Raw genomic sequence first — 144,179 nt, 5'->3', positions numbered from 1 at the left:
TAGCTTCAAAGTCAATTCCACCTTTCATGGTGGGACTCATGAGACCACAGAAAATCAGCAAACACGGTTGTGCTCTGTAGTGATAAGCCGCATAGGTAATATTAGTTTTTGTGATATTTCTCTAATTTTTTGCATAATATTCGCAATAAATTCATACTGCTGCCATCTACAGACTCTGTCATTGTGCCACTTGGTGGCCTTCTCATGATGCTGCTGCTGCATCCGCCACCTCCAGACTCGGTCATTGTGCCACTAGGTGGCCTCCTCATACTGCTTCCACCTCCAGACCCTATCATTGGGCCACTCTGTGGTCTCATCATTCTGCTTACACTTCACAACCATGTCATAGGTCCACTCTGTGGACTTCTCATGCTGTTCCCACCCTCCCCACTTCATGACTTGTCCACTATTTTGGCTTTTGGCCTGGCTGACATCATCATTTATTTGACCTTTCTTCTGATCTGTCAGAAGGAAGGAAAAATGAGATGCACAACGGATCCTGTCTGTGTAGCAGCTGTAAGGCCTGTATGGTCCCATCAGAATTGGCTCATGATTTGGTAGCCAAAAGCAGGAGTGGGTACAAAACACAGAAGACATGCAAATATTCTATTCACGTGTCATCTCTGTTTTAGATCCACTCCTGTTTTTTTTTTGCATTAGCAATACTGATGGATTATTGACCAAATGCTGACCGAGTGAAGGCATATGCACCACAGAGAGGAGCCGTTATTTGTGGGTTATTGTTCTGACGGATCAGAGGAAGGGCAAAATAATCACTCTGTCGAGGGGGCTCTACTTGCATAAGCATTTAATAGAACAGGTTCTGTAGACATCTATGTGGAATCAGCTGATGACTGTGTAAAAGGAGTGCGATTCTAGCGCTAACATCGATCTGTAAGGCAGAGTTCATACGTGACTTATTTGGTCGGTTTTGGCCCTGTGACTGCCCAAATAAATGAAGTATGCAGTTATTCTAAGAGCGACGCCTGTCATCTGCATGTCATACTGACTCACAGTATTATTTCACTACCACAGCAGACTCCCTATGCATGTTACTGCAAGGCACAGTGTTCTACACCAGTATAAAGGCTCTCTGCAGCCAGGAAATAGCCGTTTTTTAATGCAATTCATAGTGAATTAATTCTGATCGAAGCTAATTTTTCAGGAAGATTCGGCAAACCTGCGCTCATCTCTAATCACAGCACTATGTCTGTAGCATATATGTATGGAAAGCAGAAAAACAGTAATTCCTATCACACTACCTAACACCCTGCACTGGAACCTATCAGCTACACTATATCACTATCTAACCTACACTGACTATCTCCCACTAACTATCTGTATTATATATATGAGCTAAATAACTGTCACATCGGTGACAGGTTTTAGAAGGTCTGAAAGATTATCTGCACATTAGTGATCTGACAGCCTCTTTTGGTTTTGGTTTCACTTTGTCCGTGTGTTGCTTGTATGTCCACACCCCCTGTTCAGGTGTGGATCATGTGACCTTTACCTCCCTCTATTTATTCTGACTCTACCCATCACTCCTTGCTCTGGATAGCTTCATTTGGTTTTTGGAAGAGCTGGAGTGTGGTTCTAGTTGAAGTCCTGTTCATCCATCATCCTCAGAAGTTAAGTGTTCCGTTTGTTATATTTTGTATTCCCCACCTTTGTTGTTTACTAGGCCTCAGTGAGACGCTGGTTCCTTCACCAGGGAAGGAGCAGGTAGTCTCTGCCCTGTCATTAACATTAGGGCATCCGAGGGCCACCAGGGTTTTCTAGGTTTCTGTGTATGGGCATCTCTACCATCGAGAGGTGCCCATACGGACAGGAGTTAGGGCTAGGAGCAGGGTTTTATAGGTGGTGACCCTTTTCCTTCCCTAGCGGTGAGGCCTAGTGTCTTTTGCCTTCCTTCTTGTTGTCTTTTTGGTGTTCTCCCCTACTACATCCGTGACATTATCCAGAGCCCATACCGCCATTTTTTTGTTCTGATCTGTGCAGCTACGGATGCTATGACTGCACTGGTCGAACAGCTGCAGAATCTGACTTTGGAGGTAGCAGACCTCCGTGTGATGGTTTTGCAGATTCAGAGTCCACAGGCTGCTGGCTCTGGTGGTGGGTTCCAGGCCTGCCCTGAACCGAAGGTAGCTCTCCCGGACAGGATTTCCGGGGGTAGTGACAATTTCATCCGGTTCAGGGAGTCATGTAAATTATACTTTAGGCTGCGTCCATACTCTTCTGGTGATGAGTGTCAACTTGTGGGTATGAATATTTCATTGCTTAAAGAGGACGCCCAATCTTGGGCTTTTTCTCTGCCGACTGGATCACCGTCCCTCCGGTCGGTAGATTAATTCTGTAGAGCCTTGGGTTTTATCTATGATGACCCGGATCGGATCTATCAGGCCGAGACCAAGTTACGGGGTTTGCGGCAGGGAGAACGTTCTGCGGCGACCTATTGCTCTGAATTTAGGAGATGGGCTACAGATACAGAGTGGAACGATTCTGCTCTCCGTAACTAATTCTGCCAGGGTCTCTCTGAGAGACTGCAGGACGCATTGGCTTTTCATGAAAATCCTGAGTCATTGGAAGCAGCTATGTCCCTTGCTGTACATCTTGATAGACGCCTGAGGGAGAGATCTAGGGGTCCTCACCTTCAGGACGTACTGTCCAATAGGGGTACTGCTTCCTTTGACACTTATGGTGGAGAGACACGGGTGGTTGTGCCTTGTGATGAGCCTATGCAGTTAGGAGGAGCTACTCCTGGAACTACTGGCAAAAGCTTGGGTCATGTGAAAGGAGTCTGCTTTTGTTGTGGCAAGAAGGGACATTTTGTGAATATTTGTCCGTACTTGCAGCATCAAGGTGTAAACAAAAAGAAAAAAAAATTAATCCCCAAATTACTATTGGTAGTGTGGGTGGGAAACAAGAAAACCTACTTTTGTCTTTTAATGGTAGTACCCATTTTCTCCTGTCTGCCGAGGTGGCGCTAGAGTCCAAAACTGTACCCTCGTTCATTTCAGAATTTTCTGATGTGTTTTCTGAGTGGTAATCAGGAGTTGCCTCCGCACTGGGAGTATGACTGTCCCGTCAATCTTATTCCCGGAGCTAAATTGCCCAAATCTCGGTTGTATAATCTTTCGGAACCCGAAAGAAAGGCTATGCGAGAATATATCACCGAGAGTTTGGCAAAGGGACATATTAGACCATCCAAGTCCCCAGTGGCTGCTGGATCTTTCTTTGTAAAGAAAAAGGATGGTACACTGAGACCATGTCTGGACTTCCGTGAGCTCAATCGTATTACCGTCCGTGATCCTTACCCCCTTCCTTTGATTCCGGATTTGTTTAGTCAGATTGTCGGTGCCAAGGTGTTCTCTAAATTGGATCTGAGGGGGGCATATAATCTGGTAAGGATCAAGGAGGGGGATGAGTGGAAGACCGCATTTAATACCCCTGAGGGTCATTTTAAAAATCTGGTCATGCCCTTTAGGTTAACCAATGCTCCTGCGGTTTTTCAACACTTGTTTTTCAACAACGTCGTTGTATACCTTGGTGACATACTAATTTATTCGCCAAATATGGAGACTCATCAGGATCATGTGAGACAGGTGTTACAGATCCTAAGAGAGAATAAGTTGTATGCTAAGATGGAAAAGTGTGTATTTGCTGTACAGGAAGTGCAATTTCTGGGTTACCTGCTCTCATCCTCAGGTTTTCGTATGGATCCCGAGAAGGTCCGTGCCGTGTTGGACTGGGCTCGATCCGAAAATCTGAAAGCGCTTATGCGTTTTTTTGGGTTTACCAACTACTACCGTAAATTTATCTTGAACTATTCATCGGTGGTTAAACCTTTAACAGACATGACTAGGAAGGGTGATCTCGAGGCCTGGGTGTTGGAGGCACAGGAGGATGCTCCGGACTCTTGTCCTCAGGGGAAGTTGTTTGTTCCCTCAGAATTACGTCACAAGGTGTTCGAGGAACATCACTGTACGGTACCTTCTTAGAAGTTGGGACCAAGATTTATTGGTCCATATAAGATCACTGCCATTGTTAACCCTGTAGCCTTCCGTCTTGAACTTCCTCAGGCATTGAAAATCCATAACGTTTTTCATAAATCGTTGTTAAAGAAATGTGTTGAACCTGTTGAGCCGTCCTCCTTGCCTCCCGCTCCTGTCATGGTGGACGGCAATTTAGAATTTCAGATCAGCAGAATTGTGGACTCCCGAGTTCTCCGGAGATCCCTCCAGTATCTCGTTCATTGGAGAGGGTACGGACCAGAGGAGAGGATGTGGGTTCCAGCGACCGATGTTAATGCTAGTCGCCTGGTAAGAGCATTCCACAGAGCTCATCCTGATAAGGTCGGTCCTGTGTGCCCGGAGGTCACCCGTAGAAGGGGGGGTACTGTCACACCGATGACAGGTTTTAGAAGGTCTGAAAGATTATCTGCATATTAGTGATCTGACAGCCTCTTTTGGTTTTGGTTTCACTTTGTATGTGTGTTGCTTGTATGTCCACACCTCCTGTTCAGGTGTGGATCATGTGACCTTTACCTCCCCCTATTTATTCTGACTCTACCCATCACTCCTTGCTCTGGATAGCTTCATTTGGTTTTTGGAAGAGCAGGAGTGTGGTTCTAGTTGAATTCCTGTTCATCCATCATCAATCATCCATCAGCCTCAGAAGTTAAGTGTTCCGTTTGTTGTATTTTGTATTCCCCCCCCCCCCACTTTTGTTGTTTACTAGGCCTCAGTGAGACGATGGCTCCTTCACCAGGGAAGGAGTAGGTAGTCTCTGCCCTGTCATTAACATTAGGGCATCCGAGGGCCACCAGGGTTTTCTAGGTTCCTGTGTATGGGCATCTCTACCATTGAGAGGTGCCCATACGGATAGGAGTTAGGGCCAGGAGCAGGGTTTTATAGGTGGTGACCCTTTTCCTTCCCTAGCGGTGAGGCCTAGTGTCTTTTCCCTTCCTTCTTGTTGTCTTTTGGTGTTCTCCCCTACTACATCTGTGACACTAACTATCTAATGTAATTGGATAAGGAATAGGATCCAGATGAAAGCACAGAGTACAGCAATGTCACTGCTCTCTCTCTCAGAACGGCAAAATAACAGCAGAAAATTGCTGCTGGGGGGTTTCTTATATAGTAAGGGGTAGTAGGCAACTTTCCTATTGGTTGCTAGGGATGTTGCTAAGCTCTGACAAAGATATTGCAGCCTTTGCTTGGCCCACAAGCAAGAAGGGAGGTTACTGATATATAACACTATATTCTACATCTTCGCGAATTCTCAAAGTGCCGATATTCACGATAAAAATTTGCGATTAGAATATTCACAATCAACACTAGTGCTCTTCTAGTAGACTTGATGAATATCCAATGATAGCAGATCATAAAAAGTGGCACTCACCAATTGCTAAAATTCATCCTTTATTCTTCAGTTAAAGGGTATGTACAGGCATATGATGCAGCAAGGCTACAGCCATTTTGCATGAATACACTTCATCAGGCCACTGACGTAACCTCCTGGTGTTGACCATGTCCCTTATTTGACTCTGTTTGTCTCTCCCTTTGGTTCTGACATTACTCTCTGGTTTTGACTTAGGCGTGTATTGGTTTTGCTCTTTAATTCTGATTCGGTCCTAGTTCGTACCCATCTGGTTCTTACCCCTTCAACTCCTCTGTTTAGGTCCTGTGAATTTGGCTAGGTTAGGGACTATCATCCAGTTGGAGGCTGCAATTTAGGGCAGATCGTCCAAGTAGGTAGGGACAGTGGTGTGGGTTGAATTTAGGGCTGCCCTCTTCCCTACCTAACTGTCATGAGTAATGGGGAGGGGATAACACCAAATGACACACAGAAGGAATAGACCGGAGTCTAGGCCTCAAAGCTAAGGGAGAGGGATGGTGACCTCCTAGGAATCCCTAGAACTCTCTCTGACTCCTGCCAGTATGAGTAGACCCTGAAGGTGGAAATACTCATACACTGGAACCTAGGCTCCTGTCTCTGGGTTAGGAGCCTGACCGCTCACAACAGCAGCTCCCACGCCACTCTCCTCATCACTACTTGCCCGCCACCTAGTGGAGGAAGCGGTGGATGTCTCCTGCACATCTTGGCTTGCCAGTAGCTGCTGACTGTCTTCTAGTAGCTTGTCCTCACTGTATAATGGAGCTGAGCCCACAGCATACAATACTTCTCTGGCTGAAGGAACAGAAAAGGACAGAGGCAGGTTAAGGACAGGTGAGGGCACAGGGCCTGCTCCCCGGGAATGCCAACTAAGCGTCAGAGGAACCCACCGACTCTTGGCTGGGGGTGTCTGAAGTCACTTGGGATGAAGTGGATGACCGAGTCAACCATTCAAGAACCCCTGGGTTGCTGGTCAAGACATGACCGCTAGATGACACCGGGAGCTCAGGCCTCTCACTGCGACCCCTGCTGCCACGCCCCCTCACTCTGCTGCGACCTCTGAATGCGCCAGAAAAATTTTGGCATCTGCCACTCCCCTGTGCAGGGCCTGGCACTTCTCTGTCTAACATACTGTTAAATCAAATAATCCAATGTTAGATCAAATATTTTTATTTCGCCACAAATACACGGCAAACTGGGCTTCAGAATATATCACTGCACCGCAGAACGTCAATAAGGCCCAAATTTTTTTCTACTTTTACATAACAGGCTTTTCAACAGATATATGCAACGCTGGGCGGCGAATATATTTTTATTTCACCAAAAATACACGGCAAACTGGGCTTCAGAATATATCACTGCACTGCAGAACGTCAATTAGGCCCTAATTTTTTTTCGACTTTTACACAAAAGGCTTTTCAACAGATCTAAGCAATGCTAGATGGCGAATATATTTATATTTCACCAATAATACACGGCAAACTGGGCTTCAGAATATATCACTGCATCGCAGAACGTCAATTAGACCCTAATTTTTTCCACTTTTATACAACAGGCTTTTCAACAGATGTATGCAATGCAGGACGGCGAATATATTTTTATTTCACTAATACACGGCAAACTGGGCTTCAGAATATATCACTGCGCCACAGAACGGCAATTAAGCCATAATTTTTTTCTACTTTGACACAACAGACTTTTCAACAGATACACTGCTCAAAAAAATAAAGGGAACACTTAAACAACACAATGTAACTCCAAGTCAATCACACTTCTGTGAAATCAAACTGTCCACTTAGGAAGCAACAAGTGACAATCAATTTCACATGCTGTTGTGCAAATGGGATAGACAACAGGTGGAAATTATAGGCAATTAGCAAGACACCCCCAATAAAGGAGTGGTTCTGCACGTGGTAACCACAGACCACTTCTCAATTCCTATGCTTCCTGGCTGATGTTTTGGTCACTTTTGAATGCTGGCGGTGCTTTCACTCTAGTGGTAGCATGAGACGGAGTCTACAACCCACACAAGTGGCTCAGGTAGTGCAGCTTATCCAGGATGGCACATCAATGCGAGCTGTGGCAAGAAGGTTTGCTGTGTCTGTCAGCGTAGTGTCCAGAGCATGGAGGCGCTACCAGGAGACAGGCCAGTACATCAGGAGACGTGGAGGAGGCCGTAGGAGGGCAACAACCCAGCAGCAGGACTGCTACCTCCGCCTTTGTGCAAGGAGGAACAGGAGGAGCACTGCCAGAGCCCTGCAAAATGACCTCCAGCAGGCAACAAATGTGCATGTGTCTGCTCAAACGGTCAGAAACAGACTCCATGAGGGTGATATGAGGGCCCGACGTCCACAGGTGGGGGTTGTGCTTACAGCCCAACACCGTGCAGGACGTTTGGCATTTGCCAGAGAACACCAAGATTGGCAAATTCGCCACTGGCGCCCTGTGCTCTTCACAGATGAAAGCAGGTTCACATTGAGCACATGTGACAGATGTGACAGAGTCTGGAGACACCGTGGAGAACGTTTTGCTGCCTGCAACATCCTCCAGCATGACCGGTTTGGCATTGGGTCAGTAATGGTGTGGGGTGGCATTTCTTTGGAGGGCCGCACAGCCCTTCATGTGCTCGCCAGAGGTAGCCTGACTGCCATTAGGTACCGAGATGAGATCCTAAGACCCCTTGTGAGACCATATGCTGGTGCGGTTGGCCCTGGGTTCCTCCTAATGCAAGACAATGCTAGACCTCATGTGGCTGGAGTGTGTCAGCAGTTCCTGCAAGACGAAGGCATTGATGCTATGGACTGGCCCGCCCATTCCCCAGACCTGAATCCAATTGAGCACATCTGGGACATCATGTCTCGCTCTAGCTACCAACGTCACGTTGCACCACAGACTGTCCAGGAGTTGGCAGATACTTTAGTCCAGGTCTGGGAGGAGATCCCTCAGGAAACCGTCCGCCACCTCATCAGGAGCATGCACAGGCGTTGTAGGGAGGTCATACAGGCACGTGGAGGCCACACACACTACTGAGCCTCATTTTGACTTGTTTTAAGGACATTACATCAAAGTTGGATCAGCCTGTAGTGTGTTTTTCCACTTTAATTTTGAGTGTGACTCCAAATCCAGACCTCCATGGGTTGAAAAATTTGATTTCCATTTTTTTATTTTTGTGTGATTTTGTTGTCAGCACATTCAACTATGTAAAGAACAAAGTATTTTAGAAGAATATTTAATTAACTCAGATCTAGGATGTGTTATTTTTGTGTTCCCTGCCTTTTTGAGCAGTGTATTACGTCCTCCGACACTCCAGTAATAACTGTGGGGTTAGGAAGTACAAGCCATACGACGTATACTTCTCCAGCATACTGTGGGGCTACACTCTAGACTGTTACGCTCGTTACATGACTGTTTTTATCAATTAATGATATAATAAAGATTTATTATTTTATTTTTAACGTTCCAATCAGGCAGTTCTTTAGAGAAGAAGAAGTCCTCAGCAGACCCCATATATATTGACCGCATATTATAAACGAAGTTTTGAAACGAATCGGGTTCATAAAGAGCAGCCTGAACCAGATTCGCTCAACACTAATAGAAATGGTTATTGTTCCATAGGATTGCTTTTTTGGAGGGCATGGTGGGAGCATTTATTAAACTGGGACTAAATTAGGATTGCTATGACTACTTTTTTCATAGTCCTCAGGTTTTGATTTATTAAAGGGGTTGTCCATGATTAGAAAAACATGGCTGTTTTTCCCAAGAAAAAGCACCACATGCTGAGTCAGAAATTAACCTTATTATTAGATATGAGCTGGACGGATAGATAGATGATAGATATGATATGACTCCATCAGCCTGTACATAATGCACGTGGATTGTACAGAGCTGCTATCGTGTGATTTGTTTTTGACTTCTATAATTTGCCCAGAAGTGGCCTTGTGCCAAGAAGTTCTCAGCTCCTGCAGCTGACGTCAGCCCTCCCTGCCCACCGGCAGTGTCCTCATTATTTAATACACTGAACATTGTGCTGGCTCAGCATTTTACAACATTAACCCTTTCAGGATCCTGCCATTTTTCGCCCTCCTGCCCAGGTCATTTTTAGCTAATCTGACATGGGTCACTTTATGTGGTAACAACTTTAAAACGCTTTTACTTATCCAGGCCATTCTGAGAATGTTTTCTCCTCACATATTGTACTTCATGACACTGGTAAAATTGAGTCAATAAATTTCATTTGTATTTATAAAAAAAATACCAAATTTACCAAAAATTAGCAAATTTCAATTTCTCTACTTTTATAATATATAGTAACAACTCCAAATATACTTATTACTTTACATTCCCCATATGTCTACTTCATGTTTGGATCATTTTGAAAATGACATTTTATTTTATAGAGACGTTAGAAGGCTTAGAAGTTTAGAAGCAAATCTTAAAATTTTTAAGAACATTTCCAAACCCCAATTTTTTTAGGACCAGTTCAGTTATGAAGTCACTTTCTGGGGCTTACATATTAGAAACCACCCATAAATCATCCCATTTTAGAAACTACACCCCTCAAGGTATTTAAAATGATTTTACAAACTTTGTTAACCCTTTAGGTGTTTCACGAGAATTAAATAAAATTGGGAATGAAATTTCAAAATTTAGCTTTTTTTTTTTTTAGCAAATTTAAAATTTTTATCTATTTTTTTCTGCAATACATCAAGTGTTAACAGCTAAACAAAACCCAAAATATATTACCCTGAATCTGGACTTTACAAAAACACCCCATGTGTGCTCAAAAACTGATGAATGGGCGCACAGCAGGCTTCAGAGTGGAAGGAGCATCATATGGCTTTTGGAGAGCGGATTTAGCTGGAATGGTAATTGGGAGCTATGTCGCATATGAAGACACCCTGAGGTGGCCCTACAGTGGAAACCCTCTCAAAGGCGATTCATGGAATTGGCTGTGAAAATTAAAACGTTTTCCATCAAAATTTACTTTAGGCCCAAATTTTTCACTTTCACAAAGGGGAACTAGAGAAAATGAACCCCCTAATTTTTTGCCCATTTTCTCCTGATTACAGCAATACCCCATATGTGCTTGTATACTGCTATATGGGCGTACCACAGGGGTCAGAAGGAAAGGAGCACCAAATGGCTTCTGGAAGGCAGATTTCAGTGGAATAATTGACAGGCGCCATCTTGCAATTGAGTGGAAACCCCCAAAAAGTGACCCCATTACGGAAACGACACCTCTCAAGGAATACTTCAAGGTGTGTAGTGAGCACTTTGACCCATCAGGCGTTTCACAGAATTAGGAAATGGTTGGCTGTGAAAATGAAAAATTTTAATTTTTTCCAGAAAAAGTTGCTTTACACCCACATTTTTCACTTTCACAAGGGGTAAAAAAACAAAATGCACCCCACATTTTGTTCTCCATTTCCCTCCGAATATGGCAACACCCCATATGTGCTCAAAAAATTATGTATCGCGCACAGCAGGACTCTAGAGTCAAACAGCTAAATATGGATTTTGCTGATTTGAATTGGCAGACATGGATTATAGGTTCCATGTAGCATTAAATAAATTCCTGAGGTCCCCAGAAATAATAAAACCCCAACAAGTTACTCCATTTCGTAAGGAGCAAACCCGTACAAACATTTTACGTGGTGGAAAGGGCACTTTTCAGCAAACAGGTGTCTCACAGAAGACAGAAATACTGATGAAAGAATTTCAAAGCACACATTTGTAAAAATTTAAAATTACTAGCAGACCCCAATTTTTTACTTTCACATGGGGTTAAAGGAGAAAATGCTCCCCAGTATATGTTCCCCATTTTCTCCCCTTTTTGCAAACACCCCATATGTGCTTGTAGCCTGCTGTAAGGGCGCACAGCAGGGCTCTAGAGGCAAAGTGCAAAATATGTTTTTTGCAGGCCTGAATAAACAGACATGGATTTTAGCTGCCATGTCGCATTAAATAAATTCCTGAGGTCCCCAGAAATGAAAACCCCAAGAAGTGACCCCATTTCGGAAAGAGCACCCCTGTACGATCATTTTAAGGGGTGGAAAGGGCACTTTTGACCTAATAGGTGTTTCACAGAAATGAATATGTAGTGGTTGATGAAAAGTGGATATGTAAGCTATGCACACTAAATCAGAGATATAAGGTGGTAAAACAACAGGGTACATCAAGGATGAAATTAAATTAATACTCTATGGATGTGTGGTAGATTCTGAAACACTCCTGCATGCACAGGCCAGGTTTTTCAGGGCAGGTTTCACAGTGGTAAATGGTGTCTTTCCTTATCCCCCTTTTGGAAAACACCCTGCCTCTTTTTTGGGTCCTTCCCTTCCTTGCTGTCTGGGGGACTTGACTTGGAAAATGTTGCCTTGGTACAACACGGGCACCGTAACTTCCTGAAGTACGGGACCCTCCCCGGCCTGGGTTTGAAAAATTAGGGCCTTCATATCCACCTCTTGGAACTGAAGGAAAGTTCCTCTGTGGCCTGCATTATGAAATAGCACGTACGCATTGCACCTTGCCGCCATTTGTACAATGTGTACGGCCAGCTTTTTGAACCACACTTTTGTTTTTTGTGCGGTACTGTAGAGTTTCATAAGTTGATCTGAAAGTCCAGGTTACAAACTGGTTTGGGGGTAGTGGTTGTGGTACCTCGTACAGTCACATAATAGACTCGCTACACAGAGCGGCGTGCAGCATGGCAGCATTGGCGCTATGACGGCCATGCCGGCCGCCCGACCGCCAACTCTAAATAGCTGAGACTCCTCCCCTCAGTAGGCGCGGTCACTGAGGGCAACCAATCGCAGCGGAGTTGTGTCTCACCTTTCCTCCCGCTGCGTGGTGTCCTCATGGGTAAGATGTAGCGCTGCTGAGTAATGTTGCCATTCATTTGATATTAGCAACTAAATGTATGGGGGACATACAGGCGGCTAATAAGCCAGCGATTATATATTGCAACAAATACACTGGATGCCAGCTGAGGACACTATATATTCACAGTACATTGATAACAACCGGGGATATTATGTGACAATCACTTACCTCGCTATCTGCTCTTCTCCTTATGAAGTGCGGTTCTACCACCGCATGGAAACACGCCAATCGGGGACAGTGATGAGAGAGGGCACACAGGCAGGGAGATTACCACCTAGGAAGTATGCCTCAAGTAGCTAACTAGCGCTGTCCATAGTGAGCTGCAGTATACTTTGGACAGACATACTCCTTGACTGCCCTGGCCTTTTAGCCCTGTTCTGGCAGTTTGTGGAGAGTGGACAAGGTGTCTGCCAGGCATTACAGAAGGCATCTTGGTCCATGTCCTATAGTAGCACTGAGACCAACACTAAAATTATCAGTGCTACGACTTTTGTAGAGTGTAGAAGTATTACGTCCTCCGACACTCCACTAATAACTGTGGGGTTAGGAAGTACAAGCCATACGACGAATACTTCTCCCGCATACTGTGGGGCTACACTCTAGACTGTTACGCTCGTTACATGAGTGTTAGGCCTTATTTCCATTTACGTTCCTTTTTTACGTTCCGTATACGGTCCGTATATGGAACCATTCATTTCAATGGGTCCGCAAAAAAAAATGAATGTATTCCGTATGCATTACGTTTCCGTATTTCCGTTCCGTTTCAAGATAGAACTTGTCCTATTATTGTCCACATAACGGACAAGGATAGTACTGTTTTATTAGGGGCCAGATATTCCGTTCTGCAAAAAACGGAATGCACACGGATGTCATCCGTGTTTTTTGCGGACCGCAAAATACTGAAAAAGCCGTACGGTCGTGTGGTAGTCTTTGATTTCTGTTTTTATCAATTAATGATATGATAAAGATTTATTATTTTATTTCTAACGTTCCAATCAGGCAGTTCTTTAGTTATATAGTCAGGGACGTATACATAGATATATTTGTTGAGGATATTGACTTCTTCTCGCCACAAGTAACGTGAGACTTGCTTAGTGCCTGTGACGTTAAAGTTCGGTTCTGCGCATTCATTACGGTTTCAAAATCCGAAGCTGAACTCAGTAATGTATTCTCAGAATCGAACTGCAACATATCCTATTCTTGTTCATTTTACGGACAAGGATAGGACTGTTCTGTTCTACAGAGGGCAGGATGTTTTGTTCCGCAAAATACGGAATGCACAGGGCCAGTATCTGTGTTTTGCGGATCTGCAATTTTCAGACCACAAAATGGGCAACGTTTGTGTGCATGAGACCTTTGGGTCACTACACGTGAATTTTGTCTTTTTTTGGGGGGGAGGGCTATAAAAGCTGAAGAATAACTACATACTTTTTTTAATAGCGCACCTGAGGTTTTTGCTTTTCTTTTTGGGGCGTTTTTTGCAGTTAGTGCGGTTCATCTATCCTTGTTGGTTGCACCATTTTTTTTGTCTAAGACCTCATGCACACAACTGTATGTATTTTGCAGTCCGCAAAAAATACGGATGACGTCCGTGTGCATTCCGTATTTTGAAGAACATAGCAGCTGGCCCCTAACAGAACAGTACTATCCTTGTCCGTAATGCGGACAATAATAGGACATGTTCTATTTTTTTGCGGAACGGAAATACAGAAACGGAATGCACACGGAGTAACTTCCGTTTTTTTTGCCGACCCATTGAAATGACTGGTTCCGTATATGGTCCGCAAAAAAAAAACGGAACGGACACGGATAGAAAATACTTTGTGTGCATGAGGCCGAATTTTGTGTGTTTTCAGCTGTCTATTTTTTATACAAGGCACCTAATGAACAAAAAACTGAAGTAGTAAAAAAATACATGCATGTCCTGTGGTTCATATTTTCCATAGACCTTTAGCTTACATCTGGGGTAACGGTTTTTACAAAAATAAAATAAAATTCAAAAACAGGTGCAAAAAAAAGACATTAAAAATAGGAGATTTAGCAAAACCAACTCTGATTGGTTGCTTTGGGCAACTAAGCCAGTTTTCCTTTACACCAGTTTTGATAAACCTCCCCATAGGTGTGAACCAACCCTGAAACCTCATTCACACTGCTTGTAGTCCCAAACCAGATGGAAACCTACCCAAAAAGTATGATGGAGAGATTTTTAACCATCCTTGCTTTTGGGCCTTGGTTTTGGAAGGACTTTTTATTCTAGTTCTTCCACTATCTGTAAGAAGATGTTGCTCGTCTTTTCACCACTATTGCAGATGGAAACTGGTCTACAAAATTTTATATCTAAAATAAATTGCCCTCAGTAGATAGTCATGACTGCTAGATGGAGAGCTCCTCTCTACCATCTTACAAATACCTCACATGAGGTTCACATCCCATAAACATTGCTCCTTCTGACTGAGCTATCATCGTTTTTAAAGAAGGCGCACACCTGATCTTTAATTACACCTGATGGACAGAACAAAACCTGGACTGACATGAGGGAATGGAGACTAACCTTCTCTACTAACTCCAGGAACCAGCCAGCTCTTTCATGAGGGCAACTCAGGAGAAACAACTCAACTCATGGTCAGGTTTCTGGATGCAGTTTTGAAAGCCAAAATCAGGAGAAAGTATACAGGACAGATACAACTTCTCTTTTTTGAATTCACTCTTGGTTTTGGCTACCAAAACTGCATCCAGAAACCTGACAATGTGGCCATACCCCAAAGTTCTTCCAGACGCTGTGTAAAAACCCTGTGCAGAAAATGAACTGCTGTCATATTCTGCCTTGGAATGTTTCTGGGTGTGTTGCAAATTTTCCTAATTGAGTTCAATGGGGAAGTCTAAATCCGCAAAAATGTTCTGCAGAATTTTAAAGAAAAACAGTAACCCTCAAAATTTTAAAAGAAAAAAAAGAAAAACACCATGCGCCTCCCCAATCACAGGCTGTAGCAGTTACATAAAATGAGACGTCATTACTTGAGGCCAGATTCATATTCACTAAAACTGGTCTCATTAGTATACGCATGAAAATGTGGCACAGGTGAGCTGAATTTTGGCGCACATCTCCATGAAAGTAGGCAAATTGTGGCGCAACTCACCACTCAAAACAGAGACAGAAAAGTACGCCAGCCCTGGGGTGTAGTAGACATTAGGGTGGGTTCACACTAGCGTTATGGAGTCCGTTATGGCTTTTATGGCATAACGGAACATAACGGAATCCATAGGATGGAATGCAAAATGGAAGTCTTTAAGAGGCATTCCGTTTGCTCTCCGTCCTAATAGAAGTCTATGGGAATCAAAACGGATCCGTCTGGTTCCCGTTATGCAAGACGGAAAACAAAGTCCTGTCGACAAGACTTTGTTTTCCGTCTTGCATAACGGGACCCAGACGGATCCGTTATGTTTTCCCATAGACTTCTATTAGGATGGAGCAAAACGGAATGCCTCTTAAAGGCTTCCGTTTTGCATTCCATCCTATGGATTCCGTTATAACCCTGTTATAGCGGAAAGCCATAACGGACTCCATAACGCTAGTGTGAACCCACCCTTAGAAAGTTTTTACAACAAAATCTAGCGCACCAAAATATATAACAAAAATTAGGCGCAAAAGTAAGAAGACTTATGGATTTGTCCGAAAATAGGCACAACGGGCGCAAATGTCTCCAAAACAGGTGCTAAAACAGTTGGTAAATGAGACTTAAAATATAAGACCGTGGTAAACAGGCTTTTTACTCATGAGAACAGGAGCAAAAACCATAGTAAGGCCTCTTGCACACGAACGTTGTGTGCCCGTGGCCGTATTGTGGCCCGCATATGGCGGGTCTGCAATACACGGGCACCGGCCTGTGTATGCACTCCGCATTATGGATGCATTATGGATGCGGACTTATTCACTTGAATGGGTCCGCAATCACGGAGATGCAGAACAGAAGCACGGATTGGAACCCCACAGAAGCACTACGGAGTGCTTCCGTGGTGTTTCTTTCTGTGCCTCCGCGGACGGATCACGGACATTGCCCGTGCAATTTGCGGTCCCTAATGCATGACACGGATGCAGAACGTTCGTGTGCAAGAGGCCAAAATGTGCCCCACTGGGTCCCTATGAGTCTGCATCATGGACCTTTGGACATACTGGGCCTGATTTATGAAAACTATCTTAGTTGCCCATAGCAACCAATCAGAGCTCACCTTTCATTTCTTAAAGTGTTCTGAAAAAAATGAAAGGTGAGCTCTGATTGGTTGGGCATCTGACAGTTTTCGTGTTAGTTTTGATAACTGAGGCCCTCTGTAGCCGTGTGCTACCATATGAAGCGCCGTGTTCTCCTCCAGAAGTAAGAAATCTACACAATACATATGGTCATGTGCATGAGCCTTTATACTTATATTTCCAGCTGGATCTGGTCGTGGCTGGAAAAAACTGCATCAAAAACTTCTGTGTGTGAAACCACCCTTAGGCCTCCTGCACATGACCGTTTTTTGGGTCCGCATCTGAGCCGCAGTTTTTGCGGCTCGGGTGCGGACCCATTCACTTCAATAGGGCCGCAAAAGACGCGGACAGCGCTCCGTGTGCTGTCCGCATCCTTTGCTCCGTTCCGTGGCCCCGCCAAAAAAATATAGCATGTCCTATTCTTGTCTGTTTTGCGGACAAGAATAGGCATTTCTACAATGATAGGTGACCCACTTCAATGGGTCTGCAAATCCAGAGATGCGGAATGGTGCAGAACGGAAGCACGGAACAAAACCCTACGGGAGCACTACGGAGTGCTTCCGTGGGGTTTCGTCCTGTACTTCTGTTCCGCAAAAAGATAGAACATGTCCTATCTTTTTGCAGAACGGCCGGATCGCGGACCCATTAAAGTGAATGGGTCCGTGATCTGCTGCGGCTGCCCCACGGACGGTGCACAACCACGGGGCACACATGTGCTGGAGGCCTTAATCAGTGTCTTTTTGTAGAAATTTTTTTAATTGTTGTGCAAGAATAGAGAGGGGGTGGCCGGACCTGTAAAGGAAAGCTTAGTTATCTGCAAGACTCCCAGAGTGGCTGACCCGTGGTGGTGATCATACTTATTAGGTCCCCACTGCTGGATTAGGTCATGTGACCATTTGCATGATTCAAGAGGAGCAGGTAATTACTGCTCCTGTGATTGACTGGAGCGGTCACGTCTACTCCCATAAGCGGAAGTTAATTTCAGCATTGAAGGGAGAGGAAGAACTGACCCAGGGGCCACAGAAACCGAACCCAGTGGCAGGGACCAGGTAAGTATGATCATCAGCATGGGTCAGCCACTCTAGGAGGTCTGAATTAAGTTTGGATAAGGTGGGTTAATGGGTCCTGCTGGGTCCCTGAAATTCCATTTAACAAGACCGGCAAGGGTTCAAGTAGTCAGACCTCCCCACTGATCAAGCTAATATTTTATACCCTACATAGTCTATATGCTATGGTAACAGTTTGTCAATTGTCATTGGGGGGGAAAAAAATCCCTTGAGATGTCCCTAGAGGACCTTGACACCTTGATAACCCACATCCAAACCATGGAAAAATCAGTAATCTGGATACATGTAATATTAAAAAAACGATTTAGACTGTAAAGTAGACCCAGGACAATTAGTGACACTAAGCCAAGAAGCTCCACCTAGATGACACAGAATTAATCTTCTCATGTTCCTCCAGATTGCTTTAGGGAATGGAACACCCAGGAAAGACTTGAAAGTTAACATAATGATCTATTTGTCTTACAACATCATAACTTCCCCATTGTTTCATCACAGAAAGTTTATTTTTTATTTATTCGGGAGAGACTTGACTAGGCTTATCATCTAGGCCACAAATTACAGACCTAACAATCATTAACCTCACACTAATAACACATTCCATAAACAACTACAGCAAATGTTAAGTTGACTTTCAGCCATAATAATGAGACCTTTATGTGAAATTTCTATTTGGCATTTATACGGTATATATACCATTAATAGATAAGATAATCCTTTAATAGTCCTGCCTAGGGGAAATTGACAGTGTTACAGCAGCAAAAAGAGTACCAAAAACTCCAAAATAAAAGGCATTACAGTGACACTAAGGTACAGATAAAAAGTAAAAATTAAGGGATATGGATATCACAGCTTAAAAAATTCAGTCTCTGGATGGAATGATATCCACAGGAACCCGGTAGGCGATGAGTGCAGTCTATCTCCACTTGGGTCGGTGTTGGTCCTGCAGTCAAACAGCAGCAGAGAGGAATGTCTTCCGATAATGCCCCTTTTCACACTTGAGGAGAAGCAGTCGGTCACTGACGGTACTGCCCAGTGCTATCACGGTCTCAAGCATGGCATGGGAGTTATTCTCCAACATGGAGAACAACTTGGATAATATCCTTCTCTCACCTACCACCTGCACTGGGTCTAGGGGGCCCCCCAGGACGGAGCTGGTCCTTCAAATCAGTTTGTCAAGTCTCTTCCTGGTTGAGATGCTGCAACCCTAGCAGGCCACACCGAAAAAGATGTCTGATGCCACTACAGAATTGAAAAAGCCCCTAAGAAGTGCCCACTGCACTCCAAAAAATCTCAGCCTCCTAAGCAGGTAAAGCCTGCTGTGACCCTTTCTGTATAGTGCGTTCATGTTATCTGCCCAGTCCAGCTTATTATTGAGAAGTACACCCAGGTACTTATAAGTGTTGACTATGTAAATGTCCATCCCCTGGATGTCCACTGGTTTAGGAGGATGTCTGTGCTTGTGGAAGTCCACCACATCTACTTAGGCTGGTTTCATATGAACGAGTTCAACATTATATAACGCTATGCCACCCCTCTGTGCTAGGGAGGTCAGGACGGGTGCTCTCGCTGACACACGCTGCAAGTTCAATGTGTTAAACTTGCTCATGTGAAACTAGCCTTAGACTTCCCAGCATTGATCCTAAGGTGGTTCTGCTGGCACCAATCCACAAATTCCCATGTCAACTCTCTATTATTGGTGTTTTTCTGCCCTTTGTCATTTAAAATGACAAAGCATTGTCCTACGTGGGACTTTAAACTATATGAGGGACACTAATAGGCCCCATTATTGTCTGAGGGATACTTTACTGTGTGAAGGGTGCTAAGGAGGCTTTTTTCTGGGGGGGAGGGAGGCATTAAGGCAGTAATGGCTAACCTCTGGCACTCCAGCTGTGGTGAAACTACGACTTCCAGCATGCTCCATTCATTTCTATGGAGTCGTAGTTTTAAGACAGATGAAGTGCTGGAGGTTAGACATCACAGTACTAAAGAGACATCTTTACTGTGTGAAGGCACAAAGGGCACTAGGCAGAATAGGGTGTACAATAAGTAGCTGCGACACATGTAGTGCACTGCTGGTGTTGTTGCTCTTTACATTTTTAAAAAGTTAGTGGTACAGAGCTTTCACCCCAAAGTACCTGGCACAAATGTGCTTGTCACAGATCCTCAAGAGCAAGTCTACCTATCCTTACCCCAGAGGAACTTCTTTGGTTGATATGTGACTGGAGGGAGAACCACTCTGGTCACATCAGCAGGAAGTTGAACCTAATGCCACACACTACTGTACGTGTGATATCAAGTCCTGCTCATCTGTAGTCCTGTATCCACCTTCTCCAAAAAAGCCACTCCTCTCGGTGGGCTATATTTGGTATTACATTTATGTGAATGGGACAGAGCTGCAATACCTCACACAGTCCAAAGTCAAGAGTGGCGCTACCACATTTAAGGCATTTTGTTAATGAATATACACAGCAGAAAAGCTGTCTGTTATCCATGTTTCTTATTTGTCACCACCTAGCTCAATGTCAACTTGGAAATTAATCAAAAGAGGTAGAAGCATTTCATGATCTTTCATTCATACAGAACTAGTTCATTCACATAATAAATGTATTGTCACTGGTGTGGCACTTTTAATTAGTTGTGCTCTGTGGTAACATTCACTTTTTTGTACTGGCAGCAAGCCCAAGACCCAACCCAACTCCTACCAGTCATATTGTGCCCTCTAGTGCTGCAAAAGACTTCTGAACCTTAAAAAATTAAGCAAAATATCTTAAAAATTAAATAAATGGAAAAAAAAACAGCAAGTACTTAGTTGAGCATGAGCGAGAGAAAGCTGCTGCCAGGATTGTCTAGCAGCAGTCTATTACCCGGTGGTAGTTAGGAATGTTGAAATCTGACATGGCATGCTTGATCTTTTTTTCTCTCAAGTTGTGCAGTCGTCGGGTTCTTGGTTTCCCATACATGAGATAATTGGCCAAACCACCAAAAGTCCAACTTGAGGGGGCTCTCCAGGCTACAAATAATGATGACCTATCTAGAGGTAGTCCAATACCCGGCACCACCACTGGTCAGCTGTTTATCAGGCTGCCAGAGGATGTAAAGTGTAGGAAGTATATGGCAGACAGCCCAGTTGACCATGCAGTGGTCATACTCAACTGAACTGAGCTAGAGTACACCGGCAACTACACGGTGTATGCAGCCTTCTGCTCCCAACACTTTCTGATGAAACAGCTGGGTGCCTGGTGTCGTTCCACCACCGATCTGATTATGATGACCTATCCTTAGTATAGGTCATCATTATCTGTAGCCAAGAGAACCCTTTTATAGTGGTTCAGTTTGATTTGGAAAACTAATTTTAAAATATCATGCGTCAATGAAAACCACCCACAAAGAACACCCTCAATCTATCAGCCAGGGTCTCGCTCACTGTGAAGGACCAGGTATTATGTGGACAGCTCACTGATGAGAATGGCTATTTGGGGTTACCAATCAGGCAGAATAACTTCAAAGAGTTCCTCTTGTTCTGGACGACCAAACATGTTTGTGTATTACATGGATGGTACATTAGTTTCATTGGACACCCACACAAACTGTTCCTGATATGGACACTAATGACTTCTCTGCCTCTACTATTCTTCTGAAAGGGGTATTTCAGCCATATATTTATCACCTCTCCACTAGACAGGTGGCATTAGATTGGTGGCATTCGAACTGCTGGAGTGTTTCTGTCACTCCCATAATTTAAATGGAGCATGCACGACCATTGCTCCATTCAGACTTCTCCACCACCTCTGGCACATGATTGAGATAGACTCCAGTCCTCCATTCTAGCCATCGGTGGAGGTGTCAATGTTCAGATATCATCAATCTAAAATGGATCATGCATCCAGTGGAAAGTGTTAAAATATTAGACTGATCCAGTATTATTCAGTATTCTATGGCAAGAACAGGGAACAAAACTAGAAAAAAATCTTCTTTTGAGTTTACGATTTCCCATTATTATGTTCAAAGAATTCAGGGCATACAACATAGAGGTAAAAATATATGTATAATGTGTCCATTGGGAGTCACCCCCTTTATATGCAGTGACTGCAAGACCATAGCAGAAAAAAAAATTGATGATGAGTAATAAAGCTATAGTCTTGGTGGCTCTGATGTGAACATCTAGATTAAGGTTTCGGAAATTATCGCCACTCTTTTTCATCTGCTCCATGTGTCTGTAGATAGATTTCACTATGGTCACCAGTGATACTAAACACAGAAGAAAGCCAAAAGAAATAAAAACAATAAAAGCTTCATGCAAGCAGACACATCTTTTTGGAACAGATGAGGCAGATACATTTTTGGGGGAATCTTTGAGGGTCCCATTTGACCAATGGGTCTCTGACACATCCCAAGAGAAAGTAAGGCTGAATAAGAAGGAAACAAGAACTGATGGAAGAAGAAGCCATATCATCATCTTGGGGAATCTTCTTTGGAGACGCATGTAAAACTGGTGTTGGATATTCACAATTTTGAAGCAAAAAATTACAGATAGCCAAGTGGAAATCCAGATGTTACAAGACATTATTGAAAGACACACAACTGTGCTAACCCTTTGTATTTCATACGTGACCACTAAATTGATAAGTGGTAACTGCAAAATGTAGCCACAAAATTTAAGGACTTCATACAACGAGCTGAAGAAGCTGATGCCACAAATAAGCTTATCCGATGCATTAATGGCCTTGGTTTTCATCCATTCCAGGGAATTTGCAACAAGAATGAATGTGTTGCCAAAAAAGGAGCTTACTAGAGCAATAATATCAATGATTGTTAGCAGAATGATCAGCATGTTGGTCCTGTCTGCTCCTGAACCCTTTCACAGAAGCGTCCTTAATTGTCCTTGTAGACAGGAGAGTAGATATGTCGTTAGTGAAAATGAAGTTGAGAACGATGCAAAATACTGTCTCTGTGCAACTGGACACCTAGCACTTCTGTTGTGCTTAACTCAATCCAGGGCAGTCATGGCCAAAAAAAAAAGAAAATACCCCAAAAAATAATTTAACTGAACAAGAAGATGACTAGTTGAGCAGTCAACATATTGGTTATGTCTTGTTCTGACCAATTTAGCAGAAGCATGCAAATGACAGACTGTAAAAGGTCTATAAACAGGACATAAGAAAAGACGTCATAAGTGAAAAGTGGTTGTCTTGGAATGGCGAATAGCAGGAAAGTTGATCGAATAAAAAAAAAAAACTATACTCACCGGTTCAACCCTAGTGACTCCAGAGCTGTCAATCCAGTGGTTCCCTCTTGCCTCGGTTTACTCTTCCCTGCAGCGTTTTTAGGGCTATACATGCTTTTGACCACAGCACTCAATCACTGGACTCAGCAGTGATGTTCACTGGCTGACTCACAAAGTCCGGACAAACTTTAACTTGGAAGCAGCAAGCGACAGAATGTAAGCTCTCAACTTCCCACCCATATCCAAGTATATCATAGGGGTGGAATACTGTTGCCCCATTGGGATGATGGTTGACTGGTGGACCCTAATAAATTCCTAGAAGACAGGAGGCAATTGAACACATGCTTACATGTTTCAGTTGTAATGGTTAGACATCTACATGGCAAAGGCAAAAAGTCTTTATGGACATATTTCTATTACACATTGGTTCAGAACTTCATGACAAGCAAGGAGCAACTGATGCTGGTTCTATCTTTTTCCATCTTGGGTTACTTTAGGAAGTGGTCTCAATCACACTTGCCTTGTTACCTGGCTCCTGTTCCCCATTTGTGGACACCCTCTAGTGCCCCTTGTGACATAACTGGCTATATTTTGCCAGCTTCACTACTAATTTCTGAGTATTATAAGAAGAACGGATGACCCCAAATTATATGGTGTCTAACAAGGGTTCCTCTCCATGTCTCCACATGGTTCTTGGAAAAAGACAAGAGCACCCTAGCTTATTAAGATGTGGTTGCAAATGCCTGACTAATCAAGGGCAACCTCCCATATGTGTAATGTCCAGTTGTTCACATCAAATTGACTCACCTGGCTCTACCCACCATAAAGGGCCATGGCACTTTGGTAGATCTGGCCTTAGGGCCACTCAACCCTGCATCAAACTGCCCCTGGAGGAGAGTAAACAGCCATCTTTTACAAACATGCAATGACATTCTCACACACAATGAACCCAGTGGCTCACACCTCACCTATTAATGTCATCACTGCATCACAAGTTAACAGAGACTGGTGGGATGACCGAAGAAGAGATGGGGCATTGAGGAGTTGAGGTTTTTTTTTTCTCATCAACTTACTTGCTCTGTCATTTTTTAAAATTCCTGCAAATGTTTTCTTTATGCAAGTGGACACCTAACACATCTGTTTTGCTTAAGAAGGTATCAAGTAATTCCGTAGCCACGGGATAGGGGATAACTGTTAGATCAATGTAGGTCCCACCACCGACCTCATACCCCGCAGGCACCCCCCTGAAATAAATGCAGCATCAGTTCAGGAATGCAAACTACTGCTCTTTTCAGCTCTATGGGACTGCGGGAGATAGTGAAGTACAGTTCTTAGCTGATAGAGATTAATAGAAATAAAGTGTGCACGGCCAAACTGCCGCTCCTTCTTTTCAGGGAGGCTTGCTGAGTATGGGGCCCCATTCTCGTGATCAGTGGGAGTCCAGTGGTAGGACTCCCATCGATCGAGCAGTTACCCCCTATTCTATGGATATGCGATAACTTGAAATTACTGGAATACCCCTTTAACTTGTGACTCACACTGAAAAGAAAGTATTATTCAAAAATTTGCTCAAGTGAATGGTAAGACGAATTGTCATTAGCAGAATACTGTTTCTATGAAATTGCAAACCTAACACTTCTATGGTGCTTAACCAAGATCTTCAACCCAAAAACAGAAGTTATGGACTAAAAACTAACTCAACTGAGCAATAGGATGAATTGACGTTAGTAGAACGTTCAATGTTTTGGTTCTTTCTGTCCTCTGACCATTTTATAGAAGCATCTTCCTTGACAAGAAAATGAGAAAGGTCTACATAGACAGGACACAAAATAGTCATCATCAGTGAAAACTGACCTGAGAGCAATGCAAATATAGTCTCTATGTAACTGGACACCTAACACTTTTGTGTTGTCCTTGACTCTTTCACATCAAAAAGAAGGTATTGCCCAAAAATTGACTCCGTTGGTAAATGAGATGAATAGTCGTTGGCAGCTGGTCAACTCACTGGTTCTTTGATTGTTTCTACAAAAGCATTAATAAAGACTGAATAAAATGGTCTATAGACAAGAAAGATAATAGACATCATGTATGAGAAAATGAATTGAGAGCAATGCAAATAATGTCCCTATGTAACCCGACTCCTTACACATCTGCTGTGCTTAACCCATTCCAGGGCATTTAGCTCAAGAAAGAACATACTGTCCGAAAATGAATTCAACTGAGCAAAAGGATGAATTGTCTTTAGTAGGATGGTCAACATATTGGTTCTGTCTGGTCCTGACTGTGGCCACACAAGCATCCATGATTGCAGAAGGTCTATAGGGGAGCAAGCAGTAGACTTGGGGGTAAGCACTGACATCAGAACCATGGAAATACTGTCTCTGTGCATCTGTTCACCTAACTCATCTGTTGTTGTTGACACACAAGAATAAGGTATAGAAACGGACTAGACAAGGTTGCCCCCCGGGCTTTTTTTTTTTTTTAAATAATTGAAACCCTGATTCAACATTTTAAAATTCATCAAAATCTGCAATTTCTAGGTATCAACATTTCAAATAACGCAATATTATCACATAATTTCCATATAAATGGCCCCCTAAATATATCACCTACCTAGGCAATAAATTGTCCTCGCATTGGCCCGACCTCCTTGATTTAAATTACCATCCGTTGATCCAAGCCTCAAAAGCCATTATTGAGTCTTGGTCAGCACAAACAATTTAATTCAAATTATCTGTTCTAAAATTAGCTTTTCCCCTTTATCTCTACCTAAGACACTGGGTGGAGTGAGTTTACCTGATCATTAAAAGTACTATTCAGCAGCTATTCTTTCTAGAGGATTCGACTGGGTACAGTACACAGACCTAAATTGAAACTCTGGGAGCCAATTGAAGATCCTGTACGTTCAGCCCTTTTTTCCAAGACCAAAAAAAATTAATAGAATTCCCCTTCAAGAATAATCTAACACAAATGGCTCTAAAATTCTGGTCCACACCAAAAAAACAACACTTCTGTCCATCATCATCTCCTTTGACTTTGATTAAAGATTTAGTTGATTTGCACAAAGGAAATACAAACCACCACCATTCCTTTAGACAAAATCCTAGTCGGTGGCACCATGATACCCCCCTCAACATCTGTCATTGATACCAGAATTCACAAACCTACTGTATACTTATTTCCTCTTTCATTACAGTACTTAGAAAAGTGTTACTATTTACTGGAAGGCCTACTAGATAGGTCCTTGTCCTCTTTTGAGACTCTGATGTCCCAATCTAAACTCAACGTTGCTATCGACTCTATAATAACGTCCCTATGAAATGAGCCTATATGTATATTTTTATGGGCAAGAGACCTAATTTAACATTGTCAGACTCTGAAGTGAGTTCAGGAGTCCTGTAGAAGGTGCCTCAAACCAATCAAGCCTAAACCTAAGTTCAGCTGTGTGGGCACCGAATGTAACATCATAATGTGACATTTTAGCTTTACTGTGAAATAGGGGGGGAAATGACCCCATGTTGCACTACAGTTAGGCGCAATATCCAGTATTCTCAAATGAGCTCATCACTGACTCATTAAAGGCGTTGTCCCCCTATAAAAACGTATCACCTATCCACTAGAGAGGTGATATGTTTCTGGTAATGGAGGTCCAACAGCAAGCAGCAAACATGCTGGCCGCTGGGGCACATCCCTCTACTCTTTTCATTGTTGTTCTTCATCCCGTTTATCCAGTCATAGCCGGTATGTTTGCCATCATTAGAGTTAGGATTGTTCTTTTTCCTCAAGCTGAAGAACTGCGTCAAAACACATATCTGCTCCGTATAGTGTGATGCCACCATTAATAGTGTGGTGACTCTTCTTTCAAATTGTATATTTTGTCCAGCAGGTGGAAATATCACCAGCAGAGATATTGGACCTGCTAAAGTGTCTTGTTAAAATAGTACCCAGAGGCAGGGGCGTAGCTAAAGGCTCATGGGCCCTGGTGCAAGAGTTCAGCTTGGGGCCCCTTCCCTCAGTGCTTTGTGGCCAGGGGTCGGGGAGCACATAGAGTACCATGATGATTTCTTTCAGCCGCTTGTCTCTGCAGTTTGACAAACAGACATCTTAGTTTCCTACATTCTTCCTTCTACCTTCTCATCACCGCATCCTGCCACCCTCAATACCGTGCCCACTGTGCTCCCCAATACTAAACCGCACAGATAATGCCCCCTTTAATCATTACTGGCACACAGTGCCTAAAAAATATCGGCACACAGCAAACTGTGACACTAATAGGGTTGAGCGAACCCGAACTGTAAAGTTCGGTTCGTACCGAACTTTAGGATTTTTGGACCCCGGACCCGAACATTTCAGTAAAAGTTCGGGTTCGGTGCTTTCTTGGCGCTTTTTGAAAGGCTGCACAGCAGCCAATCAACAAGCGGTTAACTGTCTGACCTTAGAAGCCATCACAGCCATGCCTACTAATGACATGGCTGTGATTGGCCAGAGCAGCATGTGACCCAGGCTCTATATAAGCTGGAGTCACGTAGCGCTACACGTCACTCTGCTGATACAAGTGTAGGGAGAGGATGCTGCTGGACTTGTGATTTCAGGGAGAGAATCGAACTCAGCGATCTACATAGAAATAGTTGTGTGGGTGCAGGGCGCAATCGTTTTACCCTGCCGTGAGGCCATTGACCAAAAAAAAACAACTTTTATAATTCTGTTAGTCAGGTGGGCGGCGGCGGCGGCCATTTTATGCAAGCTCAGTGCACCAGCACTGCATCTGAGCTTTTTGGGCATTGCCAAAAAAATGGTGATTTGCAATTTACAACATCTGGATTAGTCAGTGTGCAATTTAAGCTAGAAATACACCCATCATTTTCTGGGGTTTTAAAAACACACTTTTTTGCCAAAAAATAGTATTTTCCTGATCTGCAAGTGTTAAATTCAAGTTTAATATATACAGCCTTCATATTCTGTTACCAAAAAAACTATTGGGCAATCTACAACATCTGGATTAGTCAGTGTGCAATTTAACCCCTTAGGGACCCATGACGTACCGGTACGGCATGGTTCCCGAGTCCTTAAGGACCCATGACGTACCGGTACGTCATGTATAGTTCCGATCACCGCCGCCCGGCGGGTGGTGATCGGAACCCGGTGCCTGCTCAAATCATAGAGCAGGCACCTTGGCTAAATGCGCGGGGGGGTCCCGTGACCCCCCAGTGTCGGCGATCGCCGCAAACCGCAGGTCAATTCAGACCTGCGGTTTGCGGCTTTTACCTGGTGCGGTGGTGCCATCGGGTCCCTATGGGGCTGTAGGGGGGACCCGATGGCATGAAAGGCAGTGCGATGCCTTCCTGAGGCATCGCGCTGCCTTCAGGTGACGAGCCTGTGAGATCCAGCCCCCTGGATCTCACAGGCCGAAAGCTGTATGAGTAATACTCACTGTATTACTCATACAGCCAATGCATTCCAATACAGAAGTATTGGAATGCATTGTAAAGGATTAGACCCCCAAAAGTTCAAGTCCCAAAGTGGGACAAAAAATAAAGTGAAAAAAAAAGTTGAAAAAATTAAGTTTTCCCCCAAAAATTTTTAAAGTTTCAAGTAAAAATAAACCAAAACGTAATTTTCCCCAAATAAAATTTAAAAAAATTGGTAAAAACAGGGGAAAAAAAAAAAGTATACATATTAGGTATCGCCGCGTCCGTACCGACCGGCTCTATAAACATATCACATGACCTAACCCCTCAGATGAACACCGTAAAAAATTTAAAATAAAAACTGTGCTAAATAAACCATTTTTTGTCACCTTACATCACAAAAAGTGTAATAGCAAGCGATCAAAAAGTCATATGCACCCCAAAATAGTGCCAATAAAACCGTCATCTTATCCCGCAATAATCATACCCTACCATGATTTTTTTTGCTTCAAAAATGAAATCATTGTGTAAAACTTACATAAATAAAAAGTATACATATTAGGTATTGCCGCGTCCGTATCGACCGTCTCTATAAAAATATCCCCTCAGATGAACACCGTAAAAAAATTTAAATAAAAACTGTGCTAAATAAACCATTTTTTGCCACCTATACATATTAGGTATCGCCGCATCCATGACAACCTGGTCTATAAAAATATCACATGATCTAACCCAGGGATGTCAAACTCGTGGCCCTCCAGCTGTTGCAAAACTACAACTCCCATCATGCCTGGGCATACTACAGCTATCAGGGAATGCTGGGAGTTGTAGTTTTGCAACAGCTGGAGGGCCATGAGTTTGACATCCCTGATCTAACCTGTCAGATGAATGTTATAAATAACAAAAAATTAAAACTGTGCCAAAACAGCTATTTCTTGCTATCTTGCCTCACAAAAAGTGAAATATAGAGCAAACAAAAATCATATGTACCCTAAACTAGTACCAACAATCAGCCAAGCAGTCTGAGCCCCAAGTCATGCAGCAGTCTCTTCTGCTTTTTGATGACTCTGTTAGCAGAGTTTCCCAGGGCCACCCACCTAGCCCTGCCCCAGAAGTGGAGTACATGGGAGGACCATCGCAGCACGTCTCGGATGATGACGAAACACAGGTGCCAACTGCTGGGGCTTTCAAAAGTGTTCAGACCGACAAGGAAGGCATGGGTGAAGACTGGGTGGAAGATGATGTGGAGGACGATGAGGTCCTCGACCCCACATGGAATCAAGGTCATGCGAGTGACCTATGTAGTTTGGAGGAAGAGGCGGTGGTCGCACAGAGCCACCAGCACAGCAGAAGAGGGAGCAGGGTGCAAAAGCGGAGCGGCCGTTCTCTAGACAGTACGCCTGCTACTGCCCACCGCAGCAAGGGACCGAGCACACCAAAGCCAGCTCCAAGGAGTTCCCTGGCGTGGCAGTTCTTCAGACAATGTGCTGACAACAAGACACGAGTGGTTTGCACGCTGTGCAATCAGAGCCTGAAGCGAGGCATAAATGTTCTCAACCTGAGCAGAACCTGCATGACCAGTCATTTAAGTGCAAAGCACGAGCTGCAGTGGAGTAGACACCTCAAAAACAAAGAAAGGTCTCTGGCTCCTCCTGCTTCCTCCTCTGCTGCAGTCTCGGCCTCTGGAGTGACTGTGCCACCTGCCACCCCGCAAACAAAGGATCTGCCAGCAACACCAACACCTGGGTCACCAAGCATCTCCACAATGTCACACGGAAACGTTCAGCTCTCCATCTCCCAAACGCTGGAGAGGAAGAGGAAGTACCCCCCTACCCACCCGCGATGCACAAACAAGTAGGGGACAAAATCAGGTGTGCACTGCGCAACGCCATCTGTGGCAAGGTGCACCTGACTACGGATACGTGGACCAGTAAGCACAGTCAGGGCCGTTATATCTCCATAACAGCACACTGGGTAAATGCAGTGGTGGCTGGGCCTGAGGCGGAATGCAGTTTGGCGCATGTCCTTCCACCACCGAGGATTGCAGGGCGCTTCAGTTTGCCTCCTGTTGCTTCCTCCTCCTCTACCAGCTCCTCATCCGGTCAGCGTAACACCTTCACCACCAACTTCAGCACAGCCAGGGGTAAACGACAGCAGGCAGTTTTAAAACGTATCTGTTTGGGGGACAAACCGCGGCCTTCCCGCTCACCGCCTCATATGCGACGTGCCCACAAGGTGGAACTCCACCTTGCACATGCTGGCCAGACTGTGCGAGCAGCAGCAGGCGATAGTGGAGTTTCAGCTGCAGCACACACGGGTGAGTCGCTCGGCGGAACAGCACCACTTCACCACCAATGACTGGGCCTCCATGCGAGACCTGTGTGCCCTGTTGCGATGTTTTGAGTACTCCACCAACATGGCCAGTGCCGATAACGCCGTTCTCAGCGCTACTATCCCACTTCTATGCCTCCTTGAAAAAACGCTCCTGGCGATGATGGAAGAGGATGTGGCACAGGAGGAGGAAGAAGAGGGATCATTTCGTAGGGTTTCCGGCCAGTCATTCCCAACCAGAGGGTGGGTTCTTGCACCCACAAACCCAAGGAACACAATTGTCCAGCCAGGGCACAGTTCTGGAGGATGAGGAGGAGGAGATGCAGGAACCATGTTTACAGCGGGGTGGCACCCAGACCATCTCATGGCCAACCCTGGTGCGTGGATGGGGGGATACAGAGGACACAGGCGATACACCTCCCACAGAGGACAGCTTTTCGTTGCCTCTGGGCAGCCTGGCACACATGAGCGATTACATGCTGCAGTGTCTCTGCAACGACCGCCGAGTTGCCCACATTCTAACTTGTGCTGATTACTGGGTGGCCACGCTGCTGGATCCCCGTTAAAAGGACAACATACCGTCCTTAATTCCCTCACTGGAGCATGATCGTAAGATGCGCGAGTACAAGCGCACGCTGGTAGACGCGCTGCTAGTGGCATTCCCACCTGACAGCGGGGGCACAGTGGAAGCACAAGGCAAAGGTCGCCAACGCAGCTGGGGCACTGCCAGCACCTCAGAAGGCAGGGTTAGCATGGCCGAAATGTGGAAAAGCTTTGTCAGCACGCCATAACAACCAGCACCACCAGCTGATATGGAACGTCTTAACAGGAGGCAGCATTTCACCAACATGGTGGAGCAGTATGTGTGCACACGCCTACACGTACTGAATGACGGGTCTGCCCCCTTCAACTTCTGGGTCTCCAAATTGGGCACATGGCCTGAGCTTGCCCTTTACGCCTTGGAGTTGCTGGCCTGCCCTGCAGCCAGTGTATTATCTGAACGTGTGTTTAGCACGGCAGGAGGCGTCATCACAGACAAGCACAGCCGCCTGTCCACAGCCAACGTGGACAAGCTCACATTCATTAAAATAAACCAGGCATGGATCCCTCAGGACTTGTCCGTACCTTGTGCAGAATAGACATGTATACCGGCACTAACCAGCCATTGTTATACTGCAGCGCAATTGCTCATTCTTGTATTTTGGATATTTCACACTCTTTGAGTGTACCCTAATTTTTTAAAATAAAATTTTAACCAAAAACCTGTGTTGGCTATCTCATCCTCCTCCACCGCCGATTCCACCTACACCGCTACGTCCACCGCCTCCTCAAACTTCTACTCCATATGGAACTCCACCTCATAAATAAATTAAACAGTTTTTTATTTGAACGTATTTTATTTTATATCATTTCACTACTTTGTCATTTACATTTTCAGGTGAAATTCACCAATTTTTGGGTGTTTAGTACCACTGCTATACCTAGTAGGCTGGTTCAAAAATAAAATAAAATTGTCATTTACATTTTCGGGTGAAATTCATCAATTTTGGTGTGTATAGTACCACTGCAATACCTAGTAGACCGAAAAAAAAATAAAAAAAATTGTCAGTTACATTTTCTGGTGAAATTCACAAATTTTTGGGTGTGATGTACCACTGCTATACCTAGTAGACCGGTTAAAAAAGAAATAAAAAAAAGTCAGTCAGTTACATTTTCCGGTGAAATTCAACAGTTTTTTGGGTGTATAGTACCACTCCTATACCTAGTAGACAGGCTTAAAAAAATAAATAAATGTCAGTTACTTTTTTTGGTTAAATTCACAAATTTTTGGGTGTAATATACCCCTTCTCTACCTAATTGACAGCTTAATAAATTTCAATAATTTTTCGGTTACATTCTTGGGTTGACATTATACAATTTTAGATGTGAATAAACACCTGCTATGCATAAGTGACAGGGAATAAAATGTAATATATTATTCAGTAATTAATGCGCACCACATCCTTACATTCAATACTTAAACTTTTAAAAGTTTTCACACTTTTACGTTTTAATAATTTCTCCCATATTTCAACTATATAATTTTAAATTTGAAAAAATGGATCCTCCCTTGGATGTGGTCTCTCTTTCTCACGCTCCCTCTCCGGCCTGGAACCCCGATTCCCCGCCACCCGCAATCACCATGGTAGGCGCATAAAAGAACATCGAAAGTTGATAGAGCAGATATCAATGCCTACACGAACTGACTGACAGGGGTCAGCCCCTGCAACTTCTGGGTCTCCAAATTGGGCACATGGCCTGAGCTTGCCCTTTACCCCTTGGAGGTGCTGGCCCTTACCCTGCAGCCAGTGTATTGTCTGAACGTGTGTTTGGCATGACTGGAGGGGGTTATCACAGGTTATATTTCCCAATGTTTTGGGGTGTACCCCAATTTAAAAAAATACAAATACATTTAAAACCAAAAAGAAGTGTAGGCTACCTCCTCCACAACATACTACTCCATATGGACCTGGTCCTCCTAGATCAAGATTATTTTTTATTTTTACGTATTTTATGTTATTTTAAGTCATTTCTCTATCCACATTTGTTTGCAGAGCACTTGCCATGCTCTTAACCACATTTTGACATTTGCAGCCCTCTAGCCCTTTCCATGACATTTTTACAGCCATTTTAGTGCTCAAAGGTTCGGGTCCCCATTGACTTCAATGGGGTTCGGGGTCAAGTTCGGGTCCCAAACTCGAACTTTTTTCTCAAGTTCGGCCGAACCCGTCTAGTCACTAATAGTGTCACACTAATAGTGTAAACATAATGTCCCCAAAAAATAATTTTGCGATGCTGATACTGTGCCAGGGTACCCCCCACATTAACAGTGCTCCCCAAAGTCCCAACAATAGAAATAATCTGCCGTATTGCACTGTTAACAGTGCCAATGGTAGTAATAATGTCCCCATAAAGCCTATACTAGTAATCATATTCCCCAGTCTCCCAGTAGTAATAATTCTCCTTAAAATGTGCGCCAGTACAAAAAATACCCCCTTACAAGTGTGCAGCAGTACAAGAAAATACCCCTTATAACGTGCACCATAGCAAAAAAATACCCCCTTATACTATTTGCCAGTTCTAAAAATACCCCCCTACAAAGTGTGCCAGTACAAAACACCCCCTTATAATGTGTGCCAGTACAAAAAATGTCCCATTTTGTGATCCAGTACAAAACATGCTCCCTCTTAGTGCCACCATAATGAGTGCTAGTACAAGAACATGCCCCTTTAATTTGTGATATTCCTGTATCTCAGAAACGTCCGAAGATTTTTAATAAAGACCAGTTGAAACAAAGATTTTTAGCCCAAAATGAGTAAAATGAAATCATAAAACTGACCCAAAGCTTTTCACGTATTATTCATCAGGTTGTAAGAATGGTATATATTTTGCAAAAAAACAAGAAAACCTTTCCCTAGTCTCTTGTGCATACTTAATTCAGCTAAGGCCATCCTGGCTGCTCTTTGAGTAGTTGACCTTGTTGTCTTACATTTTCAACGTTTAAAAGAGTGTGCGAGCCAGCAAGTTCAGTTCTTGGATCTATAGGGCCACATTGTTTCTATCTTCACATCTTGATGGTGCTGTTAGTCTTAGTCCAGGTGCTGATAGTACTGTTACTGGGTGTCATTCACGCTGGTGATGAATTGGGTGTACAGCAGAAATCTTCCTGGACATCACCAGGACCTTTTGGCTTAGACCATACACAATAATTACCAACTGAAAAAATATATATTTTCAACTCACAATGCGTAAAATGCATTCATAAATAATCCCCCTGAAGATATACATAGCCTTTAAAGATTGTTTTTCACAGGTTATATATATTTCACAGGATAAGATAGGTCATCAACATAAAATCATCAGTGGTCCAACACCTGGCATCCCCAATGATCAGTGGTTTTCAGCAGCCACCAGAAACAAAATGTCCAAAACCAGGACAAAGTGCCATCCACTATGCAGTCAGACCCCCACTGATCTGATGATGATGAGGATAGATCAATATCTAAAACTGTGGAAAACCTATTTAATGGGGTGATCCTTATTTTGAGGGCCAATCCCTTTGGCTAAATTTATACTTGGTAGATAATTTGGCAGCAAATCGATGTGGAAATTGTGATGAATTGTCATGATCGGCTGTTCAAGAGACATCATCATGGCAGACCACAGCCAAGGAACGAAGATTGAGACTGTAGAACTGACATCACATTTTTCAAAAAAAATTAATGAGACGCCTGAGATTGCCCATTCATTCTCCATAATCTGTACTATAAACTCATAAAAATTAACACCAAAATGCCCATGGGTCCCTCATGTAAACAAATTATATTGTCAAAATTTTCCCAAGATGATGACAGATGATGACAGGGGGTTCTGATGCTTGTTTCTGCACCTGTGCTGAATATTTTCAATGGAGGACACATTCACCAACTTGAGATGCTAAGGACTTTATGGTTTGGGGGGGGGGGGGGGGGGTCCAACTGCTGGGACCTCCAGCAATACTAAAAATAATCATGCTGTGTCCTTTTGCAGAGAAGAGGTTGCCACACATGGTGCTCTCCATGGGCTCAAATCTGCAAAAAGAGCAAAATCTTCCTGGAGTTTGAGCATTCTTCCCGATTTTACATTGGTTTTCTCCACTATCCACTGGTTTTATCTGGGAATACAGGTATTTTCCTCCCAGCATGTGAGGTCAAAAACTGGACCGGATTTTAAATGCCGGTCCGGATTTTGGCAGCACCTGGCTGTCCTTAAATAGGCAGCTGGGCTCAGAAGCCATGTTTCTGTGTTGGGATCTGTGAGCTTTGTGTCTGGATGAAGGCTTGCTACCTGATTGGCGTGAAAATAGGTTGGTGATGCTATTAGCAAGGACTCTTTGAGACAGAATTGCCGCATGGTGTGAACTACCACCAACACCGCAAGGTGACTGTTTGTTTTGTCACTTGCCTAAAGTGTGAATAAAACACTGAACTGTTTGATCCAAAGAACTTGTTGTTGCCTCTATACTGCGTCCGCTAATCCTGTCTACCAGAGCGAGTCCCCATACCACCTAAATGGTTGAATGGGCTACACGGACACTTCTTGTAGCGCTAATGATAGTATTTAAAGGGGATTTCCAGGCTTTTAATATTGATGACTATCCTCAGGATAGGTCATCAATATCAAAACACCAAGCAGGAAGAGAGACAGGAGACGGCATGCGTGCATGACGCATGCCTTCTCTTGATACAGCTGATTGGTTTGGTTGCCGGTTGTCAAACCCCCGCCGATCTGATATCGATGACCTACTATATCCTGAGGATAGGTCATCAATATTAAAAGCCTGGAAAAACCCTTTCACTCTTGAGCCACGTGTACTGCATTGATCACTCAATACTTAAAACGATATAAAAAGTCTCAGTGTCCTTGGATGGGCCTGTGTCCACTACTTCAAAACAGCCCCAGGTTGAGACCGATTCTATTGAGACCTTCAGATCCCTACAGATGTCATAGCAGAGAAGCACCTTTAGGGCTTAGACATGTTCTACACTGTAGGACATGTTGACTAATCTCTCAATTTTAAAATCAGTTTGAGGGTTTAGTGAGACGGCAGAGTGCACCTGTCGTTGTTATTGTTTTGTTAGATTCTCCATCACCCTTTAAAATGCCGGGGAAAAGAATCCACAGCAAAATCGGCAAATACACGTAAAACATGCACGTGGCTGTAACCCTGTTAAAGGGCTTTGCCGATGGTTTGATACTGATGGCCTATCCTCAGGATAGGTCATCAATATCAGATCAGTCCCACACCCGGCACCCCCAACGATCAGCTCTTTCGGGCAGCTGACTGGGAAACTACAGTCAACGGACCCGGAAGCAGAAGGTTCCATCCACTGTGTAACAGTAGTGCCAGAGTACTGCAGCTCAGCTCCCATTTTCACATTCCTTTTTCTTTACGATTCTGACAAGCATTTCCACAATAGCAAAAAGTCGGAAACCAAACTACTGTACATGGCAGTCTATAACAGGCAACTGCTGGTAGAAACAACAGATACACAACATGAATCGCTGCTGAACCTTCAGGACCCCATATACATAACCTAACTTCCCACTCACGCTGTACAGACGGAGCAGAGTTAAATTTTACATCTTTGAGGCTTTGTGCTTCTTGAGTAGTAGCTGAACCTCAAGTTGATGAAGATAGGCTAAATCTATAAGTAATCAAGGCAGCATTCCACCTTTCCGCTTAAAACGATATAAAGTCTCAGTGTCCTTGGATGGGCCGCTATATACTCGAATAAAGTATGTGCCTTCACATGACCAGGATGGAGGTCTATCCACTGGAGGTGAACCATGAAGGTTCCTATTGAATGGAGATATTTGCTCCACGCTGTCCGAGTGGGTAAGGTTCTTCTTGATATCAAGAGAGTTGTGCTGTGTGCTCTCCCCCTCCCCTCTCCCAGGATAATGTCACATACAAACATTGTAGGAGTGATTGTGCTGAAGCCACATCCCCCTCCTCCCTGTCTAGACAGAGTTTTTGGTGACCGAGAAGGCTTCTGAAAATGTATAGAGATCATACAGGCATGGACGGGAGAACTACATTTCGACTTTTATTCACAAGGGAGACCAATCAGCCATAAGATTAAGATAATATTGTGGATGCATCCCCCCAAAACAAAGATGAGATGCACTGTGTGACCCAATGCCGTTCTATCATGGTCTTCCTGCTACAGCAGCTCTTCTGTAGGACTGGAGCAGGCAGGCTAGATTTTGCTACCCAAATGCACCCTGGAGTCTGTCGACAGACCAGCGGGTGTCCTTTGTTGGACCACTTTGGGTAGGTGCTACCCATGGCGTACTGAAAATACTTAATGAAAGGAATCCATGTTCTTTATTATGTCAAAATCAATTCTGCTTTTTGCTGAAGTTTCATTTCTATGTTAGGTACTAACTCTGATTGCTGTGAAACTAATATACTGTAAGGTTTCTATTCTCTGTAACCCTGAATCTTATCTCTTTGGCACTACTCCCGGACGAGCCCCCAAACTGATAGGAATCTCTGAGTCCCACTTGGTACCCCTGGCACCAAACTTCTAGTATCGGCTTGGTTTGAGTCCTTTTCTGACGTCAGGAGAGCACTTCACTCAGTAGGTAACAAAAGACACAACAGTGATGTACTGAATGAACACTCTAAGGTTTATTTTTAATGCACACAGGTTATATAGAGGGGGCTTTACCCTCTTTATTAGCATCATCGTATGTTATGTATTTAACCTATCATATTAACACGTTTCATTCTACGTTTACAGAAAGAGAAACAAAAACGGAACTTCCATATTAGGAATATTGTCCGGGAGTAGTGCCAAAGAGATAAGATTCAGGGTTACAGAGAATAGAAACCTTACAGTATATTAGTTTCACAGCAATAAGAGTTAGTACCTAACATAGAAATGAAACTTCAGCAAAAAGCAGAATTGATTTTGACATAATAAAGAACATGGATTCCTTTCAAACACCATGGCACCCCCCCCAAGGTTCCGTGTTGTTGCAATACGTGGATGATTTACTGTTGTGCAGTATGTCAGTGGAGGCCAACATTGAGGATGGTATATCACTGTTACAATGGTTGTTTGAATGTGGACACAAAGTGTCATTAGGGAAAATGCAATGGCGTAAACAGCAAGTCGAATACTTGGGGTTTGTCCTGACAAAGGGGGAAAGGAGGATCAGTCCAGGGAGAGTTCAGTCTGTAGCGGGATTGGTCACCCCGCACTCCAAGAAGGAAATGCTATCCTTCCTTGGAATGATAAACTACTGCAGACAATGGATCCCAGACTGTTCCTACCATGATAATATCTTGAGACAGGCAACACTGCAGGACAAACCTGATTTAATAAGATGGTCTTCAGAAATGTACAATGCATTTGATTATCTGAAATGTTCATTAATGTCAAGTCCAGGATTGGGCCTCCCTGACTACAAACTGCCCTTCCACATGTTTGCACGACAAAACTGTAAAACCATGGCGGGCGTGCTGACACAAGAACATGGAGGCAAGTTGCGCCCATGTGCATTTTTCTCGAAGGTAATGCCCACCTCTGTCCAAGGGATGCCGGCATGTCTGCGTTCTCTTGCAGCCTGTGCTATGATGGTAGAGTTGGCAACTCCTTTTACAATGGGACATTACACCATTTTGCACACCACACATGATGTTGTAGGCCTACTCAAGGGCATCCACACACAACACATGTCTGCACAAAGGCTTTCAGGATATGAGGTACTACTGCTCAGTGACCCTTCACTCGAAATCAAGTATGCTTCCCACACCTCAGGACCAGCACCAATACTGAATGCTCTCTTAGGCCTTAAAGGACAGGAAGATTGCCTCACAGATACACATGATTGCTTACAGGTCCTGGAACACGAAACTTCTCCAAGACATGATTTGTCATCCACACCCATTATAGGTGCTCCAGAGGTTTTTGTAGACGGTTCATGCACCAGACCAGATGACACCAGATACTGTACAGGCTACGCCATTGTCATGCTCCCAGATGTTGTACTAGAGGCAAAGCCCATAAAGTTTCAGTCTGCACAGGCAGCTGAACTCATTGCCCTTACCAGGGCATGCATTCTACATGCTGAAAAACCAGTCACCATTTATACTGACAGTAGGTACGCACATGGGGTAGTGTGGGATCATGGAATGATTTGGCACAGAAGAGGTTTCACTGCAGCAGATGGTAAACGCATCTCACACTTACAGTTGGTCGCAGATCTACTTGAAGCCATCAGATTGCCTTCACAATTGGCAATTATCCACTGCAAGGCACACACCAATGGTAAGGATCATGTCTCACAGGGCAATGCGCTGGCAGATAGGGAGGCGAAACGAGCGGCCGACTACAGCCCCTCAGGTCCATGTAAACATTGGGAGATGCCATGTTTGGCACCTCCAACCCTTGAGATGTCACAAATGCTTACCGATCTTCAAAGATACGCCACTGAACAGGAACGGCAAGACTGGTGTTATCCAGTATTGCAGAAAAATTCTAAGACAGAATTACTCTGCAAAGAGGGGAGACCATGCATTCCCCAACACAGTGCTTCCATCTTCATAGCACATTTCCATGGAGCAGGACATAACAGCATACAGACAACTCAGTCATTGTTGAGTCAAAATTTTTACATTACTGACATCAAAAAGTTAGTAACAGAATATGTACACAGGTGCATTACATGTTTGAGGAACAACCCCAACAACCCCTTGAAGGTAGTCCATCAACACCTTGACTATCCCACTACTCCATTCACCCATTTACAGGTAGACTTCACACATATTCCCAAAACTCATGGTAGACAGGAATATGCTTTGGTGATTGTTGACATGTTCTCCAGATGGCCTGAAGTATTCCCCACCAAATCAGAGGATGCTAAAACAACAGCAAGGATACTTACTCAACAAATCATTCCTAGGTGGGGATGCCCTCTGATGATTGAATCTGACCAAGGGCCAGCATTCACCTCCAAACTCAACAAGGAAATTGCTAAATTACTACATATAGAATGGAAATTTCACATTCCATATCACCCGCAAAGTTCTGGCATTGTGGAACGCATGAACAGGACTATCAAAGATAAATTGAGGAAGGCCACTGCAGGTACTTTTGAAAAATGGAAAGAGATCCTACCCATAATACTTGCAGAAATAAGGATGACACCTAATAAGAGGTTAGGGTTATCACCATTCGAGATACTCATGGGAAGGCCTTTCCCCACCCCCTGGGCAAGACGCCCAATGATAGTGCAGGAAGGTGATCTTGATTTAATAAGGGAAGAATATGTCACCAAATTGATACAGGTTCTTAATAAAACTGAGAAAAAAGTTGCTTGTAAGTCTCCCTCTCTTCCACAGGAACCCACCCACCCATACAGGGTGGGGGATGAGGTAGTGATCAAAACACTGAAGAAAGGAAAATCCCAAGGTGACTTCGCATATGGCCCACCCACTACCGTGGTTGCAGTGACCAGAACAGCTGTGCTGACTGAACAATCTCCAACTTGGATCCACGCCACCCGAGTGAAGCTTGTGAGAAAAAGAGAGGAGGCAGGAACGGAGGCAGACAGCCTTGGCCTTGAAGAAGGACAAGAGGTGCTAACGAGGGCAGACAGCCCTGACCTCCAACAAGGCCTAGAGGTACTAACGGGGGCAGACAGCCCTGACCTCCAACATGATGAGCTCCTCACTCCTTTCTGGGAAATGGTTGAATGTACTGACTAAGATTGCTTCAATAATCTTGTTGATTTTACCAATTAGTAGTAAGGGAGAAGTAGCCACAACTAGCAAGGGCGGCGTCATCACTTTTTGGTATAATTCATCTAACACTCACGTAGCCACCTACACCTTTTGCCTTTGTGATATCTTGAAAACATGTTCATATTATAACTATTGTTCCAACGACTATGTAGAAGGACAGGCCTATATATGTGTAACAGACTCATACTGGGGAAAAGGTTGTGGATACTGGGGATCAGTGGGATGGAATACAGGGACAGAATGGGGATATAAACCAGAAAGTGCCCTCAAAAGGAGGGATAAAAATTCTAAGTCCCTTTTGACTAGAATGACACTCCTTGAGGGAGGGACGTGTTATGTGGACACCTCTTCAGTGTATCATTGCAAAAAAAGGTCAGCGGAAATGAAGATTGTATTGACAATAGACAACCCTGGTAAATATGATGAAGGAGATTATGTATTGGGATGGTACTTCCATAACATGTGGGGAACTGAGACTTCTCAGGTAACACAAATGTTCAAACTTAGAGATATGTATAAGTCTAAGGCAGGGGTGCACAACCTGCGGCCCGGGGGCCACATGCGGCCCTTGATACCATTCAGTGCGGCCCCCAACCATCTGGTAACAGACATGTATGCCTATGTCTTGTGGCTGCGCACATGTATTTTTTATGTATTTCTCCCATTAGATGGGAGTCCTGGAAGTGTAACTAGACATTATTGGTATACAATGTGTATTCAATATGCCATAAGTACAATATTTCTGTTAATACACCTTTAAATTTTAATTTCGGCCCTCGTCATTGGTTCAGTCTGGCAATGTGGCCCCCAACCAGGAAACGTTGTGCACCCCTGGTCTAAGGAATACCAGCCCATCACAGGTGTCCCCAAAAACCCACTAGCCCCGCATATAGTTTCTCTAAAAAACCTAAGGGCCATATCTAATCCCACATATGAGGATACTTTGGCCATGGGGACGGGTTTTTCAGATGTTAATTTGTGGCTGGAGTGGATGAAGTATAGTGCAGCCTCTGTGAATAAAAGTAACTGTTACATATGCGGTGCTGCCAAGCCACACCTAGGTACCGTACCCCTAGTGTTACCAGAAAGTGTTGAAGAATGTTTTTTGACTCTTTTTGTTAATATGTCTTATAACCACAGTGCATGTACAGAATGGAAGTCAAAATACCCTCTTTTGTTAAAAAATCCTCGCCCAGGGACAGGTATCCAGGTATATCCAGGTAACTACACATGTTACAAGGGGAGTACACATGGGAGGAATGTACAGAATTTCACCAAAGGTTATTGTCACAAATACAGCAATCTGAACATATCCCTCACTCAGAACCAAGTGTACTCCATAGGAGATGTGTACTGGATCTGTGGAGATGGAAAGATAAGATCCAGATTGGAAGGTGCCTGGAAAGGTGAATGTGTGCTTGCCAAAGCTATAATGAACATGCACATTTTTACGGAATCAGATATTATAGACAAAGGGGTGCTAAAGAGAAACAAAAGAAGCGCCCCCCTTTCAAGTTTTGATCCCCATGTGTATATAGATGCAATAGGTGTTCCAAGAGGGGTCCCAGATGAGTTCAAAGCTAGAGATCAAGTAGCCGCCGGATTTGAATCAATATTTCCCATCATTACTGTGAATAAAAATGTGGATTGGATAAATTACATATACTACAATCAGCAAAGGTTTGTAAACTATACCAGAGATGCATTTCTAGGGGTAGCAGAAGAACTACAAGCGGACTCAATCATGACATTCCAGAATCTAATGGTGTTGGATATGATTCTTGCAGAGAAGGGCGGAGTGTGCCGAGTATTGACTGATCCAACCTCCTGCTGCACATACATACCAAATAATACTGGCCCCACTGGTAAGGTCACAATAGCTATAAAAAAGCTTGAAGATCTGTCAGTAGAACTGAAAAAGAACTCAGGTATAAATAATCCATGGGATCAATACTTTGGGTGGTTCACAAATTGGAAACAAGGTCTCATGCAACTAGGGATTGTCATACTAATAGTAATTGTAGTAATAGGTGTAGTAGCATTATGTGTTATTCCCTGTGTGAGACGAATGCTAGAAAAAGGGCTCTCTAATATGTCATTATATCAGACTACTGTACCCCAGGAGGATCGAAGCCCAGATGGGTATAAGAATTACCTAATATCGTATAGAGAGAAAAAGGACAAGAAAGGAAAGAACCATGTAGTGTGATCCACTAAAGGTTCTAAGAGGGGATTTGAAAGGAATCCATGTTCTTTATTATGTCAAAATCAATTCTGCTTTTTGCTGAAGTTTCATTTCTATGTTAGGTACTAACTCTGATTGCTGTGAAACTAATATACTGTAAGGTTTCTATTCTCTGTAACCCTGAATCTTATCTCTTTGGCACTACTCCCGGACAATATTCCTAATATGGAAGTTCCGTTTTTGTTTCTCTTTCTGTAAACGTAGAATGAAACGTGTTAATATGATAGGTTAAATACATAACATACGATGATGCTAATAAAGAGGGTAAAGCCCCCTCTATATAACCTGTGTGCATTAAAAATAAAGAGTGTTCATTCAGTACATCACTGTTGTGTCTTTCGTTACCTACTGAGTGAAGCGCTCTCCTGACGTCAGAAAAGGACTCAAACCAAGCCGATACTAGAAGTTTGGTGCCAGGGGTACCAAGTGGGACTCAGAGATTCCTATCACTTACCAATACCTGTTGATTTGGAGATACTCCGATCCAGTTTTTTAGCCATTGTCCCCTGTCAAAGTCACTCAGATCCTTACGCTTGCCCATTTTTAGAGCATGACTATTCATTACTGGATTAGATGGCACCACATTTCGGCTGGAAAAAAAAACACATTCAATTTGCAGATTTCCTCTATGAATTTACCACTGTGTTACCTTACTTTCTTTTAGAAGTATTACTTTGCAATGAACAGGACATTTCAAATGATTAATATATACATTCAATATATTTTTTTTTTTTAAAAACGGCCCTGCTGTTTATCTTTCTGGTCCACCTTCTCCTGCACTCAGTGGTGGACTGACATGTTCTGTAGCTTCCCGCTTCTCAGTGCCGGCATCCTGGACACCTTTCATTCATCCCTTCGAAATTCTATATAACTGTATCTCTCACTAGACAGTAGATAGAGGAATTGCATTACATGCCATTTATTAGTGAAATCACAAGGACCGTGAGTGAGGGACTACTTTCAATGTAGGAAAGTGAGAGGTTAACAAGAGCTCACCACATTGCACTCCTGGAAGATGCAGGTGCTCGATGGTCACATGGGACAAGCTGATGCCCACCCACAGAAAGTGAAGAGATCAGAGCAGCAGAGAGGTTTTAATTCATGGCATAACCCTGTTAAGGCCATGGCTACAAAATGGTAAACCTCACGAGATTAAACAAATACTATGAATGCAGCAGAAGCTTGAAAAGTCTACCCTCCTGGCAAAAAAACAGCCATATAACATATATAGATAAGGAAGTTAGCCAGGACTACCAAACAGATGGCCTATGCTAGGATGTCCAAATTAGATCAGTTGGGGTCCAACTTCCGCCAATCAGCTGTTTGAAAGGGCCTGGGCTCTCCAGTGAGAATTACAGGTCTATCAAACAGCTGATCATGGGGTTGTTGAAAGCTGGACCCCCACAGACCTAATATTGATGATTGATCCTAAGGGTGGCTCATCCATTTTGACTTACTGGAAAACCTATTTAATAATTATGGGCAAGAGGGAATTTGGTTGAGCATCGGTGTCATGAAAGTGGTTGTCCACCAAGACAAGATCCCCTTTCTTGAAGCAGGCTCTCCACAAGGAGATGCCAGCACATGCATGTTCCCCCTGTAATAACATGGGTATGCCAAGTTATTCAGAACAAGTGCTTTTCTTTTTAGCCCTGGGCAGGGGACCTCCTTATAAGAGGGTACATGGACATGAGACATCCTAAACAAATAGTTGGCGCCAACATGTATTTCATCTCAGTCAGCTTGTCAAGGGTTATAGATGGTATCTCAAGGTCAAAATGTTCGGTTTATGTGGATCACGCACATAAACGTCTTTAGATACTGCAAGACAATGACAAATATACAACTGAAAAGTACATCCATAATACAGTCTACAACAGTTTCTCAAGAAACCTGTGTTGGAAGGAGGTCACACAGCTGGGTTTGCAGGACCTCTCATGTGAATGGTCTGATGTCTGACCAAATGTGAACTTCGAGAGAAGGACTTTCCACATTCGGCGCAAGTGAAAGGCCGCTCTCCTGTGTGGACCTTCTGGTGTCTCACCAAATGTGAACTGTGGCCAAAGCATTTGCCACATTCAGTGCAGAGATATGGCTTCTCCCCAGTGTGGACCCTCTGGTGGATGATGAGATTTGAGCTGCTGATAAACCGTTTACCACAGTCGCTACAGACATACGGCTTCTCCCCCGTGTGGACTCTTTGGTGCATGACCAAGTATGACCCACTGATGAAGCTTTTTAGGCAAATTTTGCAGGTATGAGGTTTTTCTCCTGTATGGGTCCGTCTGTGGACAATGAGGCTGGCATTTTGGGTAAAGCTCTTGCCACACTCTTTGCATGTGTAAGTTTTTGGTTCTGCCCGAGTCCTTTTTGACACCATTTTGTCTGGAGTGTATGAGACATGCTTTCTATGCCGTAGACGGCTGCCAGTATGTTCACCTGTCTGGACTCCATGATGTCTAGTAGGAGTCAGGCTCCTATCGTGTTTGGTTGAGTTATTTTCCTCAGTGTGGGCTGCTTTGTGCACAAGTAAAGCTGCCTGCTCCTCAAAGCAGTCCCCACACTCACTACATGTGTATTCTTTGGGTGCTGGGTCACTCTTGGTTTCCACAGTGTCTGTGTTATCATCATTATTGGATGGTAGGCCTTCTGTATCTGCTTTGCTCTCGGTTTTACTAGGCCTTGACCCCTCAGCTAAACCGGCTGTATATCTGCCCTGTTTTCTCCGGACTCTTGATAAAGCTCTCCGAGTATCTGCAGTGGACTGGCTCGGAGAGTGGCACCCATCGTCTTTACCTAAGGGTTCCCCTGGACCAAAGAAAAAAAAGATAAGGCCACATTTTTATACTGGTTCTTTACAACTTTTTGGTAAAAACATATATCTAGAGGAAAATCCATGCCAAGATTACTGCAGAAACCAATGGTAGGCATCTGCTGCCCAAGCAGATGAGATTGTGGGATGCATATGACAAAATGGTGGTAAAATGAGAAGTTGTGCCACTTTCTAACATGGATTGTTAGTCATTTCCTCACTATGTGCAAAGTCTCTGCTTGAAGTCACTGAACTGGAGCACTCTTGCCTACAAACCTTGTCACATAGCTACAGAGAGAGCTTTGACCAGTGGCGTACCTCCAATAGATTTTTTGTAGTGTGGACGTGCCTAGAGTTTAAAGAAGGGGGCGCACAATAGGGTATTATTAGAGTAATAGGGGATTATTAATGTTAACCTGAGGAAGGAGACTATAGCCTCCCCGAAACACGTTGTTCCTATCCAGTGCGCATTTTAACTAAATAAAGATTTTATATACAAGATTGTCCATACTGGTTTTGAAGCTCCGGAGCAGGAATCCGTTTTTACTCTCTCGTACCTCCAATAGAGGCAGACCATGCAGCTGCTATGGGGCCGTGGGGAAAAGAAGCCCGCAATGGACCAAAGGCCCAGATATATAGTATATACAGCAGTGTACTGATATGTGAGGTAAGAGGTATAAGAGATGCAGTGTGTACAGATATATAGTATATACACAAGTGTACTGATATGTGAGGTACAAAAGAGATGCAATGTGTACAGATATATAGTATATACAGCAGTGTACTGATATGTGAGGTACGAGGTATAATAGATGCAGTGTGTACAGATATATAGTATATACAGCAGTGTACTGATATGTGAGGTATGAGGTATAATAGATGCAGTGTGTACAGATATATAGTATATACAGCAGTGTACTGATATGTGAGGTACGAGGTATAATAGATGCAGTGTGTACAGATATATAGTATATACAGCAGTGTACTGATATGGGAGGTACGAGCTGTAATTTATACCTCATATCAGTACACTGCTGTATATACTGGCCCGGAACGGGTAGTGGGAGGAGCTATGAATGGGGCATGGGGGCCCAATTTAGATTCTTTCTATAGGGCCATTGATTTCTATGTACGCCCCTGGCTTTGACATTCTGTTACAAGCCAGGTCACGGTTTTTAACCTCAGGATGATTGTTTTTAGTTCACTGACAGAAAGCAGGGATATTGAAATCAGCCAGAAATTGTTGCGGTGCATTTCTATACCTGAGGAGGGCAGGACGCTCCTTTTTCTCCTATGTGTGTACAAGTCACTGCTCACACACAGCTCTTCTCCGCGGTGGATTTTGGGAACCGTCTCTGGCTTCACATACAGGTAACCTGAGAAAACATGAAATAGATGGGGTTTAACGTAGAAACACAAATGCGCCACACGGTGAAAGCATATTATACGACATGATAAGAGGTATTATCACAAAAGGAGATCATAAGATATGGAACAACAAGATTGCAAATGCTGCTGTGCCACTGGCAGAGCCTGACCCCCCTGTGTGAACGGCTATGCATTGGTGAGATAGAGGCGAGTTGTCTAGGTAGTGCCCAGACGGGCATCCAAAAAAGTGAGGCCCCATTTAGAATTATAACTCCCCGCCTGGTGGTAAGATGTCTGGCGGCGACTAAGATACTGAGAGTGCAAAGTGAAGGAAAGAATAACTGTTAACCCCTTAAGGACACAGCCTTTTTACACCTTAGGACCAGGCCATTTTTTGAAAATCTGACCAGAGTCCCTTTAAGTGCTGATAACTTTAAAACGGTTTGACTTATCCAGGCCGTTCTGAGATTGTTTTTTCGTCACATATTGTACTTCATGACACTGGTAAAATGGAGTCAAAAAAAAAATTTTTTTTGCACCAAAAAATACCTAATTTAACAAAAATTTGAAAAAAATTAGCAAATTTCAAAGTTTCAGTTTCTCTACTTCTGTAATACATAGTAATACCCCCAAAAATTGTGATGACTTTACATTCCCCATATGTCTACTTCATGTTTGAATTGTTTTGGGAATGATATTTTATTTTTTGGGGATGTTATAAGGCTTAGAAGTTTAGAAGCAAATCTTGAAATTTTTCCGAAATTTACAAAAACTCAATTTCTAGGGACCAGTTCAGGTCTCAAGTCACTTTGCGAGGCTTACATTATAGAAACCACCCAAAAATGACCCCATCTAAGAAACTACACCCCTCAAGGTATTCAAAACTGATTTTGCATACGTTGTTAACCCTTTAGGTGTTGCACAAGAGTTATTGGCAAATAGGGAGGAAATTTGAGAATTTCATTTTTTTGTCTAATTTTTCATTTTAACCCATTTTTTCCACTAACAAAGCAAGGGTTAACAGCCAAACAAGACTGTATCTTTATTGCCCTGACTCTGCCATTTACAGAAACACCCAATATGTGGCCGTAAACTACTGTACGGCCACACAGCGGGGCGTAGAGTGAAAGGTGCGCCGTTTGGTTTTTGGAAGGCTGATTTTTATGGACTGGTTTATTTACACCATGTCCCATTTGAAGCCCCCTGATGCACCCCTAGAGGAGAAACTCCCTAAAAGTGACCCCATCTAAGAAACTACACCCCTCAAGGTATTCAAAACTGATTTTACATACGTCGTTAACCCTTTAGGTGTTGCACAAGAGTTATTGGCAAATGGCGATGAAATTTGAGAATTTCATTTTTTTGCCTAATTTTCCATTTTAACCCATTTTTTCCACTAACAAAGCAAGGGTTAACAGCCAAACAAGACTGTATCTTTATTGCCCTGACTCTGCTGTTTACAGAAACACCCCATATGTGGCCGTAAACTACTGTACGGGCACACAGCGGGGCGTAGAGTGAAAGGTGCGCCGTTTGGTTTTTGGAGGGCTGATTTTGCTGGACTGTTTTTTTGGCACCATGTCCCATTTGAAGCCCCCCTGATGCACCCCTAGATTATAAACTCCATAAAAGTGACCCCATCTAAGAAACTACACCCCTCAAGGTATTCAAAACTGATTTTACAAACTTTGTTAACCCTTTAGGTGTTGCACAAGATTTAATGGAAAATAGAGATACAATTTCAAAATTTCACTTTTTTGGCAGATTTTCCATTTTAATATTTTTTTTCCAGTTACAAAGCAAGGGTTAACAGCCAAACAAAACTCATTATTTATGGCCCTAATTCTGTAGTTTACAGAAACACCCCATATGTGGTCGTAAACAGCTGTACGGGCACATGGCAGGGCGCAGAAGGAAAGGAACACCATATGGTTTTTGGAAGGCATATTTTGCTGGACTGGTTTTTTTGACACCATGTCCCATTTGAAGCCCCCCTGATGCACCCCTAGAGTAGAAACTCCAAAAAAGTGACCCCATTTTAGAAACTACGGGATAGGGTGGCAGTTTTGTTGGTACTAGTTTAGGGTACATATGATTTTTGGTTGCTCTATATTACACTTTTTGTGCGGCAAGGTAACAAGAAATAGCTTTTTTGGCACCGTTTTTTTTTTGTTATTTACAACATTCATCTGACAGGTTAGATCATGTGGTAATTTTATAGAGCAGGTTGTCACGGACGCGGAGATACCTAATATGTATACAATTTTTTTTATTTATGTACGTTTTACACAATGATTTCATTTTTAAAACCAAAAAAATGTTTTAGTGTCTCCATAGTCTAAGAGCCATAGTTTTTTCAGTTTTTGGGCGATTATCTTAAGTAGGGTCTCATTTTTTGCGGGATGAGATGACGGTTTGATTGGCATCTATTTTGGGGTGCATATGACTTTTTGATTGCTTGCTATTACACTTTTTGTGACGTAAGATGACAAAAAATGGCTTTTTTTACACCGTTTTTATTTTTATTTTTTTACGGTGGTCATCTGAGGGGTTAGATCATGTGATATTTTTATAGAGCCGGGCGATACGGACGCGGCGATACCTAATATGTATACTTTTTTTTTATTTATGTAAGTTTTACACAATGATTTCATTTTTGAAACAAAAAAAATCATGTTTTAGTGTTTCCATAGTCTAAGAGCCATAGTTTTTTCAGTTTTTGGGCGATTATCTTGGGTAGGGTATGATTTTTGCGGGATGAGATGACGGTTTGATTGTTACAATTTTGGCGTACATGCGACTTTTTTGATCACTTTTATTACCTTTTTTGGGAAGTAAGGTGGGCAAAATTTCAATTTCATCATAGTTTTTTATTTTTTATTTTTATGGTGTTCACCGTTCGGGTAAAGTAACATGACCGTTTTATAGATCAGGTCGTTACGGACGCGGCGATACCAAACATGTGTAGGGAATTTTATTTTTTTCATTTTTTATCAGTGATAAATGTGTTTTTTGATTTTTACTTTTTTTTCACTTTTATTCACTTTTTTTTGACCCAGACCCACTTGGTTCTTGAAGATCCAGTGGGTCTGATGTCTGAATAATACAGTACAGTACAATATATATTGTTCTGTACTGTATTTTACTTACACTGAACAGATCTATGCCATTCAGCACAGATCTGTTCAGCACCATGGACAGCAGGACGCCTGAGAGGCGTCCTGTTGCCATGGGAACCTTCCCCGTCTGCTCAGTACTGCTCAGAACTTCGCAGACGGGGAAGGGTAAGGAGGGGATCTCTCGGGGGGCTCTCTGGGGGCTCTCTCCCTCCCCATCGGGGGGCTGCAAAGGCACAGCAGCCCCCCGATGGGAGAGGGAGGGAGCTCCCTGCGCTGTTAACCTTTTCCATACAGCGGTCCGTACGGACCGCTGTATGGAAAGGGTTAAACGGCTGACATCGCATCGCAGATGTCAGCCGTTTATACCAGGGTGCCAGCAATGTGCTGGCACCCTGGTATCCCCACTAGACACCAACGATTATACAAGGGGAGGCGGGCGGGGGATCGCGATCCCGCCTGCCGCACCGCCCGCCTCCCGCACCGCCCACACCGCCCGCAACCCTCCCCCTGCACCTCCCGCCACCATAAAAATCATTCGGGGGTGCAGGGGGGGGTAAATAAAACTTTTTTTATGGCATATAAAGTTTCTGATCCCTGCGGTCAGGGACTGCGGGGACCAGAAACTTCAGAAATCGCAGCAAACCGCAGGTCTGAATTGACCTGCGGTTTGCCGCGATCGCCGACATGGGGGGGTCACGGGACCCCCCCGCGCATTTAGCCTAGGTGCCTGCTCGATGATTTGAGCAGGCACCGGGTTCCGATCACTGCCAGCCGCACGGCAGTGATCGAAAATACACAGGGCGTACATGTACGCCCTGTGTCCTTAAGTACCAGGGCACAAGGGCGTACCTGTACGCCCTATGTCCTTAAGAGGTTAATCAGCCAGATAATCACTAGATGGCGCCAACCCTCCAAATATAAATGAGGTGCAAAGTGCAAAGAGCTGAACAGATGCATAAACAAACAGGTAACTACATAACTAAACCATCCATAAACTCGTGATGAGCTGCACCTGCACTAAGACAAACAGAAGGGGCGCATGGATAAATAGTGCTTATTAGCATAAATAATTAGCGCTAGGAGGCACACTGCACTTTATGTTTTTTATTATTTCATGTTCCTTTTATTTTTAGACACTTCACCTTTGCATTAAATTTGGAACACTCTAGTGCAGTGATGGCGAACCTTTTACAGACCGAGTGCCCAAACTGCAACATAAACCCACTTATTTATTGCAAAGTTCCAACACAGCAATTTACCTTGAATACTACAGTCCAATATAGAATATCGTCCATGTACTTTATCATTTATTTACAATATCCTGCCTACATTCAGTGCGCTGCCTGTGCTGTTCATAGTGCGCCGTGCCATAGGTTCGCCATCACTGCTCTAGTGATTGTTTGGGAAATTAAGTGATATAATACAAAAGTTTATTTGGCGCATGCGCTGTCAGTATCGTAGTACTCCAATCTGCATGCCTGCTGATCAACTGCTTAATACCAAACACTATACCGCCAGACATTATGGCTCCAGATGTTATACCTCCAGAGACCAGACATTACACATTTAGACATTATACCGCCAGACATTACACCTCTCAATGTTATACTTCCAGACACTAGACGTAACACCTCCAGACAATATACCACCAGACATTAGACCTTCAAACATTATACCTCAAGATGTTACACCTCCAGATGTTACACCTCCAGACATGACCCCGCCAGGCACTATACCTCCAGACATGACCCCGCCAGGCACTATACCTCCAGACATTACCCCGCCAGGCACTATACCTCCAGACATTACCCCGCCAGGCACTATACCTCCAGACATTACCCCGCCAGGCACTATACCTCCAGACATTACCCCGCCAGGCACTATACCTCCAGACATGACCCCGCCAGGCACTATACCTCCAGACATGACCCCGCCAGGCACTATACCTCCAGACATTACCCCGCCAGGCACTATACCTCCAGACATTACCCCGCCAGGCACTATACCTCCAGACATTACCCCGCCAGGCACTATACCTCCAGACATTACCCCGCCAGGCACTATACCTCCAGACATTACCCCGCCAGGCACTATACCTCCAGACATTACCCCGCCAGGCACTATACCTCCAGACATTACCCCACCAGGCACTACACCTCCAGACATTAGCCCGCCAGGCACTATACCTCCAGACATTACACCACCAGGCACTATACCTCCAGACATGACCCCACCAGGCACTATACCTCCAGACATTAGCCCGCCATGCACTATACCTCCAGACATTACCCCACCAGGCACTATACCTCCAGATGTAACACCTCCAGTGACCAGACGTTATACTTCCAGATGTTACACCTTCAGGCGCTATAACACCAGACATTACACCTCCGCACATGGGAGTTCTGGATCCATGTGAGGTACAGGGCTGGCTCTAGCTTTGTTAGAAGGATATTGTCATGTACTATATGATGTCTGGTATTTATTTTTTACATAAATCATGGAACAACCCCTTTAATTCTTTTTAAATGTGGGGGTGTAATTTTCGATCTAATGGAGTATACTCCTGGTTATAAGCTTCTGTCATGACTACATACAAGTGTGCCTCGTTTATGTCCCCATCCGAGGTACAGAATTTTGGAAACATACCATTCTGGTCATTGACAAATGAGCTCAAAAGTTCCCAGTAAGCGGTCCCAAGCCCGACAAGTGCTCAGGGTGTCCTCAGTAAACGCTGCCCTATGCCTACTCCTTTGGGTTGATTGATGGTTCCAGTGTTGATCCAGCCTTGTTCTATGAAACCCTATTGAGATAATGAAATTTTGTGCCTGCCCCATGCGAACCTGTGGGTGGCACATGCGCAGTAGTCTCCCCCCAGGATTGCACGGTGCTGGAACAATACTGGACTCATCAATCGACAAGAAAGGGGATGGCATAAGGCAGGGTTTAAGGAGGAGTGCTGGAGCATTTGCCGGGCTTAGGACCACCCACTGGCGAAGCAGAAGTGATAAAAGTTCACAGGGCCGAAAGCCCCCGGTTTCCATATGGTGCCCTCCTCCAAAAAATATAATGAAGGGGTTGCATATTCCTCGTTCATCTCACCCACTAAGTTTGGACGCTGATGAATCTTCGTCTCTGCACTTTTGTAACGCTCCTTTTCACGATCTTCCAAGGAGTCTAGCTCTTCTACCGAGAAGCAGACTGTGGCCTCCTCCGGTTTCATGGTTTCCTGAAAGCAAAACCGCAATATATATAATATATAGTGCCACCGTATTCCACAGCGCCTTATAATTCAGAGGTAGAAATATGTAAGCTGTGCCATGGCACCCTGACATTCTTCACAGAAGTCCCACGGCAATCATAATGCTGGGAGTTGTAGTCTTACTACTGCTGGAGAGGCACTGGATGGAAACCTCTCATTTACACAATAGCAGAGGCTCCCTCAAAACACTACTGGCAGCCATTTCTGCTCATCCTGCCCCTCACCCTGGACAAATACTGATGGCCTATCCTCAGGACAGGTCATAAATTCCAGATAAGAGAGGGTCCAACTCCCAGCACCCTCAACGATCAGCAGATTTCTTCAGGAGTGTACAGAGCCAGAAGCAGAAGGTACCATCCGCTGTAGTGGCCATGTCGGGTACTGCAGCTCATCTCCCAATAAACAAATCTACTGTCACTACACGGTGAAAGATGCCTTCTGGCACCTGAAAAAACAGCTGATCAGCGGGGGTCTTGGGAGTCGGACCCCCACTGATCTGATACTGATGACAAATGGCATCAATACTCTAGACACTGAAGACCCATTTTAAGCTCATTATCCCATTCATTACACTCAGAGGTCCAGAAAGCTGAGATGTCAGGTGCTGTTTGGTGCGGCTATGATCAGTTCCTGTCGCCTCTATTAATGACGGTTCCTCAGATTGGGCCATCAATATGAGATCAGTGGGGGTCCGACTCCTGTCTCCACCAATAATCATCTGTACCAAGCGGCCTCACCTCTCCATAAAGCCTCTTCACCAGAGCACCAAGGTCTCCTCAATCAGGGACACCAATCCTCTGTACCAAGAAGCCTCACCTCTCCATAAGGCCTCTTCACCAGAGCAGCAAGGTCTCCTCAATCAGGGACACCAATCCTCTGTACCAAGAAGCCTCACCTCTCCATAAGGCCTCTTCACCAGAGCACCAAGGTCTCCTCAATCAGGGAAACCAATCCTCTGTACCAAGAAGCCTCACCTCTCCATAAGGCCCTCTTCACCAGAGCAGCAAGGTCTCCTCAATCAGAGACACCAATCCTCTGTACCAAGAAGCCTCACCTCTCCATAAGGCCTCTTCACCAGAGCAGCAAGGTCTCCTCAATCAGAGACACCAATCCTCTGTACCAAGAAGTCTCACCTCTCCATAAGGCCTCTTCACCAAAGCAGCAAGGTCTCCTGAATCAGGGACACCAATCCTCTGTACCAAGAAGCCTCACCTCTCCATAAGGCCTTTTCACCAAAGCACCAAGGTCTCCTCAATCAGGGAAACCAATCTTCTGTACCAAGAAGCCTCACCTCTCCATGAGGCCTCTTCACCAAAGCACCAAGGTCTCCTCAATCAGGGACACCAATCCTCTGTACCAAGAAGCCTCACCTCTCCATGAGGCCTCTTCACCAGAGCGCCAATGTGTCATCAATCAGGGACACCATTCCTCTGTACCAAGAAGCCTCACCTCTCTATAAGGCCTCTTCACCAGAGCAGCAAGGTCTCCTCAATCAGAGACACCAATCCTCTGTACCAAGAAGTCTCACCTCTCCATAAGGCCTCTTCACCAAAGCAGCAAGGTCTCCTGAATCAGGGACACCAATCCTCTGTACCAAGAAGCCTCACCTCTCCATAAGGCCTTTTCACCAAAGCACCAAGGTCTCCTCAATCAGGGAAACCAATCTTCTGTACCAAGAAGCCTCACCTCTCCATGAGGCCTCTTCACCAAAGCACCAAGGTCTCCTCAATCAGGGACACCAATCCTCTGTACCAAGAAGCCTCACCTCTCCATAAGGCCTCTTCACCAGAGCGCCAATGTGTCATCAATCAGGTAGTCGAATCCCCACTAATCTCGTATTGATGACCCATCCTGAGGACAGGGAATCAATATGAGATCAGAGGGGGTCCGACTCTCAATCAGGAAGCCAGACCTCCACGAATCTCATATTGATGGCCCATCCTGAGGACAGGCCTTCAGTATCTAAGTCCCAGATAACCTCTTTAAGTATACAGGACCCCTGCACACTGATAGGGAATATCGGCGCTAATACTTTGCCTGTTTGCTGGAGACTCACATTTTAGCCAACTCCACGGCACAGAAGTAATGTGATTGGCTAAAAATCCACACATGACAAGTAGTGTCCTCTTTTAGTGGGACCCCGGCAACACATAAGCTTTATGCCTATGTTATACCTCCCCTGTAATGAAAGAGGGCATTACCAGGACCAGATGATGTGGTGGCCAGCCTCCGTGGTAGCTGCAATGGCCACCACCCTCTGTTTCCAGACCCCGTCATAAAGAACAAGACGACTGAGCTCATTATATTTTAGTGGAATATTCTGATCCTACAGAAGACGTGTTACCTCCATGGCAGCAGGGGGCGTCCGCTTGACGTCAGAGGCAGCACTCTTAGTACATTTCTCCATTAGAACGCCAGGTCCCTTTAAAATAAAAATGCATGTATTACATAGGGAAGGTTACATATTGCCAGTGCCCTGGAGCCACCACTAGGAGGAGCCATTGTAGACAATGCATTGCAGTCAGTCACTATAAGGGAGAGGGGTCGGTGCAGTGTATTGGACGACCTATATACACAGTGATGAGAGCTGCTGCCGTAACCTTCATTTTCGGATGCTGGGGGTTGTGTGCCGCATCATACCTGAGAGGTGTCGGATTATCAAATATTCCGGATCATAGAAAACTGTAGTACATGAACGTCCAAATTAACATGAGGCCAGCCTGACGCCCCGATAACATGACCAAGGTTCAGCAGCGCCCCCATAACAGAGCCGGCCTGCGCCAGCGCCCCCCATAACAGAGCCGGCCTGCAGCAGCGCCCCCATAACAGAGCCGGCCTGCACCAGCGCCCCCATAACAGAGCCGGCCTGCACCAGCGCCCCCATAACAGAGCCGGCCTGCACCAGCGCCCCCCATAACAGAGCCGGCCTGCACCAGCGCCCCCCATAACAGAGCCGGCCTGCCCCAGCGCCCCCCATTACAGAGCCGGCCTGCACCAGCGCCCCCCATAACAGAGCCGGCCTGCCCCAGCGGCCCCCATTACAGAGCCGGCCTGCCCCAGCGCCCCCATTACAGAGCCGGCCTGCCCCAGCGCCCCCATTACAAGAGCCGGCCTGCACCAGCGCCCCCATAACAAGAGCCGGCCTGCACCAGCGCCCCCATAACAAGAGCCGGCCTGCACCAGCGGCCCCCATTACAGAGCCGGCCTGCCCCAGCGCCCCCATTACAGAGCCGGCCTGCCCCAGCGCCCCCATTACAGAGCCGGCCTGCCCCAGCGCCCCCATTACAGAGCCGGCCTGCACCAGCGCCCCCCATAACAGAGCCGGCCTGCACCAGCGCCCCCCATAACAGAGCCGGCCTGCACCAGCGCCCCCCATAACAGAGCCGGCCTGCACCAGCGCCCCCCATAACAGAGCCGGCCTGCACCAGCGCCCCCATAACAAGAGCCAGCCTGCACCAGCGCCCCCATAACAAGAGCCAGCCTGCACCAGCGCCCCCATAACAAGAGCCAGCCTGCACCAGCGCCCCCATTACAGAGCCGGCCTGCACCAGCGCCCCCCATAACAGAGCCGGCCTGCACCAGCGCCCCCATAACAAGAGCCAGCCTGCACCAGCGCCCCCATAACAAGAGCCAGCCTGCACCAGCGCCCCCATAACAAGAGCCGGCCTGCACCAGCGCCCCCATTACAGAGCCGGCCTGCACCAGCGCCCCCCATAACAGAGCCAGCCTGCACCAGCGCCCCCATTACAGAGCCAGCCTGCACCAGCGCCCCCATTACAGAGCCGGCCTGCACCAGCGCCCCCCATAACAGAGCCGGCCTGCACCAGCGCCCCCATAACAAGAGCCAGCCTGCACCAGCGCCCCCATAACAAGAGCCAGCCTGCACCAGCGCCCCCATAACAAGAGCCAGCCTGCACCAGCGCCCCCATAACAAGAGCCAGCCTGCACCAGCGCCCCCATTACAGAGCCGGCCTGCACCAGCGCCCCCCATAACAGAGCCAGCCTGCACCAGCGCCCCCATTACAGAGCCAGCCTGCACCAGCGCCCCCATTACAGAGCCAGCCTGCACCAGCGCCCCCCATAACAGAGCCGGCCTGCAGCAGCGCCCCCCATAACAGAGCCGGCCTGCAGCAGCGCCCCCATAACAGAGCAGTCAAAGACATTTCTTTGCAGAATCCAAGGGGTTAACACCCTGGAGATGAGAGGTGGTCCCTGAGATCACAGACGTCACCGTGGAGCTGTGAGGGGTTTACACTGGATTCCCCCTTTAAGGAGAGACAAGTTTCTGACTACAGGAGACGTCCGTGTCCAGCTCAGCCCTCACCTGCAGCTCCTGCCCCCACCCACCTGTGAGCACCCAGCAGCACCCCATTGTCCCCCCCCCATATGGACACGTACCCTGACCCCCTCCAGCAGCACTGCCCACACGTCCACTCCCTGTGCGACCACCGTGTGCAGCCCCTCAGATGTCTGCAGCCGGGAGCAGGACGCCCGGAAGTCTGCGGAGGCCACCGACCCTCCGCCACCGCGACTGCCTGAGCCCCGAGTCAGGACATGGAGGAGACGGCGGGCCGCGTCTGGGGATTGTAGTTCTACTCTCATAGAGCACACAGCGATCGAGGAAGCAAAGGACTAACAGTCCCAGGGTGCATTGCGGCGAAACACATGACCGGCCTCAGCCCTGTATACTGAATGTGAGGAGAGGGGGGAGAAGAGAAACTTCTACATGTCACTGAGGGAGGGATGGAGGGATGGAAGGAAGGATGGAGGGAAGGATGGAGGGATGGATGGAAGGAAGGAAGGAAGGATGGAGGGATGGATGGAGGGAAGGAAGGAAGGATGGAGGGATGGAAGGATGGAGGGATGGAGGGATGGAGGGATGGAGGGATGGATGGAAGGAAGGATGGATGGAGGGAGGGAGGGATGGATGGATGGAGGGAGGGATGGATGGAGGGATGGATGGATGGAAGGAAGGATGGAGGGAAGGATGGATGGATGGATGGATGGAGGGATGGATGGAGGGATCTATGGAAGGAAGGATGGTGGGATGGATGGAGGGATGGAAGGAAGGAAGGATGGAGGGATGGATGGAAGGAAGGAAGGAAGGATGGATGGATGGATGGATGGATGGATGGGAGGGATGGATGGATGGGAGGGATGGATGGATGGAAGGAAGGATGGATGGAGAGATGGATGGATGGAGGGATGGATGGAAGGAAGGATGGATGGAAGGAAGGATGGATGGAGAGATGGAGAGATGGATGGATGGAGGGATGGATGGAAGGAAGGATGGATGGAGAGATGGAGGGATGGATGGAAGGAAGGATGGATGGAGGGATGGATGGATGGAAGGATGGATGGAAGGAAGGATGGATGGAGGGATGGATGGATGGATGGAAGGAAGGATGGATGGAAGGAAGGATGGATGGAGAGATGGAGAGATGGATGGATGGATGGATGGATGGAGGGATGGATGGAAGGATGGATGGAGAGATGGAGAGATGGATGGATGGATGGATGGATGGATGGATGGATGGATGGAGAGATGGATGGATGGAGGGATGGATGGAAGGAAGGATGGATGGAAGGAAGGATGGATGGAGAGATAGAGGGAGGGATGGATGGAGAGATAGAGGGAGGGAGGGATGGAGAGATAGAGAGATAGATAGATAGATAGATAGATAGATAAATGGAAAGATAGATAATTGATAGAATTTAGATAGATAGATGGGGTATATGGATGTATAGATAGATAATATATATTAGATATATAGATAGGAGATAGATAGATTTTTAGATATGAGATAGATATGAGATAGATAGATAGATAGATAGATAGATAGATATGAGATAGATAGATAGATAGATAGATAGATATTAGATAGATAGATATGAGATAGATAGATAGATAGATAGATAGATAGATATTAGATAGATAGATAGATAGATAGATAGATAGATAGATAGATATTAGATAGATAGATAGATAGATAGATAGATAGATAGATATAGATAATAGATAGATAGATAGATATAGATAGATATGAGATAGATAGATTTTTAGATATTACATAGATAGATATGAGATAATAGATAGATAGATAGATAGATAGATAGATAGATAGATAGATAGATAGATATGAGATAGATAGATAGATATGAGATAGATAGATAGATAGATAGATTTTTAGATATTACATAGATAGATAGATAGATTTTTAGATATTACATAGATAGATATGAGATAATAGATATTACATGGACAGACAGATATTAGATGGACCCATAGAGCGAACCCGACTATCGAGCTGGTCCCACAGAGGCTCCATTGTATTTAGGTCTGGGGGATCAGGGGTCCGGGACGTACTTGGAATTTGTTATCTAGATTGTAGAGGTTCAGGTTCCATTCAGACCCCATACTGATTGTACCGCACCCTGAGATCTTCTCGGACTCATTTTTCTCTCTAGTCTCCTGCTTTTTAAAAATTCTTTATTAAAGGGGTATTTGTATCTGGGAGATAGGTGATATGCCATCCATGTCAGATAGGTGCAAGTCTCACCAATGGGACCGGGTCATATCTCCAGAATGAGCGCACACACCGCACAATTGTGACCACCCTCCACTAATCACCATGGGAGTCCCAAAAACAGCCGAGCGCTGGCTCAGTCCTATAGCGGTGAATGCAGAGGTGGTCATCCACGCTCAGTGCGCTCCACCTTCACCGATATGGGACTTCTGAAAGTAGCCAGCGCTCACTAAACGAGAACTCCCATAGGAGCACATGCGCAGTCTGCTGTTCTGGAGATAGGACCCACTAACTCACATGGATGGTCTGTCCTATCCTCACAAAACTATATGTGAGCAAAAACAAAGGGTTATTGTCAGCAGTGATGTCACAGTATAGGAATAATGTGCATGGTGATGTCACAGTATATAAATGATGTGCATGGTGATGTCACAGTATAGGAATAATGTGCATGGTGATGTCACAGTATAGGAATAATGTGCATGGTGATGTCACAGTATATAAATGATGTGCATGGTGATGTCACAGTATAGGAATGATGTGCATGGTGATGTCACAGTATAGGAATAATGTGCACGGTGATGTCACAGTATAGGAATAATGTGCACGGTGATGTCACAGTATAGAAATAATGTTCATAGTGATGTCACAGTATAGGAATAATGTGCATGGTGATGTCACAGTATAGGAATAATGTGCACGGTGATGTCACAGTATAGGAATAATGTGCACAGTGATGTCACAGTATATAAATGATGTGCATGGTGATGTCACAGTATAGGAATAATGTGCATGGTGATGTCACAGTATAGGAATAATGTGCACAGTGATGTCACAGTATAGGAATAATGTGCACGGTGATGTCACAGTATAAGAATGATGTGCATGGTGATGTCACAGTATAGGAATAATGTGCACGGTGATGTCACAGTATAGGAATAATGTGCACGGTGATGTCACAGTATAGGAATAATGTGCATGGTGATGTCACAGTATAGGAATGATGTGCATGGTGATGTCACAGTATATAAATGATGTGCATGGTGATGTCACAGTATATAAATAATGTGCATGGTGATGTCACAGTATATAAATGATGTGCATGGTGATGTCACAGTATAGGATTAATGTGCATGGTGATGTCACAGTATAGGAATAATGTGCACGGTGATGTCACAGTATAGGAATGATGTGCATGGTGATGTCACAGTATAGAAATAATGTGCATGGTGATGTCACAGTATAGGAATAATGTGCACGGTGATGTCACAGTATAGGAATGATGTGCATGGTGATGTCACAGTATAGGAATGATGTGCATGGTGATGTCACAGTATAGGAATGATGTGCACGGTGATGTCACAGTATAGGAATGATGTGCACGGTGATGTCACAGTATAGGAATGATGTGCATGGTGATGTCACAGTATAGGAATAATGTGCATGGTGATGTCACAGTATAGAAATGATGTGCATGGTGATGTCACAGTATAGGAATGATGTGCACGGTGATGTCACAGTATAGGAATAATGTGCATGGTGATGTCACAATATAGGAATAATGTGCATGGTGATGTCACAGTATAGGAATGATGTGCATGGTGATGTCACAGTATAGGAATAATGTGCATGGTGATGTCACAGTATAGGAATGATGTGCATGGTGATGTCACAGTATAGGAATGATGTGCATGGTGATGTCACAGTATAGGAATAATGTGCATGGTGATGTCACAGTATAGGAATGATGTGCATGGTGATGTCACAGTATAGAAATGATGTGCATGGTGATGTCACAGTATAGGAATGATGTGCACGGTGATGTCACAGTATAGGAATAATGTGCATGGTGATGTCACAGTATAGGAATAATGTGCATGGTGATGTCACAGTATAGGAATAATGTGCATGGTGATGTCACAGTATAGGAATAATGTGCATGGTGATGTCACAGTATAGAAATGATGTGCATGGTGATGTCACAGTATAGAAATGATGTGCATAGTGATGTCACAGTATAGGAATAATGTGCATGGTGATGTCACAGTATAGGAATAATGTGCATGGTGATGTCACAGTATAGGAATAATGTGCATGGTGATGTCACAGTATAGGAATAATGTGCATGGTGATGTCACAGTATAGGAATAATGTGCATGGTGATGTCACAGTATAGGAATAATGTGCATGGTGATGTCACAGTATAGGAATGATGTGCATGGTGATGTCACAGTATAGAAATGATGTTCATAGTGATGTCACAGTATAGGAATAATGTGCATGGTGATGTCACAGTATAGGAATGATGTGCATGGTGATGTCACAGTATAGAAATGATGTTCATAGTGATGTCACAGTATAGGAATAATGTGCATGGTGATGTCACAGTATAGGAATGATGTGCATGGTGATGTCACAGTATAGAAATAATGTGCACGGTGATGTCACAGTATAGGAATAATGTGCACGGTGATGTCACAGTATATAAATGATGTGCATGGTGATGTCACAGTATAGGAATAATGTGCACGGTGATGTCACAGTATAGGAATGATGTGCATGGTGATGTCACAGTATAGAAATGATGTGCATGGTGATGTCACAGTATAGGAATAATGTGCATGGTGATGTCACAGTATAGGAATGATGTGCACGGTGATGTCACAGTATAGGAATGATGTGCACAGTGATGTCACAGTATAGGAATGATGTGCATGGTGATGTCACAGTATAGGAATGATGTGCACGGTGATGTCACAGTATAGGAATGATGTGCACAGTGATGTCACAGTATAGGAATGATGTGCATGGTGATGTCACAGTATAGGAATGATGTGCATGGTGATGTCACAGTATATAAATGATGTGCATGGTGATGTCACAGTATAGGAATAATGTGCACGGTGATGTCACAGTATATAAATGATGTGCACGGTGATGTCACAGTATATAAATGATGTGCATGGTGATGTCACAGTATAGGAATGATGTGCATGGTGATGTCACAGTATAGGAATAATGTGCATGGTGATGTCACAGTATAGGAATGATGTGCATGGTGATGTCACAGTATAGGAATAATGTGCATGGTGATGTCACAGTATAGGAATAATGTGCATGGTGATGTCACAGTATAGGAATAATGTGCATGGTGATGTCACAGTATAGAAATGATGTGCATGGTGATGTCACAGTATAGGAATAATGTGCATGGTGATGTCACAGTATAGAAATGATGTGCATGGTGATGTCACAGTATAGGAATGATGTGCATGGTGATGTCACAGTATAGGAATGATGTGCATGGTGATGTCACAGTATAGGAATGATGTGCATGGTGATGTCACAGTATAGGAATGATGTGCATGGTGATGTCACAGTATAGGAATAATGTGCATGGTGATGTCACAGTATAGGAATGATGTGCATGGTGATGTCACAGTATAGGAATGATGTGCATGGTGATGTCACAGTATAGGAATGATGTGCATGGTGATGTCACAGTATAGGAATGATGTGCATGGTGATGTCACAGTATAGGAATGATGTTCATAGTGATGTCACAGTATAGGAATGATGTGCATGGTGATGTCACAGTATAGGAATAATGTGCATGGTGATGTCACAGTATAGAAATAATGTGCATGGTGATGTCACAGTATAGGAATGATGTGCATGGTGATGTCACAGTATAGGAATGATGTTCATAGTGATGTCACAGTATAGAAATAATGTGCATGGTGATGTCACAGTATAGAAATAATGTGCATGGTGATGTCACAGTATAGGAATAATGTTCATAGTGATGTCACAGTATAGAAATAATGTGCATGGTGATGTCACAGTATAGGAATGATGTGCATGGTGATGTCACAGTATAGAAATAATGTTAGTTGCCATAGCCAAATGTTAAGGGCCACAGTGATGTCACAGTGCAGGGACAAAAAGCTCCACATCATAATACAAGAATAGTGCACACAGTAATATCACAATACACATATAATAATCACAACACAAGAATACAAGGGTTATGTAAACTGTAATGATGTCATATTACATAGATAAACAGCATCATAATAGAATAATGACACAGCACATGAGAATAAACAGCGACGTGACAATAAAGGTATAATGCATACAATGATGTCACAGTACAGGGGTTATTAACATAGTGATGTCACAGAACATAGGAAATAAACAGTGATGTCACAGAACATAAGAAATAAACAGTGATGTCACTGTACATAGGAAATAAACACAGTGATGTCACAGAACATAGGAAATAAACATAGTGATGTCACAGAACATAGGAAATAAACATGATGATGTCACTACATAGGAAATAAACATGATGATGTCACTGTACATAGAAAAAAAGGTTATGTACAGTAAAGGAATAACGTCTTGGTGCATTTAAAAAATAAGGCACCAATATTAGTGTTAGGCGCGAATATTAATCACGAATATCGGCACTTTCACAATTTGCGAATATTTAGAATATAGTGCTATATATATATTTGTATTTTTGAATATTTTTGATTTATTTTCATCAGTAACCTCCCTTCTTGCTTGTGGGCCAATCAGATGGCTGCAATGTCTTTGTCTGAGCTTAGCAACATCCCTAGCAACCAATAGGAAAGCTGCCCACCCCTTACTATATAAGAACCTCCCCAGCAGCCATTTCTTGCAGTTCTGAGACAGACAGCAGTGTTATTGCTGTGCTCTGTGCTTTCCACTCATTACATTAGATAGCTCATATATATAATACAGATAGTCAGTGTAGGTTATATCCTGATATAGTGTAGCTGATAGGTTCTGCTTTCCATACATACATGCAGACCTGCTAAAATGTGAAGTTTCACGTATTGCGCCAAAATATTCGCATCATTAGTGCCGATTTCGCAATGGCGAGTATATTGGAGCACTCTATCTGCATATAAAGCCATTGTAATGTTCTGCCGTGTCAACGGTTTTCTCCAGTCTCAGGAAACTTCTAGCAGCTTGGAAAATGTCGCAAAAGTGACCCACGCCTGTACTGCGCGCGCTTTACGCAAATATTACATTGCCGATTTTCGCAATTAGGAAAATAATCGCGAATTCTCGATTACGCGAATATATGACGAATATTCTACAAAATATTCACAAAATATCGCGAATTCGAATATTTCCCATGCTGCTCATCACTGATAATATATACAGTCAGGTCCATAAATATTGGGACATTGACACAATTCTAACATGTTTGGCTCTTTACACCACCACAATGGATTTGAAGTGAAACGAACAGGATGTGCTTTACCTGCAGACTGTCAGCTTTAATTTGAGGTATTTACATCCAAATCAGGTGAACGGTGCAGGAATTACAACAGTTTGCATATGTGCCTCCCACTTGTTAAGGGACCAAAAGTAATGGGACAATTGGCTTCTCAGCTGTTCCATGGCCAGGTGTGTGTTATTCCCTCATTATCCCAATTACAATGAGCAGATGAAAGGTCCAGAGCTCATTACAAGTGTGATATTTGCATTTGGGATCTGTTGCTGTCAACTCTCAAGATGAGATCCAAAGAGCTGTCACTATCGGTGAAGCAAGCCACCATTAGGCTGAAAGAACAAAACAAACCCATCAGAGAGATAGCAAAAACATTAGACGTGGCCAAAACAACTGTTTGGAACATTCTTAAAAATGAGGAACGCAACACCAAAAGACCCGGAAGACCACGGAAAACAACTGTGGTGGATGACCGAAGAATTATTTCCCTGGTGAAGAAAACACCCTTCAAAATAGTTCTCCAGATCTAGAACACTCTCCACGAGGTAGGTGTATGTGTGTCAAAGTCAACAATCAAGAGAAGACTTCACCAGAGTGAATACAGAGGGTTCACCACAAGATGTAAACCATTGGTGAGCCTCAAAAACAGGAAGGCCAGATTAGAGTTTGCCAAACGACATCTAAAGAAGCCTTCACAGTTCTGGAACATCCTATGGACAGATGAGACCAAGATGAACTTGTACCAGAGTGATGGGAAGAGAAGAGTATGGAGAAGGAAAGGAACTGCTCATGATCCTAAGCATACCTCTTCATCAGTGAAGCATGGTGGTGGTAGTGTCATGGCGTGGGCATGTATGGCTGCCAATGGAACTGGTTCTCTTGTATTTATTGATGATGTGACTGCTGACAAAAGCAGCAGGATGAATTCTGAAGTGTTTCAGGCAATATTATCTGCTCATATTCAGCCAAATTTTTCAGAACTCATTGGACGGCGCTTCACAGTGCAGATGGACAATGACCCAAAGCATACTGCAAAAGCAACCAAAGAGTTTTTTAAGGGAAAGAAGTGGAATATTATGAAATGGCCAAGTCAATCACCGGACCTGAATCCGATTGAGCATGCATTTCACTTGCTGAAGACAAAACTGAAGGGAAAATGCCCCAAGAACAAGCAGGAACTGAAGACAGTTGTAGTAGAGGCCTGGCAGAGCATCACCAGGGATGAAACCCAGCGTCTGTTGATGTCTATGCGTTCCAGACTTCAGGCTGTAATTGACTGCAAAGGATTTGCAACCAAGTATTAAAAGGTGAAAGTTTGATTTATGATTATTATTATGTCCCATTACTTTTGGTCTCTTAACAAGTGGGAGGCACATATGCAAACTGTTGTAATTCCTGCACCTGATTTGGATGTAAATACCCTCAAATTACAGCTGACCGTCTGCAGGTAAAGCACATCTTGTTCGTTTCATTTCAAATCCATTGTGGTGGTGTATAGAGCCAAAAATGTTAGAATTGTGTCGATGTCCCAATATTTATGGACCTGACTGTATGTCCTCTGCACCCGGTGGATATAAGCCTGTTCACACAGGAGTGGATTCAGAGCAGACTACAACCACTATGAGCTCTAACAACTATCACTGAGCGAAGACAAGGCCCTAAAATATAACCTTTAATACAGACATTAAAATATCAAATAAGCCCCAGACATAGATAGTGATAAGATAATACACACATGATTACGAGCTCTAGCAGTAATCTTTAGATGACTAACGGTAGAAGACCAGAACTGCCGCGTCTGTTATTTCTTTGCTGGAACTCCATCCGGTATGTGTGCCATATCCATCCCAGTCATAAGAAGTGAAGTCTCCGCACTGTCTGGTGAGCCCCTCGCCTACATATCCTCCCCCTCCAATACAATGCTGCAACAATAAAAACAATCACACTTACTTCTGAGATACTTAGTCACCATACCCTGGAGAAACCTTCACGTCTGGAACTGTAGAGCCTTCGTAACTTTACCTACATATGGAAACCTCAGCAGCTGGACCATGCTGCCTGCATGTACATAATAGTAAAGTCATCCAAACCTGATGATTCAGAGGATTGTCCATCTATCTTATGTGTATGGTGGTGTGCCACTTCTTCACCAATAGACAATGTCAGGAGAAAGTAGGCTCTCCATGTTCCCCAGCTGTTGCAAAAGTACAGCCCCCAGCATTAACCACGGCAGACCACTGCTGTACATGATAGCTGGACAAAGCTTATGGCCATGAAGACTACGAAATCAACCCTGGTGACCATGTTTGATCAAGCCATCACCGGACAGGGGCTTTCACCTATTGTCAAATGCAAGGAGCAAGAAGCTATCTCTGACTGCCGGTGTTGACAAATGGCAGGAAAAGTCTAAGGCATATTGGCACACCATAGACTTTATCTAGGGTGCGGGTGCCCACAGAGAGGGCTAAGCCATAGGTTCGCCACCACTGGTCTAGCCCGTAAATCTCAAGAGCTGGGAATCTAAGTTACAGGAAAACCTATAATAGGTCATAGGCTTGTAGCCTTCTTAATGTCTGTTGAGGGTGATCAAAGGTACGCATCATGTTTCAAGTTTCTGCTCTAGTGTCTTTGTATGGGTTGATATCCTTCTTGTATCCAGTTTTTATATCCATCCCATGATTTTGTCCCATGTGGAGCTGTCTGGGTCTTCACGCTATACATTTTGAGAGGGTGTTGGATCTGCTATACCTTGTAAACACAGGTTTTTGGCTATTTTTGAGTTTACTGGTTTAGTCTATAGGTTTATTAGGGTTTATGTAGTCATTTACATTGTTTCCTTACCGATTTGCTCTGCAGAGTTGGATTTCTCTTGTTTGGACTGTTGCAGTTTTGTAGTTTATTTATATTGTTTTTGAGTTATATCCATGGTTGTGTCTGTATATTGCAGAATGAGCAGCATCTAGGGACCTGTGCAGGGGACCTGCCCTTGTGTCACCACTAGGGGCCCTACAAGCTAAATTAGCGCAAATATACAGTGGAATCTACATAGTATGTAAAGAAAAAGTAAAAAAATATGCTACATACTTGTTCTGCATCACAGCCGGTCACCTTCATTCCAGGGCAGAGCGCCAGGGCAGCCCCCTCGTTGTTGATGGCACGGAATTGAATGAAGCCAGCAATAAATTGCGCTGTGAATATAACACACTATCATTCAACAAGATCTGCTTAGTTCCTCCCTTGAACCCTAAGCTTAGAGTTATGTCAAGAAGACCAGCCATGGCCACATATACATTTTTTGAGGCATAAAGAATTGACATGAAGTTGCTATCCATGAATGAACAGAGAGAATCACTGACTTCTACATGAATACATTTATCACACCTTTAGGCAGTCTACTACCATATAATTATGGTTGCCAGTGGGCATATACGGGGCTCAGTGAAGCTTTTGAGAAGATACTTCCTTATATGAGACATGTGTCCCTCTCGATTATCATATCATCCAGTGTGACTTTGAACTAGGTGGGGTTTCTTGGCTGTAGATTGTGACCACCGTGAGGCTCGGAAACCTACAGGCTTCTGACCACTTAACCTCAACCCAGCAAGTGCCTAGGATTCATTAGCGCAGTCCAAGATTCGATGAGACCCCAATTCATATCACTGTCCTCTTCTGCCCTACATTTTTCATTGACTGCAGAGGTTAGCACCAAGAGCTTGGATGCACAAATGTATGTTGTTATCAGTAGAGCAGAAAGGAGGGAATTATATTATAGGGTCGGTGTCTGGGGAGCTAGCATGGGCACTGTTGTAGATGAAGATAATTAGTGTGGTCACTGATTTGTGGCATATTTATATGTCGGGCACAATAATGTCCTATTTGGATGTCATTACTAAGTTGGTACTTCTGATTGGCCTAAACTACAATTTGCACCATGTAATGTGAAATATTATACATTGTAAGTCCTAGGCTTGGAAAGCTCTTTGATACCTACAATGTGGAACAGCAGTCCTGAGTTTCTGTATCCCAGTGGAGTGGACCCACCTCCTGTTCTACCCTTCCCGGTGGGCCTAGCCTCTAGGGTCGCTCTGTTCCGCCACGCAGGCTGGGTCCTGCTTGCCAGCTAGGCCTCTCTATGCCCATAGGGTGCGTGCATATTCCCACCAGCTTTTGAATGGCTAGTACGGCTGGCTACCTTGGGGTACTTAACGGAGGGTGCCTGAGCAATAGATTTACTAGTCTGTTAGTATCCTGCTAAGGTGTCTGTTCTGTTGTCTGCCCATGTACTCACTGTGTTCTGGTATATTGTATTCTGACCCTTTGCTTCCAAAAATGAGGGTCCTGTCTGCAGGTAGCCATTATTATGGCTACCTATGGGTAGCTAGCTGGACAAAACATGGAGTGTGTAAGAATAAAGTTGTATTGTCTGTGTATAATGTAGATCAATGCCAATCACATTTGCACAACTTTACCAAACCAACAGAAAACGTTCACCTTAGCATCAATGACACATTTGTAGAAAAGTATATTTGTGTGTTTTTACATGCTTGTTAGGCAAACAGTAAGACATTTAAATGTTTACCTCTTCCATTGGGTGAGTAAAACTTGGCTGTCTTTTCGGCATATCCATAGTCATATACTACGGGAATAGCTGGTCCATTATGTTGTAAACAGGTCCCTGCTTTGAATGTTACTGGGTATTTCTAAGGAATAATAGAAGTAAACATTATGTGACAGTGTACAACATACAAGAAAATAGGGATCAGCTGATCCTTCCACCATTAGATCTTTGTCTAACATGATACAGTTCATTCCTGTGTAGAAACTATACATCTGCAAGAAAATTGCTCATCATGGTGTCTTATTCAACTCACTTTCACCAAACTTCTACCTCAAATTATTTACTCATCTCTACTCTCGGTTGAACTTGGACTTAGACACAAAATGAAAATTTAAAGGCTACTAAACCCAGAGCAGGACCTCTCCAAGCCAACTGGCTAAATTTTTGGAGATTTTGGAACGTTATTTCCATAGAGCTAGTTTTCATCCCGACAGATGAGGTCCTGCTTTATGTCCACCCCAGTGATCTCCTACCATTGTCAGACCTTCTAGATTTAACAGTTGTTAATTTGAATAGGATATGTAATTAATAGAGTGCATGATGGAGATTGATAAGGACTAAGCTGTCTCAGGAAAGAATTATTGGGCAAATGTTACCTTGTATAAAAAGAAAAGGTTTCCACCTTCATGCTCTAGGAAGCCAGTGTCTGTCCGATACCTCTGTAATGATGAGTGCCTCCATAACTCTAGTGGGGTATCATTAGGCACATGCCAGACACTCACATCTTTGGTGAAGATGTCATAATATCCAGGGTTCTGGGGATTCAATAGGAAATTAATTATTACAAATTACATACACAGGTTGCTACTTATTCAGGAGAATGGATAGGAATGTATACAGACCTACACGAAGGCCTTTGCCTGATGACTCTTAAACCATGAACCTTAAACCATGATGATCCTTGATCGATCTTTACATTATAATCATCCTTGATCCATAGACCTTATACCATGAGAGCCCTTGATCTATGAAGCTTGCACTATGATGATCCCTGATCATCCTTACACTATGATGAACCTTGATCCATGAACCTTATTCATGATTACACTTGCTCTACGATCCTTATACCATAATGAACCTTTTGTCTATGAACCTTGGTTTTATAATAATTCTAGATGGCACTAGATAGTTGAAGTTTGCCAATCTTGCAAACCTAAGCTTTGGATCATGTGGAACACAACACTATACTATTTTGAAATGTTTACATTCCAGTAAAAGTCATTGTAAAAAAATATTTTGTAACTAGAAACACATGCAATGCTTGCCCCCTCTTGAGGCATCATAGTTTCTACGGTGAAACAAATTCAGCTACCATACCTTGTAATCATCACTTGTGGCTCCTTCTGGTGTCCCAAACGTAGCGTAATTATCCCAGTTACCCTCACCCTTTGGATTGTTTGCATTATTCCCTTGTTGACTTGTCCAGCGATCTCCCAAAGTACATTTACCATGTATATTATTCTCATGAATGCTTGCCACTAAAGTCCAACCTCCACCATTAGTTGTCATGTCACAGAACGTCTGGTAGGTCATTCCATTTTTTGTGGTCAAAGTATAGATACCATCTATAGGATAAAAATTTGATCAGTGTATGATTGATTAATTTTGTATCTAGCAAGGCTGTACATACCATACAGGCAGACTATGCAGTTGCTATGGGACCTTTGAAGGACGGGAGCCCTGTCCTGGTTGGTCCCATCCTGTTTGGGACCTGAGTAGCTGAATTGGTAGCAATCAAGGTGGGATATCCAGGGGTCACAGAAAGGAGGCTGAAGGACCCCAACACCAGGCCCTTTACTATAAAGTTGGACCAAATTTTGATAGTTGTTCTGGGGACACTTCTATGTAAGCATCTAGCTTCTAGTTTGCCTGTAACATGCTGTAAATCACATATTATTGGAATGGATTTTCACCTTTGACATCATTAAAGGCATCTCGGATCTCTTTACAGCTTCTATATTTGATAGCATGTTCACGGCTCTCACTGTAATTATCAATCTTATATGTAGATTCCTTATCATCTCCCCAGCAGGACAGTAGATTCAGGATCTTCTCTTTCTTTGAGGACACGGATGTGTCTTCTACACAAAAAACAAGGATAAAAATGTATGTAGTCCTAAGTACAAAAAGTTGCCTATACCAAGCCGGTAGAATGCATTTTTTTATGAAGTTAACCATGCAAAACTGTTTCCTAAGTTTTATATTATGATAGTTTCTATAGAAAGATCTACTCACTGCAGAAGGAGGTATCTTCTGTAAGAGCCAAGGGTACTATTATCTGCAGCAACATCAGCTGAATCAACATCTTGATCCTAAGACGACAACCTGGAATAAGATGGAACAAGATAACGCAAGGGTTGCTAACCTATGGTCCCCCAGTTATGATTAGACTACCCAGCATATAGATATTAAACTAGTTTTTACTTTTCTTCTACTCAACACTCCCCCTAATACAGTTTGTATGACCTACTGAGGGGTGTGACAACTACTCTCAGCTTAATCTTGCTCTGGAAAACTGGTTGTCAATGTTCAACCCATTTAGGCATTGGTCACACCAACAAAATTGAATCTCACTGCTTTGTCAGTACTGGCTAGTACATCCCTGCATTCACATCCCGGTACATTAGAGACCCCTTAAGCGCCTGTAAAGTAATAGTACGTGGTGCTATTGTAAACAAAGGCTTCAATATATCCATCAGCATCCCCCACAACGCCATGGAGGCCAACAGTCCTGAATTTGCAGGCACTGTCCCTAATTTTCAGAGACAGTCCTGGCTAATTCAGGCTGTCTTTGGCCAAAAATAGATAGGTCTTATGTAAGATCCACCCAGAAGTGGGCATGCCAAGGGCAGGGTTTAAATGCCTTGAATTTACTAACTTCAAGTATTCAACACAATTACAAAGCACCCATGGTTGTTATAGTAGCAGGGGACTAACAAAAGCCTCCCAGGACCCTGCCCTCACTATGTGCCTATTAGTCCCCGCCTTAGGCTGGGCCTAATAGATTGCCTGTCAGATATACAGTACAGACCAAAAGTTTGGACACACCTTCTCATTCAAAGAGTTTTCTTTATTTTCATGACTATGAAGGCATCAAAACTATGAATTAACACATGTGGAATTATATACATAACAAACAAGTGTGAAACAACTGAAAATATGTCATATTCTAGGTTCTTCAAAGTAGCCACCTTTTGCTTTGATTACTGCTTTGCACACTCTTGGCATTCTCTTGATGAGATTCAAGAGGTAGTCCCCTGAAAGGGTCTTCCAACAGTCTTGAAGGAGTTCCCAGAGATGCTTAGCACTTGTTGGCCCTTTTGCCTTCACTCTGCGGTCCAGCTCACCCCAAACCATCTCGATTGGGTTCAGGTCCGGTGACTGTAGGGGCCAGGTCATCTGGCGCAGCACTTCATGGTCAAATAGCCCTTACTTTCAAAGTTTTCCCAATTTTTCGGCTGACTGACTGACCTTCATTTCTTAAAGTAATGATGGCCACTAGTTTTTCTTTACTTAGCTGCTTTTTTCTTGCCATAATACAAATTCTAACAGTCTATTCAGTAGGACTATCAGCTGTGTATCCACCTGACTTCTCCTCAACGCCACTGATGGTCCCAACCCCATTTATAAGGCAAGAAATCCCACTTATTAAACCTGACAGGGCACACCTGTGAAGTGAAAACCATTTCAGGGGACTACCTCTTGAAGCTCATCAAGAGAATGCCAAGAGTGTGCAAAGCAGTAATCAAAGCAAATGGTGGCTACTTTGAAGAACCTAGAATATGACATATTTTCAGTTGTTTCACACTTGTTTGTTATGTATATAATTCCACATGTGTTTTGATGCCTTCAGTGTGAATCTACAATTTTCATAGTCATGAAAATAAAGAAAACTCTTTGTATGAGAAGATGTGTCCAAACTTTTGGTCTGTACTGTATGCAAGTGTATCATAAAAGTAATCAAACCATTGGTTCCCTTAGTGGGACATACAAAGTAAAATAAAACTGATTGATTGACAACTACCCAGGAGGCACCAGTGCAAAGCACCGAAGAATCAGGCAAAACTGTAGTCAGGGACAGGCTGAGGTCAGGGCAAATGGAGTATGTGCCGTAAACGGCCTGAGGTCAGGGCAGGAAGTGAAGGGTCAATACAGAAGTCAGGCACAAGTCAAGTCCGGCAGTGGAGGGTCAATATCCAGAAAACTGACATAAGTCGGTACACAAGCAGACAAATGAATAAAGCACACCTTAGCAAGAACTAGCACACTAGGAATCTCTTGTTCAGGCACTTACAAGGTGGCCAGCTATTGGCTGGTGTGGATTAGGATGCGCACGCTCTGGCCTTTTATGAGCAAGAGTAAGTATGCGCTCTACATGCAAAGGAGGAGGAGGAGAGGCTTTGCTGCGTGGAGTGACAGAGCAACCCCAGTAGCAGTACCTGGTGGAAAGAGGGGAATAACGAAATGCAGGTCTGTGCCACCGGGTCACAGACCAGGACAGGTAAGCAGAACAAATGTAGCCCGCGCTGCCACTGTAACAAATTTCAATTGTGTAAAAGTATAAACCACAAAAACAATTATATACATTTGGTTTTGCAACATACCATAAAGTAAAGTCTTATCATTTTTTAAAAGGCACAGTTAACAGTGTAGAAATCTGTAAAAACAATCGAGGAATAGAGATTTTACGGAACACACCCCAACCACCCACACTTGCAAAAAAGAAGAGAAGATACAGACTGTGTGTAAGCCATACAACCACATTACTAGGGCCATCTCTATAGACCTTATTTAGTCTCCTGTCCAGCCTGGCTCGTTACACCTAAGCTTGGTGTTTAGGACTCATGTTCTTACCCATTATGCTCCCCTTCCTCCTTGCTTCAAGCTCAGTCTGGATAAATATGAACAACGAGGGTTTATCTTGAAGCAAATGATATTTAAATTACGCTGTAAACACGTCATCCTTAAAATATTTTGAGAGAGGTTGTGCGTATCTCATGAATTCAGAGCAGATGTTAAGACCACCCATTGCTATCTGGAGGGTGGAGGCAAAGAGAGGGAAAGGTACTGTGATGTAAGTGGTGAGTCACAACCTAAGCTGTAAGACACTGCTGTAAAGATGGGCACTATTACGGCCACCACAATGCATTGCCATAGAACAGTATGGTGCCGCTGAGGTTGTGGCCTCCTGGGTTCAAAATGACCAAGGGCAACATCTTCACAGAGTTTGGATGTTCTTCACATGTTTGTGTGGGTTTCCTCCATTTTCTTCCCACTCTTGAATTGTTCCCAAGGTTGTTGCGTGCAGGAGAAACTATTGTGAGGGGATAGAGACTAATGTGAGAGCAGACTGACCATTCTGGGGCGGTGGCAGCGGCAGGGAGAGATGAGCGCTTCCATTAATCTAATAAACTGTGCGGGGCAAAGAAGAGGCGTCTCTCTTGCCAGTTCCTCTGTTAGGCTACAGGCACTAGGCCTGCAGCCTATCAGAGGCCGGTGCATGCGGCGCGATGACGTCATCGCGCCCCGCCTGAGCCGTACAGAGCGGGACACAGGCCGGAATCGCATCGCAGTGTCATGGAGGTAACTATAAGTGTTTATTGTTTTAATTATTTTTAGTACAGTATGGCAAGAAGGGGGGTGGGGCCCTATCTACTGGCACATTATGGGGGGGAGCACTATAGAGAAGGGGAGAAGGAGCACTATGGGGGCATCTAATGGAGGCCCTATATACTGCCACATTATGGGGGGGAGCACTATGGAGAAGGGGGAGAAGGAGCACTATGGGGGCATCTAATGGGGGCCCTATATACTGGCACATTATAGGGGGAGCACTATGGAGAAGGGGTGGGAAGAGCACTATGGGGGCATTATATAGGGGCATTTAATAATGGCACCCATTTTGGTGCCACTATGGGGAAGGGGGGAGAGAAGCATTATGGGGGCATCTATGTGAGGCAGTCTATAGGGGCATTTTATACGGCCACATTATGAAGGGCACAATAAGGACAGGGGAGGAGCACTATGGGGGCATCTTATGGGGCACTATATAGGATGGGGAGGAGCACTATGGGGGCATCTTCTGGGGCACTATATAGGACGGGAGGATCACTGTGGGGGCATCTTCTTGGGGCACTATATAGGACTATTTTATACTGGCACAAGTTATAGGGGCACTATGGGCACTTTAGCTCAACTGGGGGCACTAAGTGTTTTTTGTAGTGGCACACAGTAGGGGTCATTGGATCACATGAGGGCACTCTGGGGACATTGACTTTACTGGGGGCACTAGCAGGAGTTTTTTTTTGTTTTTTTTTACTGCCACACAACGGAGCATTTTTTGTACTGGTACACATTATAAGGGGGCTTTATTATAACTGGGGGACTATGGGAGCATTATTACTTCTGGGACACAATTACTGTTGGGGGCACTGTAGGAGCACTATTACTACTAAATGCACTCTGGCACAGAATTACTACTATTGTTGGGATTTTGGGGAGCACTATTACTGTGGGGGTGCCCTGGCACAGTATCAGCTTAGCACAGTTATTTTTGGGGGACATTATGGTTACACTATTAGTTTCAGGGGCACTATTTGCTGGGTGCAGTTATTTTTTTTACAGCATTGTGTTCCAATAATTATTGAAGGGGACGCTATCTGTGTGTAACTACTATTTTCAGGGGGTTTCTACAGTATAGTTTTGGGGGGCACAGCATCTCAGTATTGGGGGTGCATGATGGGATGTTGAGAAGGTGGGAGGAAAAGTAGGAAACTAAGATGTCTGTCTGTCAAACTCTGCAGATATGAGAGATGGCTGAAAGAAATCATCATGGTGGTCTAGTCTGAATGGAGAAGATGAAGAAAGAGAACATCTACATCAAGGGAGATGTCACTGGATGTAAGAGGTATGGGCGCGATATATGGGTGGGGCTGTGTGTGGGTGTGGCTTGAGGGTGGGTAGGGACACAGGAGCCCCATAATCTCCTATTGCCCAGGGAAGTGCCCCTCCCGAGACCAGACTCTGTATCCGCCACTAGCTCGAGGTACATTATGCGGTCAATGGATAAAAATTTTACTGTAGGCCACTGGACTACAGGCCCCAATCATTAGGCATTCATCGGACAGAAAAGATCAAGTGATTATGTGGCCGTAGGTATATTTCATGGTCAATGTATATCAATTTTACTGCAGGCCAGTACAAATACAGGTCAAATACATATGTTTAAAAGAACTAAAAATATAAAATTGGATTAAAAACATGGCTAACGAAATCCCCCCTCTTGAAAAAAAAAACTAATGATAATAGTTGAAATTCAATAACACATCGTGTTGAATTCCTCCGAGGCCCCAACAATTATTCATTCATTGTACAGAAAAGAACAAGTAAGTATGTGGCTGGAGGTAGATTGCACGGTCATTGGATATCAATTTTACAGCAGGCCAGTGGACTACAGGCCCCAAAAATTATGCATTCAGCGTACAGAAAAGAACAAGTAAGTATGTGGCTGGAGGTAGATTACACGGTCATTGGATATCAATTTTACAGCAGGCCAGTGGACTACAGGCCCCAAAAATTATGCATTCAGCGTACAGAAAAGAACAAGTATGTAGGTGAAGGTAGATTACATGGTCATTGGATATCAATTTTACAGCAGGCCAGTGGAATACAAGCCCCAAAAATTATGCATTCACCGTACAGAAAAGAACAAGTAAGTATGTGGCTGGAGGTCTATTAGACGGTCAATGAATATCAATTTTACTGAGGCCAGTACAAATACAGGTCAAATACATATGTTTGAAAGCACTAAAAATATAACATTGGATTAAAATCATGGCTAACGAAATCCCCCCTTTTGAAAAAAACCCTAATGATAATAGTTGAAACACGTGGTCGTCACAGGTGTTAAATTCCTCCGAGGCCCAAAACATTAGGCATTTACCGGACAGAAAAGGCCTGTGTTTACCTAAGACAGGGACTATTCTTTGTTCTGGGTGGTGGCGGATATTTCTGGGCTGTCATGAGGCAATTCAATTAAACGTGGTCGTCACATGTGTTGAATTCCTCCGAGATCCATGCCTCATTCATTTTTAGAAATGTGAGGTAGTCCACACTGTCGTGAGCTAGGCGAGTGCGCTTATCGGTCATGATCCCCCCTGCTGCGCTGACCGTCCTTTCGGACAGGACACTGGACGAGGAACAAGCCAGGAGTTCCAGCTCTGGCCACAGGTCAAGCCTGCACACCCAGTAGTCCAGGGGTTCCTCGCTTCTCAGAGCATCCACATCGGCCATTAACCCGATGTAGTCGAACACCTGTCAGTCTAGGCGTTCCTGAGGCTGAATCCGGAGGGCGGCTGTCGATGGGTTGGCTGCAAGAATGATCTCATATCCGAAGTGACCAACACATCTTCAAACCGCCCTCTTCTTGCAGGCGCTGTTGGATTGGTACCTGCAACTGTTTCTCTGTGAGTGGAAATTCCTCTGCCAGTGCCCGCAACAGCAGAATGCAGCATTTCTCGAAGCAAGGCCTGGAAGTGCTGCATTCTGTGATGCTGGTAACATGTCCGCCACTTTGTGTTTGTACTGGGGGTCTAAGTAGGTTGCTACCCAGTACTGGTCCTTGCCCTTTATGCTTTTTATACGGAGGTCCCTCTTCAAATACTGGAGCATGAAGGCCCCCCATTTGCAATAAACCGGAAGCAGTGGAGTGGCCTGGCTCCTGCTCATCGTCCAGGATAATGTCATCCTCGGTCTCCTTCCCCCAGCCACGGACAACACCAGGGATCCCCAAAAAGTTTAAAGCATGCTCTTCTTGCTCCTCCTCCGCCCCGACACCATCCTCCTTTGACTCCTCTTCAGACTCCTGTTGACTTGTCTCAGACGAAGTAGCCCCCCACCCTGGAAATTCATTCAGCATTGCGACTTCCTCATATTCCTGCTCCTCGACGGCTTGATCAATGACAAGATGCAATGCACACTCCAGAAAGAAAGCGTAAGGTACGATGTCACTGATGGTGCCCTGGCTGTGACTGACCAGTTTGGTAATTTCATCAAATGGCTGCAAAAGCCACTGGCGCAGTGAAAAGAAAACAAGCTCCCCAGAATCTGTCCTGCCGCAGAGTTCATACACGTAGTTGTTTGGCAAATGCCAAACGTCCTGCACGGTGTTGGACTGTAAGCACAACCCCCACCTGTGGACGTCGGGCCCTCATGGAGTCTGTTTCTGACCGTTTGAGCAGACACATGCACATTCGTGGCCTGCTGGAGGTCATTTTGCAGGGCTCTGGCAGTGCTCCTCCTGTTCCTCCTTGCACAAAGGCGGAGGTAGCGGTCCTGCTGCTGGGTTGTTGCCCTCCTACGGCCTCCTCCACGTCTCCTGATGTACTGGCCTGTCTCCTGGTAGCGCCTCCATGCTCTGGACACTACGCTGACAGACACAGCAAACCTTCTTGCCACAGCTCGCATTGATGTGCCATCCTGGATAAGCTGCACTACCTGAGCCACTTGTGTGGGTTGTAGACTCCGTCTCATGCTACCACTAGAGTGAAAGCACCGCCAGCATTCAAAAGTGACCAAAACATCAGCCAGGAAGCATAGGAACTGAGAAGTGGTCTGTGGTCACCACCTGCAGAACCACTCCTTTATTGGGGGTTTCTTGCTAATTGTCTATAATTTCCACCTGTTGTCTATCCCATTTGCACAACAGCATGTGAAATTGGTTGTCACTCAGTGTTGCTTCCTAAGTGAACAGTTTGATTTCACAGAAGTGTGATTGACTTGGAGTTACATTGTGTTGTTTAAGTGTTCCCTTTATTTTTTTGATCAGTGTACTTCATTGGCCTATCAATGGCTTTATAACTAAGGCTACTTTCACACCTGCGTTAGGTGCGGATCCGCACCTATAATGCAAACGCTTGTATCCGTTCTGAATGGATCCGTTTGCATTACCACAAAAAAAAAAAAAAGATAATGCAAACGGATCCGTTTTGACTTACACTAAAAGTCAGTGGGGGATGGATCAGTTTTTAATTGCACCATATTGTGTCAGTGAAAACGGATCCGTCCCCATTGACTTGCATTGTAAGTCAGGACGGATCCGTTTGGCTTCGCATCGCCAGGCGGACATCAAAATGCTGCAAGCAGCGTTTTGGTGTCCGCCTCCAGAGCGGAATGGAGGCGGAACTGACCCAAACGGATCCTTATCTATTCAGAATGCATTGGGGCTAAACTGATCCGTTTTGAACTGTTTGTGAGAGCCCTGAAACGGATCTCGCAAGCGGACCCAGAAACGGCAGTATGAAAGTAGCCTAAGGCTACTGGCGTTTCTGGGTCCGCCTGTGAGATCCGTTTCAGGGCTCTCACAAACGGCCCAAAACGGATCCGTTCTGAACGAATACAAGCATTTTCATTATAGGTGCAGATCCGTCTATGCAGATACCAGACGGATCCGCACCTAACGCAGGTGTGAAAGTAGCCTAACTCTGCTATATTTCTGTAGCCTGCAACCTCTGACTGCCCAGTTGGGCTGAAACTACTACACCCAACATGTTCTGGCAGTAATAGTAAATGGATATTGGTGCAATTCTGAGCTACTAGTCTATATAATACATAATATAAAGCCAGCCCCTCTCAGCCCCCATCAGACCCTACTCTGAACTCACCATAAATGTGGTGAGCAATTATAAAGACCTTTTTTTTTTTACAAATCTTATCTTCACTTCCGGACCCCGCCCAACAGGAAATGACGAGGCACGCCGCACCTGCACGGGGAGGAGACTCAAGGAGGGTAGGGCTGGCCTGGCACTGCAGCGCAGAAACGCAACACTGGGTGGCGGGCCCCGGGTTATACAGGCAGGCACAGCACTACTGCAGGGGGCGGGGCCAGGGGTCCACAGGCGGCCAAGCCCCCTGGAGTGCCGGGCCTGCTCACAACTGCGACCCTTGTATGTACGCCACTGCACCCACGTGAGGTCCATCGACACGTCGTCACCTTCACCACCACTGACATTAGAGATCTCGGAGTTGGCAGCAACAGCGGGGACCACCCTCCTTGGGCTGATCTGGGTACTGTCGTCATCCGATGTCAAGAATGGCTGCGCATCAGTACGGTCTTGGAATGTTTGGGAAAATAATTCCTCTGACTCGAGCGGAGGGGATATGGTGGTGGTGGTGTCTTTGGGGGTGCACACAGCAGAGAGTGAGGAGGGTGCAGATACAGAGGATGAGGAGGGTGCAGAAGAACCACTCAACCAACTCTGGTGCGTCCTTTGACATAATCGCACGCACCTTCTGCAACTTCCTACTTAGGCTCCGGCCTGGTGCACCTGCCTGACCCCTGCGGAATGGCCTGCATCTTCCTCTGCCTGTCATTTTCAAAATGACCCTGTGACAAAAGTCCCTATAGAAGAGCAGTATTTGTGGAAGAAGGTATATCACACCCCTGCCTCAATCAGTTTTTTTGGGGGGCAACTGGTATATCACACCAGCAGCAATTATCTGTTCCAATAGCGTTTGTCACTCTGTGTAGCTGCGGGATCGCAGCAAAACCGCAAACAAATGCTGCACTACCTAATGCACTATATAGAAAGTATATTATAGATTGTAATAACCTAGAGGGGAGAATCGTGGATGGTCGGTACGTCTCACTGAAGATGTATTCCTCAGTGATATAATACCCGGGAAGTAGTACACCAGTAACATTAGGTTGCTGGGAGGTTTTGATTAAAGTGGATTTTGGGTCCGGGTTTTAGGAATGACCAGAGAGTTTGGGTGGGACAGGTCACTCCCGCACTCCATCCAGTTTTTTTCCCCTAAAGGTGTGGTTAAAGAAGCTGGGGAGATCAAGTGTGGATGAGCTATCTGAAAACTGAACAAGCTGGGGAGATCAAGTGTGGATGAGCTATCTGAAAACTGAACCGTCAGTCTCAGAAAGATCCCAAAGAGAAGAGGTGAGATTCTACTGTTTTGTTGCCTTGCTTGGACTGAACCCAGAGTGTGGGACTTTATGTTATCCAATATGTGTGGGCTGAAGAAAGCTTAAAGCTAGAGCTTGGACATGTTCATTATTGTTTGCTGGAATAAACTCTGCCTGTGGTGAAGACTAAATTGACGCCTGTGTGTGTGAACAGTGACTGAGTTAAAACCCCCACAAGATATATCACACCCCTGCCTTAGGCCTCTTGCACACGACCGTATGGCTTTTTTTAGTGTTTTGCGGTCCGTTTTTCACGGATCCGTTGTTCCGTTTTTTTGTTTCCGTTTTTCCGTTCGGCATATACAGTAATTACATAGATAAAATTGGGCTGGGCATAACATTTTCAATAGATGGTTCCGCAAAAAAACGGATACGGAAGACATACGGATGCATTTCGTTTTTTTGCGGACCCATTGACTTGAATGGAGCCACGGAACGTGATTTGCGGGCAATAATAGGACATGTTCTATCTTTAAACGGAATGCATACGGAGTACATCCCGTTTTTTTTGCGTAACCATTGAAATGAATGGTTCCGTTTATGGAATGCAAAAAACGGCCAGTAAACGGGGAAAAAAAATGGTCGTGTGCAGGGGGCCTTAATCAGTTTTTTGGGAGGCAACTGGTATATCATATGAAATGATTTGTTCCAATAGCGTTTGCCGCTCTGTATAGCTGCGGTATCGCAGCAGAACCGCACACAACTGCTGCACAGTACAAATGCACTATAATATACGTTCTATGTTATAAGTATATCACACCCCTCTGTATCTCACACCTATCGATAACTCACCTATACCAGTCCTTAAAAGGACTTTTGTGGCCCTATTAGCTAGCGTTTGGTGTCCCTAACAGTCTGTCCCTGCTCCACACAGCAACCTCTCCCTACACTGGCAAAAGACTGAATGTAAAATGGCGGCCAGATCGGGTTTATTTATAAGGTAGGGGGTATGTCCATGTGCTGAAACATCTCAATTGCAGACATCCCAACCTGGAAAAACTCATTTCAGAGAGGTTTTCTTTTTTTTTTTTTCTTTCACAAACTTTTTATTACATTTTCCAGACATATGCAGTATCTGCACACTTTGCTCTATGGTGTGGAGGACGGGGCTCATCACCCTGCCCCAAATTATCCTATTTATGTATATGATTAAAGGGATTCTGTCCCCACCTATAAGCCCTGTGAGCTAAACATCTGCTCATGTCCAGGGCAGCATTCTGATTTCTAAGGTGGCCTTATAAAAGCTATTTGTGGCTTTATTCTGCGGAAAAACAGGTTTTACTAACCTGTCAATCATTGAATTAAGGTGCCCAAGCAGGGGAGGTCTGTGGATGCATGGTGCCCGGCCACACGCATCGCCGTTCGTGCCCAGCGCCGCCTTCTACTCCTCAGTGCTGCCTCTCCCTCCCTCCCCCTCCTCCCGCTTTGAGATCCCGCGCGTGCGCACAGGCTCAGCCTGATGCGCCGTTGCGGACTGCTGGCATCGGCTTCTTCTTGCACTGTGCGCACACGCAGAGAAGGGGACACTGCTACAGGTTGCCGGAAAGGTTTACTGCGAGTAAACTAGAGATGGGAAGTTCGGATCTTTCACATGAATCGGTTCATGAATCGAATCTTCGGTTCATTCGCTGAGCTGACAAGAAGCAAGTGAACCGAAGCTCAGGTTGCGCAACGAGCATGCGCGGATGCGTCCATTCACTCGCTGAGTCGGCTCTTGGTCTGAGTCAGGAAGTTTATTCTTTAAAACCCTGTGTGTAATTATCTACCCCACTGTAGGAAAAAAAACAAACATCCAGGGGGGTGAATTTAACACTGGGGTAAATAATATAATTAAAATGGAGGGTTAAATGTGTAAATGTATTTAAAAAAAATACATCTCTCTCAATAGTTCTATAGCTACTGAATGAGACAGAAGGAGGGATGCCTTTAACATATATATCTCGTTGAGAAGCCAATTTGACCCTAAAGGGTGAATTCAACCTGTAATCTAAACTCTGTGTCATCTGTCACTTGTCTTATCTCTCTGCTCTGCTATCAGTAAACCTTTCCGGGATATATTGTTTCACATGCGGCGTCAGGGAGCCGCTATCTAATAGCGGGAGACTCCCTGAATCTCCAGGAGACTTGAGATCCCTGCAATTGGCTGTCCTGTACCACCTGATGGATGTGTCATGGGTCAAAGTTCTTCACAATGTAAAAGATTAGGCCATCTCTACTTACGACCTATCCACAGGATAAGTGTCTAAATGGTGGGGAGTTGACTGCTAGGACCCACACGAATCATGAGTTGTCTCCCCCGTGTGAGTGGAGCAGCAGTCGAGCGTGTGTACTGCCACTCCATTCAAACTCTATGGGATCGACTGAGCTCAGTATTCAGCTATATCCATCAGTCCCCCACATGCATGACCACCACTCCATTCAGATGGGGAACTCTGGGTCCCAGCTATTAGGATCATTAGTGATCCTGGCATTCGGGTCCCACCAATAACACTCATCCCTTGTGATGTGGATAGATGGTACAACAGCTTCAAGGTTTGTAGTCTGTAACCATGTAGACACATAGGTCTGCATAGGGCTACATACATAAAATTACAGGTCATCAGTATCAGACTAACTCCTGGGCCTGAAATCCCCACCGATCAGTTGTGCCATGACCTCCTCCTAGGCCGAAACGTCATTTGATGTCACATGGCTTAGGTGCAGCTCAGTGAAGAGGCCTGACTAAAATGCCAAGCACAGCCACTATACAATGTACGGCGCTGCGCTTGGTATGCTGTGAGGAGGCTGAAGTGCTCAGCAGTCCACCCCATCCTCTTCAAACCACTGATCTGCAGGGAAGTCGGGTGTCGGACAGATATTGATGAACTATCCCAAGGGTAGGCCATCAACATGGGGCTCCCGGAAACTGCTTCAATATTACTGATGTGCGATTTTAGTATATATGAATGTATTAAATGTTTATTAATAGTCTCATGTGGGTTTAAACTGAAGCTCATAGCCACTTAGACCACAGACTCCCATGTGGCCACCAGCAGAACAGCCATGGTCCTCCTACCATGGCTTGCAATCCACGACTAAGAGGATATGACCCTTACATGATCCTAATCTTCATAAAGCTCTAGCTGGCAATCGTCATTCCTGTCAGTCCTACAAGGTAAGCAGGATCAGACCTATAGACCTCCTGTCACGGCAGTAAGTAAGTGGTTATGCTTTATCATACTTTTTCTATGCAGTATTTTCATTATTTTCCTATCTATGTGATATGTAATGTACCCACATGCCTTGTACAGCAGTAGACAGAGTCCCTACAGTTGTCCTGTCTTATGGTGCCTCGGTAAAGAACCGTAATCTACCCTACAATGTCTATAATGTGGTATACCTCCATAATAGGATGGCGTATGGCACAATATACTGTATTATACAATTATAGGTCCATAGAGGTACAGTATGGACATAAGCAGACTATGTACGCCGTATTATACTCTATAAGCACTGTGCTCGGGGGCCATATTATGCTTCTCATGGTTATTTGATCTCTGTTGATTTGTTAAGGACCTGATTTTAAAGCAGGAACATCCTCGGGTCATCAGAGATTCCATAAGTGCATGTGCAAATACTGTCAAAGGAAATTTTGCCATTCTGATCACCAGGTAGGAAATTTGCTGATTATGAGGTTTGCAAATTTTAAAGGAGTTTGTCCCATTAGGACATTTATGTCACATCGGTAGGATATGTCATAAATATCTGATCGATGCGGGTCTCACCTCTCGGTCTTGCACCTACCTAAACAATGGGGCCTCACAGTAAATGGAGTCCAAGGTGCGCATGCACAGCTTTCTCCATTCATTGGTGTGGGACTTCTGAACATAGCCGAGTACAGGCTTGGCTAGTTCCAGCAGTCCCATAGTGCTGAATTGAAAGGTGGCCATGCAGGCGTGGTGTCCTCGCCATTCACTTCTATGGGACTTCCAAAAAAAGCCAAGCCCAATTACTCAGCTGTTTTTCGAAAGCCCATAGCATTAAATCAGGAAATGGCTGTGCTTGCACAACGTGCTCGCCATTTATGGTGGGGCCCCGTTCATGACCTAGGTGCAGGTCCCAGAGGTGGAACCCTCACCTATCAGACAAATTTGGCATATCCTATTGATGTGCCATAAATGTCTACATGGGAATACCCCTTTTAAAAGGAGTTTTTCATGAAGACAACACCGATCCATATGCACTAGTAGGGAATATAGATGTTTCCCACTCTGGACACCCCTCCATGAGGCAAAATGGAAAGCTGCTTTGTAAGAGTGGCCCCTATTCTGGCAGACTTAAGCAGTCCTTGTATTACAAGGATGGCCATTCATCAGGTAGGTTGTCTTGTGATACCACATTTGCCATGCAGAGGAAATGCCTGGTCAGACATACCTTTTACTTTCAAAATTAGCTGTTTGCTGGGGGTGCGGATCCCCTGGAGACACAGTTTGAGAGGTGGTTGTCTCTGATGAGATATCATCCTCAAACTTCTATTAATCAGCATCCTCTCCCTTTCCCTGGCTGGGCTTGATGGACCTGTCTCTTCTCTTTTTTTTCACAGTACTAACCATGTATGTAAGCTATTACATTGCATTGATCTGAGAGACTGCCTGATGCAAACTAAGTCTAGTGCTGAGGTTCAGCCGATCAGTGTTAGGCTTTTATCACTCCAGGTAGCAGGTTATTTCTGTGTTCAGGCCTCCATCACTCTGCACTGGCTCCTCTCACTGAGGAGAATCAGGTTGGCGAGCCACAGGTGAGCATGAGCTATGGGTTGGAGACCACTGCCTTACAGCATAACTGTATTTGTTCATTTTATTCAGTTTTATAGCACTTACGTATTCTTCAGAGCTGTACAGAGATTGTCCTCACCTTACACCATTGAGGCTCACCATCTAAATTCCATATCAACCTATTTGTATGTTTTTGAGTGTAGAAGAAACCTATAAAAACATAAGGAAAATGTACAAATTCTATTTAAATGCCTTTGGTCGGATTCGAACCCAGGACCCCAGTGTTGTAAAGAAACGGTGCTAATTAACCACTGAAGATTCAGTTATGGCCCCCCTTTCTCAAATTTTCTCAAGCTAATACAAGTTAAATTTTGAAAGTTCCTTCTATGCCAAAATATCACAGTAGTATCAAGACCTTTGTTCTTCTGGTGAACAAGACCCTAGTGTTTCATGAATACCGCAATATTCATGGTGTCTGAATAATTTTAAGGTTGTTATACCACTTTGCCAGTCATGAAGCCATTGGAATCACAAGGTTCGTTTGACTCATTTAGTCATTCGGCCTATGAGAAACTAGTCATAGACATTAGCAATTTCCAATGGCATTGTCTCTTTCATGTTGACCCTAGTTCACTCTTTGACGGACCAAATAAAGATACTATCTTTACCCACAACCTGTAGACACCATGATATTCCAATTGTCAGTGATACACAATCTCAAAATGCAAAATCGCAACTAATAACTGAGATGTTCAGACCAATATAGTAAGATGTCTGTTTCCTGAATACCACAATATTCATAGTGTCTGAATAATTTGAGGTTGTTATACCACTTTGCCACTCATGATATTGGAATCCCAAGGTCCATTTGACTTATTCAGTCATTCGGCCTATGAGAAACTAGTAATGGATACTAGACTAGCGATTTCCAAATGGTATTGTCTCTTTCGTGTTGACCCTCGTTCACTCTTTGGTTGCAGTCTCATCGCCCCTTGCACATAGAGCACAGTTCAGAACTGTCCAGAATTGATTGTCATGGATGGATATGAAGATGTAGACTTTATTTTCTATTTTATTACTAACAGGGGTAATGACTATGCTAAGAGGATGTGGCAGGTTCATCCACAAGGCCAAGGTTCTGTGTGATATCCCCATTCAGCTGCCAGGAACCACCACCTCTTCCTACTACTTCTCCGTGAGTAATGGCGTGATACACACAAAAGCTCCCTGGCACCAAAATATAACCTTTGAAATTACACTGGCTTCTTACTTTCTTCCAGGTCAGACGGCAATGTCCTACTGAGGAACTGCGAGATTTTGCATTGCCTAATGCCACATGGAGCCAGAACCTGAAGGTTCTATACAACAAATTCATGGACCTCAGTGAAAATGGCAGCTGGAAACGGATCCCTTCCCACAACACCATTGCTCATCATTTAGAAGGTGAGGATGTTTGGAAATGTGTCTAAAGGATGGAGCCCCAGAGCAATTTTAATACCTAGGGTTTGACCCTTCGCAAGAGTTTAAAGAAACAGTTGGTCTTTGCTTCTGATTCATCATTCATGGTATTTTTCTAGCTCACTTTTGCCATTCATTTGCAGGTGACCCTCTCGCAACTGGGATAGACAAACGGATGTTCCTCAGAAACTTAGACGATGATGGTCTCGGATTTGAGTACTGCATGTTTTATAACAAGGATGAGAGGAGAATGGTCTGTCTTTTCCAGCCTGGCCCCTACCTTGAAGGTCCCCCAGGGTAAACTATTAAATATATAAAATATATAAAAACTTATTTTAAAGGTCTTATACAAGAATTCAAAAATATGGCTGCTTTCTTTGAGAAACAGCATCACACCTGTCCATGGGTTGTATCTGGGGTTGAGCTGCTATACCGCACACAACCTGTGGAAGAATGTTCCTCTACAAACCCTTTAAAGCGATGCCCCTCTTTGATGGGCATATTAAGGGGTAAGGACAGGATATGACACATGTAGTGAGAGAACACTAAAGAGAGAATGCAGTCATGCTCCCCCCACTCATGCCTTGCACTAGACATTATGTAGTATATCAGTGGTGTCCGGGCCGTTCCTTTAAAGCACCTTGTAGGATCACTTATAATTTATTTGAGTAGCTACAATGCCACAACAACACGTATATATGAGATTGTCTACCTTCCATACAGACACCTGACTGTTCTGAGACCTATGGATAGAGCCTTTTTCACCGGCCTCCACTAGGCGAAGCTAGCGGTATATAACTCCCATTAAACTGTAATATTCTCTTACAGGTATGCCCATGGAGGCTGCATTGCCACCATTATTGACAGTACAGCTGGAGCAGGAGCCGTATATACATGTGGTAGCGTCATGACCGCTAATCTCAACATCACCTACCACAAGTAGGTAATAGGCTGGATAGATGGATGGATGGAGAAATAGATAATGAGATCAGCAGATCTAGAGCGCAGGGACAGAAGGCATGGCAAGATGAGATGTCTTGCCTTGTCAATTTGAAGATTATATAACCGTAATGATTTCTTGGCATTAGTATTACCTATAAAATAAATATATCATGTTATCAGCATGATCAACCATACCAGGTACTATGCCTGATTTGGTAGGCTTGATCATGCTGACAGGGCTGCTTTATCTGACTAAAAGTCACCTGTGACGTTACAGCTTCTTATTTGACCGAAATTAGCTGTGATGTCAGAGCTGCTCCTCACTAAAACCCATTTACTGTATGATGTCACAGGTGCTTATTTGACTGAAACTAGCTGTGATGTCACAGCTGCTTTCCTGACTGACACTAGCTGTGATGTCACAGCTGCTTACCTGACTGACACTAGCTGTGATGTCACAGCTGCTTACCTGACTGACACTAGCTGTGATGTCACAGCTGCTCCTCACTAAAACCCATTTACTGTATGATGCTTACCTGACTGAAAATAGATGTGATGTCACAGCTACTTACCTGACTTAAGTTAGCTGTGATGTCACCAGGACAGTCTTTAACGCGGGGCAAAAGGGCAGCTGCCCTGGGCCCAGTTGCTCCTGGTAAGCCCAAGGCAGCTGCCTCTTGAGCCCCGCTGGCCACTGCCCACAAGTCTGTACTAGTACATGGGCGTTGTAGTGTGTGTAACAAGAGCCGGAGAGGCAGCTCACTAGCGCTTGTAATGATAAAAGCGGCAGCCATTTACCGCACCCTCAGCACCGCAGCCAGTCACACGCAGGGCTCTGCTTCTGAGGGGATTCTTCAGCCTCCACAAACTTTCCGTCAAGACTGGGAATTTACAACAAGGAAGTGTGCAAGAAGAGAAATGACAGCCTGGGCAGCCAATCAGAGACAAGGAAGGGTTGTGAGAACCAATGGAGGAGCAGAAGGGGCGGGTGGGAAAGTCCCAACTTGTAACAGAACAGAGAAGTATGCAAATTGGACTGAGTGTGTATAGCTGTCCTGTGTATATAGCTGTCCTGTGTGTACTGAGGAGTGTGTATATAGCTGTCCTGTGTGTGTATATAGCTGTCCTGTGTATATAGCTGTCCTGTGTGTATAGCTGTCCTGTGTGTACTGAGGAGTGTGTATATAGCTGTCCTGTGTATATAGCTGTCCCGTGTGTATATAGCTGTCCTGTGTGTATATAGCTGTCCTGTGTGTATATAGCTGTCCTGTGTGGACTGAGGATGTGTATATAGCTGTCCTGTGTGTACTGAGGATGTGTGTATATAGCTGTCCTGTGTGTATATAGCTGTCCTGTGTATATAGCTGTCCTGTGTGTACTGAGGAGTGTGTATATAGCTGTCCTGTGTGTATATAGCTGTCCTGTGTGTATAGCTGTCCTGTGTGGACTGAGGAGTGTGTATATAGCTGTCCTGTGTGTATAGCTGTCCTGTGTGGACTGAGGAGTGTGTATATAGCTGTCCTGTGTGTATAGCTGTCCTGTGTGTATATAGCTGTCCTGTGTGTATATAGCTGTCCTGTGTATATAGCTGTCCTGTGTGTATATAGCTGTCCTGTGTGTATATAGCTGTCCTGTGTGTATAGCTGTCCTGTGTGTACTGAGGAGTGTGTATATAGCTGTCCTGTGTGTATATAGCTGTCCTGTGTATATAGCTGTCCTGTGTGTATATAGCTGTCCTGTGTGTATAGCTGTCCTGTGTGTGTATAGCTGTCCTGTGTGGACTGAGGAGTGTGTATATAGCTGTCCTGTGTGTATAGCTGTCCTGTGTGTGTATAGCTGTCCTGTGTGGACTGAGGAGTGTGTATATAGCTGTCCTGTGTGTATAGCTGTCCTGTGTGTATAGCTGTCCTGTGTGGACTGAGGAGTGTGTATATAGCTGTCCTGTGTGTATATAGCTGTCCTGTGTGTGTATAGCTGTCCTGTGTGTACTGAGGAGTGTGTGTATAGCTGTCCTGTGTGTATAGCTGTCCTGTGTGTATAGCTGTCCTGTGTGTATAGCTGTCCTGTGTGTATAGCTGTCCTGTGTGTATAGCTGTCCTGTGTGTATATAGCTGTCCTGTGTGTATATAGCTGTCCTGTGTGTATATAGCTGTCCTGTGTGGACTGAGGATGTGTATATAGCTGTCCTGTGTGTACTGAGGATGTGTGTATATAGCTGTCCTGTGTGTATAGCTGTCCTGTGTGGACTGAGGAGTGTGTATATAGCTGTCCTGTGTATATAGCTGTCCTGTGTGTATATAGCTGTCCTGTGTGTATAGCTGTCCTGTGTGTATAGCTGTCCTGTGTGTACTGAGGAGTGTGTGTATAGCTGTCCTGTGTGTATATAGCTGTCCTGTGTGTATATAGCTGTCCTGTGTGGACTGAGGATGTGTGTATAGCTGTCCTGTGTGTATAGCTGTCCCGTGTGTATATAGCTGTCCCGTGTGTATATAGCTGTCCTGTGTGTATATAGCTGTCCTGTGTGTATATAGCTGTCCTGTGTGTATATAGCTGTCCTGTGTGTATATAGCTGTCCTGTGTGGACTGAGGATGTGTGTATATAGCTGTCCTGTGTGTATATAGCTGTCCTGTGTGTGTATAGCTGTCCTGTGTGGACTGAGGATGTGTGTATATAGCTGTCCTGTGTGTATATAGCTGTCCTGTGTGTATATAGCTGTCCTGTGTGTGTATAGCTGTCCTGTGTGTGTATAGCTGTCCTGTGTGGACTGAGGAGTGTGTATATAGCTGTCCTGTGTGTATAGCTGTCCTGTGTGGACTGAGGAGTGTGTATATAGCTGTCCTGTGTGTATATAGCTGTCCTGTGTGGACTGAGGATGTGTGTATATAGCTGTCCTGTGTGTATATAGCTGTCCTGTGTGGACTGAGGATGTGTGTATATAGCTGTCCTGTGTGTATATAGCTGTCCTGTGTGTGTATAGCTGTCCTGTGTGTGTATAGCTGTCCTGTGTGTGTATAGCTGTCCTGTGTGTGTATAGCTGTCCTGTGTGGACTGAGGAGTGTGTATATAGCTGTCCTGTGTGTGTATATAGCTGTCCTGTGTATATAGCTGTCCTGTGTATATAGCTGTCCTGTGTGTATAGCTGTCCTGTGTGGACTGAGGAGTGTGTGTATATAGCTGTCCTGTGTGGACTGAGGAGTGTGTATATAGCTGTCCTGTGTGTATAGCTGTCCTGTGTGGACTGAGGAGTGTGTGTATATAGCTGTCCTGTGTGGACTGAGGAGTGTGTATATAGCTGTCCTGTGTGTATATAGCTGTCCTGTGTGGACTGAGGAGTGTGTATATGTCCTGCGTGGATTGTGTCCTATGTGTGTAGCTGTCCTGCTATATTATATATATATATATTATTTTATGTGAGTAAGGGTGCTGGGTGGTTGGAGAAGGGGTTGTGTGTGTTGTGTTGTGGTGGAGGGCGTGATTGCATGCTAGGGTGTGGGAAGGCAGGATCCAGGGGGCCCAAGTAAATTCTTGCCCAGGGTCTAATCAATATTAAAGACGGTCCTGGATGTCACAGCTGCTTTCCTGACTGACACTAGCTGTGATGTCACATTAGCTATTCTAGATGAATTATAGTGAGCACTCAATATCTGTTGCTATACATCAGGTCTAGTATGTTACAACTCATTTATTTTATAGTCATTAAATCATTAAAATATATCGTACATACAATAAAATAGAAATAGACAGTATATAAAATATTGCGGTTTTGTTAGAATTGATGATTTCAGCTATATATCGCTAAAACAAATAAAATGTTATCATGTGTCCTTATGAACGCTGAAACTGTGTTCCTAGCGTTACAGAGTCTCAATTGTATGTTGCACTAATGAGGAGGGCAGTTCACTGTCTTATACGGTATATCCGTGAGTATATATGTTCAATGGTACTCACTATTTGTAGTCCGGCTTGTACGTATCTGCCCGTGGTGGCGTCCCACCACAGGTCAGTGCACTCACCCGGTTTCCTTATGACAATATGGAATATCTTCCGATGCTTGGTGTCCGCAGTGTCGTTACGGTAGTTGAAAAAACTGCTCCCAAATAGCTGCTGTGCGCCCCACGTGTAGCTGGCGTCCTGCGTTTTACCAGCACTCCACGCGGTCAGGGCGTCGGAGAAATCCTTACTTATTAGTTGGTTCAAGGCTCCTATGGTGAGTCAGGGATGATATCAATTACCAGCAGACTCAGTTTTAGGGTCTATTCACACGTCCGTTTTTTCTTTCCTGATCTGTTCCGTTTTTTCAGGAACAGATCTGGACCAGATCTGGACCCATTTATTTTCAATGGGTCCTGGAAAAAAACGGACAGCTCAATGTCTGATTTTTTCCAGGACCCATTGAAAATGAATGGGTCCAGATCTGGTCCAGATCTGTTCCTGAAAAAACGGAACAGATCAGGAAAGAAAAAACGGACGTGTGAATGGACCCTTATACTGACTTTAAAACCAGCCTCCAGGACAGATTAACTGGTCAGGTGTGCAATGACTCCAAGGAGATCGCCACGCCTCCCTGGATCCGATGAAAGCTGTAATGGCACCGGACGGGGTTACAAGAAAAGTGTACTTGGCTTGCATGCTGACCTGCATTCCCTGGACTTTATGTGGCTGTCATGGCCCATAAATAGGTAGGAACAAGAGTTAGGGACCACTCAATTGAGACGGCCTTGACGCGGTGAGTGGCTTACTATGCTTTGGCCAAAATATAAACCAATGTCTCATCCAGCATGGAGGGCAGAGTGCTGGATGTAGTGTGCGATCACATTTGCATTTTCCGTTTGTATATGTATTTCGCCATAGTGATCTGCACCTGCAGGCAGGTTGTGCTGACCCAACCCCTTATTTTTTTCTTTGTATGATATCAATTACCGTCTGTGCGGTTATGTCCGTAACTGTGCGTGCTGATCAGCTGATATTTCCGGACTTCAAATAGTGAGTACCACTGAACATATATACTCACGGATATACCGTATAAGACAGTGAACTGCCCTCCTCATTAGTGCAACATACAATTGAGACTCTGTAACGCTAGGAACACAGTTTCAGCGTTCATAAGGACACATGATAACATTTTAATTGTTTTAGCGCTATATAGCTGAAATCATCAATTCTAACAAAACCGCAATATTTTATATCAGACCGAGATATTTTATATACTGTCTATTTCTATTTTATTGTATGTACGATATATTTTTATGATTTAATGACTATATAATAAATGAGTTGTAACATACTAGACCTGATGTATAGCTATTACAGATATTGAGTGCTCACTATAATTTATCTATTTATCTTTCAATTTTCCATTGTGGTTAGGGTGAACCACACCTTAGTTAGAGCACCTACCCTGGTAATCAGAAAGGTGGGCCACTATAAACCTATACTATTTATCTAACATTAGCTATTCTGACTGACACTAGCTGTGATGTCAAATTAGCTTACCCGATAAGAAATCTAAATTATGATGGCACAGGAGTAGTGTTGATCGAGCATGATCGGCTGAACACTAGTTAGGACGAATACCGCGTGTGCTCGAGCGCGATGCTCGAGACTCCTCCCTGCACGTTTGTATATAGCACCCGATGACGTGGGTTCGGCTCATTGCGAGTCAGGGAGAGCTGCGCTTAGGAAGGGACAGATAGTGTAGGGAGTGTGATCGCAATATATTCAATTTTAAAACGTTTCAAAGACCCAAAAGTCTTGTGTGGTGGCAGCAATTTAATCTTGCAAAGTAGTCTTCAATTTTTTATTTTTTTTCCCATACTTTGCGATTCTTTTTTTTTATAGAGGGTGTCTGCAGTGACTTGTGACATCTGTTTAGTAATACCTTCTGTGTGTCAGGGGCAGAGATAGGAAGAATATTATTGAAAACAATTATATTTTTTCCATAATTTATCCACATTTTTTCTATAAACGGTCCCTGCAGTGAATTGTCACATCTGTGCTGCAATATTGTCTGTGTGGGGAAATTATTACTGACGACAAAAATATTTTTTTTCCATAATTTATCCACACTTTGCCTATAAACGGTGTCTGCAGTGAATTGTCACAGCTGCGCTGCAATAGCGTGTGTGTGTCAGGACAAGAGATAGTGAAATCTATTTTCCTTTTTCCATATACTGTGCTTGGTGTGAACTGTGACATCCGTGCCACATCTTGTGTGTCAAGCGTGCATATAACATTTAATATGAAGAAGGCGAGCATTAAGGGATGGGGAGGTGGCCGTGATACTGATGGTGCACGCAGAGGCCGTAGCCCTGGGCGCTTTGAAACTGTACCTGCTGCCAGAGCACAAGAAAAACAATCATTCAAGATAACTAGCTTCATGTCCCAGTTTGCAGGGCGGCACAGGACACCACTCTTAAAGTCAGCCCAGTGCGAGCAGGTGGTCGGTTGGATTGCAGCAGATAAAGCTTCCAGTCGGTTAAACATCACCCTGTCTTCCACCAAGTCCAGTCTCACTAGCCAGGAGTCTGGTCCACACAATCCTCACCCTGATCCTCCTTCCTCCCACCATTTACAGTCTGGCCAAACAAGTGATCCCACACTCGGATATTCCAAGGACCTCTTTTCATCGCCATTAATTGACTTGGCCCTCTCGCCAAGCACGCTTGAAGAGGGACCTGAGATATTGTACCTCTTGAGCATCCAGAGTCACAATAACATGACGCTTGGGAACTGCAATTAGTGTTTAATAAGGTGGATGATAATGAGATACAGTTGCCAATGACTCAACTGCAATTACTGTCTCAAGAGGTTAAGGAAGAAGATGACACACAGTTGTTATTCACTGAGGTTGTGGTTAGGTCAACAAATCAGGAGGATGATCAGAGTGAGGAAGTGGAAGAGGTGGTGCTGGACGACGAGGTCACTGACCCAACCTGGGAAGGTGGCAACAAGCCGAGCGATGAGAGCAGTACAGAGGGGGAGGGGTCTTCAGCACTGCAACAGGCTGTAAGAGGCAGTGGGGTGGCAAAACTTCCCTGTCCAAGCGCTGCGTCCAAATGTCATTACCCCAGGCATTTGCAGTTGAGTCATTGGCAACTGTGTCTCATCATCATCCACTTAACCACGGACACATGGACAAGTGCTTTTGGCCAGGGATGCTACATTTCCCTGACGGCACACTGGGTGAATGTTGTGGAGGCTGGGAGCAACTTGTACCCTGGGATGGCACAGGTGCTACCGACGCCAAGGATTGTGAGCACCAATTCCATCAGGATTTCCGCCACCACCTACGTTAGTGGCTCTAACTCCCACTTCTCCTCCTCCTCCTCCTCCACTTTCACCTCCGAATTATCCGCATGCAGCACCAGTCAGTCATTAGTCGGTAGCTGGAAGCAGTGTAGCACTGGAGTGGGGAAGCGACAACAGGCCGGGCTGAAGCTGATATGCTTAGGTGACAAACAGCACATCTTCGCAGAGCTGTAGCAGGGGATAAGAGACCAGACTAAGCTGTGGCTCTCGCCACTCAACCTAGAACCAGGCTTGGTTGTGTCTGATAATGGCCTTAACTTGGTGGCAGCTTTGGAGCTGGGCAACCTTAGACACATCCCATGCCTTGCCCACGTATTCAACCTTGTGGTTAAGCGGTTTCTAAAAACATACCCCAATTTGCCTGAGCTACTGGTGAAGGTGCACCGCGTGTGTGCACATTTCCGCAAGTTACCGGTCTGTCAACGCTGCAGCAGCGCTTGCAATTGCCAGCTCACCGGCTGTTGTGCGACGTGAGCACGCGCTGGAACTCCACGTTCCACATGTTGGCCAGGCTTTGTGAGCAGCAGAGGGCAGTTGTGGAATACCAGCTGCAACATGGTCGTCGCCTTTCCAGTCAGCTTCCGCTACTCACAAGCGAGGAGTGGGCATGGATGTCTGACCTCTGTGAGGTTTTAAGAAACTTTGAGGAATCGACACAGATGGTGAGCGGCGATAACGCTATTATCGGCGTCACCATCCCACTTCTGTGTCTACTCAAACGCTCGCAAAGCGTCGTCCTTAATAGTAAGCAGCATGTGGAAATGGGGGAAGATATTACACAGGGTGATAGCCAGACCACCCTGATGACGACAGCGAAGTCTTGCCTGTTGGTACTCTGACACACATGGCTGACTTCATGTTAGGCTGCCTTTCCAGCGACCCGTGCGTTATACGCATTTTAGACAACACCGATTACTGGTTGTTCACCCTTCTCGACCCCCGCTACAAAGAACTTCTCATCTCTCATTCCTCTGGTGGAGAGGACGAGTGCAATACCAAAAGATCCTTGTTGACAAATTGCTCCAAACATTTTCATCTGACAACGCTGGCGGCAGAGTTCGTACTTCCTTGGCCAACAGAGGAGGGGCGACAAGGGGAACACACAGCAGTTCCAACACAGGCAGGGCAACACTCTCCAAAGCCTGGGACAGTTTCACGACACCCCGTCAGCACCCTCACCCTGATGCACGGCCTAGTGTTACAAGGAGGGAAACATTTTGGAAGATGGTGAAGGAGTACATAGCAGACCGTGCCAGCGTCCTCAACGATCCCTCAGTGCCTTACAACTACTGGGTGTCGAAGCTGGACACGTGGCACGAACTGGCGCTCTATGCTTTGGAGGTGCTGGCCTGCCCTGCCGCCAGCGTTTTGTCAGAGCGGGTATTTAGTGCTGCTGGTGGCATAATAACTGATAAGCGCATCCGCCTGTCAACTGAAAATGCTGACAGGTTGACTCATGGTGTATTGAATACACTGTATTCCCTGCACCCCTTCCACCACAAAAAAGGGTATATGGTTAAATCTTCCTTTTCTCGTCCTCCTCCTTCATTATATCAACATGCTTATTAGGCTGCCCTCGCTCCTAATGTTTTAGAAGGTCAGCTCAGCAGCAGGCCATCAATCATAATTTTTTCCATGGTCAGATCAGCAGCAGGCACTCGTCCCTAATGTTTTTGAGGGTCACCAGCAGGCCATCAATCATAATTTTTCAAGGGTGTATGATGCCCTCCTTTATGTGTAATAAAGGGTGTATTGGAGTGCCAGTTCCTTGTAATTTTTGGCAGCCCTTTCCCTTAGTGTATAGGCTTTATGAGTGTAGGAGTCCCTCTACCTAAACAATTGTACCACAATGTGAATGAGGCCTCCTTTGTGATATACAGGTTGTATCGGAGTGCATCTTCCTTGTAATTTTTGGCAGCACTTGCACTTTATATACAAGTAAATATACAGGAAAGATTGTTTCTTAACAATTTTTCCTCTAAAATCGATTTTATCTTTGGTTTTGTGCGTATTATTGTCAGTCTGTAAAAGTGGTGTACTACTCGGACAACATCGTTCCCAGCAGCGACATGGGAGTCCAAGATGCATCCAGACATCGTCCCCATGCTGTTCCCGAACCCTTTCAGTGGTGTTTCCATTAATTTCTGACCTTTTCATGTGTACCAGACACCCTCCTCTTCAGGGCAGGGGGTGCCTGGTTTAATGCTCGGGTTCTCCCATTGACTTCTACCGAGCACCCAGTGGCGGATCTAGAGCCTGGTCTCGGGAGGGGCACTTCCAGATTATTTTCTGTCCGCCGCCACAAAATAATGTGGTGCTTATAGAAGAGGTATACTGTATATGTAGAGGTATACTGTATATTGTGGGGCACAGTGTATGCTATATGTGTATAACATAAACATATTTCACATAAAAACTTACAATTACTTGGCTTGGCCCTTGGAGATCTCGAACACCACTTCAACACTTTGGCCGGGGGGCTCTGTGGAGCTGATGTTGTGTTTTTATTCTAATGAGAAAAATTTCATTATAAGGATTTGGAGAAGAGGCAGAGGGATAGCAGAGCAGGGAGAGGATGGTGCTGCTACTAGGGGGTCATACCATGGGGCAGTAATAAAGCCCACCATAATGCCCCCCCCCCCCCCCCTGTAGAAATAATTCTCCTTTATAATGTGACAGTGCAAAAAATACCCCCTTGTAATGGCCCCCAGTTGAGCTAATGTCCCCATAATGTGCCAGTACAAAATACCCCTATATAGAGCCCCCAGTAAATGCCCCCATAGTGCTCCTCTCCCCCCTTCCTCCTAGTGCCCCTATAATGTACCAGTATAAAATGTCCCATATATTGTGCCCCAGTAGATGCCATCAGTGTCCCCCATAATTTGCAAGTATAAAATAACCCTTCTTAGTGTCCCCCATAGTACTCCGCTTCTCCTTCCCCATAGTACCCACCATAATGTGTCACAGTATAAAATGCTACTGTACAGAGCCCCCATATAAAATACCCCTTCTTTGTGGCCTCAGTAGATGCCCCTATAGTGACCACCAATAATGTGCCAGTAACAAGTGCCCCCATAGATGCCCCCCATCATGTGCCAGTAACGAGCCCCCCCCCCCCCCCAATCATGTGCCAGTAAAAGTATTGTACATATAAAAAAAAAAAACTAAAAACTGTTATACTTACCTCGATGTCAGCGATGCGATGCAGGCCTCTCCTGTGTCCCGCCCTGTACGGCTCAGGCTGCCGGCGCACGTCATCGCGCCGCCTATCGGAGGAACAGGAAAGGGACACGCCTCTCCCTCCCCTGGCCCGCAACATCAGAGCCATCTGTATCGCTGTCCTGAGGATGGCTATAGAGATGACTATGGAGATGAACGCTTCCACAATGGAAGCGCTCATCTACCTGTGTCCTGCCGTCGCCGCCCCCCACTTCTCACCAGGGCCGCGCCGCCAGCTCGGGGGGTGGGTGGGAGCGGGAGCAATTGCCCAGTTGCCTCACCCCTGGATCCACCAGTGCGAGCACCCGAGGCGTTCTACTTGAGCACTTGCTCGATCAACACTACACAGGAGAATACTTGAGTAAAACACTCGTGATATCACAGTAGGCCGGGGCAGAGATGAACTACAGAGGACCCCTACATGAACTGTATATGGGCTTCTTGGTTTCCAGCTGCTTATTTGCTGACAGTGGTGTACTAGCCATACATAACTTCATTTATGTCTCCAGAAAAGCTGTCCCCACTAAACCACTCCTTAGACATGGATAGGAAGGAAAGTAAACACTCAAATCTAATCTAATGGACAAGAGGAACCATTATTATTGTAAAGTGAACCTCAGATGATTTCTGCTGCCCTGTCTGAGGATAGGATAGAAGGAGCTGAGCTCTGTCATATATAGTTATATAATATTAGGAGCAGGATTTCTGAGTAAAAAGCAGACTAAATCCTAACAGGACTCCTAGAGGAGACATCAGGAGTCCTATAACCCACCCCCTACAAACACACACAGAATGTTTGACAGATCTCCCTGTATTGGTGTGTCTACACAGAAAGCTGTCAATCATCATGTATGGGCCGGTTCATCTGGACTCTCACTGTCTCTACTAAGAGTCCGGTCAAGAATTAATTAGCTTTTTAATTTATCAATCTGGATCCAAGTCATATAACTCTATATATCACAAAGCTCGGCTTCCCTCCCTCTATCATATACTGGCACCAGAATTCACCTGACAGGTTCCCTTCCCATCCATGTCCTATTCTTGTCCGTTTTGCAGACAAGTGTAGCCATTTTCATAACAGAGACCCAGAAAAGTGCAGGATGCACATGGCAGGTATCTGTAGTTTGTGGACCGCAAAATACATATGGTCGTGTGCATGCAGCCCTATGTTAAGGTGACAGAGATCTTGAGCAAAACGCTCGGTCACTTACTTGGATTAGCCCATTTTGCTAAAATCTATTTCCAGCAGCTCCAGTACGAGCCAAACACTGGAGTCCACTCAATATATTGCACAAGCTTAGGAGTCCTCATATTCATGTTCTCTTGACAAGAGTCCTGACTCTTTCAGCCATTGATTGATATAGGAAGAAAGCTGTCAGTCCACGTCAGGGAGTGGGCAGAGCCAAGAGGTATGAACTACCCAACACTAATTTTAAAACTGGGTCAGTCTGGGCTGTCATCTGGGTCTGTGCCACCATCCTGGCTCACTCACAAGGATATGGAACCCGTGAAAGGGTTTGTGTTGTAGATGGTCCAGAGCATCACAATGCTGGAAAGAAGTGCTGAACTAGCTCTGGTTGACCTTAATTCTGAGCATCATGGGGTCTCAGTAGCCAAACCCCAACAATAGGCAAGTAACGGCATGTCACGTACTATGGTGGAAAAGCCTTTTTGAGGTGGTCATTATCACCGCTAATGTGAACGTATTGAGAGAAGTTAGGTAGTCTTTTAGGGAAGAGGGTTTGGTGCACATTGGTGCTTGGCAACCTGAATCACTGCCCCACCTTAGGATCCATTTTTCCATGATTCCCTGTGACTTATAGAAACCATGTGGCCATTGAACCATTCTTTGGAAGGAGACTCCGTTTATTCTGGTTATGTTTTCTTTGCAGGCCCATACCCCTAGGGTGCACCTTGTTTCTGGACAGTCATGTGGACAGAATTGAAAGAAGGAAGGTGTACTCAAGCTGTCAGATTCAAAGTCATGATGGTGCAACACTTCATGCAGAGGCCACAGGTGAGTAACCAGAATACGGATGTTCCCTCTGTAATTCTAAGCATACTTCTCTTACAGTGGTCATTTTTATTCCTTGGTTGTTAATCCTACTTCTACAGTTTAACCCTTTCCCCAAATTCCCCGTATATGTATGACAGAGTCTGGGTTAAAGGCAGTCGAACATGGATACTGCAGGCTCTATCACTTCTCACCCTCCTGTGCTGGCATCTCAAGATTAGTACACTTATTAGGCCTTATCATAGGCATTGTCTTATAGTTTCCCTCTCCGGTTTACACGGACAGGCATAATCCAGTGACATACAGAAGTATTGCAGTGTATTATAACAGTGATAAGAGTATCATTTGTTTAAGGCTCCCTAGGACTAAAAGAAAAAGGAATGCTAAAAAGATACTTGCAAAAAAAATAAAAAATCACCTTTAACCATATTAAGTCCTTTATTTATTCGGAAAGACATACAAACTTAAAACAAATACATACAGTCAGGTCCATAAATATTGGGACATCGACACAATTCTAACATTTTTGGCTCTATACACCACCACAATGGATTTGAAGTGAAACGAACAAGATGTGCTTTACCTGCAGACTGTCAGCTTTAATTTGAGGGGATTTACATCCAAATCAGGTGAACGGTGCAGGAATTACAGCAGTTTGCATATGTGCCTCCCACTTGTGAAGGCACCAAAAGTAATGGGACAGAATAATCATAAATCTAACTTTCACTTTTTAATACTTGTTTGCAAATCCTTTGCAGTCAATTACAGCCTGAAGTCTGGAACGCATAGACATCACCAGACGCTGGGTTTCATCCCTGGTGATGCTCTGCCAGGCCTCTACTGCAACTGTCTTCAGTTCCTGCTTGTTCTTGTGGCATTTTCCCTTCAGTTTTGTCTTCAGCAAGTGAAATGCATGCTCAATCGCATTTAGGTCCGGTGATTGACTTGGTCATTGCATAACATTCCACTTCTTTCCCTTAATAAACTCTTTGGTTGCCTTTGCAGTATGCTTTGGGTCATTGTCCATCTGCACTGTAAAGCGCCGTCCAATGAGTTCTAAAGCATTTGGCTGAATATGAGCAGATAATATTGCCCGAAACACTTCAGAATTCATCCTGCTGTTTTCATCAGCAGTCACATCATCAATAAATACAAGAGAACCAGTTCCATTGGCAGCCATACATGCCCACGCCATGACACTACCACCACCATGCTTCACTGATGAGGTGGTATGCTTAGGATCATGAGCAGTTCCTTTCCTTCTCCATACTCTTCTCTTCCCATCACTCTGGTACAAGTTGATCTTGGTCTCCTCTGTCCATAAGATGTTGTTCCAGAACTGTGAAGGCTTTTTTTAGATGTCGTTTGGCAAACTCCAATCTGGCCTTCCTGTTTTTGAGGCTCACCAATGGTTTACATCTTGTGGTGAACCCTCTGTATTCACTCTGGTGAAGTCTTCTCTTGATTGTTGACTTTGACACACATACAACCTACCTCCTGGAGAGTGTTCTTGATCTGGCCAACTGTTGTGAAGGGTGTTTTCTTCACCAGGGAAATAATTATTCGGTCATCCACCACAGTTGTTTTCCATGGTCTTCCGGGTCTTTTGGTGTTGCTGAGCTCACCGGTTCGTTCCTTCTTTTTAAGAATGTTCCAAACATTTGTTTTGGCCACGCCTAATGTTTTTGCTATCTCTCTGATGGGTTTGTTTTGTTTTTTTCAGCCTAATGATGGCTTGCTTCCAAATGCAAATAGCAGACTTGTAATGAACTCTGGACCTTTTATCTGCTCACTGTAATTGGGATAATGAGGGGATAACACACACCTGGCCATGGAACAGCTGAGAAGCCAATTGTCCCTTAACAAGTGGGAGGCACATATGCAAACTGTTGTAATTCCTACACCGTTCACCTGATTTCGATGTAAATACCCTCAAATTAAAGCTGACAATCTTGTTTGTTTCATTTCAAATCCATTGTGGTGGTCTATAGAGCCAAAAAATTTTGAATTGTGCCGATGTCCGAATATATATAGACCTGACTGTACATAATTTGTATTACCAGAAATTCAGCAAAAACAATGCCAGACTTGCTACCAAAAAATGAAATGAAAGTGATCAAAAACTCATATATATCCCAAAATGGTAGCAATGATAAAATAAACTCTTATTACTTTATTTGTTTTGTTTAGCTAAATTATAATTGTGCAAAACTAATAAAATGTAGAAAAAGCCCAAAGAATAAAGTTAACATCTCATTTATACTAATGGACAATGATTTTGTTATATTGTATGTGCCCCAAAATTGTGCCATGGAAAAATACAACTTGGCCCACAAAAAACAAACCCTAATATAGCTATACTGACAAAAAGGGAAAAAAAAGTTATTGTTAGTTGTGTTGGCTTGACCTCCTATTTGTGGGGCTTGAAAGTTTGGTCCTAATGGCCTATTCATTAATCAAATATAATATTTGGTTCCCATTGTGTTCTACAGTCCATAGCGTCTTTGTTTTTCTTAACAGCTCTCTTTATAAAGGCGAACCAATGAGTGGGAACAACTGAGAACAGATCATCCATGGCTGTCCATGAGCCTGGCCAACCAAAAGAAAATGCACAAAGTGGTCTACAGAATCTATATGTACCTTTGACTTCATGGCAGCTGGAAACCACTAATAAACATAGAAGATGCTGTGCTATAGATGTCTGATTTTAATTTTTTATACTAATTGTGGGATAAACCCTTTAAATAATGATGATAAATGGATCAAATAAATGCTAGTTTATGAATAAAAATAATTAAATTTGAATTGAAATAATTATAGTTCATCAGATGACTTCAAGTAATTCCATTTTGAAGACCCTTTTCAGGTCCAGTCTTCCCAGAAGGTGAGCCTGTTCCTCTTCTGTCATTTTCTCTCCTAAATTCTAGAAACACCTCACACACTACATTTAGCTCATACAGTTGTAAAGTTGTGAAAAGGTATTTTTTTTTAATATAAATCTATTGTGAAAGGTGGACAGATTATGATTTATTGGAATTATATGGATGAAATCAGAGTCAGGGCATGGAACAAATGTTTGGCCCGTTGCTTGGTAGCAGATCTTCAGACCCTGTGATGATTGTGGCATGTGGTGATACCATCAGGAGCCAACAGTATTCAGATCCACTGACAAGGAGATGGCTACTCAGTATATTGAAGTGGGCAGCGGGATGACGAGTGGCCATATTGCCTGCCTACTATTGTTATCCTGGGAGAATAAAATCTCAAAATTATTACAATGTTGTCTAATTAGATGTCTATGTTTTTCCCTTGTCCTTATAACGACACAAGAGACCCCGGTGGTAATTCCCATTGCAACCCTAAATCCCTGATGTCTTGTATAGAACTATATATAACGCTGTAGATGCACAGAACAAGCCCTATCTATATACAGTCCTGACGCTTTATACTACTTAAAGATGTCAAGTCACATCTTTAACCTTCTATCTTTGATTCATTGGCAAAACTTACGTCCTACTTATGCAGCTCTACTTGGGGACTTCACGTACAGCTACCTACCTCATTACACTAGAACATTTTAAGTTGGAAGCCAAATCTCAATGTGTAGTTTTTACACTAGAATTGTGAGTATCCTTCCCATATCAACACCATATACAAGGTTTATGGAGGCTTTAAATTGGATACGTACATTGAATAGTATGGGTTGATTGACTTGGGATTTCTCCTTCCATACTGCAAAGGTGGCACAGGCCCTTGGTTCTAAATGGGGGCACTGGCTAGTGTGTAATTATTCAGGAGGCCAGAAAGATGTGACTTTATCTATCTACTCTTCCATGTCATACTCGCATTTCTGCTGGAAGCTGAGATATGACGGGTTGTTTATACATGTCCTTCCACTAGAAAGCATTTATTTTATTTTTTTATTACATGTGGTCTAATTTTTTTACAGATATAATGCCAGTTTCACATGCCTGACTGTGTAATGGAAAATAGGGTCCGTTTGATGGCTGCATTGCACGGACCGGCCATGGCTTGGCTGACCTGAACTTGCTGCATCATAGTGATCTATGAGTTCCAGCCTGACCATGGGTCTACTGTCCCGTATGTACAGCATCATGTGAGTACAGGACAGTAGACCCCGTGGTCGGGATGGAACTCATAGCATTGTAGGCCACTATGGTGCAGTGAGCTCGGGTCAGCTAATCCATGGTTAGTCTCCGAAGAGCCATCTGCACACACGTCTGTGAAGCTGGTATAACACAGCACTTAATTTAGCGTTTTTTTTTTGCGGAATTCAAAAAGAGGAAAATTACATTTCGCCATTTTTACTTTCATAGGTTGTTCTCTGAAAACCTTTTTCATGAGCTGATGCATAGGATAATGATCGGGAACACACCATTCATTCACAAATATTGGCTGATTGTTGAGTCGCATTTACATACCGCAATCATCCCCGCTGTATGGGAACAAATGGTCACTATTATGATCATTCATCCTCATTCAGATTGTTTGTGGGCAGCACAGCCATGTCTACACAGGGCAATGTGCTGACGACAAACAATGTTTTTATTACTTTATTTACGGGGTTTTTTTGTCCAACAAGAAGCTTTTACCCTAATGCATTGTAATAATTATGTGTTCTAATGCATAACTGCTTTCACAAAACAGTTCTGAGCACTTAGAACTGGCCGCCATTGCAATCACAATCGGCAGAGATGACAAGCGGTAGCTTATGATGGCAACATCGCAAGTGCTAAATGGCTGGGATCAAAGTTCTGCTGTGTCTACGTAACACAAATGCATAGCCCTTGCAGAAGGGTTAATGAGGTGCTCTATAATACTGTATGTCAGAGGAACTTACCAATCTGATTTATGGGCTCCAGAGGGTGAAACCCACACCTATCACATTGCCAGTTAGTCAGGTCCATAAATATTGGGACATGTACACAATTCTAACATTTTTGGCTCTATACACCACCACAATGGATTTGAAATGAAACGAACAAGATGTGCTTCAACTGCAGACTGAGGGTATTTACATCCAAATCAGGTGAACGGTGCAGGAATTACAGCAGTTTGCACATGTGCCTCCCACTTGTTAAGGAACCAAAAGTAATGGGACAGAATAATAATCATAAATCAAACTTTCCCTTTTTAATACTTGGTTGCAAATCCTTTGCAGTCAATTACAGCCTGAAGTCTGGAACGCATAGACATCACCAGACGCTGGGTTTCATCCCTGGTGATGCTCTGCCAGGCCTCTACTGCAACTGTCTTCCGTTCCTGCTTGTTCTTGGGGCATTTTCCCTTCAGTTTTGTCTTCAGCAAGTGAAATGCATGCTCAATCGGATTCAGGTCAGGTGATTGACTTGGCCATTGCATAACATTCCACTTCTTTCCCTTAAAACTCTTTGGTTGCTTTTGCAGTATGCTTTGGGTCATTGTCCATCTGCACTGTGAAGCGCCGTCCAATGAGTTCTGAAGCATTTGGCTGAATATGAGCAGATAATATTGCCCGAAACACTTCAGAATTCATCCTGCTGCTTTTGTCAGCAGTCACATCATCAATAAATACAAGAGAACCAGTTCCATTGGCAGCCATACATGCCCACGCCATGACACTACCACCACCATGCTTCACTGATGAGGTGGTATGCTTAGGATCATGAGCAGTTCCTTTCCTTCTCCATACTCTTCTCTTCCCATCACTCTGGTACAAGTTGATCTTGGTCTCATCTGTCCATAGGATCTTGTTCCAGAACTGTGAAGACTTTTTTAGATGTCGTTTGGCAAACTCTAATCTGGCCTTCCTGTTTTTGAGGCTCACCAATGGTTTACATCTTGTGGTGAACCCTCTGTATTCACTCTGGTGAAGTCGTCTCTTGATTGTTGACTTTGACACACCTACACCTACCTCCTGGAGAGTGTTCTTGATCTGGCCAACTGTTGTGAAGGGTGTTTTCTTCACCAGGGAAAGAATTCTTCGGTCATCCACCACAGTTGTTTTCCATGGTCTTCCGGGTCTTTTGGTGTTGCTGAGCTCATCGGTGCGTTCCTTCTTTTTAAGAATGTTCCAAACAGTTGTTTTGGCCACGCCTAATGTTTTTGCTATCTCTCTGATGGGTTTGTTTTGTTTTTTTCAGCCTAATGATGGCTTGCTTCACTGATAGTGACAGCTCTTTGGATCTCATCTTGAGAGTTGACAGCAACAGATTCCAAATGCAAATGGCACACTTGAAATTAACTCTGGACCTTTTATTTGCTCATTGTAATTGGGATAATGAGGGAATAACACACACCTGGCCATGGAACAGCTGAGAAGCCCATTGTCCCATTACTTTTGGTCCCTTAACAAGTGTGAGGCACATATGCAAACTGGTGTAATTCCTACACCGTTCACCTGATTTGGATGTAAATACCCTCAAATTAAAGCTGACAGTCTGCAGTTAAAGCACATCTAGTTTGTTTCATTTCAAATCCATTGTGGTGGTGTTAGAATTGTCAATAGAAGATACATACATACATACATACATACGGAGTGCCAATCTTCTATTGACAGTTACATTATTTGAAGGGTGAATTCATAAGATTGTCCACCTTCCGTGTTTGTGTAGTTAGTGAGCTATTTCCAAAAAAAAATTCAAATGTTAGAATTGTGTCGATGTCCCAATATTTATGGACCTGACTGTATCTATAGAGAAGTTTGCATTCATTCCTACAAGCTGTCGAATTTTCTGTCATCCACGATGGATGCACTTCCTCCTTGTCAAGCACTGCTCTTGGATTGGCCAGCACTGTTCACTTGAGCAGTGCTGACCAATGCAAGGTCAGCAGGAAGTATCTCTGGCTACCATCAGGTAGTCTGAGAAGCTGAGTGGCCATCTTGAATGGCAGAAGAGGAGCCTAGTAATGATCAGATCTTCAGCTAAAAAGATGAAAAGCAGGTCACCAGGTAAGTATTCTGTTTGTTCCCCAGTTAATGTGCCTTTTATTTTTCTTGAACAGAAGAGTTGCTTTAAGCTATAATTCTATGATGTTATAGTCTATTATGACACCCTATCTAAGAAGCTAATATTTGCTAATGGCATTTCTTCCAGGTACAGCCACATCCATGAGTGCAAACAACCAAACAGCTGTTTTAGAGTTCCTCCTGTTGGGATTCAGAAACCTTCATGCGTTTAAGTTTCTACTATTCACTTTGCTCCTCCTAGTGTATGTTGTATCATTGTGTGGTAACCTCCTGATTGTGGCTTTGGTTCTATTCAGTAGCCTTCTCCGGTCTCCTATGTACTTTTTCCTCAGTCATTTGTCCTTTTGTGACACTGTGTTCTCTACCAACATCTTGCCAAAGATGCTTCAGGTCATAATACATGAAGGCAGTACATTGTCCGTAGCGGGCTGCATTGCTCAGTATCATGTTTTTGGCTTCTCAGCAACCACAGAGTCATTTCTTCTCACAGTGATGTCCTATGATCGATATTTGGCCATATGTCATCCATTACGGTACAGTGCAATAATGAGTTTAAGTCTTCAAGTTCTTCTTGTGGCTTCTTCATGGTTACTAAGTTTGGTGGTGACCCTGACTTCACTTATCCTCATATGTAGGCTACAATTCTGTGGACCCAATGTGATTGACCATTTCTTTTGTGATGTTGCTCCTCTTTTGGAACTCTCTTGCTCAGACACATCTCTTGTAAAAATTGAAATATATGTATGCTCTGTCCCCATAGTACTGTTTCCATTTCTGTTCATAATAGGAAGTTACATCTCCATCTTCTTGAGCATAGTACGGATTTCGTCTACCTGCGGTAGGCAGAAAGCTTTTTCCACCTGTAGTTCACATCTAACTGTAGTATCCTTGTATTATGTGACACTATTCACCGTATACGTTGTACCTACCAGCATTTCATCACTGAACCTTAATAAGATCTTGTCTCTTTTATACACTGTGGTCACACCCTTGTTTAATCCCATTGTATACAGTCTAAGAAACCAGGAGATTAAATCCACACTGGAGGTCCAACTGTTTGGAAGACACAGGTATTAAAGGGGTATCTCCTATCTACACTTTTAGAACGGTGGGGGTCTTACCGCTGACCTCCACTGATCACGAGAACAGGTAACCAATACCCCTCTGAGCCCTTCGAAATGAACGGTATGGAAGGTCGAGCATGCACAATGCCACTTCATCTATAGGCGTTCCAGAGACAGCCAGGCACTGCGCTCGAACTGCCACTCTGTTCATTTCAGGGGTAGGACCCCCACATAACTAATATTACCTATCCACAGGATTGGGGATAACTAACATTTAAGAACCTGAACACCCCTTTACGTGTCATTACTATCAAGGACCTGGAGGTGACTACTACTTCTACACCGTCTATAGTTACCCTCATGATTGAACACTTAGGCACCACATTGAGCTGGGCATACACATAACTGCCAGCCGAAAGCTACCAATTTCGATCCTCCTATATATATGTATGCTCAGCTAGAATCGGCAGGTTTGGCCAACATTAGATCATGAGTAAGGACACCTGACTGGTTGAAACACGTAGACCTGCTGAGTGCCACAACTTTTTTGTTTGGCCGAGATAGATCCAATGTTAGTTAGCTGTTATCCAGCAGATATGCCTCCACCATCCTCCGCATACATATGCATGCTCAGTATGGCCAAGCAGGTGCATGTTCCAAATAGGCAGAGTGGAGAAAGCGGCTGCCAAACACCTCTGGCAACAACTTATCACCCTAATGGCCCATTTCCACGACCATGTATTTCTGCCCGGATCCGGTCCGAAATTTTGCGGATCGAATGCGGACCCATTCATTTCAATAGGGCCGCAAAAGATGCGGACAGCACACCATGTACTGTCCGCATCCATATGTCCGTTCTGTGGCCCTACAGAAAAGATAAAACACAGCCTATTCTTGCCCGTATTTGCAGACAAGAATAGGCATTTCCATCATGGAGAAGGATGTTCCATTCCGCAAAATGCGAAAGACACATGGCCAGTATCTGTGTTCGGTGGATCCGCAATTTGTGTAACATTAAAATGGACATCGTTGTGTGAATGGGCCCTAAGGGATCAGGCATGTTGAACTCCAACTGCCCAATTCTTCTCTCTCCTGACATCTGGGGAAGAGTTATGGGGCCCTCCATACATATTAGATGTTCGGAAGGTCCCACGTAAAGAAAGTTAGGGTTATATACATCCAAAGGTCATGGCCACCTTTACATAGGAAATTATTAATTCACCATGTACATGCTTCATCAAGAATGTCCATCTGCTAACAAAAAAAAGTGTTTAATAAATTGAATGATATGGACCCAAAATCCAGCAGTGAGATTATTCATTACCAGTGGAAGACAGACTGTTCTTTAAAAGAAATCCAAAAAGACCCATAACTGTATTTTCCATCGATACAGCTGTGTCATCTTGTTTTTTTGCAGGACTAGTTGTAGTTTTTATTGGCACCATGGTGGGGTACTTATAATTTTTCATCACTACAGTATTTATTGCATTTTTTGAGAGGTGAGGTGACAAAAAACAGCAATTCACCCTGCAGGAAAAATAACGTGATACACTAATAGTGCAGACTTTTACGAACACGGCAATACCAATTATGTTCCTTTTGAATTGTTTATATTTTTGAGCTTTTAATATTTCTTTTTTTCGATTTTTAAACATTTCTTTAAATTTCTTATTTTATTTTTGGACACCTGCTGTGTATGCATTGCACTTAGCTCCTGTGCCACCGTCATACAATACACTTGGACATGTTGTAAACATGTACGGCATCTGGCCTGGTCTCTATTTGTATTCAATAGGAATGCTGGATACCATAGTATGGAGAAATGTAGCCCATTACGCTATTCTATAGCTTTTTGTGAGGTATATAGATGTCCACCAATGTGTTAAAATGTCCCTTGTGGTAGCATGGGAATGATTGAAAAATAGATATAATATTCAATGTTATTTGCTCACTGGATGATTGCATTGTTTGAGCAGTATGTGAAACACCATGAGGGGTCCTTTTACATACTACATGGACAGAGAGACAGATAGAGTAGTAGTGTGAACTGGAAGTTGCTGCAGATTCCAGCATGTAGTTAGCTAGCAGTGGAGGTGAGTGATACTAGCCATAAAGGTGCACCACCTCTGGGCCTAGATATGGGAAAGTCACAGCTGGGCATCACAGAAGAGTTCAGGCCAGAGTAAGACCCTACAAGCTGAGAGCACCCAAGACCTGGATAACACCTAGCCTGTGCTCTAGACCAGTGGTCCCCAACTCCAGTCCTCAGGGCCCACCTGCCGGTCATGTTTTCAGGATTTCCTTAGTATTGGGCAGCTGATATAATTAGTGTCCATCCATCAGGATTTACCACAGGTATTCATTCTATGGGATACTCCTAAATCCTGACCGGCAAGTGGGCCCTGAGGACTGGAGTTGGGGAACCCTGCTCTAGACCAGCCAGCCTACCACAAATGTTTGGAGACACTACATAGTGTGCACGCTGATTGCGATGATGGATACACCCAACTTAAAAGAGCCTATTAACAGCTGTCCATGCTGGGTGAGGCTGTGGCAAGTAAGAAAAGTGATGCAATCTGCAGATGGCCTTCTTCACAACTTCCATCCTTGAGTAGAGTCCAGCTACAGTGGCTGTGCCTATATTACAGCACAATCCCCTTTTGTTATAATGGTTACCCTGTAATTAGCTGATGAAAGGTTGTCCCCAATCATCTGTGGGTGGATCTGTCAGCAACTATTCAATTTCTCTAAAGCGCTACCACAGGGAAAAATTAGGCATTACACAGCATTCATTGAAATGAATGGGCTGTGCAAGTTGTCTTAGTTTTATATCCATACTGGTATTTTTGAAGGAGGTCCTGGATATTTTTGAAGGGGGCACTAAGGGTATGAGTTCATATCAATACTGATATTTTCGAAGCGGGCACTGAGACTATGAGTTCATATCCATACTGGTATTTTTAGAGGGGGCACTGAGACTGAGTTCATATCCATACTAGTATTTTTGAAGTGGGCACTGAGACTATGAGTTCATATCCATACTGGTATTTTTAAAGGTGTCCCTGGATTTTTACCTAACAAAGTATTTTTGAAGTAGCCCTGAGACTATGATTTCATATCTATGCTGGTATTTTTGAAGGGGGCCTGGATTTCTACCCTACCTGATATTTTTGAAGGGGGCACTGAGGCTATGAGTTCATCACCATCTATGCTAGTATGTTTGACCAGGACACTAAGGCTTTAGATTCATATCCATCTTGTTTGCCAAATTTAAAGTGGTTCTGCGTTCTACCAGTGGTTTTGCTCAAGCAAATGTAGTGTAGTGTAAGTATTAAGTTAAAGCAATTGTATGGGTTATAAAAAGAAAAGGTCTGCTTTAATTTTGGAAACAGCGCTACTCTTGTCCATAGGCTGTGTCTGGCATTGCAGCTCAGCCCATCAATTTGACTGCAATACCAGAAACAAACCATGAATTAACTGTACGAGTAGCGGGTGCATATTCATTCCCTCTCCACCACTAGGGACATGTACACGTGACATACGGGAAAATATCCACTGGCATTGGGAATAAAAGGTTAAGGAACAAGAAGAAACCAATGTGGATAAATAGAACTGTAAAGAAGGCAATAAATGACAAATAGAAAGCATATAAATCACTAAAACAGGAGGGTAGGAGGAAGCACTGAAAAACTATAAGGAAAGAAATAGAATATGTAAAAAACAAATAAAAGCGGCCAAACTAGAGACCGAGAGATTAATTGCCAAAGAGAGTAAAACTAACCCTAAAATGTTCTTCAATTATATAAATAGTAAAAAGTATAAATCTGAAGGTAAATGCAAATGTGATCGCACACTACATCCAGCATTATGCCCTGCCTCCATGCTGGATGAGACATTGGTGTACATCTGAAGGTGTCGGCCCTCTACAGAACAATGAGGGGGGAGTTGCAGAGAGCGACGAGGAGAAAGCAAAGCTATTAAATATTTTTTTCTCCACTGTATTCACTGAGGAAAATAAACTGTCAGATGAGATGGAGAATGTAAAAGTAAATTCCCCATTAAAAGTGCCCTGTCTGACACAGGAAGAAGTACAACAGCGACTTAAAAAGATTAAAATAGACAAATCGCCAGGGCCAGATGGCATACACCCCCGTATCCTAAGAGAATTAAGTAATGTCATAGCCAGACCCTTATTTCTGATATTTACAAACTGTATACCGATAGGGAGTGTTCCACAGGATTGGCGCATAGCAAATGTGGTGCCAATATTCAAAAAGGGTCCAAAAACAGAGCCTGGAAACTATAGGCCGGTAAGTTTACCATCTGTTGTGGGTAAACTGTTTGAAGGTTTTCTGAGAGATGCTATCTTGGAGGATCTCAATGAAAACAAGCAAATAATGCCATATCAGCATGGCTTCATGAGGGATCGGTCATGTCAAATTAATTTAATCAGTTTCTATGAGGAGGTAAGTTCTAGACTTGACAGTGGCGAAACAATGGATGTCGTATATCTGGACTTCTCCAAAGCATTTGACACCGTACCACATAAAAGGTTAGTATATAAAATGAGAATGCTCGGACTGGGAGAAAATGTCTGTATGTGGGTAAGTAACTGGCTCAATGATAGAAAACAGAGGGTGGTTATTAACGGTACACACTCAGATTGGGTCACTGTCACTAGTGGGGTACCACAGGGGTCAGTATTGGGCCCTATTCAATATATTTATTAATGATCTTGTAAAAGGCTTGCATAGTAAAATATAAATTTTTGCAGATGACACTAAACTGTGTAAAGTAATTTACACTGAAGAGGACAGTATACTGGATATACACGTACAGTATATACTACAGAGGACAGTATACTGTATATATATATACTACTGAGGACAGTATACTGCTACAGAGGGATCTGGATAGATTGGAGGCTTAGGCAGATAAGTGGCAGATGAGGTTTAACACTGACAAAAGTAAAGTTATGGACATGGGAAGGAATAATGCAAGTCACCCGTACATACTAAATGGTAAAACACTCGGTAACACTGACATGGAAAAGGATCTAGGAATCTTAATAAACAGCAAACTAAGCTGCAAAAACCAGTGTCAGGCAGCTGCTGCCAAGGCCAATAAGATAATGGGTTGCATCAAAAGGGGCATAGATGCCGGTGATGAGAACATAGTCCTGCCACTTTACAAATCACTGGTCAGACCACACATGGAGTACTGTGTACAGTTCTGGGCTCCTGTGAACAAGGCAGACATAGCAGAGCTGGAGAGGGTCCAGAGGAGGGCAACTAAAGTAATAACTGGAATGGGGCAACTACAGTACCCTGAAAGATTATCAAAATTAGGATTATTCACTTTAGAAAAAATACAAACTGAGGGGAGATCTAATAACTATGTATAAATATATCAGGGGTCAGTACAGAGATCTATCCCATCATCTATTTATCCCCGTGACTGTGACGAGGGGACATCCTCTGCGTCTGGAGGAAAGAAGTTTTGTACACAAACATAGAAGAGGATTCTTTACGGTAAGAGCAGTGAGACTATGGAGCTCTCTGCCTGAGGAGGTGGTGATGGTGAGTACAATAAAGGAATTCAAGAGGGGCCTGGACGTATTTCTGGAGTGTAATAATATTACAGGCTATAGCTACTACAGAGGGGTCGATGATCCAGGGAATTATTCTGATTGCCTGATTGTAGTCGGGAAATAATTTTTTCCCCCTTAAGTGGGGAAAATTGGCTTCTACCTCACAGGGTTTTTTTTTTTGCCTTCCTCTGGATCAACTTGCAGGATAACAGGCCGAACTGGATGGACAATTGTCTTTTTTCGGCCTTATATACTATGTTACTATGTATTGGTTACTGATAAGATGTATCCACACACATATGAATTAACAGTTTATTAGTTGTAGCTCCATAGATATCACATTGATTCACCATCATAATACAATGCAAGTCTACTAAAACGCAAAACCCAGATGGTAAAATATACAGTCTCAATGCATTTTATACTTCACAGAATCTTACATGTACATTAATCAGGTTACATGTGCCAGTATCAGGTTACCATATACACCAGACATAAGACATTGCCATGGTCTATCATGTTAGATGCAGATAGAGGGCAATTTTAAGGGTGACCTATAGGATTAGCCATCACAAAATGTTTGCAAGGGAAGAGAAGAACATGCCCAGGTTTCTCCATCCTCCCATAAACTATCCATCTGGTCCCTCCTATTGTTCGTTTATCAAACCCAAAAAATGAATTAATCGGATGAGAGGTAGATTAGAAACGTAGGACAGGCCCTTTTTCTTAGAAGGGGCCCCACAACCATGTGCTCTATTTCTCTCCAGCGCCACCACAGGTGAAAAGAAGCATTACAAGGTGTCCACTGAAATCAAAGGGCTGTTTGTGGTGGACCTTCCAGAGAAAGAGAGGTGCTCTTTGTAGCCACTCTCCGTTCAGGTCCATTAGAATGTCTGGGCTGCATATCCTATTCAACCTGTATTATATTATCCAGCAAAAATATAAATGACTGCAATACAATTTGTTATCACTAGGCGGCATAATAGGGGTGTATACAATATTTTGTAGTATATTAGAGGCTGAGATGCAGCCTATAGAAATGAATGGCACTATTTGTAGAAAAAATAGCCCTTTTTCTAATCTCTTACATTGCCTTTAAGGCTGAGAATGAAGCATTTTCCTGGAGGGAAGATTTCAGAGTGTGTATAGAAATAAATGTATTTCTTATACAGGCTCCACAGCAGCTCATGGCTACCACTGCTTGAGACCTGTATAACGATCGCTATAGGTCTCAGAGGCTGTAGGGACTAGGTAAGTATCATTTTAGGAGTAGGTGTGCTTACATACAGTTTACATACAGTAGCAAGTGATTTCTGCTTTGTACAGCTGGTGCTCAGATTTCTACAGCACACCGTGTGGTTAGGAGTGGTAGTGCAGGTAACATTTACCAATAGTTCGCATGCACCCAGATAATCTCATTTTTGTTTGGAGTGCGTTTAACTGATAAAATAAAAATACTGACCCCCTGAAAATCCACCCCAATTGTGCTTAAAACCAAGGAGACTGAAAATATAAAAAAAAGGTCAGCTTTTTCCAGACGCAGCTCCACTCTGGTCATGTGCTTTTCAATATCATTATTATAGAGATGGCATATTATAAGGTAACACCCCATCAGGCCGATTATCTCATCACACAATAGACTTCAGACTACACATCACATTTACATTACAGTTTTCAATTTTTTTTGACTCCATTACAAATCTTCACAGCCTTTTCTAGTCTAAAAAAAACACTGATGTCTCCAGACAGACAGAAAAAAAAAAAAAAAAGTCTCAGAGGCACATGGGCTACAAAGGTGCGCTAATCTCATCTATGCAGAACTTCGTTACAGTGTTCTAGTTCATATTAGCTTTAGGGCAGTAAAATGACCACAAGTAGGTTGCTATTTTCAGTGTATTGCTTAGTGATTTAGATGTACATGATCGCTTTATACGATATTCAAAAATATTTCTTATGAGTAGTAGGGACTTTTTGTAGCGTGACTTTTCAGTTTTAACTATGGAGCTAAAGCTGCAGTCCAGAAGAATACTTTGAGTTGCATGCAATCCAGCCGACTCCTGTGGACTGCAGGAGTCTTTTAAAGGGGTTCTGCACTTTGTTTAAACTGATGATCTATCCTCTGGATAGATCATCAGCATCTGATCGGCGGGGTTCCGACACCCGGGACCCCCTGCCGATCAGCTGTTTGAGAAGGCAGCCCTGCGGCCTTCTCACTGTTTACCGCAGGCCCAGTGACGTCACGACTAGTATCAATGGCCTGGGCGCGGCTAAGCTCTGTTCTCTTGAATGGAGCTTAGCCCCCGCCCAGGCCAGTTGATACAAGTCATGACGTCACTGGGCCCGCGGTAAACAGTGAGAAGGCCGCGGCGCTGCTGGAGCGCCGCTGCCTTCTGAAACAGCTGATCGGCGGGGGTCCCGGGTGTCGGACCCCCGCCGATCAGATGCTGATGATCTATCCAGAGGATCCCTTTAAGTGTTTGGACAAGTGTCTAAGGTCCCTTTCACACGTGCATGATGCGAACGCATTGCGCCCGCGCTGAATCCGGACCCATTCATTTCAATGGGTCTGTGTACATGAGCGTTGGTTTCTTCACACATCAGTTCTGCGTTGCGTGAAAATCGCAGCATGTTCTATATTCTGCGTTTTTCACGCAACGCTGACCCCATAGGGGCTGCGTGAAGCAAGTGCGGATATGATGCGTTTTTAACGGATGGTTGCTAAGAGATGTTTGTATACCTTCAGTTTTTTTTTAATCACGCGCGTGCAAACCGCATTGCACCCGCGAGATAAAAACTGAACGCGATCGCATACTAAACTGAATGAACTTGCTTGCGAAATCGCGCATTTTTCATTGAACGCATCCGGACATAATCCGCTCACGCCCGTCTGCAAGGGGCTTAAGGGGATAAGTGTCTGATCAGCAATGGTTTGACCCCACCGACCATGAGAACTGGGCCCCTTGTGTTCCCCATTGAATGGAAAAGTGGTCATGCATTTGCGCAGCCGATCCGTTCCTCTACGAGAAATGGCCAAGGGCAGGTACTGTGGATGGATTCATCCCTTGTCCTACAAACGTTCATTATCTTCACAATACTGCCTTGTATGTCCAAAAATATGGAAGCATTGAAACTCCATGGATTGTGTTTCCAATGCTGAGCAGCCACACACACAAGGCTGAGGTCACCATGCACCGTCCCAAGAGTCACACCTTCAGATGACTGGTGAATTTCAGGAGAAATGTGTGGTGAGGACTATAGTAGTTGTCACTTTTCACGCCCATTCATCCCTTGGCCTACAAACGTTCATTATCTTTACAATACTGCCTTGTATGTCCAAAAATATGGAAGCATTGAAACTCCATGGATTGTGTTTCCAATGCTGAGAAGCCACACACAAGGCTGAGGTCACCATGCACCGTCCCAAGAGTCACACCTTCAGATGACTAGTGAATGATGGGATCAACTGAAACCCAATATCTGGAAAATGTGTTTGGAGAGGTTTCAAAAATTTTATTGATTGTTACTTGAAGTTGTGACATGTATTTGGCAATCAGAAGAGACATATATTGTGAGCACAGTACAATGTACATGCATGAAGCACGTGCCGAATTATCGTCCTGGCAATGAATCACTTCATTTACTGGAAACTATTTTTGACGTATGCAAAGACCAAAAAGTTTAGGTTTGCTATAGATTTGAAGCCTTGGTAATGGTTAGAGACAATGGCGGACTGAGTTATCTGGGCCCCAAGCGTTGAAAATTAGGGTTCCTTACCAAAATGCATTTGAGGAGAACCTATCATTTGTTTATGAGGGAGTGCTTTCACTGATCAAAGGACTGTAGGTTCCCTCAGACTAAGGCCTCCTGCACAGGACCGTATGGCTTTTTCAGTATTTTGCGATCCGCAAAAAATACGGATGACGTGAGCGAAGCAGTTGGACCCCGATAGAACAGTACTACCCTTGTCCGTTATGCGGACAATAATAGGACATGTTCTATCTTTGAACGGAACGGAAAAAAACGGAAATACGGAAACGGAAGGCCTTCAGTTTCTTTTGCGGAACCATTGGAATGAATGGTTCCGTATACAGAACGCAAAAAACGCAATGTAAACGGAAAGTGCAAGAGGCCTAAGTGCACTTCTGCGGCAGGGGTCCCGGTCGAATCCGGCAAAGAAAAAGGACAAAATACCCTCAGACACAACCTTTAATGATTAGTTCAACCCCCCATGGCTTACGGCCCAGCAGTATTGTTGGCACCTGTCTTTTTAGGACAGATTTTAAAAAATTTCAGCACAACTCACTGCCTGACAGGCTCGAAAATGATGGGAGTTTTCTTTTTGACAAGGGTTAGTACAGGAGAAGACAAAATAATTCACAGAAGGTTCACCAGCACACAATGTAGGATTGGCATACAGATATGGCCTCATTTTTGGAGACACTTGGGTAACTCCTACCACTCCCACAATTCACCCGGAACCCACCACGAACACTCGCTATGTAGCAGTGGTATAATCACGAGGTGGTTGGCAGGTATCACCTATGGGGTGGACAAAACTGGGGCCTGAATGGACATGCTAACACCGTACGCCATTAGTGTAGAAAATCTACATCTTCTGGACTAGATTTCTGGAGAGCATGTCACCTAAATCAAGTTCTGATGCTGGATTACCAGGAGAGTGGCCCATGGTCCAGCATTTTTTAGGGAGTGAACTTTTCCAAGTTCAAGGTGTTTTTTCTAATTACACCCCCCACTCAACGGGACCTGTCAAAGTAAGCATACTTACCTGCTCCCCAACCGACTCTGTGGGTCCTAGGCGGTCTTCTCTGGACTTCTGGTCCCCACATGTAAAACTCCTGCATGGACGGGGTCACATGCTCTGCTGCAACCAATGACTGGCTGCAGTAGTAATGTCTACATAAGCTGCTTGAGAACAAGTCACCGCTGAGGCTGTGACCCCGTCCATGCAGGAAGTTTACCTGTGATGACCTGAAGTCTAGAGAAGACAGCCCGGGGACCCATGTAGCCCAAGCCAAGAAGCAGCTGGGGGTAAAGTAAAAAAAATACACTTAAGTTGGAGAACCCCTTTAAGATCATCAGATCAATGGTAGAAAGCGTTGGAAAATACTTTAGGGTTAGAAACCCTATAACAAAACGAACACCCAACAGTCCAGAAAACCAATATTCTGGCATCTCAAGGAACAGGATGGATCCCTACATTTTATCACGCTCTATATGGAATTGTTTAAGTTTACATTACAATCTCTATTAAATAACTATACCTCAAGCAAAATCAAAAGAAAATGCCCTCAAAATTCATGAACATATCAGAGAAAATCCCCTATTTTTGCCCTTTTTTTTTATTCTCTCTTTTTTGTATGAAAGACCCAAGACCAGTCAATGGCCGATCTGCCTCAGTTATCCAATAGGACAGGAACAGGGGATAATTATCTGGCCCAGTAAAGCTGGGTGGGAACCAGTGCGGGAGTGTCTCGTATTTGGCACAGTATCATGGAAGCTATATTTGGTTTGTGTACATTTATATTAGTTTTTAATACACAGGATATTACTTTTAACATCATTTTGGCATAATTTAACACCTCATATTTCAACGGAAGGTTTATTTAAAGGGGATTTTCTTCAGAAATAAATTGTTAGACATAAAAAATAAAACTATTCTGACACCGGTCTGATCCCCGCTGCTCTTCACTTCCCGTTACTGGCTCGACGAGCTGAAAACGCCTGGAAAGGCCTGATCAGCCGATCACAGACCATAGCAATGCCCCGCTTCCGCCAGTGAATGGTTGAGTCTTCAGCATACTGAGCAGGAACCAGGTAGTGATGAACCAGAGCAGCGTCGGAACAGAAGTGGTGGAGCATCAGTGAGGGTGAGTACGGTTCATTTCTTAGTTTCTAACCCTTTATGGCCCAAATGCTTATTTTTTTTTCACATTTCAATGGAAAAACCCCTTTAAAGGGGATGTTCACCCTTCATCCACTTCAGCCCACATGGTCACAAATAAGCTGAACATTTCTTGTACACTAAATCTATGTCCGCTCATAACTTCCCTTGGAGCAGGGGGGTCAACAACCTCCAAAAACGACAACTCTCAGCATGCGACCCTGCTTGAATGCTCTCAGAACTCCCATAGAAGTGAACAGAGCATGCTGGGAGTTGTAGTTTCACAACAGGTTGCTGATCCCTGCCATAGAGGAAGGGCACACAACTGCCAAGGGGAATAGGTCCAGCTGTAAACTGCTTCTAGAGGGAGCTTACAGCATTCAGATGCCATTGAGTGCTAGCTCCCCCTAGTGGTGACTGTATATAACCATAATTCTATTATTTGTCAAAAACAGAGCTACTCCACATGAATGTATTATGCAAGTACTGAGCGTACTAAACTTGAGAGAGTTCTAAGTGGTGACTGGTGCTCATTTTGAGTTTTGCTACGGGCTCTGCCTACAAATCTCTATGTAGACTGAGGCCGGCTGTACGGAAAAGCGCTTAGGTAGTTAAACCTTTAGCCGTGTGGGTGCAAATGACCAAAAGGTGAACATCCCTTTAAATAGAATGGCACACAGTATACACTATAATCGAATGAATAATCTAAGTTCTCTTCTAATATTGATAGTGCAAGTGCTTGGGAGCCTACACTGCATACTGTGCACGGGAGAACATGGCGGTGTCTTCTCGGGTCAGTTGTAGTAAATCCCCCATGCCCTGTGACATAGAGATTACACATACGCATTGTATTCTTCATCTTCATCGTGGAAGCCATCTCTCCGGTGATTAGTATTAACAGTTTGGAATAGAAAGACAAAAAAAGTACTTGGAGGATATTATTCTTCCTAATTTCGGGTGGCCGCCCAGATAATCAGAGCCAGAATGACAATTAGTATTATGACCACAAAGATGATAATGCACATCTTCTTCCGGGACTTGCGCTAGAAGAGAACGGAAAAGAAAGGGAGGTGAGAAGATGGGAAGCGATGTTCCTGCCAGGTGACTAAGCTTAAAGGGGTTGTCCGGCCTGGGACCCACACCTATCTCTAAACCGGAGCCCACAAAGATAAGGAGAGTGGACCGTGCATGAGCAGCTGTCCTCCATCCACTTCTATGGGAGTGTCGAAAATAGCCGAGGCTATTTTCGGAAGTTCTACTGGAATGAAGGGGAAGCTGGTCCCAGACATTGGGGAAATATCCTACAAATATGCCCCGGATGTATGAGGTGACACAACCCCTTCAAAGAAATACTGAGGGGCGTTTACTTACTTTTAACGCCACTATGGTGGGGTAAAGAAAGTTGAAAATTTTGGCCGCCCAGCAGAGGGTTACACTCCATGCGTCAGCGCCCGGCGTAAGGTGAGCGGCTCAGATTTTTATAGTTTAGAGCAGAGGTCAGCAACTTTCGGCGCTCCGGGTGTGGTGAAACTGCAACTCCAACTCCCAGCATGGGAGCATGTGTATGGGGCACAAACCATCTTAGTAACGATCGTTCGTCCCTCTAACAGTTTTGAGGCCGTTTCAATGAGCGCTGGATGACTTGTTCCCAGTTCTGATGGGTACTTTGTAAGTCAATGCCTCGCTCACAAAGTGATGAGTTTCAGCTAACCCCATGATATCCTCTGCAGAGAGGTCTGTCTTTTTGCACCTCATCAGCACACTTGTAAATGGCGCATCAAAGGCAGGCAGTTTTCATCCTTTTGGATGAGTTATATTTGCCAAAAATATGAACTGACCAGTCTCAACTTTAAATTGCTGATTGCTATGAATTTAGTCAGGTGCTTTGTAGACAATAGGGAAGTACCGATATTATCGGCCGATATTCAGGATTTTGTACGGTATCGGTATCGGCATCTAACCTTGCCGATAATGCGTATAAAGCGAATACTAGTGAGCGCTTCCATTATGGAAGGGTGCACTTAGGGGTGGGCGATATGGCCTAAAATCTATATTGCAATATAATTTTAAGCATGTGCGATATATTGTTTTCTATATTTGAAGGGAGGGGGGGTATTTAAACTTACTTTTTTTTACTTTTTATTTAATATTAGCCTCCTTAAGGGCTAGAACCCCTGTCATATTCACCCTAATAGAGCTCTATTAGGGTGAATAGGACTTTACACTCTCCCTGCTGCCCTGTGCTTTGTGCACACAACAGCAGGGAGCTGACCATGGCCCCCAGCCACTCTGATCCGGCCCCCAGCCTCTCCCTCTTATCAGCCCCCTCTGGTAACTCAGGGTCCCCCCCCCCCCCCCCCCCCATCATTGGTGGCAGTGGGCAGTTCCGATCGGAGTCCCAGCAGTGTAATGCTGGGACTCCGATCGGTTACCATGGCAGCCAGGAGTCACGCTACTGAAGTCCTGGCTGCGATGGTATGGTAGTGAGCAGCATTATACTCACGTGCGCCGTGGCCGCCGGTCACTCCTTCTTCTCATGCTATAAGCATTAGCAATGCGCCGCACAGACAGCCTGGCGGCCACGCCGCATGTGAGTATAATGCTGCTCACTAACATACCATGGCAGCCAGGACTTCAGTAGCGTGACTCCTGGCTGCCATGGTAACCGATCGGAGCCCCAGCATTACACTGCTGGGACTCCGATCGGAACTGCCCACTGCCACCAATGCAGAGACTGAAGGACATTCCCGGCACCCGACCTCTAACAGGACGCTGTGATCCGCGCGATTAACCCCTCAACTGAGGGGTTAATTGCGGCGGATCGCAGCGTGCAGTCATAGGGGCCGGGATATGGCCGACACATTCATTGGTGGCGCAGTGGCCACAGTCCCTCCCCTCCTCCTCCTACTTTGTTCTCATTGGTGGTCAGCGGCAGCCGCGCACAGTGGGGAGGGAGGGACTCCCTCCTTCTCCACTGTGCCGGCTCAGGAGAACATGGTGCGCGCCGAGAGCGCAATCATATCGCGGTCCGGCAATATAGGCTATATGCACAAAATCCATATCGTGGCACAAATTTATATTGCATATCGCCCACCCCTAGGTGCACTAGTATGCATTGGGTGCCAGGAGCGGGGAAGAAGCGTAGTAAGCGCTTCCGATACTCACCCTCCCTGGTCTTCTTTGATGGGGCCCGCGCTGCACTGTCCTGACCCCGTACAGCGTCAGGACGTAGTGCGCGCAATATGACCTGACGCTGCATGCTGTCAGGTGACAGTGCCGCGCGGGCCGGAGAACACAGGGGAGCGAGACACCGGACCGGGAGATGAAGAGGAGCTGCGGTGCAGGAGAGGTGAGGAGTTTTTTATTTTATTCATCTGAGGTCCGATAGGGGTTAATAAAGGGCTGATCTGAGGTCTGATAGGGGTTAATAAAGGGCTGATCTGAGGTCTGATAGGGGTTAATAAAAGGGCTGATCTGAGGTCTGATAGGGGTTAATAAAAGGGCTGATCTGAGGTCTGATAGGGGTTAATAAAGGGCTGATCTGAGGTCTGATAGGGGTTAATAAAGGGCTGATCTGAGGTCTGATAGGGGCTAATAAAGGGCTGATCTGAGGTCTGATAGGGGTTAATAAAGGGCTGATCTGAGGTCTGATAGGGGTTAATAAAAGGGCTGATCTGAGGTCTGATAGGGGTTATTAAAGGGCTGATCTGAGGTCTGATAGGGGTTAATAAAAGGCTGATCTGAGGTCTGATAGGGGTTAATAAAGGGCTGATCTGAGGTCTGATAGGGGCTAATAAAGGGCTGATCTGAGGTCTGATAGGGGTTAATAAAGGGCTGATCTGAGGTCTGATAGGGGTTAATAAAGGGCTGATCTGAGGTCTGATAGGGGTTAATAAAGGGCTGATCTAAGGTCTGATAGGGGTTAATAAAGGGCTGATCTAAGGTCTGATAGTGGTTAATAAAGTCAGTGAGAAGGAGGGGGGTGGTGTCGAAATTGGCATTTGGCACTAGTATATTATAAATTGACTACCAACTAAGGGCTTTATTAATTAATAATTTACATTTATAATATACTAGTGCCAAATGCTAATTTCCACCACCTCAGTGTATGCCAACTAATATATTAAATATCGGAATAAATTATCGGCTATCGGCCTGAAAGTTCACAGGTTATTGGTATCGGCTCTAAAAAATCAATATCGGTCGATCCCTAGTAGACAACACGTGAGATGCCGTTAACTAAGGAGCTCTGTCCCAGTGACGTAACTGAATAATGGGATCTAGTCCATAGAATGGGCCCCATAACATGGTTGACTGAGTATAAGTCAGAAAAATATTAAAGGGGTTGTGCAGCCATTAATATTCAGGATAAGTCATCGATACCTGATCGGCAGGTGTCAGACACTTGACGCCCCTGCCGATCAGCTGTGACACTACGTCTCGTCTCCAGTCTGAGCGATGGCGTAGTGTAATTAAAAGTACCCGCTCCATTCACCTGAATAGAGCGAGTACTTGTATTACACTGCACTTCCGAGATGAAGTGCAGTGTAATGAAGAGAAAGCAGCAGTCGCATGGAGAACCACCTCCTCTTCAAACAGCTGATCGGTGGGTGGAGTGGGTGTCGGACCCCCACCGATCTGATATTGATGCCTTATCTTGAAGATAGGTCTTCAATATATACTGCCTGCACAACCCCTTTAACCTTCTTACCTGGTACTCCGCTGCTCGGGCCAGCTGCTGGTTGGCTTGATGAACGTGCACCTCGGAGCTTTCTACGTTGGCCTCTATGCTGTCTGTGTGATAAGGACATAACACCCATTATTTTATTGACAGATCACTAATAACAGGTCAAAACCTAAGACTAGAAATAGAATAAATAATATTTCACAATAAATAAAACACTAAAAATGCACAAAAAAAATAAAGTATTTAACTTGAAGAACCTGGGATTTTTCCATTTTTGATTTTCCCAGAGCCATAACTCTTTTTATTTTTCTGTTCACAACATTAATTTCCAGGTTAAATCCACAAAATGTGGAACACACACACACACGTCCGGTATCCGTGTTTTGCGGATCCGCAATTTTTTCGGACCGCAAAACATATACGGTCATCTGAATGTAGCCTAAGAGACATAACATGCGCTAGTCATGTGGCCCCACCTGCTTAACTACTTACCAATCATTTCTCCTTGCTCATGGACCATCATACCCAAGTCTTTAAAGATTTCATTGATGCCTCTGATGTCCTCCTGTAAATTAGGAGTTGATTGATATATTAGTACGCGGTATATGCAAAGAACACTAAGGGGGAGATTTTCCACAATGCAAACAAGATAGTTGCTAAGTATTTGATAAGCGGTGGTCTGACCGTGGGATCCCCACCAATTACAAGGTCAGGGGTCCTGCGTCCCTGCCGAAACAAGAGGCAGGGGATAAGTATCTGAACAGCGGGGGGGTCTGACTTCTGCAACACCCACCAATCTCATAGTTGCCAGGACTGTCCCTGATTTTCAGAGACCGTTCCCAGAAATTTGGGCTAGGCTCAAAAATGGGCGGGGTTAACTCAGATGGGGGGGGGTGGGGGGGTTCCCAGGGGCAGGGCTTATATTCCCGGTGTTAAATCCCTGTGTTCTAGTAGGGCACAAGGACAGGGGCTGACATTTTGAGCACAGCGCTCAGTAGGTTCCAGTATAGGACAAACCTCCAGCTGGTTGATGGCGGTCTCCCGTTCTTCTATGAGCCGCAGATCCTCCTCTGTGATCAGCTCCTCCTGCATCACTGCCTGCGGCTGACTCTCGCTGAAATACAAAAAAGGTCATCAGATGTGTAGAGATCACGTGCCCCTCCACCATTATTATTAACCCTCTTCATGTGCAGAACAGCGACATCTGCAACTGAAGAAACCATTTACAAAGTGCCCCCATAACAGGGGCAGCCTGCGACAGTGCCCCCCAAAACAGGGGCAGCCTGCAACAGTGCCCCCCAAAACAGGGGCAGCCTGCGACAGTGCCCCCCATAACAGGGGCAGCCTGCGACAGTGCCCCCATAAAAGGGGCGGCCTGCGACAGTGCCCCCATAAAAGGGGCAGCCTGCGACAGTGCCCCCATAAAAGGGGCAGCCTGCGACAGTGCCCCCATAATACGGCCAGCCTGCAACAGTGCCTCCATAAAAGGGGGCAGCCTAAAACAGTGCCCCCATAATACTGTTAGCCTGCAACAGTGCCCCCATAATAGGGGCAGCCTGCAACAGTGCCTCCATAACAGGGGCAGCCTGCGACAGTGCCCCCATAACAGAGGTGCCATAAGAAGTTGTCTGCAGTCAAGAAATCCACAAGGCACAATAGAAATGCTTAAAAGACATGAGTCAAACTTAAAAGTTATCCCCCATCCACAGGATAGGAGAGAAGTACCTGACTGGCGGAGGTCCAACCAGTGGGACCCTCACAGGTGCCTACAACAGGGGTGCCATTCCCTTGTGTGAATGGAGCAGCAGGATGAGCCTCACCATTCGTTCTCTATGGGACGGCTGGAGACCAGTGAGTACAATAGAGAATGGCTGGAGCGCCAGGACTCATGCTTGACCTGCTGTTCCCTTCAAAAGGGGAAACGACACCCCTTCTCAGGATTGGTGGTCAGACCCCACCAATCAGATCGTTATCCCTTATCCTGTGGACAGGAGATAACTTTTAAACTTCACACCCCCATTCAATTGTGGTTCTTCTTTTCTGCAGCCGGTTGTGCCCGATAGGAGATAAATGTCTGCCAATCGCGACAACAGGGGCCCTCCCCATTTCAGCGGAGCGGTGGTCACACACGCTCCCTGCTGCTCCATTCATTCTGGATGGGACTGCCGGAGATAGGTGAGCACAAGCACCCGGCTACTTCCAGAAGTCCCATAGGTTTGGATAGGTGGCAGAACACACATGTGACCAGCACGCCATTCATATGAGAAAACATAGAGCCCCTGTTCTCGTGATCGCCATCGGCCTCAGTGGTCCGAAACCTGACGATCAGACAACCCTTCTTAGGCCTCCTGCACACGAACGTTCCCCCCCCCCCGTTTACGTTCCGTTTTTTTGCGTTCCGTATACGGAACCATTCATTTTAATTGATCCGCAAAAAAAAAAACGGAAGGTACTCCGTATGCCTTCCATTTCCGTATTTCCATTCAAAGATAGAACATGTCCAATTATTGTCCGCATAACGGACAAGGATAGTACTGTTCTATCAGGGGCCAGATGTTCAGTTTCACAAAAAACGGAATGCACGCGGACGTCAAACGTATTTTTTTATGCTAAAAAAGCCATACTGTCGTGTGCAGGAGGCCTTAAAGGGAGAGAGAATTCACTGCCTCAGCTGAAGATAATAATACCTATCACATAGCGATTTGTTGCTTTGTTTTAAAATAAAATAACTTTTAATCCATATGCAAATGAGCAGGTAAGTGCACCTCGGACGGGCCCAAGCCGCTCTGTGCACCCTTGCTCCTCCTGCTTCCTCTGCCAGCCCCTCCCCCTCCTTATTGATTGACAGGGCCAGGTTCCTGCATAGTCATCTCACCAAGCCCGGAGAGGGAGGGGCTGGCAGAGAAAGTAGGAGAGGCTTGGGCCCGCCCTCGGTGCACTTAACTGCTCATTTGCATATGGATGAAAAGTACTTTTTCTCCAGAATGAATTAATGAATTGCTAAGTGTCAGCGGAGCTAGCCCTACAAGGCACAGTGACCATCTCTGCTGTATCCATAACATCACATAATATAGTGCAAATATAAAAATATTCCAAATTTAGAAACCCTTACTTTTCCCAGTTGACCAAAGAGCCATCCCTAATCCCATCATCTGGTGCTCCACCCTAGAAAATAATAAAATGGTCATTTCGGAAGGAATAACAGATTATACTGTATAAAAAAGACATACCGGTACAAGGTGCGGGGTCTGGATGATGGAAACCACAACTGGTGCCTAAAAAGTTAGCGCTGGACTAACCTAGAGAAGCATGGACGCTCAATATATATAGGCATCTCATTACATGTCAGAGCAGTCAAGGTGTAGTAATACTTCCACCCCTAGGTGTCACTCTTGAGTCACAGTACCGGTGAACCCCCTCCATTTCTATACGTCTTAAAGGGGAGAGAATGGACTCTCCTTCACGATCATGCGTTTCCCATTCAAATGAGCGGGCATAGTATAACGCAAGAGAGTAGAAATGGAGCGGTGGTCCTCAAGATTAACCCTGGCCATAGATGCTAATCGCCGGTGGGTCGACCTATCCAAACAGGATATACCCCTGGATACCTAGAGTGGAACTTTCTACTTGATCTTCTCTAAATTATACACAAATGGATGCAATTCCATGACCACATCAGTTCGTGAAGGTACGAATTCACCAATGATCTCTTCGTGTATGGAAATCTCAGGGGGCTCCTCGACCATGATATAGATTCTGCACCCCATGTCTGGAGATAAAAAATGTAATGTTTTGTCTAGGCTGATTGCTGAGAATACCTGCTGTGAACACTAGGGGCAGCTCATGTGGCTACTCGGGAAGAGGGGGCGAGAAAACAGGAGTACTAGGGGCATAGTGGACATTGCTGTGACTACCATCAAAGAGGTTGTCCCACTGTAAGAACGTATCCCATAACTACGACTAATTAATGGAGATGTGACCGATGGGACCTCCACCAATCACAAGCATGAGGTGATGGAGTGTGCGGAGCGGCGATCCCTTTCTATAGGTAGGTGAGCACTTTACTTGGCTTCTCTTCAATGGAACAGTAGTACTCATGCGTCACCACCGTTCCATTCATTCCAGGGACTCTGGTGATCGGTGGGGGTCTCAGTGGTCGGACCCCACCAATCAGTGTGGATAACGAATTTGTTCTTCTTAAGAACAGAGTGGTATGTAAGGCCAGGCTTGCACACTCCTGGTTGCATGCGTTTGCTGGGAGGTTATCAGTCTGGATCCACCCAACGCCCTAATTTTTGGAGAAGACTCCCAGACAAGATTTGTCCCCTCCTGTCTTACACCAGGACCTGTATACTTTCCACTACTTGTACTGCTATTCTGTAACCTTACAGATACTTGAACTATCGGGGGCAAAAAACCTACCGATACTCTGGAGCCAGCCCGGACCCTGGCCACAAAGTCCTTCTCCTTTTCTGCAGCCAGGCGTTGAATCTTCTGAAAGTTGGTCAGGGCGGAGGAGAACTCGTTCAGCAGCCTGTCCTTCTGTAGCTTTCTCTGTCTCTGGAAAAGAATAAGAACCGGAAAGTTGCATTGCTGTTACCAGAAATCCTCTAAGTGAAAGATATTCTATATAGTGAAGCGTTGGTTCTTGGAGATCCATAGCACGCTCTTCATTCTCTGCGAGGCACTGTTCTTCAGATAGGGGCAGGTTCCCTCAGATAGGACCTGCATCTATAGACATGCAATAAATGTTCATTTCACAAATTATGGCCCATGCCATATCTGCGCTATCATTTGTGACTTTTTGCACTACTTGCCCCTGGTCGAAGCTCTGAGAAAAGGTGTGGGGCTTGGCTGCTATAGACATGGCTTCCCCGATCAGACAGACTTTCTGGAGCACAGAGGGCCGAGATCTGCCTAGAGGAATGCCCACCTCACTTTCCAGCGCATAGGGGATCAAGACTGCCAGCCCTGATGAATCTCCCCTAATGGCATATCATGTGCAGGGAACATAAGGTATCTTCTTGAACCTGTGGGGTCAGAGGTCGAACTCCAACTCCCTGTAAATACACGGCTCTGCTTCCTCCTCCCTGATGGATGAGGTGTGGGCAGTGTGGTATGCGAAGTTTACTCCTTCACCAAACTCACACTTAGAACTCATCTCCGCCGACCAAACAAGTTACTTTTAGCGTTGAAACGAACCCACGGTGGGGCACACTGTACAATAAATGGGGTGCACCCTTTTTTAACTCCTTACCTCACTTCTTTTGCTAAGCCACCTCCCTTTCCTAGACAATGTCTACGGAGGGGGAAGATTTTGAAATCTCCCGCACCTCGTCATAAATTACGTGCACACCACCGGCAGTCCTTGCGCCAGAGTGAAATCTATGGCAGATCGGAGCTGCCGTAGATTTCTGTCTTCATCTGTGTCTACAAACAGGCGCAAATGAAGATAAAAGTGGCAAACCCGCTGGCACCGACCACTCCCTTGGCACACCCCCTTTCCAGAAAGTGGCAATAGCGGCGCTGAAAAGCCACTTGCGACACAGTTTGTCAGGGGGTTGGCGCAGGGAGATGATAAATAATCAGCGGGTGCCTGTTGTTGTACAGATTAGACACCTGCCAGCAGAGTCTGTGACCGGAGCCTCCGATCCCCTCAAATGGAATAGTCAAGTGCAACGACGCCACGCGAGTGCACATTTGGATGGGAGGGGACTCCCCCGACCTCTGTTCATGGGAGCCGTTTGGTTGCTATGGCAGCCAGAAGCCTTGTGTACGTTCCCTGCCCTGCCATAGTAAACTTCCTATTAAGCCCTGGCAGGGCTTATTAGTGATTTTGCCATAGACTGCAATAGCAAACCACTGCAGTCTATGGGTATAAGCATTATAATGATTGCATGTTAAAAAAGGGGTCTAAAATAAGGTTAAAAAAAAAAAGCTTTTGAAAAAAATTAAACACAGAAATATTAAACATTCAAATCACCCCACTTTCTTCATTTTTACACATAAAAGTAAAAAAATAAAAAAAAAAGAAATACGCACATTGTTCTGAAAATGTCCAAACTAGCAAAATATGAAAGATATCTATCCCATATGGTGAACCATAAAAAAAAAATATCAAAATGGCTGGACTATCATTTTGTGGTTGTGGTTGTTAGCCTCCCAAAATTGCGGAACGGATGCCTACCCATTCTCACGAATGTGTGATGGCCATGTCCGTGGTTGCTGACTGCAAGCTGCGGATCGGCAAAACTCAGGCACCGGGCCATGTGCACCACACATCACGGTGCGTGCACACTGACTTAAATAGGTCTGCGATCTGCAAGAACTTGTTCTATCTTTCGCGGACCCGGAAAGCCCTTCTGTGTGCTTCTGGGTCCGCGCCTCCACGCCGCAAAACACAGAATATATCCAGACTTTCGCTGTATTTTGCGGTGCAACGCGATGCAGGGTGCACATGGTCGGCGCCCGTGTTTTGCGGATTCTGCAGCTAGCAGTCCACGATACGGGCACGGACGTCCCACGGTCGTGTGAATGCGGCCTAAATATGGAGAGCTGATCAGATGTAATATTAGGTGACGCAATTTAGACATGGAAAACATCGCGGTCACGACCGTACAACACCCTGATGACTATAAAGTACCTGATCGCTGTCGGAAGGGAGCGACGAGAAGTCCTTAAGACATTTGTCCGTGTCTTTGGCAAGCTTGTTCACGTATTGTATCTTCTGCTGCCTGGAAAACACAAAAAAACGGAGAAAAGTCATAACATTCGTAAGGTCTATAGATAACATCACAAACCGTGAAGAATAATCATCATCAATATTAATACACAGAAAAGGCAAGCTGCTTGTGAACCTTCTGACATTGGGCATGAGGTCCCACCTCTATAGAAGCAGCTGAGATGTACTGCCTCCATAGTAAAACTGGTTTCATTTTTTTTTCTAGCCGCCACCACCTTCCACCACTCCGTGTAACATGTCTCCATTAGATTATGTTCCATGGTTCCATGCTGCTTTCCATTCAACTCCATGGGAGTTGAAGCCGAACCAGCGCTCACTATTTTCGGAACTCCCATAGCGATGAACGGAAAGCTCAGTGCAAGCGCGACCGCTGCTCTATTCTCCACTATGGAACCGGTGACAGGAGAGGGTCCCAGAGGTGGGACTCACACCTATCTGACATTGATGGCATGAGACAACCCCTTCAAAGCGATTATTGAGGAATATTGTGTAAGCCCCTTTTCTGCCCCCAAAACAGCTGTGACCAATTGAGGAATGGACTCAAGAAAGTAAGTATCCTATGGTATCTGGCATCTAGATGTTGGAAGCAGATCCTTTAAGTCCTGTAAGTTGTGAGATGTAGCCCCCGTGGATCCGATTTGTTTTTCCAGCACGTTCCACAGATGACAATCAGATTGAGATCTGGAGAATTTGGAGGCCAAGTCACCACCATGATCTCTTTGTCATGTTCCTCAAACATTTTTTCTCTGTGTGGCAGGTTGCAATATCCTGCTGAAAGAGGCCATTGCCATTAGGGGACACCGCTGCCCAGAACGGGGTGTGCAAGTCAGTATAATGGTTACGTTGCTGGTACATGTCTAAGTAGCTTTCACATGAATGCCAGGAACCAAGATTTCCTAGCAGAACATTTCCTGCCTCCACATCCTGGTGCCATCTATGACGTAAATGCACTCGGTAGCCACAGGATGCAAACCGTGAATCTCCAGATCAGACCGCCTTCTTCCACTGCTCCATGTTCTGATGTTCACGTGCACACTGTAGACCCTTTGGGCAGTAGACATTGGCACTCTGACCCATCTGAGACTACTCAACCCCATACACATCAAGCGGTGATGCCCTGACATCTTTCTATCATCGCCAGCAGTCGCTCCTTCAGTAAATCGGTGCTACAGCAGCCATTCTGTGGGATCGGACCAGCGTTCACTCTCTGGTTTTGGCATCAGCTCCTTCACACTTACCATTACAAAGGAGCAGGAAAGTACCTGAGTTCACAGCAGGTTTACGTGGACACTCCAGGGTCAGATAGATAAGCACAGTAGACATTGGGGCAAGTGTATCATGAGACGACTTTTAGAAAACAGTTCTGCTTTGAGTTTACACCGGCGAAAGGTGCGCCAAATTTTGCCAACACTTTTTTTTGCAGATCCTGACACAGCAAATTTTGTAGAACCAAGGGGTTCATCTCCTGACCTTCTCCATGTTCGGCTAGAGAATAACTGAAGAGACGGGGTCTAGCCAAGGGATGGGGCTTAATCTTTCTGTCCTATGGGGGAGGCTCCTGCTCCAGTCTTACAGCTTGTCACCGGACAGTGAGGAGGAGGGAGGGGTCACGGACGTTCCTGTGACAGGTGCCAGGAGATCAGTGAGACTGGCAACACGTGGTTTGATCTGTTTCTGGTCATGGCCACAACCCTTGCCTCAGGTGTTGCTTATGTGGTCATTTATCCTTCCCTATTTATTGTGGCTTCTCCCACCATACTGTGCGGTTTATAGCTTCAGTCTGGTTTTGGATTGCTGGTGTTTGGATCTCGGCGGAGTTCCAGTGCTTCCATTGCCTTTTGAAGTTATGTGTCTTCTTTCCCTTTTGTTTATTGTTTGGGTTTTCTTGTGTTGCTCTTTTCCCTGTCATTTGTGTTTAGGCCTGAGGGAGACTCCTGTTCGTCCTACCGTTTGGAGGAGCAGGTTGTCTCTTGTCCTGACATTAGTACCAGGCTCCTACAGGGTGATTTGGGACTTCAGGTTCCTGTGTATGAACTCACCTACCTCTGAGGTCAGTTCATACTTGCAGTCAGTCAGGACTTTGATTAGGGTTTCTCTAGGAGGTGACCTGCTCTTTTCCCTAGTTTCCAGGCCTCCCCCCCCCCCCCCCCCCCCTACGTTCGGTGTGGGTTTCTCTCCCATACCGAAACGTGACAGGAGGACACTGCTGATCTCCTATGACAGACAGGGAACATTGCGGGGTATTCCGATCTGGGACATTTATGGCACGGAAATAGGATATGCCATAAATGTCCGATAAGTACTGGACCCGCTCCTATCTCCAGAGCATAGCCCGTTCACTGCAGAGCCCCATTATTGAGACAGGAGCAAGTCATGCACCTATCAGACATTTGGGGCATATCCTATTTCTATGCCATTAATGTCCCAGATCGGAATACCCCTTTAGTTGTAACATAAGACAAAACAGGACCCAAGAGAAAGGATGAGATGAAAGGAAAAAGGGTTGGAAAGTTTTTTTTTCCCCGTATTTAGTACTCCTTTAAGAGGTTGTACAGTTTACTACATGGATGTTCTCTCTGATCCCTGTGGAAGCACATCCCACTGCTGCAGCACATTACTTTTCCCTGCTGCAGAGCATTCTCCCCTCTCTCATATAGAGTATATTATACAGTATGACTCAGACCCAGTCACTGCTGTGTCAAAGAGACGACCGACTGATGACATCACCAGCACGCCAAGGCCTTCTCGTAGAGTTCCCGTTTCCCCATTTTACATCTGTCCACAGCAGCGAGGGGTTCTGTGTGACCCGATATCAGTACTCACAGCTGGTTCTGTAGCTCGGCTGTGTCTTGTACGGTCCCCAGCTGATTCACTATCCTCTGTATCTCGGCAGCTGCGCGGCAAAGAAAAAAAAATATTATGGTTAGAAATATGACACACAAAAAAAAAATCTATAAAAGTTCTTCCTGTCCGGGCGTCACGGATTTGGTCCGTTCACGTCACGCATTGCACCCGCGCGGAAAACTCTCCCGTGTGAAAGAGGCCTTATTATTACACTAGTAGAGGTCCAACTCTCAGCACACCCACTGCGGAACTGGCCTCTTCACTATTTCTATTGGTCCCGCCGTTTGTCCCATTCTAGTGAAGGGACTGAGCTGCAATACCACTCGCCTCCACTACCAAACGTATGGTGCCGTGACACTAGAGCAGCCACTTCAATCAGCTGATCTGCGGGAATGCCTGGCCTATTCTTAAAGGGGTTGTCCAGGAAATATGTAGGATCATGAAAACCACTTTGCACACAGCTTTAACTTTCTTACTGCAAGGTCCAAACTTTGATCATGTGACCCCCGTCCACTGCTCCCGCCAACGTCAAGTCCATCACTGAGCCATTCTCTCTTCCAATCTAGCGAGAAACTCCACGGAGTGCATCCACGGAAACAGTCCACTAGCCTGTGCATGCTCCGGGACTGGGGGCTGGGTGACATCACTGCTCGCTAACCTGCGCAAATCAGAACCTCTCCTTGGGAGAAGAGCTCGCCGATGGACGTAACACTGGTGGACGCGCCATGTGGAGCAGTGGTGGATCGGAGTTTGGATCTTGCAGTAAGAACGTCACAGGTACAAAAAGTATATCATTAAAGCAAAGCTGGGCACAAAGTGTGTTTCGTGACCCTAAATGAGCTTTTCCATGATAAACCCCTTTAAAGGGGTTCTCCAGGTGTTTAGTATTAATGACCTTTCTTCTTAGTCGGTGGGAGTCCAACACACCCGAGTATAAAACATAACTTTTATTAGATACTGGTCAAACAGAAGAAAAATAACCTAAAAAAAAAAATCATCATTACTGTTAGCGCTTAATATGATGCATACAGTGTAAATACATAGGGTCCCCAAATATTAAACCCTATAGTCGGAGCACCCGCCATGAAAATAGTACCCCAAATGGCACAGGACCTTTCCTGACTGTTGAGCTAATATTTCAACGCATTTTGGGTGTCGGGATGGAAATGGCAGTGACGAGTTGCTGACGCTCTGCCATTCCTTTTCAATGCCAGGCTCCTCCTCACAGGGGGCTTGGTCCTCACAGCAGCCAATCAACACTTAGTGGGTGTGGACCTCCGTTCCCAGTTCGTGTACTGACTCTGCCCATGTACCGCCCTCCGTGTGAGGAGCGTGTGCTCCCCATGGAGACCTTATGGCGCATCTCCAGTCAGTATTCAGCAGATAACAAAGTTCTCCCCACCAGGCTGTTCATATATAGTCTTTCGGAGGACTAGATTGTTAGAGAAGACTACACCTACCATAGTAAGGTTAAAATGCAACGTGCATGATGTTCTTACATACAGTAGGAGGCGCTGCAGTGAGTAAAGCAAGAGAAGGAGGGATCTTAGATAAAACATTTGAAGGCTAGATTTTTATTAAAGGCGTTTTCCGGTTATAATGACTTATAGACAAGTGCCCACAGCATGCTTACCTGCTCCCAACCTTTCCAGTCCACCACGATGCCTCCATCTTTTGGTCCCCGCACTGTTTTCATACAGATGGTTATGGTCACATACACCGCTCCAGCCAATGACTGGCTTCAATGGTGACATGCTACTTCTGACCAAATCATGGCTCCAGCCATTGAGTGGCTGGAGTGGTGCATGTGCCCCTGCCCTGCCGGAAGAAAACGGACCAGGAGATGGAGAGATAAGGGAGGCAATGCAGAAGATCTGAGCAGCGTGGAGCAGGTATGAATGAATCTTCCGTTTCAGGAGGCAGGCTGCGGGAAATTGCTTAAATATCGTAATTTGAGGAAAGCCATTTTAAAGTGGTTCTCCAGGAACATGGCTACCAGCAACCTGTCCTAGAATGTGAGGAGGACTGGTTACCACTACTTGCAGATCTGCCTAGGAGAGCCTCACTACACATGATGTGATCCTGCCTACAATAGGTCATCATGGCTGAGCAGCCTAACAGGAACACTCACCAATGTGCCAGAGCTCAGTCTCCAGTGAGGCCCCATGCCCTCTCCCTCTTGGGCAGCTCTGCAAGTGGAGCAACAAGTCCTCCTCACATTCTAGGACAGGTTGCTGGCCGCCATGTTACATTAATCCCAGAGAACCCCTTTCAACTCATTTCAATAGAGGTTAACATTGATAAAATATTCTCAGGATAGGTCACCAATATCTGATGTGTGGACGTCAGACACCCGGCTCTCAGCGCCATACATTGAATAATGGCTGAGCTTGGTATTGCAGCTCAGACCCATTGAATTGGAGTAAGCTGCACCCAGGCCACATAACCGATGAATGTGAAATCACTGGCCTAGGAAGAGGCCACGGCACTCCGTCTCTTCACACAGCTGATCAGTGGGGGTGCCAGGAGTCAGACCCCTGCAGATCAGATAGTGATGATCTTATTATACCATATTAAACACCCGGAAAACAGGTAATAACAAAATTACTGCATGTTTTAACAAAATAATGCAACCTTCTCCTGCTCTACCTGCCCCCCACATGTACTCTGCATATAATACTGGTAGTATCAAAAACTGCTTTTTTTTTTTGCTACTTTCTCCTGCATGCAAGGGTGGCAGAACAGGAAGTCTACAAGGTGGGGCTTCACCCAATAGCTGCAGAGCCGGAAGTGATTTCAGAGAAGCTTCAGCCAATGGCTGAAGAGCAGGAAGTGATGTCAGAGAAGCTTCAGCCAATGGCTGAAGAGCAGGAAGTGATGTCAGAGAAGCTTCAGCCAATGGCTGAAGAGCAGGAAGTGATGTCAGAGAAGGCACTGCCCTGTAACATGCAGCAGTAGGTGTTCATTTATGCAACATAAAAGTAGGACAGGAATGACATACAGGCTTGTGTTATCCTCAGGATGTTGGCGGAGATAGTCTGTGCCAGCTGCGCTGGGTCGCGGGTGGTATTATAGGCCATGGCTGTGGTTGATTGGCAATTCTGTTCTCATCCAAAGTGTTCAGGTCGATGCTCTAACACCTTGAAGACAAAAAATATATATATAAAGTACAGAAGTTCCCAAGTCCAAAGATCATTTGTGGTTGTAACAATGCTCGGCAAACAGCGCGAGATAAAAGTGTCGCTAAAATCTGCTAATGTGCAGGTGCAAAAATATATACCCCCCTCTCTGTAATATCTACACCACACGTAAGGATCAATTGATGGACACAAATCCTAATCTATGACCACTGGGCGATCATCACCTTCACCACAAAGATACTGGTCATTAGCTGATCCGGTGCCTAATGGAGATTCTTATATGGCCCCCATAGAACAGAGACCCCTGATGATACACTGACACAATCACATTGCGGTTGCACAGTTCCATTTCTCCTGATCATCTTTGAGATGTTTCTACACCTTGATTGGAGTCCACTTGTGGTAAATTCAGTTTCAGATTGGACATAATTTGGAAAGATACAACCTTGTCTATATAAGATCTCACAGCTGACAATGCATATCATAGCAAAAACCAAGCCATGAGGAGGAAAGAACTGCCTGTAGAGCTCAGAGACCGGATTGTGTGGTGCCATGGATCTGAAGAAAGGGAAAAAAACATTTCTGCTGCACTAAAAGTTCCCAAAAGCTGTGTCTTCCATAATTCTTAAATGGAAGATGTTTGGAACAACGAGGAATCTTCCTAGAGTTGGCCGTCCCACCAAACTAAGTACGGTAATGAGTGGAGAAGGCACTTGTCTTTTTGTCCACAATATGTCCCCACTTCTCCTCCTCCTCCTCTATTAGGACTCCACAGACAGGGCTCCCTTCTTCCTATAGCATATAACTTATTTTTTGCTGCCTCCATACAAAGATCTTCTCAGAATTCAGATTCCATTAGTCACACCACTCCATGGAAGCAGGAAGCCAGCCAGGACAGGGAAGAGGACAGAGAGGACTACTGGACAGAATCCGTATTAGAATAACACGCCCAGCTTTCTACCATAAAACAAGATATGATTGTGTTCCATTACATATCAGTGAAACAACCCTGGAGCTCACCTCATACCTGGTCTCACCTTTATAGCTTCATCAAGGACACTCCTTAAAGGGGTTGGCCAGTTTCCTATATTGATGACCTAACCTCTGTCTCCTTAGGGCACACACTTGCTAATTCCTTCCCGTGTCAATGGCTAAGAGCCCCTGGGTATTTAAGGCACCCTCTCCAGGGAGATGGTGCCTGAACTTCTAGGTTCCTTGGTGACCAGCAAAGGTGTACTCAAGTCTGGTTTTTCCAGCTTCTGTGATTTTCCTGCCTTATATCCTGTGTGTTTATCCAGCGTGTCTCCACTCCTGACCAGCCCTGCATGTGTTATCTGGCACTTTCAGTTTCAGCCTGCCAGTCTATCCTGTGTCTACATATATCTACACTTCAAGTTTGCTTCCTGGACCTCACAACCAGCATTCAAGTCTAAGTGACTGTTCAGACCACACCTGCAGTTATTCAGAGCTCCTGGTGCTTTCCCCAGTCCAAGACCCCAGTAGGTCAACTGCCAGTTATACTTGGACTATCCCAGGAGGTAGCGGTCTGGTTGCTCCCCTGCAGCGAAGTCCAGATCCCTACACCGGGGTTAAAGGGTGAATACCAAGGCAGTGCCAGAATAACGCACTTAGGGTTTAGCCCAAAGACAAACCGGTTAGTTGGCACAGTGGGTCCACACACTCACCAGCACAATCAAAAATCTCAACAAAACTGCATAGTTTGAACAAAGCTCAAACCTATATAAAACAATTAAGGTCCAGATCCCCACTTAACCCCTCAAGTGCCATGGTAACTGTGTCATATATAAATTCAATTTATGTGACAACAAACCCCCGCTCAACCTTGTATATCCCCACTCCTTTAAAAGGTAGGTTCACACATCTGGTAGGCTGGTTTAATACCACTGATGAGCGGAGCTCCAGACACACATCTGGCCAAGCTCCACCAGAAACTACCCTAATTTCTGAGAAGATCTTTATCCGGACGCTGAAACAAAAACTTGATGTGGAAGTTTTATGCTATAAGAAGAAGTAGGCCCTGTCTGTGGAGTCCTGGAGTAGAAGTGGGGACATATTGTGGACAATCTTGAGGTACCCTATGGTACAACAAGTGACTTTTCAGTTCCGGGACCAAGATTCAACGTTTTGGCCTTAATTCTAAGTGTCATGCTTGGAGGAAACCAGGCACTGCCCCATACCATCCTTATAGTGAAGCATGGTGGTGGCAGCATCATGCTGTGGGGGTGTTTTTCAGGGGCTGGGACAGGAGACTGGTCAGGGTTGAGGGAAAGCTGAATGGAGCAAAGTACAGAAATATTCTTAATGAAAACCTGATCCAGAATACCTTAGGTTGGGCTGAAGGTTCACCTTCCAACAAGACAATAATCCTAAGCACACAGCCAAGACAACACAGGAGCGGCTTAGGGACAACCCTGTGAATGTTCTTGAGTGGCCCAGCCAGAGCCTTGACTTAAACCTTCTCTGGAGAGACATGTCTGTCCACCGACGGTCGCCACCCAACCTGACAGAGCATGAGAGGATCTCCAGAGAAGAACTTCAGAAAACCCAAGATTCAGGTGTGCAAACCTTGTGGCCTCATCCCCAAGAAGACCGGAAGCTGTAATGACTGCCAAAGGGGCTTCAACTAAGTCCTGAGTAAAGGGTCTGAAGACTTCAGATGTCAATGCAAGATTTCCGTTTCTCCTTTTCAAAATATTAGCGAAGATTTAGAACTTTCTGTTCTCACTTTCTCATTATGTGGTATTTAGGGCAGAACGATAGCGAAAAACAGATTTTTTTATTTTTATTTTAACACAAGACCACAACATAACAAAACAGGGAAAAAAGGAAAGGGTCTGAGGACTTTCAGAATGCGGGGGTCCCCACTGACCCCTAGAGCAGAGATCCCATGTTCCCGTCCTGATGGAGCGGCAGGCCGAGCATGCCCCCATTCATTCTCTACGGGACTGCCAGAGAGGAACAGCGGTGGTCCAGGTTCATGGGATCTCCTGACGCCGGCTCTGCTATGTCTGTGGTCAGTGAAGCAAAACCTTAGCGTAAATCTATTCATGGCAGAGAAAAGAGGAACCAAAACCGCCTGTGAGCGCTACCGTACGTACAGTGCCCATAGAGCCAGCGAAGCGCGTTGTGCCACTTCCTGCCACAGAGAGGCCGCCCCCTTCTGGCTGATTTTGCAATGACAACTGCCAGGAGTGCCATGTGGCCCCTGACGGCTGTGACCCTTTGGGAACCCTCACTGCTGACCGTACGAGAAGGCCACTCCACAGATGTAGCAGTGCCGAGTAGGTCATCGATCTATAGTGACTACATGGTCTGCAAAGTCTCATCCATTAATGATGAGACAGCTCTCAGTAGTTCGGACCACCATATACACTCTGACAACCCCCATCGTTCCCAGAGGACTTCCTCGCCCTGTAGCTCACTTACCAGGGGTCCACCACCTTCTGACAACCCAGTGAAGTCTGACAACCCTGTTATAAGCTTCCTTTATGCAAATATACAGCAAAGGGGGGGGGGGGGACTGACTGATGTGTCGGAGGGTGCAGTGTCCTCAGCGCCGGTTTTGGGTGGAGGGGGCTACTCCATCGCTCACGGACAGCGCAACAGATATGGGTTTGTTTTGTGGCGGCTACCGATGGAAAGTGCCGCCATGGTGGTTCAGTATATGGACATGACTTAGTGCCAGGTGCTGCCAAATCCAACCGCAGCCCTGACCCTGGCGAGTACCAGGATAAGATGGTGACAACCAACATGGTCGCCACTCTCAACTTGGCACCCAGGGACTGGGGCATTGTGCCCTTCAGGACCCCAGAAAAGCTGGGTGACACCCTGTGGGTGCTGCCCTGGCGGGACAGGCTCCGTGTGGTACTACAAGCCCCAGCATGCACACATGACTGGGCTGGGATGAAAGGAGTCACATGACCACTGCTCCCTCTGATTTCCTGACTTCACCGGGAGAACAACACAATCACGTGACCCGGTGGCCGCCGTCAGCTTGGAGCCCCCCTCGGGGTGGTGGTGCCATGGTGTGGTCATGTGACCCTGGCGGTGCCCGCCGGTGCCCCCTCCTCCGCCCCGTACCTGTCTCCGGCGGCCTCCGTCTGCTCCCTCCCTGCTGACAGGCAGCAGCGCAAACTCAGTCCTGCCGGGGAGGAGGAGCCGCCAGCAGCAGCAGCTGATCTCCTCACCCCGGTGCAGGCTGGGTGCCCATCTCTGGGGGTGCTAGGGTGACACCCATGGAGGGGGGGGGGGGGGGGGGGGGGGGTCAATGTTTTGATAGTGCCACCAGAGGGGGGTGTATAAAAGGGAGATATAGGAATGAACGACTTAAAGGGTGTGTCCTGTCGTATGCTCAGCTAGTTGCTATGGCAACAACAGGGGGGGCAGAAACCATTCCTCGAGAGCTCTGCTTGCTGTCAGCCAGTGGATAGCTACTGGTTACTAGGGCAACGACATTAAGCAGTAAGGGATAGAAACGATTCCTCGAGAGCTCTGCTTGCTGTCAGCCAGTGGATAGCTACTGGTTACTAGGGCAACGACATTAGGCAGTAAGGGATAGAAACAATTCCTCGAGAGCTCTGCTTGCTGTCAGCCAGTGGATAGCTACTGGTTACTAGGGCAACGACATTAAGCAGTAAGGGATATAAACAATTCCTCGAGAGCTCTGCTTGCTGTCAGCCAGTTGATATGTACTGGTTGCTATGGCATCGACATTAAGCAGTAAGGAACAGAAGCAATTGCTCAAGAGCTCTGCTTGCTGTCAGCCAGTGAAAATCTGGTTGCTATGGCAACAACAGCATGGAAAAGAAACAATTCCCCAAGAGCTCTGCTTGCTGTCAGCCAGTGGAAACATTCCAACCTGTCTTGACCATGTTGCTCCAGTTATAGTACACAGTCAGCAGCTCTGCTCTTCAGGAGATAGCAGTAGCGACCACCACCCAGCTTTCCCAGGAACAGATAGAACAAAGGGCTAAATAAAGTCTGATTTATAACAGAACGACGAGAGCGGACGCGGACCCTGCCAACATGTCCACTCATCTAAGGGAAATGCTTATGAAGACATCTCCTATTCATATGGTCTGACGGGGCACATGGGCAACATAGAGCAGGTGTCCAGGGCATATAGTCATCCTAGAGGGGGTGTCCAGACCATATAGTCATCATAGACGTAGTGTCTAGAGCATATAGTCATCATAGAGGGGGTGTCCAGAGCATATATTCATCCTAGAGGGGGTGTCCAGGGCATATAGTCATCCTAAAGAGGGTGTCCAGAGCATATAGTCATCCTAGAGGGGGTGTCCAGGGCATATAGTCATCCTAGAGGGGGTGTCCAGAGCATATATTCATCCTAGAGGGGGTGTCCAGGGCATATAGTCATCCTAGAGGGGGTGTCCAGGGCATATAGTCATCCTAGAGGGGGTGTCCAGAGCATATAGTCA

At 44.8% G+C, this 144,179-nt stretch overlaps 5 protein-coding genes across 9 annotated transcripts; 2 read left to right on the top strand and 3 right to left on the bottom strand.

Annotated features, from left to right (window-relative positions):
* Positions 1 to 43,898: 43,898 nt before the first annotated feature.
* On the bottom strand, positions 43,899 to 58,341 carry LOC120982083 (zinc finger protein 189-like). Of its 2 annotated transcripts, none has more exons than XM_040412001.1 (5): positions 58,096 to 58,341; positions 56,042 to 56,119; positions 53,538 to 53,664; positions 47,211 to 47,324; positions 43,899 to 45,944 (listed from the first exon to the last, which is right to left on the bottom strand). In XM_040412001.1, the coding sequence occupies exons 1-5, from the start codon at positions 58,297 to 58,299 to the stop codon at positions 45,046 to 45,048; spliced, it is 1,422 nt and encodes a 473-aa protein (XP_040267935.1). In that variant the 5' UTR covers positions 58,300 to 58,341; the 3' UTR covers positions 43,899 to 45,045. The 2 variants fall into 2 exon arrangements, with proteins under 2 accessions (XP_040267935.1, XP_040267936.1); XM_040412002.1 differs by having other exon boundaries at positions 58,135 to 58,324.
* An 8,706-nt stretch (positions 58,342 to 67,047) lies between these two features.
* Positions 67,048 to 90,249, bottom strand: LOC120982038 (intelectin-1-like). 4 transcript variants are annotated; one of them, XM_040411909.1, is made up of 8 exons: positions 90,043 to 90,249; positions 72,347 to 72,436; positions 72,025 to 72,192; positions 71,429 to 71,676; positions 70,708 to 70,866; positions 70,073 to 70,193; positions 68,578 to 68,681; positions 67,048 to 67,415 (listed from the first exon to the last, which is right to left on the bottom strand). In XM_040411909.1, exons 2-8 carry the CDS (start codon positions 72,414 to 72,416, stop codon positions 67,263 to 67,265), a joined length of 1,023 nt encoding a protein of 340 aa, XP_040267843.1. In that variant the 5' UTR covers positions 72,417 to 72,436; positions 90,043 to 90,249; the 3' UTR covers positions 67,048 to 67,262. The 4 variants fall into 4 exon arrangements, with proteins under 4 accessions (XP_040267843.1, XP_040267844.1, XP_040267845.1 ...); XM_040411910.1 differs by having other exon boundaries at positions 90,038 to 90,148; XM_040411911.1 differs by lacking the exon at positions 90,043 to 90,249 and adding an exon at positions 89,812 to 90,016.
* LOC120982040 (acyl-coenzyme A thioesterase THEM4-like) lies at positions 74,099 to 104,463 on the top strand. Its single transcript, XM_040411912.1, has 7 exons — positions 74,099 to 74,856; positions 87,925 to 88,034; positions 88,120 to 88,282; positions 88,441 to 88,594; positions 89,126 to 89,236; positions 101,660 to 101,784; positions 104,302 to 104,463. The coding sequence occupies exons 2-7, from the start codon at positions 87,930 to 87,932 to the stop codon at positions 104,325 to 104,327; spliced, it is 684 nt and encodes a 227-aa protein (XP_040267846.1). The 5' UTR covers positions 74,099 to 74,856; positions 87,925 to 87,929; the 3' UTR covers positions 104,328 to 104,463.
* A 4,429-nt stretch (positions 104,464 to 108,892) lies between these two features.
* LOC120981476 (olfactory receptor 998-like) lies at positions 108,893 to 109,828 on the top strand. The gene has a single exon (XM_040411017.1). The coding sequence runs from the start codon at positions 108,893 to 108,895 to the stop codon at positions 109,826 to 109,828; it is 936 nt and encodes a 311-aa protein (XP_040266951.1).
* A 9,765-nt stretch (positions 109,829 to 119,593) lies between these two features.
* On the bottom strand, positions 119,594 to 142,925 carry STX7 (syntaxin 7). Its single transcript, XM_040411187.1, has 10 exons — positions 142,822 to 142,925; positions 138,582 to 138,720; positions 135,560 to 135,629; positions 132,638 to 132,728; positions 130,417 to 130,554; positions 129,107 to 129,159; positions 127,012 to 127,108; positions 126,487 to 126,559; positions 126,019 to 126,101; positions 119,594 to 122,350 (listed from the first exon to the last, which is right to left on the bottom strand). The coding sequence occupies exons 2-10, from the start codon at positions 138,658 to 138,660 to the stop codon at positions 122,255 to 122,257; spliced, it is 780 nt and encodes a 259-aa protein (XP_040267121.1). The 5' UTR covers positions 138,661 to 138,720; positions 142,822 to 142,925; the 3' UTR covers positions 119,594 to 122,254.
* Between the last annotated feature and the right edge of the window lie 1,254 nt (positions 142,926 to 144,179).

Source organism: Bufo bufo, chromosome 11 (genome assembly GCF_905171765.1).
Source record: "Bufo bufo chromosome 11, aBufBuf1.1, whole genome shotgun sequence".
Lineage (NCBI taxonomy): Eukaryota > Metazoa > Chordata > Amphibia > Anura > Bufonidae > Bufo > Bufo bufo.
This window is presented reverse-complemented; position numbering and strand designations above follow the sequence as displayed.

Bases quoted from the DNA above. Each gene is read 5' to 3' on its own strand.
- LOC120982040 (XM_040411912.1), top strand. From the start codon at position 87,930: ATGACTATGCTAAGAGGATGTGGCAGGTTCATCCACAAGGCCAAGGTT. The intron at 88,035-88,119 runs GTGAGTAATGGC...ACTTTCTTCCAG, and splicing joins CCTCTTCCTACTACTTCTCC to GTCAGACGGCAATGTCCTAC. The intron at 101,785-104,301 runs GTGAGTAACCAG...TTTTCTTAACAG, and splicing joins ACTTCATGCAGAGGCCACAG to CTCTCTTTATAAAGGCGAAC.
- STX7 (XM_040411187.1), bottom strand. From the start codon at position 138,660: ATGGCCTATAATACCACCCGCGACCCAGCGCAGCTGGCACAGACTATC. The intron at 129,160-130,416 runs GTAGGTTTTTTG...ATTATTTTCTAG, and splicing joins GGGCTGGCTCCAGAGTATCG to GGTGGAGCACCAGATGATGG. The intron at 126,560-127,011 runs GTTTGTCCTATA...CCTAATTTACAG, and splicing joins CCGCCATCAACCAGCTGGAG to GAGGACATCAGAGGCATCAA.
- LOC120982038 (XM_040411908.1), bottom strand. The intron at 70,867-71,428 runs GTATGGTAGCTG...TTGAATCCCCAG, and splicing joins CCACAAGTGATGATTACAAG to AACCCTGGATATTATGACAT. The intron at 70,194-70,707 runs GTAACATTTGCC...ATTATTCCTTAG, and splicing joins ACCTTTTCTTTTTATACAAG to AAATACCCAGTAACATTCAA.
- LOC120981476 (XM_040411017.1), top strand. From the start codon at position 108,893: ATGAGTGCAAACAACCAAACAGCTGTTTTAGAGTTCCTCCTGTTGGGA.
- LOC120982083 (XM_040412001.1), bottom strand. From the start codon at position 58,299: ATGAGAGTAGAACTACAATCCCCAGACGCGGCCCGCCGTCTCCTCCAT. The intron at 53,665-56,041 runs GTAACACGTCTT...TTTTGCTTTCAG, and splicing joins CGCCCCCTGCTGCCATGGAG to GAAACCATGAAACCGGAGGA. The intron at 45,945-47,210 runs GTATAGAAATGC...TCTTTGGTCCAG, and splicing joins GAGCGTCCTGCCCTCCTCAG to GGGAACCCTTAGGTAAAGAC.